The 144,179-nt window shown below is 37.3% G+C and overlaps 3 protein-coding genes, 2 long non-coding RNA genes and 1 pseudogene across 7 annotated transcripts; 5 read left to right on the top strand and 1 right to left on the bottom strand.

Moving 5' to 3' along the window:
* The first annotated feature begins 6,352 nt into the window (after window positions 1–6,352).
* On the top strand, window positions 6,353–8,266 carry LOC116140633 (probable acyl-activating enzyme 5, peroxisomal). The gene has a single exon (XM_031426235.1). It carries the CDS (start codon window positions 6,492–6,494, stop codon window positions 8,145–8,147), a length of 1,656 nt encoding a protein of 551 aa, XP_031282095.1. The 5' UTR covers window positions 6,353–6,491; the 3' UTR covers window positions 8,148–8,266.
* Window positions 8,267–13,581: 5,315 nt separating this feature from the next.
* Window positions 13,582–15,651, top strand: LOC116140629. The gene is made up of 2 exons (XM_031426232.1): window positions 13,582–13,870; window positions 14,957–15,651. The coding sequence occupies exons 1-2, from the start codon at window positions 13,582–13,584 to the stop codon at window positions 15,649–15,651; spliced, it is 984 nt and encodes a 327-aa protein (XP_031282092.1).
* Window positions 15,652–33,582: 17,931 nt separating this feature from the next.
* LOC116140628 lies at window positions 33,583–74,376 on the bottom strand (annotated as a pseudogene).
* A 1,328-nt stretch (window positions 74,377–75,704) lies between these two features.
* LOC116140566 (chaperone protein dnaJ 72) lies at window positions 75,705–79,458 on the top strand. Its single transcript, XM_031426180.1, has 3 exons — window positions 75,705–76,252; window positions 78,816–78,885; window positions 79,150–79,458. Exons 1-3 carry the CDS (start codon window positions 75,855–75,857, stop codon window positions 79,210–79,212), a joined length of 531 nt encoding a protein of 176 aa, XP_031282040.1. The 5' UTR covers window positions 75,705–75,854; the 3' UTR covers window positions 79,213–79,458.
* A 3,179-nt stretch (window positions 79,459–82,637) lies between these two features.
* LOC116140562 lies at window positions 82,638–86,059 on the top strand. 3 transcript variants are annotated; one of them, XR_004129651.1, is made up of 5 exons: window positions 82,638–82,722; window positions 84,502–84,585; window positions 84,711–84,778; window positions 85,554–85,624; window positions 85,715–86,059. It is a non-coding gene; the product is annotated as an uncharacterized LOC116140562 (long non-coding RNA). The 3 variants fall into 3 exon arrangements; XR_004129650.1 differs by lacking the exon at window positions 82,638–82,722 and adding an exon at window positions 84,382–84,411; XR_004129652.1 differs by lacking the exons at window positions 82,638–82,722; window positions 84,711–84,778 and adding an exon at window positions 84,366–84,411.
* Window positions 86,060–101,782: 15,723 nt separating this feature from the next.
* LOC116140659 lies at window positions 101,783–106,754 on the top strand. Its single transcript, XR_004129672.1, has 2 exons — window positions 101,783–102,024; window positions 106,467–106,754. It is a non-coding gene; the product is annotated as an uncharacterized LOC116140659 (long non-coding RNA).
* The last annotated feature ends 37,425 nt before the right edge of the window (window positions 106,755–144,179 follow it).

Here is a 144,179-nt window from a genome sequence, read left to right as displayed (position 1 = left end):
TATTCTCTACACTCTACCTTCGAGTTTCTTGATTCCCTAAAGCCAAGGATTGATTCTAGCAAAATCAACCTTGGTCTCCATTGTACTATCTTCATGTAGACAACGTGAGTTCGATCCTATTCTTGGATCGGTAAAAAAATCGCGTTTAGAGACATTTGAAGGAGCCTCCAAATATGCGTATGATTTTTTATCCTAGTTTGGATTATTGTTATACTTGTTCTTTTCAATTTAAGCATGTAAAATATATACATATCAGACCCTGACCTGGGTTATTCAGAGCAATCGATGGGAAATATTTTGTTTTTTGCTGCATTTACCCATCGATTTACTTACATTATGTTATGGGCGAAAGCCCAAATTGCCTTGTTTGAGAATTTGGGATTGTAATGCTTATGTCAAGAAATTAACATCAAATAAGCTTGCCCAAAAATCTAACAAATGTATGTTTGTGGGGTATTTTAGGGAAACCATGGGATACTATTTCTGCCATCCAAAAGAGCACAAAGTTTAAGTTGCTTGAACTAGGATCTTCTTGGAGAAATAATTTCTTCAAAGAAGTATTGGTGGGAGGAAGGTCGAACTCAATGAAGTTCTGACTCCACATGATACGACGGATGAGAGATAGAATGATGTACCACCAAAAATGGAGGAACATCATGAGGAGGTTACTCCACAAAATGTGGAACAAAGTGAACCACCTCATATCACACAAGAGCTACATAGGTATGAGAAAGTACACCATGACCTGAGATATATGGTTTCCTCGTGACTCAGCATGATGATGTATTGGTTTATCAGGACAATGAACCTAGAATCTACGATGATGTTATATCAGATCCAGATTCCGCTAAATGGCTAGAAGCCATGAAATTTGAAATGGACTCCATGTACCAAAACCAAGTATGGACTCTGGTGGATTTACCTGAAGGGATTAAACCCATAGGATGTAAATGGGTCTTCAAGAAGAAGACTGACAAGAAAGATAACATGCATACCTATAAAGCATGGCTGGTTGCCAAAGGTTTCAAACAAAAGCATGACATAGACTATGATGAAACCTTTTCACTAGTAGCAATGCTAAAGTCCATTCGGATAATGCTTGCAATAGCTGCATACCACGATTACAAGATTTGGCAAATGGATGTTAAAACTGCTTTCCTAAACGAAAATTTGGTAGAGGATGTCCATATGACATAACCTGATGGTTTCGTTCTTGAAGGATTAGAAGAAAATGTATGTAAATTGCAAAGGTCCATATATGGACTTAAGCAAGCTTCAAGGAGCTGAAACATTCATTTTCATGAAGCCGTAAAAGAATTTGGTTTCATCAAAAACAAAAATGAGCCCTGTGTTTATAAGAAGTTCATTGGGAGCACGGTGACATTTCTAGTATTGTATGTTGACGACATACTACTAATTGAGAATGATTTACTGAACTTGTAGACGGTAAAGACTTGGTTATCCAAGTGCTTCCTCATGAAAGACTTAGGAGATATAGCCTACATCCTTGGTATCAAGATCTATCAGGATACATCACGTAGGTTGCTTGGCCTAAGTCAGAGTACGTACATCGACAAGGTACTAAAGAGATTCAGTATGGAAGAATCCAAGAAATGATTTCTTCTTATGTCACATGGTGCTTATCTGTCAAAGGACATGTGTCCTAAAACACCTAAAGAGAGAGACAAGATGAATAGGATTCCATATGTGTGCGCCATTGGATCCATAATGCATGTCATGTTATACACTCGAATTGATGTCTCGTATGCATTAAGAATTTGTAGAAGATGTCAACCGAATCCAAGTAAGTGTCATTAGATAACAATCAAGAATATTCTTAAGTACTTGAAAAGGACTAAGTATATGTTCTTGGTTTATAGAGGAGAAGATGAATTCACTGTAAAAGGATACAATGATGCTAGTTTTTAAACTGACAGAGATGATTATCGATCGCAATCAGCGTTTGTCTTTTGTCTCTAGAGCTGTAGTGAGTTGAAAAAGCTAAAAATAGAGTATTGTAGTTGATTCTACAATGGAGGCTAAGTACATTGCATTATCAGATGTAGCCAAAGAGGCAGTTTGGATCAAGAAGTTCATTATTGAACTTGGTATGGTTCCCAGCATTGTTGAACTAATAGAATTATTATGTGGCAAGAATGGAGCCATTGCTTAGGCAAAAGAACCATAGTCTCATCAAAGATCCAAACATATACGCAGACGATTCCACCTGATCAGAGAAACCGTTCAGAGAAGAGATGTGCAAACAAGTAGAGTACCTACAGGTGACAACATAGCAGACTCGCTTATGAAAGCTCTGTCGTAGTAGAAGCATGATAAACATTTAGCTTCATTTGGTATTAAATACATGAATGATTGGCTATAGTGCAAGTGAGAGATTGTTAGAGTAGGTGCACAAGAGCCAATCACATTTTGTATATTGACTCTGCTATCTAAATCAATCCAAGGTAAACTGCTCTTATTATATTTATCAGTCTCATTGCATGTTATCAGTAAAACCTTGGTCTGCGAAGAAGGAATGATCTAATGGCTGGTCTACTATGTGAGCAAGCATCTACTCGACGCAGAGATGAATTACCCTGAGATAGAGAAGCTGGTGTTAGCTCTCCTAAACGCTTCTCAAAAGTTGGAACCTTACTTCCAAGCTCATATGATCTTGATCTTGACAAACTACCCACTATGCAAGATCTTTCAGAAGTCAGAGTCTTCGGGAAGGTTGATCCAATAGGCCATGGAGTTAAGCCACTTCGACCTCAAGTATACTCCACGAACAACAATCAAAAGGCAAGCACTAACAAATTTCATCTCAGAATTCTCCTACCAACCCAAGGAGAAGATAATTCCGCAAGATTCGCCAGTAAAAAAGACACTCCACCAATCGAGCAAAAACTGAAAGATCTAGTCACTTAGAGCCTGCATGTTGACGGCTCATCAAATGAGAAAGGCTCGAGCGTAGGGCTGTTACTCATTAGCCTGGACAGGGGTCAAACTCTAGCTGTAATAAAGTTTTGATTCCCCACCTTGAACAATGAAGTCGAGTATAAAGTGTTAGAGTAGGTGCCCTAGAGCCAATCAATTATTATAGAATTGACTCTTTGTAATAATGTTCATTGATTAATAAAAAGACATTTTATTCTATATCGCGTAAATCATATTGTATGTATTGATATATGTCCTCAGAATGGTAGAACCGTGACGAGGGTATCAAGTGTTTCAAATTTAATAGTGAGAACCCTATGAGCGCCCTTCTAGATACATCCATAACCCCAGTATTATTCTGAAGTAAGGGCATAGATAATACAGTAAGACTATCATAGTGTTGAACAACCATGTCGAAAGGTAATGACTAATCTCACTTGTCAAGGTTGTTTGGTGACAACTTAATGTAACACATGGGTGCTTGCTGTAGGTAAGTTCACTGGACTGACCTACTACAGGATTCCATATGGATGGTAACCCTAGTGTCTATGGAACAAATCCTCTAACGAATGGTGGTGCATGTGATCCTTAGACTTGAGATCATCGGAGCGCCTTGTGCACCGATTGGTGTAGTTTGACACTAGCCCAACGCAGTTCTATTCAGAGTTGTCAATACGATAGTGATTGGCTGCATCAAGGAGTGTATCAAGACTATGGTGGATCGACAGAGGATTCATCTACTGGATACGGGAAAAGTTATCTCACGGCGCAATTCTATAAATGACAATGACACTAAAACTGTGGCCACAGTGGGATTGAGTTGTTACGCAATCCAGTTTATTATTATTCCGGTCATTGGTCTAGTAACTGAATACATACATATCGAGAGTAACTGAGGTTGACACTGTTTGTGTGCCTCGGTCTCGATGAGATAACAGATGATGAAAGGATTGAATTGTATAGTAACCATATCGTTGATAGGTAGCTACTTCGCTGAATCCAAGTCTATCGGGTGGCCATGATGCCTTGCTTGATGCCAATCTTTGTCTGTGTATAATGAGACGATTAATTGGTGTTAATCGCGATCCTACACACTGCCAGTATGATGAGGAGCCTACAGGTCACACACATAGAAGATAATTTAAGAATCAGTTTGTGTAAAGGGTGTTTTCGTCTTTTTAGGCAAAAAGGTATTTTGGTAATCTCACAGTGCAATTAAATTTACTGAGGTTATTGCCTTTATTTAATTTGATATTAAAATTAAATAACTGAAATTATATTTAAATATGTGTACGCATATATTTAAATGGATTATTGTTATTGTTAAATGTTAATATATTTTATATATATTAATTGAATTTAATTGAAATAATAATAATAAAAATAAAAATATCTAAATGGAGTTGTTTGGACATAGGGGCTGTTTGGGTTGGTGCCTAAGCCTATTCCTAAATGGAATAGGGTTTCACATGCACTATATAAGTGCATGTGTTATATGAATTAATAACACTTTTCATTTAAGTCATTTTGATATCATATTCATTGAAAAAGCTCTAGCCCACTCTCTACCGCACGCACTTTACTTTGTATGAATCAAATTCATTTGATTCTTGTTCTTGATTCTTAAGGCTAAAGAGGATCTAGCAAATCCCTCTTTAGCTCTTCAGGTTATCTTCGTGTGGACTATCGTTGGTTTGATTCTGTTTTGAATCGGTAGCGAACCTGGTCAGAGACAACGTTGAAGGAGCCTCTAAACTTGCATCTGAACTCTAATCTTTACTGTGATCATTCAAATATTTGATTTAACATAATATCTGTAATATCTGTATCCTGATCTTGGCTTAAAATGGAATCAATCGTTGTTTTATATTTTGTTTTCCGCTGCCATGGGTTTAGATCGTTTCCTAACATGAAGTTGTGCTCGTCGATATACGATTAGCCAAAGAAATGAGAGCGGAGTTGATCGATATCTTTAGCAACTCCCAACTCATGGTGCACCAAATCCTCAGCGAATACCAAGCAAAGGGAAAAAGAATGGTACCCTACTTGCAGAAGGTAATGGACAAGCTTGAGGCCTTCAAGCGATATTCAGTCCAACAGATCCCCCAAGAGCAAAACTCTGTGGCTAATGCCCTAGCTTGCTTGGCCTTGACAATAAACAACAGAGAAGACTCCATCCCCTTCAAATTCCTGTCATCCCCTAGCATCAACACATCAAACCAAACGGTAATGACGATCAAGCAGGAAGCTTCGTAGATGGATCCTATCATAGCTTACTTAAGAGACGTGATCTAGCCTGAAGATAGATCGGAGGTCAGGACCCTTCGTGCCAAGTCAGCTTGCTACACTTTGATCAACGACAAATTATATAAGCGAGGATACAACACCCCCCTACTGCAATGTGTAAATGGAAACTTTGTAGATTACATTTTGAAGGAGATCTGTGAGGGCATATTTGAAAACCATGTCGGGAGCAACAACGTTGGACTTCTGAAACCCTATAGGACTTTAAACTGCAACGTTGGTACAAAGCCAACTATATGACTCTACAAAGCAAAGAACCTCTATAATGCCTAAATTTCCCAAGGGCTAAATTGTAATTATCTATATTCAATATTACTTGCACCCTAAGCAAGTGATCCAAGGGAAATTTTCCTAAAAGAAGTAGAATCATGGTTTAAAGTGGAATCTAGGAAGATTAAGGAAGTTAAGTCATAATAGCGAATTTAATATAGTTGGAATAGTTCCAAAAAAGAATTAGATCCCCAATTATCCTGAAGACTCACTCTCCTCATCCTACCCGATTTCCTACTCCACCAAGGGAGTATTCTCGTAAAACTTTCTATACTTCACTATATAAAAGAGGCTAATGGCATGGAATGATTACCATTATTCATACTGGAGAAGCCTCACACTTGAGCATTCCAATTGAAGCATGATCACAGCCTTAGTAGCCTCACATCTCTTTTCTAATCCTGCGCTCTTGCAGGAACCTTATTAGTGTTGGAGGGAGCAGCGTGGCAGATCGGGACGACACCAAGGAAGCAAATCCTAGGGCAGAGTGGGAAAGTAAACGTGGTCCGAAGGGCAATACTGTACTTTCGTGTTTGGTACAAATTTTGGCATAAATGTAAAATAATTTTTTTGAGTTATTTAAATAAATTTGTATCATATAACCTCGGTGATATTGTTTTAACCACTATTAACCTTTTTTATGTGCTTTAGATTTTATATATATATATATATATATATATTGGGAAAAGAAAATAGTGTAAAATACAAAGCAGAAGCAACTGCAAAAGATTAGGAAACAACAACAATGATAGATAAATTTAAAAAATAGAAATGCTAAGAAGTGGTGGAGGGATCGTGATCGGTCACATAATTAAGATAAGATAGTAATTTTTTTACAATATGATGCATTGACTTTAAATCTTCCATGTAAACGTTCAAAATTTGCAATCCTTATCTCCACTCCGCACCATCACATAAACGATCAAATTAAAATCATTCCACATACACAGTTTCCATAAAACCATCTCCATTCCAGAGAGATGGATGATCTAAAGCCACGCCCTGCAAATTCATCCCCTCTAACCCCCCTTGATTTCTTAGAAAGAGCAGCCACTGTTTACGGTGATTGCCCCTCTATCATTTACAGCAACACCACCTACACGTGGTCGCAAACCTACCGTCGATGTCTCCAGTTGGCTTCTTCTCTCTCATCCTACGGCATCTCCCCAGGCCACGTCGTCTCTGTTGTGGCCGCCAACATCCCTTCCATGTACGAGGTCCACTTTGCTGTACCCTTTACCGGTGCTATCCTTAATAACGTCAACACGCGCCTGGACGCGCGCACAGTCTCCATACTTCTGCAGCACAGCGAATCAAAGCTCGTTTTGGTGGATCATCAGTTCAGTTCTCTTGTTCTTGAAGCCATCTCTTTGTTCCCATCCAATAGCAATCCTCCTCGTTTGATCCTCATCACTGATGATGATTACGCATCATCCCCGACCGTTGATTCTAATTTCTGTTGCACTTACGAGGGCCTCGTGGAGAAAGGTGACCCGAATTTCAAGTGGGTCAGGCCACAAAGTGAGTGGGATCCGATGATATTAAACTATACATCAGGTACAACCTCGGCTCCTAAAGGTGTAGTCCACTGCCACCGTGGGATCTTTACGATCACCGTTGGATCTTTGATTGATTGGTCAGTACCCAAACAACCCGTCTACCTGTGGACCCTACCTATGTTTCACGCTAACGGATGGAGTTACCCGTGGGGCATGGCCGCCGTTGGTGGGACCAATATCTGCCTTCGAAAATTCGATGCTTCTATAATCTACGCTATGATTAAAAGACACGGTGTCACTCATATGTGTGGTGCCCCTGTGGTGCTCAACATGCTCTCCAATATTCCTAATAAAGAACCCCTTAAAAACCCGGTTCATATTCTCACCGCTGGAGCACCACCACCTGCGACGATTCTCTCGAGGTCCGAGTCGCTGGGTTTTATAGTGAGTCACGGCTACGGTTTAACAGAAACCGCGGGACTTGTCGTGTCATGTGCGTGGAAACATCAATGGAATGTGTTGCCGGCGACGGAGAGGGCACAGTTAAAATCGAGACAAGGAGTGAAAATCGTGGGTTTTAGTGAGATTGATGTGGTGAATAGCGAGTCTGGAGAGAGTGTGAAGCGCGACGGGTTATCGCTGGGTGAAATTGTTTTGAGAGGAGGGTGCGTTATGCTCGGTTATTTAAAAGATCCAGTCGGCAGCGGCAAGTGCATGAGTGATGATGGATGGTTTTACACAGGTGATGTTGGGGTGATGCATGCTGATGGGTATATAGAAATTAAAGATAGATCAAAGGATGTTATAATAAGCGGTGGAGAGAATTTGAGCAGCGTGGAGGTGGAGTCTGTGCTGTACATGAACCCAGCCGTTAATGAGGCGGCTGTTGTGGCGAGACCTGATGAGTATTGGGGTGAGACACCGTGTGCTTTTATAAGCTTGAAGGCTGAGTTGAAGAAAAGGCCGAGTGAGAAGGAGATAATGGAGTTTTGCAGGGCAAGGTTGCCGCACTATATGGTGCCCAAAACGGTGGTGTTCAAGGATGAATTGCCTAAAACTTCAACTGGGAAAATAAAGAAGTTTATGCTGAGAGAGATAGCAAAGGCAATGGGGTCTTCCAGAGTCAGTCGAATGTAATTAATTAGTTGATTGTGTATGCTTGATTTTGAACCAACGACTCGCACGTGCAAAGTGTTAAGCAGCTCTTAGAAGTTACACGTGAATGATTGTAAATGATCTAATACAAAGATTGAATAATAAATGAAAGACGATTTTTAAAGTGGTTCGGATACTTAAAGTGGATCCTACATCCACTGTTATCTTATATATGAGAGATTATAAGAGGTCGCGTATAGCGAACAGTGAGCACAGATACAATGATTGATTATTTAGACAGAATATCAAGTCAGTCTCTTTTTTGTAGGTTATTTTTGCTTTGAAAGTTAACGATTACAATCAGAATGAAAGTTTTTTAATCAGAATCCTGAAAATAAGAGGGAGAGTCCTCTATTTATAGTAGGGGAAATCAAAGGCAATAATTACAAATCTGCAAGTGGGTAAATGTCGTGCAAGTCATTCTTTGCCTCCCATTGACTGATAACTTAGGATATTTTCTCAAGTTACCTGGGGCTTGGACAAGTGTACAGCTCTCATTCACTTAAACAAAACATGAATCTGCCAAGTTGGTGACAACCGTATTCTCTTTGTCTTAGGGTGACGTGGCAGCTCTTAGACAGCACAAAATCTTCCTAAACTCTGATTGGAGTTAGCTGATGTAGGCTTACATTAGCCTGATAAATTAGGCATAACAGATTGAATAGTGATAAAATTGAAATCAAGTATTGTTCTTGGCATTTAACAACTTTAACGTGGCAAGCTTAGTTTATTGCATGGAAACAATCGTGTTGTTTTTAAAAATGATTTTGAAAATAAAAATAAGAAATTTTATTTAAAATATGGAAATATGTTAATTATCTTTTTAAAACCATAACTAGGACTGTAAATGAGCCGATCTGAGTCTTGTTGAGTTTTTGACTTATTGAGCTCTTCTCGGTTGCTACAGGATCGAGCTCAAGTTCAAGCTTGAGCTTGTCGAGTCAAAGTAAATAGAAATCAACTAAGTTAATCAATTTTAAGTTTCTCAATTCACACATGTTAATTTATGAATGAGGGTAAATTTATATAAAACTATATTTGTTAAGTATATAATTATTTATATTATTTTAATATCCATAATTATTTTAGATATTAAATAAAAATTACTCATAAACATTTAAGTATAAAAACCCAAAAGTACTATATTTAAATCAATTTTTTTATTTATTTTTGTTCGGTATAAAGTAGCAAAAAATTTAAAAAATATATTAAAAATTATATGGAAATAATATATATATATATATGGGGTTTGGAATTTGGTTGAGAAGATTTTGATGATGATGATGATGATCTACGAAATGGAGCGGCTGTTGTTGTGGGAGTTTGTTTTCTATAAATAACTGAATTTCAAGACATGAAACCAAGGTTTTAAAACCCGACCCGGCCAATTCAACCGGTTGAACCGGTGACCAAGCCGAGTTGGTTCAATTAAAAAACCGCTAATTGAAGTTAACCCAGTTTGAACTGGATTTTCTGTGATGAACTGCCGATCCAACCGGTTTTGGCACAAAGTCGGGTTAACTTCATTCCTAAAAAAAAAAAAAAAAACATTTAAACCCTATTCCCATTTCAATTTCATTCGACAAATCAACATATCATTGTGGCTTCGGCTTCTTCAAACTTCAATCTCCGGCTGCTTCTTCTTCAATATCCAATCTTCGAGCCTTCGACATCTTTTGATCTTCAATGTTAGGCTTCGGCGACAACTTCTTCTTCTTCTTCAATCTGCGATTTTCGACAGCTCCAAAGAGGTTTGTGTTTCTTTTGCTTAGTTTTATTTTTACTTTTTACTAACATTATTATCATTGTTCTTGTTGGCTTGTTGCATGGGAATAGATAGAGATGGAGGGTTGAAGTTTTGATTTTGAAGAAATGGGTTTTGGTCCTTCTGGGTTTGAAATTGTTTGCTGTGAGAATGGGGCTTCAATGAATTTGGTTGTGTTTTGTTTTTGTTGCATGGGAGGGACGGGAGTCGATAGAGATGAAGGCTTGATATTTAAGAAGAAGTGGGTTTAGGGTTTGAGATTGTTTGCTGCGAGAATGGGCTTGATAGTAAATGTTAGGGCCAAAAATCGTCCTTGGCCCAAATAGGAAAACAGGACCAACAGTGAAGATGAGACCAGGCCCAATCCCCAAGAGGCCCAAGCTAGATTAGTCCCAGTTGATACGCGAGATACGACCTTCCCAAACCATCTAGGCACGGGCTTCCCAGTTCCAGTTCACTTCCTAGGCCTATAGGCGAGTCCAGAGCCCATGGCCCCTACTGATCACTTTCCTGTTCCTGATCAATCTCCTATTCGAAGCCACTTTCCTGTTCCTGATCACTTTTCTACTCAAAGTGGCTTTCCTGTTCAGATCACCTTCCTATTTAGACGTTGGTAAGACAACTTACCACGGCCCAAATTCTTCTAAGGTGTACATCAGAGTCACACTAGGACTCCTACTCCCACCAGGATTGGGAGATCGGATAGTCACTATATAAACAGAGGCCAGCCCTCTCACAAGGCACATTACATTACACCTTCACACCTGAAGCTCCTATTTGAGAGCTTCACATCACTGCCGTAGTCACAGTCTTCGACTAGACTTCCGGTAACCTCTCTACTCCCTAGCCCTTACTATACTAGCCTCTTTCAGCCTTACTGACTTGAGCATCGGAGTGCCTACGGTAAACGATCAGACCCCCCTTTCGTATAGGTAGATTTTTACGTCTACAGTTTGGCGCCCACCGTGGGGCCTCTAGCAATCATTCAGCTTGACAAACCTTGCTACGTAGAGGAACTTTCCATGGCTGACAACTTCGACAATGCTAATCCCAGCCTCGAGGCCAAACTGGAGGCTCTGACCGCTCTCATGCAACAAAACTCGGACAAGGTAGCCACACTAGAAGCCGAGAACGATGCAATTCGAACAGAAAACGCATCCATCAGGGCAGAAAACTAGTCTCTTAAGGAGAAGGTGAGTCAATTCTATGATCTAGAGTTTCTACCTGGCCAGGCACCCCCCCCCCCCCCAGTCGGTTCCGTGCCCCTGTTCCATCCATGCAACCCCTCCACACACCAAAGCACCGACCCTCGGTCTCCGGCAAAAGGTCATGTCCATTAAACTCATCGGCAGTCGACGATTCTGTCCTAACACATGGAAATAAGGATACGCCAACAGAACACCATTCAGCCGACCCATCCCAACCTCAAGATCAAGACCATCCAGTGACAGAAAACCCGAACCCGCAAGACCAACCCATTCTTGTCGTCCCACCTTGCCTCCAATCAACCTTCCCAACACAAACCCCATTCGGGTCGGCTCACCCTCACGGGTTGAACGGCCAAACCCAACAAACCACAGCACTCGAGCCCATCCATCCTGACGGACCGAGTGACTACTAGACGACTCCATTAACCATTCATGTAGGGTGAAACACTAGAACTGTTACCATGGGAGTCATCCAACCAGAAGGAATGAACGAAGATCCAGGCTACCAGGGTGTGCATGAAGCAATGAATCAACAAATCATACCACGCGAGACGATCCAATGGAATGTGCTGAAGACAATTGCAAAGGTTGATGCGGTCAAATGGGATGACCTAGTGGCGTCCCCTTCTCCTATGGAACAGGTACTAGCCAAGAGATTGGCCGATGTCGAAGCAGTGATGAGACGTATCCCAGGAATGCCGGTCCCAACCAAGAAGAGCAGGCCCCACTGTTACACGGATTCACCCTTTGTGGATGAGATCGCCCTAGCCGACATGCCTCATAAGTTCACCATCCCCAACATGAAACTGTACGACGGCACAACCGACCCGGACGATCACATAGCCTCGTACAAGCAATGGATGTTCATCGTCTCAATACCCCGACCGCTGAGAGAAGCCTGCATGTGCAAAAGTTTTGGTTCGACCTTATCCGGCCCGACACTCCAATGGTACACGAATCTCCTGAACGGATCTATCGACTCATTCGCCCAACTCACCGACATCTTTGTGGAACAGTTCGCCAGCAGCAAGAAACTTGAGAAGCTGTCGGCCGATTTATATAGAGTATACCAGAGAAAGGGTGAGCCACTGAGAGAGTATGTCAGCAGGTTCAACAAAGAGAAGATCTCCATCCCTGCATGTAATCCTGAGACAACCGTGGATGCCTTCAGGAAGGGTCTCCTCCTGGATGGAGAACTATACAAAGAGCTTACAAAGCTGGGTTGCACCATAATGGAAGACGCCTTGGCCTAGGCAGTGATCTAGATAAGATGGGAAGAGGATGAGATAAATCAGATGGTTCACTCCAGATACGATTCAAGGCAGAATGACAGGAAGCTAGAGCACAGGCCAGCGGAGCACCGCTACCAACCCCAGCACGTAATTTGAGCAAAATCAGGAAACCGTACGTTCGCCAGCCAGCAAGAACTGAGAGCAGACAGTTTGGATCGAATCGGTACAAAATACCGGAATACAACCTCAATGTCGAACCAACCCAGGTCGTCGTGATTATGAAGGGAGTGGGATCCACTGTTAAGTGGCCAGACAAGCTCAATCCCGAGGCAAGGAGAGGCAAGACCAAATGGTGCGAGTTCCACGGCGATCATGGGCACAACACCGCAGACTGCATCGCCTTGCGACTAGAGGTCGCTGCACTTCTAAAGAGGGGGCATCTTCGGGATCTGCTAACCGATAAGGGGAAAAACACCATTAGCCATAAAAGTTCAAAAGAACCATCACCACATCCGCAAGAACCTACACCAAAAGGATTCTGTTCGCTCATCTAAGGAGGATCAGAGATCAGTGGGGTAAGTTACTCATCAGCCAAGCGATATGCCAGAGCCAACCACCACTATGAAGTCCAGTCCAGTCCAGTCCATCCATCCGGTCTCACGGTCACACACCCATCAAGTAATTCAATTTGAAGATGACGAGCCGGTCACCTTGGCCGCTCCTCATCACGATGCTCTAGTCGTCTCCCTACAGATCGCCAACATCCTAGTGAAAAGAGTATTCGTAGATGGAGGCTCTTTAGCAAACATCCTATTCCTCAAAGCAGTGAAGGCTATAGGACTGGAAGAGGCAAATATCAACATGCGGTCGACGCTCCTAGTTGGTTTCAACTCTGAGCAGAAGTATACTATCGGGGAGATCATCCTCCCTATCTACGCCGGCGGAGTGAACAAACAGACCGTTTTTCTGGTAATCGACTGCCCCTCACCATACAACGTCATCTTGGGCTGACCTTGGATCCATGACATGTGAGCAGTCCCATCTAACTTCCACCAGACGATCAGGTTTCCAACCAAGGTGGGGGTACGAGAGATCAAGGGCGACCCCAAAACTTCCAGAGATTGCTACAAGAATGCCTTCAAAGGCAAGGGTAACTCTTCATAGCAATTATAGTCTTATCCAACCCACCAACCGAGCCGGATCAACCATCTATGGAAGAGTTAGATGAAGTACAGATACATCCGGATGACCCCGAGAGAAAGACACACATAGGGTCCCGCCTCAAGCCCGAGACAAGAGAGAAGCTGACAGAATTCCTCAAACAGAACCAAGATTGTTTCGCCTGGTCCCACGCCGACATGACCGGAGTCCGTCAGGAAGCAATGGTCCACCAGCTCAAGGTAGACCCAGATCACCCACCAATGAAACAGAAGAGAAGGAAATTCGCATCAGAGCGTAACCAAATTGTCAACGAAGAGGTCGAGGAGCTCTTGAGTAATGGTATGATCAAAGAGGTCCACTACCCCGAATGGTTGGTGAATGTCGTGGTCGTAAAGAAAAAGAATGGGAAATGGAGAGTGTGCATCGACTTCACGGACTTGAACAAAGCCTGCCCCAAGGATTCCTTCCCACTCCCACATATCGACATGATGGTCGATGCGACTGCAGGTCACAAGCTTCTTAGTTTCATGGATGCTTTCTCAGGGTACAACCAGATCTTGATGCACCTGGACGACCAAGAGAAGACAACCTTCATCACGGAAAGGGGAACCTATTGCTATAAGGTAATGCCATTCGGCCTGAAGAACGCCAGGGCCACCTACCAGCGGCTAGTCAATAAGATGTTTGCCGAGTACCTTGGAGACACCATGGAGGTATACATCGACGACATGCTCGTCAAGTCATTGATAGCCGAATAGCACCTCGACCACCTCAGCCAGGCATTCGCCATCCTCAGGAAGTACAACATGAAGCTAAATCCAGCCAAGTGCTCATTCGGGGTCTCGTCAGGCAAGTTCTTGGGCTATATGGTGACTCAACAAAGGATAGAAGCCAACCCAGACCAAATCAGAGCAATCCTTAGTATACCGTCTCCAACTTGCCTCAAAGACTTCCATCGCCTTGCAGGACGGATAGTCGCCTTGAGTCGCTTCATTTCCAGGTCAGCTGACAAGTGCCATCTCTTCTTCCATGCTCTCAAGAAGTCTAAGAAGTGAGAGTGGACCGCCTCCTGCGAAGAAGCCTTGCAATAGCTAAAGGGGTACCTGACCTCCCCTCCGCTCCTTTCCAAACCTATGGACAAGGAGAAGCTCTACTCTTACCTAGCGATCTCAAAGACAGCCATCTCGGAAATACTAGTTCGGGAAGAAGAAACGAAGCAGTTGCCGATCTATTATGTAAGCAAGTCACTCTTTGATGTGGAAACACGGTACAGTCAGCTGGAAAAATTAGCCATCGCCCTCATCCATGCATCCAAGAAGCTCAGGCTATACTTTCAGTGCCACTCAATAGTTGTACTCACCTCCTTCGCACTCAAGAAGATACTACATAAACCAGAGCTATCAGGTTGACTCCTGTAATGGACAGTAGAGCTTAGTGAGTTCGACATATCATACCAGTCTCGTACCGCCATCAAGTCTCAAGCTTTAGCTGACTTCATTGTTGATTTCACCCCGAATACCACCACCCAAGCAGAAAGTGAATTGTTATGCATGAACGGCGGATCGCCCTCCAAGTGGACTCTCTTAGTGGACGGCTTGAGTAACGTAAATGGAAGCGGACTTGGAGTGGTACTGATTACGCCAGAAGGAGACATCATCCCGCGGGCAATACGGTGTGGGTTCAAGTGCGCGAACAACGAAGCTGAATATGAGGCCCTCATAGCTGGACTTTCCTTAGCCAAAGAAATTGGAGAAAAGAAACTAGGGGTGAAGTCTGATTCCCAGCTCGTGGTCAATCAACTGCAAGACACGTATCAAATATGCGACTCGAAGATGACATCCTACTTGAGCATGGTCAAGGAGCTACAGGCCCAATTCGATGAGTTCTCCATCGTCCAAATCCCCAAAGCGGAGAACTCCCATGCTAATGCCCTTGCCAATCTTGGCTCAGCCCTCAAATGCTCTTCCCAATCATCCATCCCTCTGTTATTCATGCAGTGGCCCGCCAATTGGAAGGGACGACAACCAAACAAGTCGCCCGAGGAAGCCATGGGTGTTGAACTAGCTGATTGCTGGATGACTCTGATAGTGAGATACTTAACACGACGAACTCCCAGCTGACAAGAACGAGGCACGATGACTAAAAGCAAGAACCGCTAGATTCACCATACATGAGGGCCAACTCCTTAGAAAATCATTCTCGGGCCCCTACCTCAAGTGCATAAGCCTAGAAGAGGCCCAACGTGTCCTTGCCGAGCTATATGAAGGCGAATGTGGAAACCATGCTGGGGGACGCAGCCTTGCACACCGGGTAATCACTGCTGGATATTACTAGCCGACCATACGCACCGATTCGGCCGCTTATGTGAAGAAGTGTGACAGTTGTCAAAGGTTTGCTCATGTCTCACACCTCCCACCAGAGCGACTCCATTCCATCCTCATACCCTGGCCCTTTATGAAGTGGGGAATGAACATCATGGGAAAATTATCGACTGCACCCGGACAGTGAGTCTTCATGTTAGTTGTGATAGACTACTTTACGAAGTGGATTGAAGCCGAAGCCTTCGCACAAGTCAGAGACCGAGAGGTAAAAGCTTTCATCTGGAAGAATGTCATCTACAGGTTCGGGATACCGAAGGAGATCATCACCGACAATGGATCCCAGTTCATCAGTTCAAGCTTCAGGGATTTCTATGACATGTGGGGAATAAAACTGAGCTTCTCGACCCCCCGCAGCCCCCAGTCTAACGGCTAGGCTGAGTCGTCAAACAAGACCATCATTAAGACACTAAAGAAGCAGTTATAGAAAGCCAAGGGTGCATGGGCAGATGAGCTACTCGGAGTCCTCTGGTCATACTGAACCACGGCTCGCTCGTCAACGGGCGAGACCCCCTTCTCCCTCACATACGGTTCTACAGCAGTCATCCCAGCCGTAGTATCAGTCCCGTCCACTAGGCTCCAATGGGCGGACGAAGAATCAAACGAACAAAACCTTTGCCAGAACTTGGACACCATCGACGAGCTACGCGAACGGGCGAACATTCATAACGCAGTCTATTAGCAACAGGCTGCCTGACATTACAACCGCAACGTGAGGATCCAGACTTTCAAGATATGCGAATGGGTCCTCCGCAGGGTCTTCAAAAACACCAAAGAGATTAACTCTGGCAAACTCGGCCCCACCTATGAAAACCCCAACAAGATAACCAAAGAAGCAGGGAAGGGTGCTTACAAACTCCAGACCCTCGAGGGCAAAGACATCAGTAACAGTTGGAATGCCGTTCACTTGAGACACTACTACTTCTAGGTGAACTTATCGTTTTCTGTTTTCCTTGTTTATTTTAAAAGGGATGAGTGGGCCTATCCACCTCCTCTTAGACAGTCGGCCTCATGGCCAAATATTAATGAAGTATTATTCAGAAATTTTTCATCTCCAAATCGACTCCGGTCGATCAATTATTGGTAACACCTTCAGATCGGCCATGCCCGATCCACGAAATCGCACCTTCGAATCGACCCTACTCGATTCATGATTACACCTTCAAATCGGCCCTGTCTGACCCACGATTTCGCCTCTTCGAATTGGTCCTACCCAATTTACCAATAACACCTTCGAATCGACCCTACTCGATTCATGATAACACCTTCAAATCAACCCAGCTCGATTCACAAAAACACCTTCGAATCGACCCCGCTCGGTTCATGAAAACACCTTTGAATCGACCCTGCTTGGTTCACGAAAACACCTTTGAATCGACCTCGCTCGGTTCACAAAAACATATTTGAATCGACCCTGCTTGGTTCATGAAAACACCTTCAAATCGACCCTGCTTGGTTCACAGAATCAACTTCGGTCGGCCTCGCCCGATCCACGAAGTGATGTCGTCAAATCGGCTCAGCCCGATCTATGATTCACACCTTCGAGTCGGACCTGTCCGACCCAAGAATTCACCCATCGGGATTGACTTCATCTAATCCAAGAGACTTCCTACTCGGTCGGCCAGACCGAGTGAATGGTTCTTACACCGACAATAAGCAAAGCACCGACCCAGCCCAACATAAGGCTTACATGCCTTAGCCACTAGGCCACACTAAAGTAACAAACACAACTTGGTGCATCTACAAGAAAAGAAACAATGAACAACTCATTCATCCATGAAGAAAGCATCAGAAGTTAGAACAACCGAGTATAATACAGATAGCCTCAAACGGCTCAGTTCAAAATACAAAAAAGGGCACACGCCAAGAAAAAGGGCATCGCAGGCCCCAAAATACAAGGAAAAACTAAGCTAACTATCCTCAGTACGAGTCACCTCCTCCATCTTTGACTCGGTCATCATGTTCGCACTGCCAGCACCCGTCCCAGCAGCCCGGTCGCTGGCATCCCCAACATCCAATGGCCCCAGCTGACTAGCAAGGTCAGGCATCTGTTCCTCGTCCTGCCCCCCAAGATGACTAACTCCCTCTTCCAGCAACCCTCGCGTGAGTTGGATGTCTTCGTCTGGATCCCAGTGAGAGGTCTTCTCTTCCTTGAACTCAAGCATGAGTTCACCACGGGCCTTGATGATAGTGTCATCAGCGATGGAAATACACTGCTCCCTAAGAGACTCGATCTCTGCGGTTTTCTCAGCCAACTCACGCCTCAACTTCTCCAACTCACGCTTGCTATCCCTCAGACGCTGCTAAAACTCTTGCTCAGCCTTTTGGGCTACTGCCTCTCTTTGGCGCAAGTTGGCATTGGCCTTGGATACATCCTGTATCCGTTTCTCCTGTACCACGACAGACTTCCTCAGATGAAGACTGCTAGTGAATACCTGTACAACAAAACATTGCCATCAGAACAAAATTCAGGAACAAAATCATCGAATACTACTGTCATACTTTAAAGGCGTGGGTTACCCTCCAATCAGCCACAGTAACTTCACCCATCTAGTTCAGACGCGCCTCGTCCACCGGGAATAAAAAAGAGTAAGCCAGCTTACTCATGGTAGTCGCATCAGAGTAAGTTGACGCATGAGCCGGAATCGTGAATGTAATCATCCCGACCTCCTTATCCATGACTGCGGTCTAGGACGACCCAACTCCAGCTGCAGGCGGCTGCTGACTCAGCGGTGTCACTAACACATCCTCTACTCTCCTATCCTCCCTGGCCAAGGACTCCCTCCTCATCTTCTCTCGATGTCAGGCGATGGATTCGCTCACACTCGGGAAGGTCAACTTCTTCATCAGTGATTCTGTAAGTGCAAACTCTCAAACGGTTAGTGGGTTCAGCCCGGACTCACAAAAAATGATATGGTTGCAGTATCGACTCAGCACATCCAAAGTCTGCTTCAGCGAGGGGAAGGCAGTACCTCTCTGGATCGCCTCTACTCCGGCCCAAAGAATGCTGGTCCTCAGGTTGGGCTCTGCTAGCACTACTCGCCAGTCCCTCTACTCTGACGGGATGGCTAACACTTTTTAGGTCGCAACGTCCAAGCCGTCTCTGCTTTGCCTAGCCCGATTGAACTCAAGCTCTGCAAACAAAAAACACAATCAAGATTTAGTAATCAAAAGTACAAAAGAAACAACTAAGTTCTCACCAGTAGCTCGCCAACCAATCAGGATCTCGCCCTGACCTCTCTCTCCAAAAACAACCTGACCCCCCACTCGGTCCTTCCAGTTCTTGTCACTAGACCGCAGGTCGGTGACCAGGTGAGACCGATCATGCCTCAAGTTTAACAGATACTGACCCTTCTCTTTATCATTCTCCTTCAAGAAGTACGAGTACAGTAGCTTGTGCAGCCCGAACCTCACTTTGTTCCGAACACAGAGGTCCTCCAAAGCCATCAGCAATCTCCAAGCATTCGACATAAGCTGAGATAGGGCAATCATGAAGTGGTTCAATACCTCCCAGATGAGGCGAGGGACGGGTAGCCTCAACCCATCATGAAACCACTTCTCGTAAACACTAACCCAACCTGGTGCCTCCTAGTCAACCCGTTCGTATGACCGTGGCATCCGAATATCAATCGAACTCAAAATATGGTACGAGGTTTGGATACGCCACATGTCACTTTCCTTGAGCACAGGCAGATAATCCCCGGTCAAGATCCCGCTGCCCTATTGACTTGGCTCTTCCTCAGAACTGCTATTGGAAGAAGACGGATTACCAGCTCCTTCAGAGTCTTCTCCACTTCTCCCATGCCTGCCCGAACCACTCAGGTTGGAAGTACTAGTACCTGGGGCAGGTAAACTAACTCCAATCGGTACCCCAATCGGAATGCCCCCTTCAAGCATCATCACTATGGTCGGGGCACGCTCATACTCATCCCCAGCGTTTACCACAATTTCACTCGAGCTAGCCGATTCAGTATCTGACATAGTGGCCCAATCGCCCCGCCTGACCGACCGATTCAGTCCTAGCTTCGAAGTTCCCAAAAAAAACTTAGTGTCAAAGAACCACTCACCCTCAGCAACCGACCGAATGAGGATACTACAACCAACTATCACTCGCCCCCCAACATCGGTCGACCAATCACCATCAACTACCTGCTGACTCTTGCAAGCCCAAGCTCTGATCGACCTCTGCAACCGACCGAACTATCCAACCGTCTCCCCTCGTTCGCCCCAGGCGATCGACTCACGTTCAAGCTCAACCCTTTGAGTCTATTCGCCCTTGCTCACCAACTCACCAGCTCAAACACCTATGCTGCCGAATCACCCACTCGGTCTCGACGATAGATCACCTTTTCAGTCAATTTTGAACGCCCCCTGAACACTCGGTCGGGTGGACCGAAGGACTTACCTACCAGTTCAACTACAATCCAACCTGCCACTCGATCCGGTCAGGTAGACCAACCGAGCCAAATCAAGGCCGCGCTTAAATCGTTTTGTCTTCTCACTTCCATCCAAAACACCCGGAAAACTCCAAAATAGCTATCCAAGTCATCGGAAAACCTCTAGGAATACCAAAATTCACGCCTATTCTAAAAACTTGTGTTCTAAACTCCTCAAAACCAGTCGAAACTACTCAGAAAATTCAAAGAACTTCACTCTAAATTCCAAAGACTCAGCAAACAACGAAAACAAACCAATATCGGTCCAAAGAAAAGGATGTTTACCGTAAAACGCTAGATTACAGAAAGAGAGCCGCCGTTTGCCAAAATCATCCAACGTCGTTAAAGAGAAGTTGAAACGAAGTTGAAGAAACAGAAAGAAAAGAAAATTTTTTGAAGAGAAAATGAGAGAAAAATGCGAACTGGAAGATGAACAGTCAATCCATTCGTTTTTAAAAGGGAAAACTGATAGGCAAAGACATGTGGCGACTCATGATTGGTCACAAGTCAGAACGCCTTTTTCATTTTCCCGCCTCGAAAATAAGGATTTGATCCCTACCGAACACGTGGCAAACATCCATGGCACCTGGGAAACTGCAACGACATACGAAAGCCTAAATTGACCGCCCTAACCTCCCGACCAAGTTAACACGCGCCCGTTAGTGGATCCAACATGCCCCCACAATTCACAAGCTCAAGAGGCCCTCCCGACTGGTTGATCAGCTTGGAACGGCTTGGCTCGAGCTTTCTCCAGACGAACAAAGTAGGGGCCTCGCCCAGTCGTTCTTCCGTAGGGGACGAGTGGACAACCAATGTCAAAGCTCGCATATCCCTTCCACTCCATTGCCCGATCCTCTTGATCGACTCAGCCCTTGACTTCCATAGGCACTCTAAATGTCCCACGCTCTGTCGGCCCGGAAGGCCTGACCGACCGGTCGATCAGCTTGGAACGGCCCGCTTCGAGCCCTCTTAAGAACAAGGCAGAAGGCCTCGCCCGTTCATCCTTCCGTAGTGGCTGAATGGACAATCTTTAGTCGAGGTCCATGTATCTCATCCACTTGATCGTCCACGCATCCCGACCGAGCGAAGCTTTTAGTTTAATAAACTTCCTAACTCATTCGACCTGGCTTAACGAGCGAACACCTCGGCTATAGATCAATATCTCACCCCTCCGGTCGGCGGGATTTGCCGAACAAGCACATGATCCCTAGGAACGCTACTACCTGTCCTTTCGGCCCTTCACACCAATAGGGCATACCGGGCGACCCTTGACGAATGAGTTATCTACATCAGACTATTCCGCTACACTGACGGTCGATTGTCCAGGAAGGAAGACCGAGCGCGCCTTGATCACTACCTACTCTCTGACTTAAGAAACTCTTAACTCAGAATGTGGGGGACAAATTGTTAGGGCCCAAAAATCGTCATTGGCCCAAATAGGAAAACAGGACCAACAATGAAGATGAGACCAGGCCCAATCCCAAAGAGGCCAAGCCAGATTAGTCCCAGTTGATACGTGAGATACGACCTGCCCAAACCATTTGGGCACGGGCTTTCCAGTTCCAGTTCAGGCGAGTCCAGAGCCCACGGCCCTTATTGATCACTTTCCTGTTCCTGATCAATCTCCTATTCGAAGCTACTTTCTTGTTCCTGATCACTCTCCTACTCAAAGTGGCTTTCTTGTTCAGATCACCTTCCTATTTAGATGCTGGTAAGATAGCTTACCACGACCCTAATTCTTCTAGGGTTTGCATCAGAGTCACACTAGGACTCCTACTCCCACCAGGATTGGGAGACCGGACAGTCACTATATAAACAGAGGCCAGCCCTCTCACAAGGCACATTACATTACACCTTCATACCCGAAGCTCCTACTTGAGAGCTTCACATCACTGCCATAGTCACAGTCTCCGACTAGACTTTCGGTAACCTCTTTACTCCCTAGCCCTCACTATACTAGCCTCTTTTAGCCTTGCTGACTTGAGCGTCGGAATGCCTACGGCAAACACCACCCCGGCGTTTTCCGTTCGCTTCACGCTTGTTTCTCTACATGTGCAGGTGCAGCAGATTGCTAGTGGCCTCAACCTCATGGGATCAGACCCCCCTTCCATACAGGTAGATTTTTACGTCTACAGTAAAGAAGTTGTTTAATGTATGTTTGTGTGTTGTGTTTGATTTGGATTTTATTGTTTTTATTGCACTGTAGTGGGTTAATGTTTTGATGTGTTTGATTTGAATTTGAAGAATGCAAGCTATGCACTGCAATTTTGCACACTGCAGCTTGCACACTTCTAACAAATTTTAAATTTAGTTTACAATAAAAATTTTTTACTTATAATGTTATTTTTGCTTGAAATTTTTCGTAGATGCTGATGCAGATGATGACGACAATGACATTGATGATATAAGTAATTTTGCCTTTGTATGATTGCATCTAATGCCCAAATTCAACTTTGACTTGACATGGAAATGTAATAGGATTTTGGAATGAATGTGTGGTTTGCTTTATATTTTATAGCTTATTTAGTTGTTTATTTCAGATTTGGATAAACTAGTTACAAAAATTTATTGAGTATCAATATTTTCTAATCTGGAATTTTAATTTTTCTGCTGATGTCATGGTCAGACCCGGTGGTTGAATCGACCAACCCGGGACCTGGCCCTCTGACCGAGTCGCCCCACGGGTCGGGTTTTAAAACCTTGCATGAAACTTTTTACCCTTTTTTTCATCACTGGGGTGGTTTGGCAAATATAACTCTTGATTGTATTATTCAAGAGTTTGATTTATCTTGACTATTAATAGATATGACCATGAAAAGCTTATCTGATTATTAACTTGAAGGCTCGGGGATTAGTTCACTGTGATGCCCTTGAATCATAGTGGCAGTGTAGATTTTCTCCTTAAAAAGATAACCAACTTTCAAAAAAAAGTAATTTAAGGTTGCAACTTTTATATTAATTACTTAAATGGTTGAATGAAGGTGAATATACATTTTCCCACCTTTGGTTTTAGAAACTAACATTTTTCCACCTTCGTTAGTGAATCTATTATCTAACAGGGGTATCGGGTGCATTTGGTTTATTATTTTGGATAGAATTTTGGGAATAATATTGGGTAGTTGAATAGGGGAGTATTACGAGGTAAAATTTAAAAATTTATAAAAAAAAACCCCTAGGTTTGCTAATTTATTAAACACCCCAACATATAAAATGACAAAAACACCCCCACCACCCACAGTGCTAGATTCCGGCCACCACAATTGGAAAATTGCGTTACGACACAAACCGGCCAGATCTGTGTCGTAACACATCGATATGACCTTTTTCAGCCAAATCCACCATGGATCTAGCCGGAAAAGGCCAAATCTACGGCTAGATGTGGTCGTCAACGGCTAGAAAAGGCCAAAGAAGTCCATCTTTGGCCATCAATGACGGCCAAAGATATGGCTGTCGTTTTCAGTCAATGACGGCCATTTCTTTGGCCATCGCTGATAGCCAGATTTGGATCTGACTGGAAAAGGTCAGATTGGTGAACTATCGGCCAGTTCTGGTCGTGGTGTAGGCTGTTGTATAGATTTCGACTACCACCGACGGTGGTTGCCGGTATTTGGCAAGTGTGGGTTGATGGGGGTTGTTTTTGTTAATTTTTAAACTTTTTTTGGGGGTATTTAATGAAATTAATAAACTTAAGGGGTTTAAAAATAATTAAAAAAATTATGGAATAATGTGCCAAATAATATTTGGAGAATAGGATTGGGAATATGGGTAGAAATAAAGAGCGAAACGCACCCGATATCTTTTACTATTTGAATAGTTTAATGTAATGTCAGCATAGACAATTACCACTATACCCACATTGTAATAATGAATTGATGAATATATCCTCAACTTTATCTGTGAACATAAATTACTAATTTGTCCTTTTAGTTATAAATTAAAAAATTATTTTAAAACAGTGAAGTTACTGTTGCACTTTCATTGTGTAGTGGTAAGCAAAGTTTGAAATTTTCAAACCAATAGAAAACCATCCCTTGAGCACACAAACAAAACAGCTTGTTGAACCTAAAACAAGCCTAAACTTCACCATTTTTCACCCTCTTCATCATCATTCATCACTTGGATCTCTCCTGTCTATATCTATATTAAGAACACACTGAAGCCATTTACACTCTTAAAGAGCCATACACAACATTTTTCATCATCCCTTAAACCATGATTATGAATAATCCATGGCAAACCTAAATGGAGATCTAATACAATTTCAAAACAGATATTGCAAGTGCTACAAAAAAGCATATATTGGGATTTCTAACTAAGAGAGAAACTTCTCATCAAGAAAAAAGTGTACTTCCTCATTCTCCTCAACTGCACACTTTTTCATGTCCTCAATTAACATTATGTAACTAAATTCATCAAGGTCTACATTCCTAATCTGATAATCAATTTCAAATTAAATAGTAAGGGTTTCATCCAACAAAGTAAAAATATAACATAAATTAGATATCTTCCTCCACAACCCTAAACAATAACATGCAACTATTTATTAACAACCAACTAACAGATTAACACATTTACATAATACAGTTTCAATACAATATAATAACATATATAATGGAGATATGCAAATATACATTTTTTAACCACATCAACTATGCAGCACACAACCTGGAAAACCTTACACATGTATCATCCACCTATACAGATAGCAACCAAATCATACAATAATAGTTGGCAATCGATTCAATCCAGCAAATGTAAAACCTAAGTTACCAAAACAAACTAACCCTTGTCACACCACTAAAAGTCCATCATTATTCCCCCCGTCACCCCCCCCCCCCCCCCCTCCCTTTTTCCATAGCAACCAAATCATACAATAATAGTTGGCAATCGATTCAATCCAGCAAATGAAAACCTAAGTTACCAAAACAAAACTAACCCTTGTCCCCCCCCTAAAAGTCCATCCTTATTCCCCCCGTCCCCCCCCCCCCCCCTCCCTTTTTTCCATTTTAATAACAATTGTTGTCTTGAAAAGTTGTAGGACATATAAAAGTTACCTTTAAGTTGCTTGAGAACTTTATAATCACCCTTTGTAGTCATTCTCATCACTGTGTATCTTGTCGTTGTCTTCAACCTTGGGTCACTGTAGGCTAACTCTGGCCTCTTCCCGCCAAAGTTTTGTGTAGCTAAGGTTTACAGAAGAATAATGGAAGAAAATTACTGACTTTCCATTTTTTTATTTCGTGTTGTCTAGGTCAATAATGATGGACACATGTTGCTCATTGTTATGCCTCAAAAGTCACGCCTATGTCAACACAATTAATGTCTCTTTGTACTAGCTGTCAGGTCCATATCTCCTCAAAGATATTCACACCAACTTTATCTCATTTCAAAGAAATGAATGGACGAGAGCCTTCCATGTGTCAAGGCAACTTGCAAAACACTCATTACATTGAGTGCAAAGGTGTATAAATGGGCACTCCTCTTCCCGAAGAAGGAGGTTGGGTTGAGATTTGAGCTTCATTTCATTCTCTCTCTGTAAATACTATATTTCTTCATCTTTGTATGCCTTACGACAAAATTATAGAAATAGTCAGAGATCAATAAAATAACAGTGGATGTAGGAGTCGCTTGTTGAGCATCCGAACCACTATAAAAACCCCATCTTGCCAATCTTTTATTTATGTTTTCTGCAACATATATAATCTCAGCTCCATATTCAAATCTTATGGATCCATCACGTGTAATTCCTAAGTCCGCTTAGCGCTTCTCACGTGCGAGTCGTTGGTGTCTAAAATCAAGCGTCCACAGTTTGGTGGCCCATGCAGGTCCGATTCTCAAACTTGCGTCTAGAGTTCTCCGATCATGTGGATAGATCGTAGATCGCACGCGTCCGAGTTCTCCGATCACATGGCCAGGTCGTAGATCGCACGCATCAGCTTTCCAATCGTGTGGCCAGATCGCTGATTGCACACATTAGAGGTTTGATCGCGTGGCTAGATCGCACGCATCAGAGTTCTCCGATCGCATGGCCAGATCGCAGATCGCACATGTCAGAATTCTCCAATTGCGTGGTCAGATCGCTGATCACTCGAGCCTAGGTCGTGCTCGTTCAGGTCGAGCCCAGGTCGTGCTCGTTCAAGTCAAGCTCAGGTCGTGCTCGTTCAGGTCGAGCCTGGGTCGTGCTTGTTATGTGCTCAGGTCGTGCTCGTTCAGGTCAAGCCTAGGTCATACTCGTTATGTGCTCAGGTCGAGAATAGGTCGCGCTCGTTCAGGTCGAGCCTAAGTCATGCTCATTTTGACCTCTCAGGCTGAGGTCGTTTTGCTCATTGAGCTCATTTTGACCTCTCAAGTGAGGTCGTTTTGACCTCTCAGATCGAGCTCCTAACAGATTTCAGATCAAGCTCCTAACAGATTTTAGGTCGAGCTCCTAACAGATTTCAGATCAAGCTTCTAACAGATTTCAGGTCGAGCTCCTAACGGATTTCAGATCGAGCTCCTAACAGATTTCAGGTTGAGCTCCTAACATATTTTAGTTTGAGCTCTTCAGTTCGAGACTGCAGCCAGTCAGATCAAAGACTTTAGTTTTTGAAGTGCGACTACGACTTCAAAAACTGGGGGGGAGGGGGGAGGGGGGGGGGGGGCTTCTGTTATGCCTCAAAAGTCACGCCTATGTCAACACAATTAATGTCTCTTTATACTAGCTGTCAGGCCCATATCTCCTCAAAGATATTCACACCAACTTTATCTCATTTCAAAGAAATGAATGGACGAGAGCCTTCCATGTGTCAAGGCAACTTGCAAAACACTCATTACATTGAGTGCAAAGGTGTATAAATGGGCACTCCTCTTCCTAAAGAAAGAGGCTGAGTTGAGATTTGAGCTTCATTTCATTCTCTCTCTGTAAATACTATATTTCTTCATCTTTGTATGCGTTACGAGCAAAATCATAGAAATAGTCAGAGATCAATAAAATAACAGTGGATGTAGGAGTTGCTTGTTGAGCATCCGAACCACTATAAAAACCCCTTCTTGCCAATATTTTATTTATGTTTTCTGCAACATATATAATCTTAGCTCCATATTCAAATCTCATGGATCCATCATGTGTGATTCCTAAGTCTGCTTAGCGCTTCTCACGTGCGAGTCGTTGGCGTCCAAAATCAAGCGTCAACACTCATTAAGTGTTTGCATAATTATATTATCATCTTTTGGAAATAGAAATCTCTATATTTTCATAATTTATTTGACATGCATGTATACATTTTATGGATATAAATATAAAGAACAATCCAATAGAAACATGATTTAATGCAAATTATACTATTCCACTCACAAATTTTTCTTCCTTCCTAGCTCAAGTGCTCGGTCCTTGCCTCGTCTTCTCCTATTTGTTCCAAAAAGAATTAGGATGGGAAATTGACATGCAATGGTTTAGAATACAATGCATGCATGAAACACTTACCTTCCTTTTTTCTTTTTTTCTCTACTTCCTTCCATCTCCTTCTTCTTTCTCTCGACACTCTCCTCTCTCTTTATTTCATTTTGCTAACTCATTTGAAAATAAGTTTTTGCTAAAACCATTAGTTTAAGAACCATGTACGATAACCCCTAAATTTCACTTTAGTCCACCTTTATATGGTAAAATTTATGCACCCTCTAGAAATCGGCTATCACACTTCTCCCCCCTAAAACATATAACAAATGTTTTGACATGTCACAGATCACCCCCTAGAAAAGTCTACATGCACCCCTATTTTGCAAAATTTCAAAAAAACCTTCATCTTTAGGTATATCTCAATTTACAACTCAAAATTTTACACCTTCTTTGCACTCAAGTCCCCTTGTCATAGTACCAATTGGTCCTACCAGTTCTTATTTCCTTACCACAACACCCTGGAAAGTTTTAATTTCTTTCAATTTACCCCTATATAGAAAAATCAATTCTACAACTTTAATAAAAGAAATACCAGGGTATTTCATTTTTTACCCTATTTTGAATTTAAAATTTTTTATTTTTTATTTTAAAGATATTTAGGCTCCATTTGGTACATATATTAGGAAACCCAATAAAGTTAACACAAAATTTGTGTTTGGTTCACCTATTTTCAAAATATAATTCTAAATTATTCAATTTCTTTTAAAACCCCTAAATTTTTTAATTTAACTAAACAACCAAAAAAAAAAAATTTAATTGACAAAAACACCCTAACAACCCAAATTTACCAGATTTTGGCCACCACTATCGGAAGTTGGCCTGAATCTTGTGTATGGTGCACTACCGGCTGAATCTAGCCGGTAGTGCACCGATCTATCCTTTTTCGACCAGATCCACGGTGGATATGGTCGAAAAAGGCCAAATCTGGCCGTTGACAGTCGTCAACGACGGCTGTATCTTTGGCCATCGTTGACGACCAAATGCGGCCAGATCTGGCTGTCAATGGCCAAATCTAACCGTAGATCTGGCCTTTTCTGGCTAGATCCACGCTGGATCTGGCCAGAAAAGGCCATATCGGCCTACGACCGACAAGATCCAACCGGTCATACGTCGATACGGTGACTCCAGCCACCCTCCGGCAGTGGTGGTCGGTTGTTCGTATTTAATGGTGGGTTGGGGGTGTTTTTATTAACTTTGAATATTTTATTATAGGGGTGTTTAGTAAATAAATATACATAAGGGGTATTTTTGTTAATTTTTAAAATTCTAAATCATAATACCCACCCAATTTAACTTTTTTCAAAATATTATTCTAAAAACTACCCAATAATGAACCAAACAGAGCCTTAATTTAATGTTTATTATTTTATAATTTAGTAATTACTAAAAAAAGTATTTATAAATATCGACATTTGTAGAATAGTTTATCAGCATTGACTGGTCGTTGTCAAACGTTGGTTGGTTAATTAGTCGTTGACCACCATTGATCAGACGTTGACTAGCATTGACCAACATTGACCACTGTTGACCGAGTATTAAGTTTTGATTTTTTTGGTTAGAATAATGAATTTAAAAATATAATTTTTTTATTATTATTTACATAATTGGTTTTTTATTTAAAAAATATAATTATTACTTTTTAAAACATTGAATATTTTAATGTTGGGTTATTTTTGTCACTTATCACATATATCATTTAATTTCCTCAATATTTTATCTTAAAAGTTAAAAGTAAATAATGGAATCATAATTAACTCCATAGTTTATTCACTATTTGAATATCTATCCTTTTCCTTTTCCATTTCCATTTCCTTTTCTTTTCAATACAATTTCAACAAGTAAACACAACCTTAATTCCCTATTTTATATAATGAACTTTAATGATATGTTTGGGATGCAACATTGTAATGTACTATTTACATTACATTACATAGCATAGCATTGTATTATATTATATAATGCTATTCAAAATGTTGTATGATATTTGATACAACTTTGTATTGTATTATTTTTATACAGTACTATGTTTGGTGTATAAATTGCATCGTGTAGTATCATTTTTATTACTTAACAAAAAAAAATCATTTTGTTAAAAAAATTAAGGCTATTTTTCAATTTCAAAGATTAATGAATATATTTATAAGATTCATTAAATAAACATTTATAGTAAATAAAATATTATTTGACTACAATTTTCAATTTTGTACTGAACATTATATTGTAATATTTAGTACTACATAATTTACTTAATCTATACAATGTCACGTGTCAAACATACAGTAACTTTATTATCTTTACTAGGATGCTAACAAACTTATCCCCGATATTGAAAGTGGAAAACACATCAAACATTAAACTGCTAAAATAGAATATTAGAATCTTGGGCACCAGAGATTCCCAAGAAAAGTTTGAACTCTCAATCTTTACTTTTTCCTTAGCAACAAGGCCCTATCAGGGTAAAGGTAGATTTATAACTGTAGGCATAAATTAATAATTATGAGTACAAAGGATATCTATATTTATAAAATAATAATAATAATAATAATAATAATCAGGACTAAAGAATAATAATAAAATCAAAAAACCAATAATAATACAGGAAAATTCTTGTTTCCTCGTCTTAGACAAATTACATGAAAACTATATGTAACTCTAATTCAATATTGAAGTTGGTTATCTCCTTTGGAAGTTGAGGTACTTGATGCCAATGGTAAAACACAAAGAAGAAAACTAGAACCCATGCCATATGGACAACCGCAACCACAGGAAGCAAAAATAGGCACCTTTTTGAAACCGTCCGAGCCCTATTATTTCAAATGCAAGTTCCTAAACAGTTTCGGGCCGATGCAGTTTCCACGGCCTGTTTTCTAATTAACCGCATGCCTTCATCTATTCTGAATGGTTCCACTCCTTACAATGTCCTCTTCCTGTCTAAGCCTTTGTTTCCTATTGCACCAAAGATATTTGGTAGTACTTGTTTTGTTCGTGATGTTCGAGCCTAGGTAACCAAGTTAGATCCCAAATCTCTTAAATGTGTTTTTCTAGGTTACTCTCTCCTTCAGAAGGGATATCGATGCTATTGTCTTAGTCTTAATAGATATCTGGTGTCACCTGATGCTACTTTCTTAGAAAACACCCATTTTTTTCCTACTTCGTCTACCTATACAAGTCAGGGGGAGGACGATGACTTACTAATCTACACTGCCACATCCCTACTGACTGCTCCTACACCTGAAGCTTCCCCACCTACTGTTCCTCCTCTGGCACCACCTCTTGTCCGTCCACTACCTCCAATTACCATTGTCTATTCTCGTCGACAGGAACCTCCTGTACCAGTCCCTTCGTCGTCAGATCTAGTCTCTAGTGATCCCGATACCTATGTTCCTCATCAAGAAGACCCTCAGAATTCATGTCCTGCCCAAGACTCTTTGTCATTGGATCCAGCCTTGAGTGATCTTGATCTTCCTATTGCTCTTCGAAAAGGTAAACATCAGTGTACTTATCCTATGTCTTCATTTGTTTCTTATGATCACCTATCATCTTCTTCTTGTTCTTTTGTGGCCTCACTAGACTCTGTCTCCCTTCTTACAACTATTCATGAAGCCTTATCTCATCCGGGCTGGCGTGATGCTATGATAGAAGAGATTAACGCTTTAGATGTTAATGGTACTTGGACCTTGGTTGACTTACCTACTAGAAAGAGACCTATTGGATGCAAATGGGTGTTTGTTATTAAAGTAAATCCTGATGGGTCAGTGGCTAGGCTTAAAGCTCGTCTTGTAGCTAAAGGCTTTGTTCAAATTTATAGAGTGGATTATTCTGACACTTTTTCCCTTGTGGCTAAATTGACTTCTGTTCGCTTATTTATCTCTATGGCGGCTACTCATTCTTGGTCATTACATCAGTTGGACATAAAAAATGTCTTTTTACATGGTGACCTTCGGGAAGAAGTCTATATGGAGCAACCATCTGGGTTTGTTGCTCAGGGGGAGTATGGGAAAATTTGTCATCTTTGCAAATCGTTGTATGGTTTGAAACAGAGTCCACGTGCTTGGTTTGGAAAGTTCAGTTAGTTATTTGAAAAGTTCGGAATGACAAATAGCAAGTCTGATCACTCAGTCTTTTACAAACAATCGATAGTTGGCATTATTCTTCTTGTCGTATATGTTGACGACATTATCATCACTGGGAGTGACACTACAAGGATTTCGTTACTTAAGTCATTTCTTCACACCCAGTTTCATACAAAAGATTTAGGAGAGTTGAAGTATTTCTTAGGGGTTGAGGTAACAAGGAGCAAGAAAGAGATCTTCCTCTCTCAAAGGAAATATGTACTTGACTTATTAACTGAGACAAGAAGATTGGGAGCTAAGCCATGTAGTATGCCAATGTTTCCTAATTCGCAACTTACCAAAGATGGTAAACTATTTGAAGATCCTAAGAGGTATAGAAGACTGGTTAGAAACTTGAACTATCTAACAGTCACTCATCCTGATATTGCGTACTCTGTCAGTGTAGTAAGTCAATTCATGTCTTCTCCTACGGTTGACCATTGGGCAGCGTTAGAACAGATTTTGTGTTATCTGAAAGGAGCTCCAGGACGTGGTATTTTGTACGGAAATCATGGACATAATAATATTGGGTGCTTCTCTGAAGCAGATTGGGCAGATTCCAAGGTAGATAGGAGATCCACTACGGGCTATTGTGTTTTTATTGGTGGAAATTTGGTCTCATGGAAAAGTAAGAAGCAAACTGTTGTGTCCCGATCTAGTGCTGAATCAGAATACAAGGCTATGGCCTAGTCCGTGTGTGAAGTAAGCAAACTATTGTGTCCTGATCTAGTGCAGAATTGGAATACAGGGGTATGGCCCAGTCCGTGTGTGATAACCAAGCCGCTCTTCATATTGGGTCTAATCTCATATTTCATGAACGAACTAAGCACATTGAAATTGATTGTCATTTCATTCGTGAGAAAATACAGCAAGGCTTAATCTCTACAGGATATGTGAAGACTGGAGAGCAACTAGGAGATGTTTTTACTAAAGCTTTGAATGGGGTTCGGATTGATTATATTTGTAACAAGCTCAGCATAATTAACATCTATGCTCCATCTTGAGGGGGAGTGTTGTAGATAATCATGCGAAATCTTACAGATATTGCATGATTAAGTGTATACATCTATAATAGGATATTAGGATTGTAATAAATATATATTAGGAACAAATATGTAAAATAGGAAGTTAGATTATTTGTTTCCTAGATTAGTTCTTTATTTTCTTATATATTGATGTATAATTTATCAATACAGACATAAGAAAACCCCAATCAATTCTCTGTTTATAACAACAATATTAAATGCAATTAAATTTAGTTTTCTTACCTGATATGTGAAGGTTAAGTTGACAAAATAGTTCTAAATTAGGATTAAAACTTTCTCTAGTACAAGAATCCATCAGGTCACTATGAGAAAGGTGTCACGAGTGAAGCTACGAAATCACAAAAAAATAAAAGGTGTGACTTAAAGCATAAATTCAAGAAGCCTAGAATTTGCACATGGTAGTTCATGAAATTTAACTTGATTAAAATCCTATTGAACCCGATTATTGAATACATTTCATTGATGCAAATGATATTAGAATACACTACACCCTAATAAGTAAAAATGAAATCTAGAACTAAGAGAAAAGTTAATCTAAGATTCAAACTTTCTATTTAAATAATTTGATTATTACAAACGAAAAAAAAAACAAAACAAAAATTAGGTAAGAAAAAATAACCATATGCATAAAATATTTATAAGTATCAAACCTAAAACATGAAAAAGTGAAAAAAAAAAAATTAAATGCTTACCTTATACTTACTTGGCTTTAAGCAGCCGATTCGATAGTCAAAATAATTGTTACTCCAATGAAAATTGAAGACAAAAACAAGGTCCCCTCTCAAAGACAATAATCTTGTCTCCTTCATCTTTACGTGATATGTATTGATGCTCAAAGTCATAAACTACATCAATAGTGCTAGGAATAGTGATATAGGTAAGGGTCATTATGTAATTGTGATATGGTAAATATATTAGGGTTGTATATTGTATTTTTTTTTAATTGAATAAAATATATGAATTCCTTCTCTACAAGCATGGTATCAGAGCCAAAACCCTAGGAACCACATGTGGCTTTTTCAAGCATCTTCTGTGGCTTTTCTAGCAACTTTCAGCATCGCATGAACAATGTCACGTGAACAGTATCTGTGCGTTTTTTGACAACAGGTCTGTCCTCCCTTGATCTGCATTCTGTGTTTTCCAATTTGGTTTCTCTCTCTTCAATTTGGCCTGTCCTTGTTTTTCCAGTGATCTAATTTATGGTCAGATTGTTTCTTTATTCTATTTAGCAATTTTTTGAGTTGTTGGTATCAGTTGTTAAGACTTGGAAGTGTGGGTTTGGTGATTTGAGTTTTAAAAGTCATTTGGCAGTATTGTTTATTTGTTTGAATTAAGTGATTGAATTTGATTGTTGGGTTTATTGAGTTGTGGTGATTTATTTGGTTTATTGAGTTGTGATTTATTGCGAATACAAGAGATGCCAACAAACATACAGTGACTGGAATTTTAGTCACTCCTTCCACCAAAATTACAGATTGGAAACTACTGGGAAAGTAGAATTTTGTTTAATGGCAACAAACTATTAGACGATATGTTTCCAGCATTAACATGGGCGATCATTTAACTAATCATTTAACTAAGGATCCACCTTCGGAAACAGAGACTAATAAGAAAGCTAGGAAGAAATGGTTGATTGAGGATGATAAATTGTTCGATCAAATTCAGAACACTTTGGATCCAACGGTAGATGATATTACTAATCACTATGATACACTTAAAGAGTTGTAGGAGTATCTTGAGTTTTTATACACTAGTAAAGAAGACTTATCCCATTTTCATGATTTGTTGTTGATGATTTATCGAGCTAATATACAGGAAAAGACGTTACTTGACTACTATACAGAAGTGAAACAAGCTATTCAAGAAAAGCGAGCTATATTTCCTGTGACTGCGGATGTTGTGACGATGAAAGAACAAGAGGACCAAGTGATTGTGCAGTGTTTTCTAGCTGGGTTGAGGCCAGAATATGATGTAGTTCGAACACAGCTCCTAACCGGTGACAAACTTCCTTCTCTTACTGATGTTTATGCTCATCTTCTTAGAGTTAGTAAAGGGGAAAATAGAGGCACCGCAAAAAATTCTGCTACAGATCATGCTGCTTTAGCTAGCATGAAGAGTAACAATGGTAAAGGAAACAAAGGGGTGAGTCAGGATATGGGGAGTAGTCGTGGTCGTGGTACTCGCATTTGTTTCCATTGTGGTATTGAGGGACATGTCAAAAGGTATTGTTGGAAACTTCATAGGAAGCCTCAGAATAGGCAAGGGTCTCAGAAATATGCCCATTTTGCCACTCAAGATGGCCTCTTACTTACTCCTTCCATGGTTACTATTCCTGCTAATGAGTATGCTCGCCTCACATAGGTTGCTAGTCCTTCGTCATCCATTCCATCGACTGTCGCTACATTGACACAGTTAGGTAATCCTACAGCTTGTGTGTCTACTTCTAATCGCAATTGGGTAATTGATTCAAGTGCTACTCACCATATGATAGTGATACAGGTTTCCTTTTGTCTAGGGATGGGCACGGGATGGGGCGGGGCCGAGGACCCTTGTCTCCGGCCCCGGCCTAAAGCCGTTCGGGGAATTCAGGGAATCCTCAAAAAAAGCCCATTCCCCAAATTTCCCTTTGGGGGTTTTCTGTCTTTTTGTATCCTTATTAGTTTTATTATCCTTTTCTCCAAATTTTATATACCAACCAAAAAAAAATTAAATATATGATATACATATTAAACATAAAGACCATATCATCAAAAAAGAAATTAAATCTATAATGTACATATTAAATATATAATCTAGGATTTGGGCATAATTTGTGTTTATAAAGGAAGGGCAAAATTGTTATTATGAAAACATAACAAGGGAAAATGGTAATTATGTAATGGAAAGATGGAATTAAAAATTTGAAATTCATTGAAAACGAAGGACAAGGTCCTGGTCCATACTCCATTACTCCACAAGGTATATATAGCCTGTATCTTGGCCTTGGCCTGTCCCCGAATTCCGGGGCTAATCTTAGGCCTAATCCTGGCCCAAAGCCCAAACGATTTGGGGAAAATCCACCCCGTTCGGTTCGGGTCGGGCTTTGTGCCCATCCCTACTTTCATCATTCACTTCATCTTCTGATTTGTCTTTTGTCACTTTAGCTAATGGGTCTATGTCTCTATTATAGGGTGTGGCACTGCTAATCCACCAAATCTATATCTCTCTCCTCTGTTTTGTGTCTTCCTCACTTTCCTTTTAATTTATTATCTGTTAGTCAAATCACTAATACATTTAACTGTGGTACTTATTTTTTCCCTACTCATTGCGTCTTTTAGGATCTTGGGACGAAGCAGATTATTGGTGAGGGCCATGTCTCAGGTGGCTTGTATGTGCTTGATATTATTTCTACTCCAGTGCAACAGCCTATTGCTTGTGCTAGTGATTCATCCCTGTCCATCTTCCATGGCCGGTTCAGACATCCTCCTCTCGTAATCTTGAAGAAATTGTGTCCCAGTTTAGAGTCAGTGTCTCATTTTGAATGTAAGTCATGTTAGTTTAGTAAATATCATCAAGTGTCGTATAGTTCTAGAATAAATAAATGAGCTGCAGCTCTTGATATTAGACATTCAAATATTTGGGGTCCGTGTCCTATTTTGTCTAAATCTAGGTATAGATCTTTGTTACTTTTGTTGATGATTTTTCCCATGTAACTTAGCTATATTTTATGAAAAATCGTTCTGAATTTTTCTCCATTTTTTGTGCCTTTTATGTTGAGATACAAAATTAATTTGCCTCTTCTATTAAAATTTTGCGGAATGATAATGCCAACGAATATTTTTCTGCATTTCTTTTCTCTTTTTTGTCCACTAGGGGTATTATTCATCAGTCATCTTATGTGTATACACCTCAACAAAATAGGGTTGCTGGAAGGTAAAATCGTCATTTGTTGGAGGTCGGCCGTACACTTCTTTTTCATATGAAAGTTTCCAAAGAATTTTGGGCAAATGCAGTTTCTATTGCTTGTTATTTGATTAATCGAATGCCCTCCTCTGTTTTGGGTGGTCAGATTCCTTATTATATTCTTTTTCCTTCTTATTCTTTGTTTCCTCTTCCTCCCAAAGTCTTTGGGTGTACTTGTTATGTTCAAGATGTTCGACCTCACCTTTTCAAATTAGATCCTATGACTCTTAAGTGTATATTCTTGGGTATACCATTACTAGAAGGGTTATCGTTGCTTTTCTCCTATATTGGGTAAGTATATTGTCTCAACTGATGTTTCGTTTTTTTTTTTTTAAATACTCCTTATGTAGAATCTTCAGATTCCTCAACTCCTATTGTCCCTGATGATCTTCTTATTTATACTGTTACTTAGCATCATTCCTCACCCCCCCTCCTTGTCCTCCTATTACTCAAGTTTATGTTTGTCGGGATAATCAGCAACAACATGTCACCCATATCAGTCTCTGACTCATTGCCCTTACTATCAGTCTTGTCTCAGGATCCAAATCCTTCTGACCCTGATCTTCCCATTGCTCTTCGTAAAGGTAAGTGTTCTTGTACTTATCCTATCTCATCTTTTGTTTCTTATACATCCTTGTCTCTGTCCTCCATGTCTTTTGTTCCATCTTTAGATTCAATGTCCATTCCTAGTTATGTGTCTGAAGCGGTTGCTCATGATGGATGGCGAAGGGCTATGGAAGAAGAAATGTTGGCCATTGAGAATAATAATACATGGGACCTAGTTGACTTACCAACTGAAAAAAAAAAAAAGGCCATTGGGTGTAAGTGGGTGTTTGTAGTGAAGGTTAATCCTGATGGATTTGTGGCACAATTGATAGCTCGATTGGTTGCTAAAAGTTATGCTCAGACATATGGTATTGATTACTCTGAGACATTTTCTCCTGTTGCTAAAATGACATCTGTACAATTATTGATTTCTCTTGCTGCTTCTCATGGTTGGCCTCTTCACCAACTTGATATTAAGAACACATTTATGCATGGTGATCTTCTTGAAGAGGTTTACATGGAGCAACCTCAGAGGTTTGTTGCTCAGGGGGAGTCCAGAAAGGTATGTAAACTCAAAAAATCTTTATATGGCTTGAAACAATCTCCACATGCTTGGTTTGGAAGGTTTAGTATTGTGGTGTCTGAGTTTGGTTTACATAGAAGTGCTTATGATCATTCTGTCTTTCATAAACAATCTAGTTCTGGCATTCTGCTTCTTGTTGTTTATGTTGATGATATTGTGATCACAGGTAGTGATAGTGGTGGCATTCACAATTTGAAAGTCTTTTTGGCTTCTAAATTTAACACGAAAGATTTGGACTCTTTAAAGTACTTTCTAGGAGTTGAAGTTTCTACAAGTAGAAGAGGAATTGTTTTGTCTCAACGAAAGTATGTGTTAGATTTATTGACTGAAACATGTTTAACTGGACCTAAACCTTGTGATACTCCTATGGTTCCTAATTTGAAATTGAATGCTAAGGATGGAGAGGTGTTTGGTGATGTAGAGTGATATAACGGATTGTTGGAAAGTTGAATTATCTTACAGTAACTCGTCCAGATATTGCGTTCTTAGTAAGTGTGGTGAGTCAATTTATGTCATCCCCCATGACACCTCATTGGGATGTTGTTCTTCGTATCTTGAAATATCTCAAGGGAGCTCTTGGACGTGGAATTCTTCATGGCAATCATGGTCACAATAAAGTAGAAGGATTTTCAGATGCAGATTGGACAAGGTCATCTATAGGCAGACGTTCTGTGATTGGATTTTGTCTTTGTTGAAGGAAATCTTGTTTCGTGGAAAAGTAAGAAGCAACCTGTTGTAGTTAGATCAAGTGTAGAATCTGAGTATCGAGCTATGGCACAAGTGACATGTGAACTTATATGGATAAGACATCTTCTTGGAGAAATTGGAGTTGGTGATCCAGGGACTATGGATTTGTGGTGTGACAACCAAGCAATAATACATATAGCAAATAATCCAGTTTTTCATGAGTGAACAAAGCATATAAAGGTGGATTATCATTTTGTACGGGAAAAGCTTGAACAAAATTTGATTGATACTAATCATGTCAGAACAGGAGAACAACTAGCTGATATCTTTACGAAATCTCTCAATAGGAAAAGGGCAACTTACATTTGTAACAAGGTGGGCATGATAGAAATATATGCTCCAGCTTGAGGAGGAGTGTTAGGAATAGTGTAAATATAGAAAAGGGTAATTATGTAATTGTGATACAGTAAATATATTATGGTCGTATATTTTATTTTTTTAATTGAATAAAATATACGAATTCCTTCTCTACGAACAAACAGTTAACTAGTAGATCAAATTTTCATTCTAAAAAGTCTTAAAGGTGTACTGGTCATTAAAATAAACCCTATAATTTATGAAAAAATATCATGAATATATCATAGCTGCCTTCATATAACTCATGCAATACCATAATAGATATTTAATAGATAAAAATGGATAAATACCATAACATTACATAATTCCAAATTTTTTTGACATTAATTATATAAGAAATTTAGTTCAATTAGAACTTACTGTATACTTCTCTTCAAGATGGTGCATCGCTCAATCAAGTTCTTGCATTCCGGGATATCTTAAATATTTGGCATCCCCTTGGTTGTATCCAACACCCAATAATATATAGTTACTTTTAAGAATTATATGGATGTCATCTGTGAAAGTTACTATTACAATGAAACACGGTATATGTCATTTAAAAAAAAAAAAAAAAAAGTAACTTCTAAAAAAGATAGAATATGTACGACTCATGACAAGTCAATCATATAAATTAGACGACAAAACAATCATATGAATTAAAATAGTATGTTAAATAAGTGATTAGGTTAAATGTAAAAGTAAAACGCCAAAGGACTGATAAATTGAAAATAAAATGATAAGCGCTGAGAAGTTGGAAAGTAGACTAACGGTTTTGGTTCATATGACCATCGGATAAGGAATTGGATTCCTTTCTCCGAAATATTAAGGATCCCTTTTACAGTTTTACTTAGTCTTGGGAATAAGAACCTTGAGTCCTTACCTTGTAAGCGCATTAACTACCAAAAATACCTCATATATTTATGAAGTAAATACTAAGATATTTTATATTAGCTTAAATATTAAATTTAGATTAATATTTCTGAGAGAGTGAACTTGTCCAAATTATTTATGATTTACTTTTTTCCATTACAAAGTTTATGTTGTAACCAAATTATGGAAATATTATTCTATTACTATGTTCTCATTCTCTCCCATGCCATTGTACAATCTTTTTCTTTACTTTTCCTTTCCACCGACCAACCATGACCTAAGAGAATTCATATACACTTAAATACAGTGTATAGGTCCATGATTCTTTTGGAACTATATGGTCAAAGAAGGTTTCCATATGAAGATTTATAACTCTTTTTCTCCTCATTATGATCATGAAAAACCATATCTCGGCCAAGTAATCTTATTTAGCAAACTTTGCACATGGTTTTCTTCATCATAATATATTCACCGAATATATTAAAACTCTGCAAGATTTATTGTTCCAATTCTAACCGAGGGAGAAACTTACCAGATCATACCTACGCATCATAACTGAAATTTTTCCCTGGAATTATTTCGCCAGTAGGAAGATGCTGCTCACCTCTTAGAAAATCAATCCACTGTATATAAATTAACAACAGAAAAGAATAACATCTAGTCATTTAAGAGCTTAACACTCAAAAAAGGCTAAGTCAATGACGGTAGAAATGCAAAGACATAAACACAGAATATTAATAATCAATTGCACACCAGGATGCCCAAATTCATTGCCCATAAAGTTCAAATATCCTTCTCCGCCTAGTCCCACAGTAATGAGCCTGATCATTTTGTGTAATGCTATTCCACAATCTATAAGCGGAGTTGATGGTCTGTCCAAAGCCATGAAATCATACATATCCTACAGAAAGGCACAAATCTCAGATAAATTCTGAAATTATGAGCGTAAAAATTTAATTGTATCCATCACACAAATTTTCCTCAATGATTTTATAAATGCAATGTTACTAAGATTAACTCCAACTTAATGCTACACATAAAAAGGCGACAATTCAGAAGAATGAGACAATTGAGTAGGTTTATGACCATCAAGAATGATGACTCCATCTCCTGCCCTAAATCAATTTAAATTATCAAGGTGACCAAAGCGATAAAACTTAATCATATCCAAATTACTGATCTTTGTGTCAAAATTAAAGTTCACAACATGATAAAAGTAGTTTAAGACAGAAGATCAAGACTCTAGTTCATACATCAAAATTCAGAGCCATGTTACTTTCCAAATAAGCTTATTGTAGGGAGAATTTGGTTAATTTTTCCATAGAAGGAAAAAGGTTAGACAAAATCAAATCTTACATTTATGTGAAATATTTGTGAATAATTGTTGTATCACTAATTTCTAGTTAGTAATGGTTGAAGCATAAAACCTAGGATTGATAGCTTTATGATGCAACACGTGAGGTGCTGGTATATAATAAGAAGTGTAGGAAGAAGCAGTAGAGGATTAATTGTGATAAAAGGTAACTAACGTGTGAAGAGAAGAAAAAGTGAAGTGGACAGGTGGCGAAAGGAGACTGGTGGATGGTGGAATTCTGTTAGGAGAAGGGAGTGAATAAAAGGAGCAACAGAAGATGGAGAAAGGATATCTGATGAGAATATAGCGAAGGGGAGGTTGCTGGCCCTCGAAGTCTAGCATATCAATATTTTATAGTTTTGTTTGTTTATGTTCTTGTTATTCTGATATTGAGATATAATCAATCTAAATGAGTGTAATTCTTAACATCTCAATGGAGTTATATAGATTGTGATTCTTGATGTTTTCCTTGAATTGTTGAGTATATCCTGGTGATTAACTTTTGTGTGTGGTTGAGTAAAAGAATCTGGGAAGGTTCACAACAAATTGGTATCAGAGCAGGTGTGTGGGTAATGGTTGCAACGAGAATGGAATATAGACTAGAAAATCTGGAAAGGGAGGTGACGAAATTGGGAGTTGATATGGGAACTATTCGCGAATACATGGTTGAGATACAAAGCTGGATGAGGAAGAAGCTGGACGAGGTGAACAGAATTTATCGAGAAACGTGAGAAATCAGGAAGGAGAAAACCAAAACAGAGCAAGTGGATCAGGAAGTTTAGGACAAAACTAGAGTGAGGTAGGAGGTCAAAAACTGGAGTTACCCATTTTTGTGGGTAAGGATCCTTACGGGTGGATTTTTAGAATTGAAAGATACTTCAGTCTGAATGAAATTCCTGACGAAGGGAAGCTAACAGTGGTGACAGTTTGTATGGAAAGGGAAGCCATTAACTGGTATCAATGGATAGAGGTCAAAACACCTGTGAATTCGTGGCCATCGTTCAAACTCTCCTTAATTTAGCGATTCAGTGGATCTCAAGAGAGCAATCCTTATAGACACTAATGGCCATGAAACAAACCAGCACAGTCGCAAAGTACAGACGCATGTTTGAAGCTGTAGCTGCTTTGTTGGTAGAGGAGAAGGAAGAAATTTTAAACTCTGCGTTTCTGAATTGGCTTAAGGCAGAAATTCAGGCTGAACTAAGACTGATCCAACCCAATTCACTTCTTCAAACAATAGAGAGAGCCCATAGAGTGGATGAATGCAATTGGGCCTTAGAAGAAGTAAAGGTTGGCCCAACAAGGATTAATAGGTGGAATGGGCCTAGTTATAATATCGGGTCAAGTACAATTGGGTCCAGGAGCTTTAACCAATTTTCGACCCGACTCGAAGACTCACAAAAATTCCCAAACTCGACTGAATCCCTAAAATCTAATCTACATCCAATTTATGGGCGACGAAGTGCAGAAGGATCTGCCCTGGGTTCATCATCGAGTTCGTCTCCCCGCGAGCACCCTTCTACCACTTTTTGGTCATGCGATAGAGCTCCTCCACCGCAGCACGATTTTCCGTTTCGAATGACAGAGGCTGAGATCCAACAAAAGAGACAGAAGGGGCTTTGCTTCAAGTGTGATAGAAAATATTCTTTCGGCCATAGGTGTGGTGAAAAACAGTTTCAAATTATTCTTGTTGACGAAGAAGAAGAAGATCTTCTTACGAGTGAAGTGGGAGTCAGCGATAAAGCAACGGAAGAACAAACCCAAGGTAACTTGAACTTTCTCTTAGCTCTGTGGTGGGGATAAATGGCCCAAAAACGATGAAGTTGAAAGGAAGTATTAAGGGTCAGGAGGTTATTATTTTGATTGACAATGGGGCTTCCCACCATTTCATTAGTAGAGAGATTGTAGAGAAGTTGGGTATTTTTGTGGAGAAAACACAAGCGTTTGGGGTGAGAGCTGGAGATGGGTATAAGGTACAGAGTGAGGGAGAGTGTAGGGCAGTGTGTTTAGAGGTCTAGAGGGTGCAGATAATCCAAGACTTCTTCCCTTTTGACATGAGTAATGCCGATGTAGTCCTAGGCATGGCTTGGTTAGAAACGTTAGGAGAAACTACGATGGACTAGAGGAAGCAGGTAATGAAATTTAAGTTGAGTGGGGAGACGGTGACACTGGTAGGGGACCCAGCACTTAGTAAGACAATGGTTTCTTTAAAAGCCATGATCAGAACACTGAAGAGTGAAGGAACAGGATGCATGGTTGAATTTGGGCAGTTGCAAAAACAATCAGAGGAGGAAGCAATCATCAACAGTAAGTTATCCCCGATGTTAGAAATATTTAAGAATGTATTTGAGCCACTGTCGGGATTACCCCCAAGTAGGCCCTAGGATCATGCAATTTGACTAATTTAGGATGCCCAACCCCCAAACCTTAGGCCATATAGATATCTGTATTTCCAAAAAAACGAGATTGAGAAGATTATTAGTGAGATGTTGACTTCAGGGATTATTAAGCCTAGTGGTAGCCCTTTTTCCAGCCCGGTTCTATTGGTTAAGAAGAAGGATGGTGGGTGGCGATTCTGTGTAGACTATAGGGCACTCAACAAACTGTCGGTTCCTGATAAATTCCCCATTCTTGCCATCGATGAGTTATTTGATGAACTCGGGGGAGCCGAAGTATTCTCTAAGCTGGATTTAAAGTCAGGTTACCACCAAATCAAGGTTCGATATGAGGATACCCATAAGACGACTTTCTAAACTCACGAAGGACACTACGAGTTCCTAGTTATGCCATTCAGTTTAACCAATGAACCATCCACATTCCAAGCATTGATGAAGGAGATTTTTAGGCCCTACCTTCAGAAATTTATCCTGGTTTTTTTTTATGATATCATTGTGTACAGCAAATCAATGGATGACCACACACATCATCTCACGCTCACATTTCAGAAACTGCTGGAACATCAACTAGTGGCTAATTGAAAAAAAAAAATGTTTTTTGGGCAACGACAATTAGAATATTTGGGACATTTGATTTCAGCGAAGGGGTTGGCTGTGGATCCTTCAAAAATAGAGAGTATTATCGACTGGCCTCATCCAAGAGATGATAAGGCACTCCGAGGATTCCTAGGACTGACCAAGTATTACAGAAGGTTCGTTAAAGGGTACGGTAAGATAGCACTTCCCCTAACTAATATGTTAAGAAAAGACTCATTCGTGTGGGGTGAGAAACCTCAGGAAGCATTTGATGCATTAAAAGTTGCCCTGACTAGTGTACTTGTGTTAACGATGCCTGATTTTTCTAAACAATTTGTGATTGAAACTGATGCGTCAGGATGTGGGTTAGGAGCTGTTTTAACACAAGAAGGGAGGACTTTAGCTCTTCTCAGTAAAGGATTGTAACTAATTCCAAGCTCAAGTCTGTTTATGAAAGAAAACTAATGGCTATTGTGATGGCAGTACAGAAGTGGAAACATTATTTGCTCGGCTAACGCTTTATAATCAGAACATATCAGAAAAGCCTCCATTTTCTCATTGAACAGAGGCTACTGAATGAAGACCAGCAGAAATGGGTGTTGAAATTACTCGGGTTACATTTTGAAATATAGTATCGTCCAGGGCTAGAGAACAAAGCTGCTGATGCATTATCCCGGCGGCCTGAGAATGTTGAGAATAACGCCATCTCAATGGGCTGTTTTAGCGGGTTAGATAAATTGGAAGATGCCATCCAAAAGGATGACAAGCTGCACCAACTCACCCAACAGCTTATGGTTGATCCCCATTGCCACCCTCCTTTCAAATTAATGGGCAGACACCTCATGTATCAAAACAGGTTGGTAGTACCGAAACAAGGTCTTCATATTCAAAAACTTTTGCACGAATTTCACTCATCCCCGATTGGCAGTCACTCTGGATTTTTCAGAACTTACAAGCATCTTATGAATGTGTTTTATTGGGATGGAATGAAGAGAGACATCCAAACTTTCGTTAACTCATGCAACATGTGTCAACAAAGTAAATATGAAGCATTGAGGCCAACCGGTTTATTGCAGCCTCTTCCTATTCCAGTTCCGATGTGGGAAGACATATTCATGGATTTCATAATGGGACTTCCAAAAGTGCACAATGTCGATACCATTTTGGTAGAAGTCGATCGGCTCACTAAATATAGCCATTTTCTTATGCTGAGGCATCCTTACACAGCGAAAGAGGTGATAGAAACATTCATTAAAGAGGTAGTAAGTCTCCATGAGTTTCCACGAACTATTGTTTCTGATCACGATAGAGTGTTCATGAGCCATTTTTAAGGGGAATTGTTCAAACAGGCCGGAACTAAGCCTCATATAAGCTTAGCCTACCATCCATAAATGGATGGACAAACTGAGGTTGTCAATAGGTGTTTGGAAACTTACCTCCGTTGTTTTATAGGGAATCAACCTCGGCAGTGGCCTCACTGGATTTTGTGGGCTAAATTCTGGTTCAATATGACATACAGCAGCTTTACGGGTATGAGTCCATTCAAAGCCTTATACGGAAGGGATCCTCCAACCTTGTTGAAATACACAGACCACGGTTCTCCGGTGGATGAAGTCAATCAACAAATTCAGACCCTTAATGACATCTTACTCAAACTTAAGGAGAATCTGAACAAAGCTCAAAACTGCATGACGAGCTATGCCAATACAAAGAGGAGGGATGTCCAGTTTGAGGTGGGAGAATTTGCCTATCTTAAGATCCAGCCATAGCGTCTGAAATCCCTAGCCTCCTGTTGCAATGAAAAGCTAAGCCCAAGGTTCTATGGCCCTTTTCAAGTCCTTGAGAAAATTGGACCAGCAGCTTACAGGTTAGAACTACCGGATGCTCGTATCCATAGTGTGTTTCATGTGTCCCAACTTAAGAAAAATATTTTTCCACCACCAAACATGCAGCCTCTTCCAGATTCATTAAATGAAGACCCGGTTTTAGTAGTCGAGCCTGAGGAGGTACTTAAGATCATAAGGTTACTCAATGGCCAAAAGGAAGTCCTCGTTAAGTGGAAGGGGTTGGCTCACCATGAGAATACTTGGGAAGAGTATACAACCCTGAACCTGCAGTTCCCTTCATGCCACCTTGAGGACAAGGTGGTTCTTCTTCGGGAGGGTATTATGCAACACGTGAGGTGCTGGTATATAATAAGAAGCGTAGGAAGAAGCAGTAGAGGATTAATTGTGATAAAAAGGTAACTAACGTGTGAAGAGAAGAAAAGGTGAAGTGGACAGGTGGCGAAAGGAGACTGGTGGATGGTGGAATTCTATTAGGATAAGGTAGTGAATAAAAGGAGCAACAGAAGATGGAGAAAGGATATCTGATGAGAATATAGTGAAGGGGAGGTAGCTGGCCCTTGAAGTCCAGCATATCAGTATTTTATAGTTTTGTTTATTTATGTTCTTGTTATTCTGATATTGAGATATAATCAATATGAATGAGTGTAATTCTTAACATCTCAATGGAGTTATATAGATTGTGATTCTTGATGTTTTCCTTGAATTGTTGAGTATATTCTGGTGATTAACTTTCGTGTGTGGTTGAGTAAAAGAATCTGGGAAGGTTCGCAATAGTTTACAATTAATTAGGAATTTGAAAGGACTGTTCCCTAAAATAACTTGTAATCCCTCTTATTTACCATAAAATGAAATAAGAGTGAAAAAGATTCCCTTTCCAGAATGTAAAAATTATTGCATTCATATCCAACAACTTTAACTACCATTCATTTTTCTCTCTAAAGTTATCTCATGCAAGTGGTACCAGCAGTGCATCGAAAGAAACATATTTGATAACATGCTCTATAAATTATTTGAATGGACTTTTAAGAAGAGATATAATGAGGGAATAGGCTTGTAATTTAAATTTCATTAAAAAAATATTAGTAGCTCCATCAAATAAAGATGTTGTGCAATGCCTATGTGGAAATTTAGTTTGTATAGCATAAATAACAAAATTAGTTTGTCAAAACACAAAAAAGCAATGAACTACAGAGAAGAGGTGTCTGAAAATAATTTCATTTAGACAGATCCAAAGTTCATATTGTAGAACCAAAAAGCATTTCCACGGCACATGTAAAGGTGTGCACGCTGTGTCCTTCAGTGAACAATATGTACATAAGTAAGAGTACGGCTAAGGTCCATGGTATTTTGTATGCTATAAGTAGTAAGAACACAACTAACCTTGTCCATCAACTAGAACACAATTTTTTTGTCAACAACTAAAGCTTGGTCGTAACTTTCAGCATAAGCAACACATTTTTCTAACCAATTTCTGTTGGTCAGTGTGTGAACAATGTCACTCATTTGCCAGTCTTCATCCCTTTTCCTACACAGTACTAAGACAAAGCACACATTTGTAGCCAAATGCATTGATTAAAAAAAAAAAAAAAAAAAAGCTTAAAGTTTGTTGAACGGGTAACAAGTTTAAGACTCCTAATAGGAACACATCTAATCAAATCTAACACCACCATCTTCAACAGGAATGCAAAATGTTGGCATTCCGCTAATCTGCAAGGAAAAAAAACCATATGTTTAACAGAATAACCTCAGGGCAGAGAGTTGGTATTTTATCACAAAAAGAGAAGTATAAGAATCTTAGCTTGACAAAAAAATAAGCTTCCAATAAATTTTAATCATTTATTCATAGCTAGGTTATTACAACTCAAATTTGTAATACAAATTCTTGGCCATTGTTCCAATAGACAAAGAGAAAGAAGATAAAGGTAGTCATTTTTAATGCCAACGCAGAAACTTCTAAACCATTGAACTGCATTGAATTAATGGTTAAGAATTTGTAGAATAAATTTGAGTTAAAATTTTGTCACAATAGCTTGACCTTTACTTTTTCTATATGCTGGCACTCTAGTTTGCTCAATCTTCAGATCCTCATTATCATATGCCTTCTTTGTGTAAAGTGAATATTTTTTGTCAAACTCTTCTAAAACATTCTGATAGGATTCAGCAACTCAACAAACCCAGCAACGGATTGTAACAGTTAAAAAAAAAAAAAAAAGAAGAAATGTAATAGAATATTCAAGAACAGAAATTGTATTTGAATGATTCAGACAGTGTATTACTCTTTTGGAAATGCAAACAAAAACGAGAATAAAAGTTTACTACGTACTCAATATCAAAGACTCAAAACACTCAACAGATTCAAAGAAAAAAAATAAACAACACAGCTGTGCTTCGAGGGCCAGCTGCCTCCCAAATTTCCTTGTCTTCTCTTTTGCTTTTCCCTCATGATCTGCTCTCTTTTTGTAATGCCCAGTGTAACAGAATGTTGTACTGCTCCTCTCTCATATTGCCATATGTCTATTACTCCAATAACAGAATGTTGTACTGCTCCTCTCCCATATTTCCATTTGTCTTGTGCTGACTGTCCTCTATCCTATTGCCATCTGTCTTGTACTGTTTTGCCAGCCCAGCTTGTGATCCTCTAATATGCTTCCTTTGCCTATTGTAGACCTGCATTGCATGTGATCTATCATTACCTTCCCCAAGAAGAGCCACCTTGTCCTCAAGGTGGAAATAGGGAAATTGAGTATTGAGGGTGTGGAAGTCCTCCCAAGTGCTCTCGAATTCCAGCAGTCCTTTCCAGTGGATGAGAACTTCCCATTACCCATTCAGCAGTTTTCGTTTTTTAAGAACTGATTAGGGTTCCACATTCAAAACTAAGTTTTCGTTGAGGTTATTCAGAAGGGGCTGGCTGTTGGGAATTGGAAAAATGGTTTTTTTCAATTGAGACACATGAAAAACATCGTGTATGCGAGCTGAGGGAGGAAGATCTAATTGGTAAGCTGCTACCCCGATTTTGTCTTTGATTACAAATGGACCATAAAATCATGGGCTAAGCTTTTCATTGTGGCACCTTGCTAGAAAGCATAGCCTGTATGGTTGAAGTTTCAAATAGGTTGAGTCCCCCACCTTAAAATCGACTTCTCTTCTCCTTTTATCCGCATACATTTTCATGCGATTTTGGGCTTGAACCAGGTTGTTCTTTAAGTCTTTGAGAATGTAGTTACAGTCCTAGAGTTGGTGATGGACTTCATCAACTTGGGAGGAATGACTGTGTATTTTAATACCACCGGAGGGTCACGACCATACAATGCTTTAAAGGGACACATACCTACCGATACACTGAATGTAGTGTTGAACCAAAATTTTGCCCAAAGTATCCATTTCGGCCATTATTGCGATTGGCCGGTGACAAAGCACCTAAGATAAGTTTCCAAGCAATGGTTTACCACCTCTGTTTGCCCGTCTGTTTGTGGATGATAGGCAGAACTCATGTGGAGCTAGGTCCCCGATTGGCAAAATAACTCGCCCCAGAAATGACTCATAAAGATTCGGTCTTGATCAGAAACGATCGATTGTGGAAACCCATGTAGGCGGACTATCTCCTTAATAAATACCTCAGCGACTTCCTTGGCGGTGTAGGGATGTTTTAATGTGACAAAATGGCTATATTTCGAGAGACGATTGACCACCACTAGGATAGTATCTACCCCTCTGGCCTTCGGAAGCCCTGAAATGAAGTCCATAGATATATCCTCCCAAACTTGATTCGGAATGGGTAGTGGTTGCAACAATCCCGCAGGACTTAAGGCCTCGTATTTGTTCTATTGGCAGACCGCGCAAGCTTCCACAAAATTCTTGATATCCTTTCTCATTCCCTCCCAATAAACCACATTGCCAATGCGTTTGTAGGTTCTAAAAAACCCAGAATGCCCCCCCATAGGTGAAGAATGAAACTCATGTAAAAGGTTTTGTATGTGAGGGCCTATTTTAGGGACTACTAACCTACCCTGATAGAGTAAGTGATGGCCCGCCAGTTGGAAGGGAGGTCGCCCCTTTGGATCGATCAGAAGTTGTTGAATAATGTGACGCATTTTCTCATCCTTCTGAATAGCTTCTTCTAAGTCCTTCACACCTATAAAACAACCCACAGTTATGGCATTATGTTCCGCCTCTTCTTCCCTGTGAGACAGTTCATTAGCAGCCTTACTTTCTGCTCCTGATCCATACTGTATGACAAAATTCAATCCTAGCAGCTTGATGACCCATTTCTGTTGACTTTCACTCAACAATTTTTGGTCGGTCAGGAAGTGCAGGCTCCGTTGGTCTATTCGGATAACAAACTGTTGTCCTAGGAGGTAATGACGCCACTTTTGAGTGGCTAGAACCACGGCCATGAGTTCCCATTCATAGACTGACTTTAACTGAGACTTCATCGATAACCCTTTACTTATGTATGCGAGTGGCCGTCCTTCTTGCATCAAAACTGCCCCTAATCCATTACCCGAAGCATCTGTTTCTATCACAAACTTTTTGGAAAAATCAGGCATAGCTAGAACCAGAATGCTAGTCATAATCCTCTTCAACTCTACAACACTGTTTGGGTTGTTTTGTTCCATCCGAAAGCATCTTTTTTAAGTAAAGTTGTTAAGGGTACTGCGATCTTACAGAAATCTTGGAAAAAATGCCGATAGTAGCATGTTAAACCGAGAAACCCGTGAAGTGCTCTCACATTCTTTGGTACCAGCCACTTGATGATGCTTTCTATCTTGGATGGGTCGACGGCTATGCCTTCGGCTGAGATGACATGCCCCAAATACTCTATCTGTTGCTGCCCGAACAAACATTTTTTTCTGTTTACTATCAACTGATGTTCCAGTAGAATCTGAAGGATGTTTGCCAAATGTCTAGAATGCTCGTTCATCCCCTTACTATAGACGAGTATGTCGTCAAAGAAAACAAGTATAAACCTGCACAAGTGCTGCCTGAAAATTTCATTCATCAATGCTTGGAAAGTGGAAGGTGCGTTTGTTAATCCGAAAGGCATAACCAAAAAATCATAATGTCCTTCATGAGTCCAGAATGTCGTCTTGTGGGTGTCTTCAAGGAGGACTCGTATCTGGCGGTAACCTAACTTCAAGTCCAGTTTAGAGAATATAGACGCTCCTCCTAGTTCATTAAACAATTCATCAATTGCCGGAATCGGAAACTTATCTGGTACTGTAATTCTATTCACGGCCCTGTAGTCAACACAAAACCTTCATCCGCCATCTTTGTTTTTCACTAGTAGCACGGGACTTGAAAACGAACTCACACTGGGTTTGATGATCCCGGAAGCCATCATCTCTTTAACAATATGCTCTATCTCATTCTTTTGATAGTATGGGTATTTATATGGTCGGAGATTTAGGGGTTGGGTTCCTGACACTAATGGAATTGAATGGTCTTGAGTTCTGACGGGTGGTAATCCGACCAAGGGTTCGAACACCTATCCAAACTTATCCAGCACCTCCACCAATTTTTTGTCAATTCTCTCTTCGTTTCCCATTTGTCTCTGAGTCCCCCCAAACTTGATTAACACTCCTTGTCCTTCCTTCTGTAGAGTCTTAATCATGGCCTTCAGAGACACTAGTGTTTTGCTTAAGGAAGGATCCCCTCGTAGTTGTACCATTCGCTCTCCTGATCTGAACTTCATAGTTTGCTTCTTCCAATTAATTACTGTTTCCCCTAAAGTCTCCAACCACGCCATCCAGAGTCCTACATCAGCGCTCCCCATTTCAAACGAAAAAAAATCTTGAACCACAACCATTCCTTGTAATTCCAGCGGAACCGCTTTACATTCCCCCTGACATGTCACCCGATAACCATCTCCCACTCTGACTCTGAAAGATGGGGTCGTAACCACTGGTAATTCCAACCTACCCACTGCCTCCAAACCAATGAAATTATGGGAAGCCCCACTATCAATCAACACAATTAATTCCTTACCGTGGACACTCCCTTTAAACTTCATCGTTTTTTGCCCTTGTATTCCCACCACCGAGCTTATGGATAGCTCCACATGGCTTTGATTTTGTTTAATTGCAACTTCCTCTTTTTCCTCTTCTTCCTACAGCTTTGGATCCTCATCTTCTCCTTCAAGCAAAACAATCTAAAACTGTTTCTCACTGCACCTATGCCCAGGTGAAAATTTTGCATCACATCTATAACATAATCCCTTTTCTTTCTTTCTTTCTCTGGATCTCAGATTCTGTCAACCTCCGAAAAGGAAAATCTCGCCAAAAGTTGGAAAACCTGAAGGTGTCTGCTGGAGTTGACTCGTAACTGGAGCTATTCTCGGTGGAAGCATGCTTGTAATTTGTGTTTTGGGGCTGAAACTTTGTATTGTATATTGAATGTGTTTGGGTGGTGCTGGGTTGGGTTATGTGGGTTTGGGCTTTTTTTTGTTCTTCCATTCCAGTTGGGTTTAAGTTAAAACGTGGGCCATGACTAATTTCGCCAAATTTTCCTTGTCGGCCCAACCCTCCTTTGGCCTCTTCCAAGATTGAATTTCTTTCTTCCACTCTTTGGGCTAGCACTGCAATTTGAGTTAAAGAATTTGGCTGACCCAAAATTTCTGGTTGCTGGAGCTTCACTTCAGCTCTGATTTTGGGTCGTAACCCATTCAAAAATGCTGCAGAAAGTACATCCTCCCTTTCTTCTATTGTCATTGCTGCAATTTCTTCAAACAGCCGACAATAGTCTAGCACGGTTCCCGTCTGCCTCGTCGACATAAGCAGTTCCAACGGGTTGATTTCTTGTGCGCCGCTAAATCTCTACACGAAAGCTACCTTGAACGCAGCCCACATCAGTCCCAATGTCCTGGATGCCTCCCCTTCCATGCACAACGCCGTGGAGAGGACCTTACTCTCGTCAGCAACTTGGTTAAGGGTGAAGTACCTTTCCACGCGAAAAACCCAGCCATACAAATCTTTGCTGGAAAAAAATGGAAGCTCTAATTTTCTACCTCCCCACTCTCGTCGGTTTCCTCCTCCGTGGTGGTGATAACCTCCTTGGTAAAGAGAAGGTGGTGGTGGTGGTTTACCATGGTGGTTCCCCGTGCCTAAGTTGTTATCTTTTTCTTGCCCCGCCATCCTTCGGCAAGTTTCTTCCTCAGCCTTCCATCGTCTTTCTTCTTCTGCTCTATGGTGAGCTTCATCCTATTCGTGGAGAGGACCTTGCTCTTGTCAGCAACTTGGTTAAGGGCGAAATACCTTTCCACGCGAAAAACCTAGCCATACAGATCTTCGCCGGAAAAAAGTACAAGCTTTAATTTTCTACCTCCCTACTCTCATCAGTTTCCTCCTTCGTGGTGGTGATAGCCTCCGTGGTAAGGAGGAGGAGGTGGTGGTGGTTCATCGCGATGGATCCCCGCGCTTGAGTTGTTGTCTTCTTCTTGCCCCGCCATCTTCCGACGAGTCTTTTCCTCAGCCTTCCATCATCTTTCTTCTTCTGCTATATTGTGAGCTTCATCTTGTTCATCCTTACGCCTCATCCAGTTTTACACATCCATCATTATCTCCCTTATGGATGCACTATTTCTGTCAACTTGGAAATGTCTCTCTTCACCCTAGTAACTTCCTTCTCAACAATATCCATTCTATTTTCCATTCGAGTACTGACCATACCCAAGCGAACAACCTCGGTCTGATACCAATTGATAGGATTCAGCAACTCAACAAACCTAACAACGAATTGTAACAATTAAAGAAAAAGAGAAATGTAACAGAATATTCAAGAACAGAAGTTGTATTTGAATGATTCAGACTATGTATTACACTTTTGGAAATGCAAACAAAAACCAGAATAAAAGTTTACTATGTACTCAATATCAAAGACTCAAAACACTCAACAGATTCAAAGAAAAAAAAACAACACTGTTGTGCTTCGAGGGCTGGCTGCCTCCTAAATTTCCTTGTCCTCTCTTCTGCTTTTCCCTCATGGTCTGCTCTCTTTTTGTAATGCCCAATGTAACAGAATGTTGTACTGTTCCTCTCCCATATTGCCATCTGTCTAGTACTCCAATAACAGAATGTTGTACTGTTCCTTTCCCATATTGCCATTTGTCTTGTGTTGACTATCCTCTGTCCTGTTGCCATCTGTCCTGTACTGTTTTGCCAGCCTAGCTTGTGATCCTCTACTATGCTTCCTTTGCCTATTGTAGACCTGCACTGCATGTGATCTATCACATTCCAAAAAGGATTTTCCATTAATATGGATTCTGACAAATGCTATACAAAAATTTGAAGTATACATAATTAATAATAACAGGGTTTAGTCACCTTCAGAAAAGGATGGAAAAGACAAGGAGATTTACTAGAAGTGAACAAGTTGTTCACAAAAAGGAAAGACCAGCCCTAGATAGCCAAAGGATCCATAAAAAATGTGGCATGCGCACAGACATTGCTCAAAACTAGAACAACAAAACCAAGAGTAAGATTTTCAAAATTTCTTATCAAAAGAATAAATAGATCAGTTGTTAGACAACAAACCCTTTCAATCACATAAGGCAGGAAGTGATATAATGATCTACTGTAGGCCCAAAATACAGAGTTTTACAGCATATCTTGAGAAATAATTCTAACGCTCAGTTAATTTATGGAGATAAACTGTACCAATTTCTAATAATCAGAATTGTAGCTTTAGTGAATGAGTTTTCGCATTTTTCTTTATATGAAAAAGTTTAATTTAATTTGCGACAAGCACTTAATTAATTCCTGAGTATGTTAACTATGTCCTTAATCTAACTGAAAAGTTAAGTATTTTAGTTTTTAGGTGCCCGATGCGAAATTGAAATGTTACAACTTGCAAAATATAACTCAAGAAACTCACTAATTATCCGAACAGAATATTGGTGATTTAGGGAACATAGGCAAACACACATTTTCAACGAATATATATCATGCATGAAACCTTTTCTGAGAACACTCATTTCTTATATGAGAAAATCATTTTCATTGACTTATTGTTAAATATGGAAGCCTGAAACAGCTTCGTTTAAGTAACATTAATACGGCATCGTTTTACGCATATTAACTTGGACTAATTCAGACCACATGATGCACTCCAGATCTAACGGCCAGGATCAATCACGAAGTCAAACCATATATAAGCGCATGTTCGTTCAGTTTTGGTAGAGTGATTTACAGTCGTTAGGGTTCTCTGTGCATGTTCTTCTCTGTGTTAGGGTTGAGATTCTTCATTCCAGACTATGAGTTAAATCAGTCGAGTGATTAGGGGTTTTAATCATTCAGGTGAGAGTAGTGTTCTCTCGGGTTAGGGATATTCATAGAGTATCTTGTAAGGCTGGTTGCTGTTGTAATCGGGTAGATCTGGTGAGTGTTGAATCCGTGTAATCTTGACTATTTCTGGTAATCGAAGTGCAGCGAGCTCATACCGTTCTTGAGCTCAACGTGGATGTAGCTTATCCATAAAAGGATAAGTGAACCACGGTAAATCGTGGCTTGTCTGTGTGTTTGATTTTGTGGTGTTTTCTTGTTTCTTGGTGTGATTGTTTTGTGTTGATAGATCAGTATTAAGTTTTCGGCTATAACGGTGGTATCAGAGCCATTTCTTGAAAGTGAAGTTCGTGTTTTACAAAATTAGGGTTTCGTAAAATTAGGGTTCTTCTGAGAAATTGGGGGTTTTTCAAATCAATTCCTATGAGTCTCCAAATTAAGTTCTAGAGAGTCAAATCTTGATCGAGTGTAAGGGTATATCGGCCGGAAGACCAGTGACCGCCTTAAAAACTGCCTGGCAGTAATTGGCAACTTCTAGTGTAACAACGCCTCGTGCGCCTTAGACTCACCTTCTCTGTCATTGTTTCGGTATAAGAAGTCCTTTTCCAAAATTAGGGTTTTGTGAATTTGGGAATTTTTGTTAAAGAAACAGAAATTAGGGTTTCAGGAATTCGGGGTTTTTCAATTTGATTATTTCTTTGAGTCTAGAATTGGTTCTAGAGAGTCAAATCTTGATAAAGTGTAAGGGTATATCGGCTGGAAAACCAGTGACCGCCTTAAAAACTGCTTGGCAGTAATTGGCAACTTCTGGTGTAATAACGCCAAGTACGCCTTAGACTTTTCTTTCCCTGCCATTACAAGAAAATGAGCACCACCCGAATGGAGATCTCCCAATACGATGGGAAGATCGACTTCGGGAGTTGGAAAAAGAAGATGAAGGCTCTTCTCTCTCATAACAAGGTTGCAATTGCACTGGAAAAGGATCCCAAGAAATGGTCAGAGGAGAAACTGGAGAAGAAGGAAGAGATTGACGAAGAAGCTTATAACCTGATCGTGATGAATCTTTCAGACAGTGTCCTTCGGAAGGTAGATGGATTCGAAACTCCTCTTGGTTTTTAGGGTAAATTAGAATCTCTATATGCTTTACAGTCTGCACCAAATTTGGCTTTCTTAAAGGGAGCTTTATTCTCTTATAAGATGGATAACTCGAAGTCCATAGAGGAAAACTTAGATGAGTTCCTTAAGATGAATCTAATCTTAAAGGGCACAGACCAAGAACTAGGACAAACTAGTCTTGCCATGATATTATTAAATTCCCTAACTGAAGACTACCAAGTAGTCAAGAATGCCCTTCAGTACTCCGGTATTGTACCCAGTGTTGATTTGATAGTTGCGAGTCTTAAGGCTAGAGAATTAGAGCTCAAAACTCTTAAGAGGAACAATAGCACTCTGTTTGTGAAGGGTAGAATAGAACCTGCTCAGTCTAGTAAAGGGTTTCATTCAAGTCAGGGGGGTAAGAACAAGAAGAAATGGAAGGGAAACAACAAAGCAAAAACAGAAACCAGGAAATGTTACCACTGTAATAAGACAGGCCACCTAAAGAAAAACTGTTTTGATTAGAAGAGAAAACAGAAACTAGGTAACACAGAGAGCAACCTAGCCACCACTAGTAACCAAATGGATGAACCAAAAGTCCTAACAGTGTCAATATTTGACACTACAAAGGAATGGGTGTTAGATTCTGGTTGTACTTTCCATATGAGCCCCAATAGGAGTTGGTTCCAAGACTTTGAGGAGTCTGATCATGAGACTGTGTACATGGGGAACAACCAAGCATGTAGGGTTAAGGGGATTGGCTGCATTACCCTTAGGTTAAACAGGGGAAAACTAATAAGGTTGACCAAAGTCAGACATATACCTGACTTAAAGAGAAACCTCATATCATTAGGCACCCTAGATGAAGCAGGCTGCTGCTATAAGGCTAACAGTGGGTGGTTGAATGTATATAAAAATGAGAATCTGGTGTTGACAGGAGAAAAGAAAAATGGGCTATATGTACTTTGTGGTAGTTTTTATTCTGACTGCAACAGCACAACACTTGGGTCTCAAAATTTATCAGTAACAGAAAGGTGGCACTTAAGATTAGGCCATATGAGTCAGAAGGGAATGGATGTACTGAACAGGCTAGGACAATTTGGGAAAGACACTGTTACAAGTCTAGAATTCTGTGAAAGTTGTGTACTTGGCAAACAGCACAGAAATAGTTTTCCTAAGGGAGTTCACCTAGCAAACAACTGTTTGGATTACCTACATTCTGATTTATGGGGGCCAGAAAAGGTTAAATCTCATGGTGGAAACAGCTATTTCCTCTCTATAGTAGATGACTACAGCAGGAAGGTCTGGGTATTCTTACTTAGGTCAAAAGATCAAGCCCTAGCAAAGTTTAAAGACTGGAAAACCCTTGTTGAAAACCAGTCTGGCAGAAAGGTGAAAGCCCTTTAGGACTGACAATGGGCTTGAGTTCTGTAATCTGGAGTTTGATAAGTTCTGCAGTGAACAGGGGATCCTAAGGCATAGGACAGTAAGAAATACCCCTCAGCAAAATGGGGTGGCTGAGAGGATGAACAGAACACTGCTAGACAAAGTAAGATGCCTCTTGATCACTTCAAACCTACCAAAAACTTTCTAGGGAGAAGCACTCTCCATAGCTGCCTACTTAGTGAATAGGAGTCCTTCCACAGCACTAAGCCTTATCAGTCCAGAAGAAACATGGTCTGGAAGAAGATCAGAACTAGGGCACCTAAGAGTGTTTGGCTGTGCTGCATATGCTCACACAATGGGGGGAAAATGGAGCCAAGATCAACCAGGTGTGTGTTCCTTGGATATCCTGAGGGCACAAAGGGATACAGGCTGTGGGACAGAAGGTCACCAGGGGTCAGGATCTTAGTAAGTAGGGTTGTTGTGTTTAATGAGGGAGTATTCCCATGCAAAGGCACTAACCCTGATGAAGGAACAACCAAAAGCACAGAAGAAGCTGCTAGACAGACCAATACCACACAGATTGAGGTGGAGCACACAACCCATCAAGTAAACCCACCTCAAACACAAGCTCAAACTACCCAGCAGCCTAAAACTGAAATTGCACCTGAGGAACCTGACCAAGCTGAAGATGAGGAAGTAGAAGAGTTCCCAGAACCACAGTAAAATGAACTGACTAACTACCAATTGGCCAGAGACAGAACCAGAAGAAAGGTAAAACCACCCTCAAGGTACTCATATGCAGAACTGATATACATTGCTCTACTTGCAGGGACTGAAGTGCTTAGGTCTGAACCTGATACATATCAAGAGGCCATGGAATCCAAGGATAGGGACAAACGGAAAACAGCTATGGAGGAGGAAATGTAATCTTTAAAGGTAAATGAAACCTGGACACTGGTTCTAAAACCTAGTAATCAGAAGCTGACCCAATGCAAGTGGTTATTTAAACTTAAAGAGGGCATTTCCATAGCTGACCCACCTAGGTACAAAGTCAGACTTGTGGCTAAGGGGTTTACCCAAAGGGAGGGGATAGACTTTAATGAAGTCTTCTCCCCTGTGGTAAAATACAAAACAATTAGGTTAATGCTGTCTGTAGTTGCTTATCAAGACTTAGAACTAGAGCAGTTGGATGTCACCACTGCATTTCTTCATGGAACACTAGAAGAAAAAATCTATATGAGTCAACCCATGGGGTTTACTGATCCTAAATTCCCTGAACATGCTTGCCTTTTAAAAAGATCCCTATATGGGTTAAAACAGTCCCCTAGGCAATGGTACAAAAGGTTTGACACCTTTATAATAGGTATAGGATTCACTAGAAGCCAATATGACAGTTGCTTCTATTTTAAAATGGATAATAATCTGCCTATTTACTTGCTTTTATATGTGGATGACATGCTGTTGATCAGTAAGTCAAAAACCTTGATCAGTGAATTGAAGAAAAGACTAAACACTGAATTCAGCATGAAAAACCTAGGGAATGCTAAGAAAATTTTGGGCATGGAAATAAACAGAGATAGAAAGAGGTGTGAACTCAGACTGCAGCAACAATCTTACTTACTTAAACTAGTCACAAAGTTTGGCATGGCTGGTGCCAAACTGGTCTCAATGCCCCTTACCAGTCAGTTTATTCTTAGTAAGTCTCAATGCCCCAAAACTGAGACAGAGCTGTTGAAAATGGAGTCTGTCCCTTATGCAAATGTTGTGGGGTCACTGATGTATGCCATGATTAGTACTAGGCCAGACCTAGCTTTTGCCATTTCCATGTTAAGCAGGTATATGTCCAATCCTGGTATGGAACATTGGACTGCTCTAAAATGGATGCTAAAGTATATAAACAGTATTGTTTGTGTTGGGCTTGAATACTGTAAAAGAAATACTGCACTTGATCTGGTTGGTTTTGTAGATGCTGATTTTGCAGGTGATAAGGATTCCAGAAAATCAACAACTGCATATTACTTCACACTGGGTGGAAATTGTATAAGCTGGAAATCACAGTTGCAGCCTATTGTAGGCTGTCTTCAACAGAATCAGAGTACATTGCAGTAACTGATGCAGTTAAAGAAGCCTTATGGCTGAAAGGAATTCTGACAGAAGTAAAACTAATTGGTGAAAGGTTACAGTGTACTCAGACAGTCAGAGTGCGATCCACCTAAGCAAAAATCCAGTGTATCACGAAAGAACAAAACACGTGGATGTCCGTTATCACTTCGTGAGGGACCAAGTTGCAAATGGAATCATTGAACTGAAGAAGGTACCCACAGAAGAGAATCCAGCAGATATGGGCACCAAAATTATCACTCCAGCTAAGTTCAAGCACTACTTGAACTTGCTGTATATCAAGTAATCTTGAGTGATAAAGAGCTATGATAGAATGGGACAGGGCAAGCTGCACAAAGAGTCTGTTTCCAGTGCTTCCAAGGTGGAGATTGTTAAATATGGAAGCCTGAAACAGCGTCGTTTAAGTAACATTAATACGGCGTCGTTTTAGGCATATTAACTTGGACTAATTCAGACCACAGGATGCACTCCAGATCTAATGGCCAGGATCAATCACAAAGTCAAACCATATATAAGCGCATGTTCATTCAGTTTTGGTAGAGTGATTTACAGTCGTTAGGGTTCTCTGTGCATGTTCTTCTCTATGTTAGGGTTGAGATTCTTCATTCCAGACTGTGAGTTAAATCAGTCGAGTGATTAGGGGTTTTAATCATTCAGGTGAGAGTAGTGTTCTCTCGGGTTAGGGATATTCAAAGAGTATCTTGTAAGGCTGGTTGCTGTTGTAATCGGGTAGATCTGGTGAGTGTTGAATCTGTGTAATCTTGACTGTTTCTGGTAATCGAAGTGCAGCGAGCTCATACCGTTCTTGAGCTCAACGTGGATGTAGCTTATCCATAAAAGGATAAGTGAACCACGGTAAATCGTGGCCTGTCTGTGTGTTTGATTTTGTGGTGTTTTCTTGTTTCTTGGTGTGATTGTTTTGTGTTGATAGATCAGTATTAAGTTTTCAGCTATAACACTTATCCTGAATAAGAAATATATCTTATTAAATTGGAATCCAGTCTCTGAAGAAGAAATAAAGTCCTAGAATTAAAAGATGCTCAATATGAATTAAAGGGACTGTATAACATACATCTTCTCCAATGGTAATAGCCTCAGGGCAGAGTCCATGAATCAAATCATTGACCAGCATCAGATAAACAACAGCATCTACATAAGTTGCAAATCCAAAGCATCCATTGTAATTTCCAGTAAATGCCATCTGCAACACCAAACAAATCAAAGAGCCATTGTAATGGCAGAAGGCCAAATAATGTAGTTGTTAAAAATACAACCTGTTGCAATTCAAGCTTCATGTAGATATGATGCAGTAGTATTTTCACCATCTCTAATAATAATGTGCGAGAAGTTTTTATGATATTTTGAGAATAAAATGTAAGACTGAATGACAGAAAAGAATTGGCAGTATACGTGGTGTCTTATTGGAGGAAGAAACAACCACTTTCAGTTTGGCAAAAGAAAGTATAGAGATGAACTCAACTCTTGCTCAATATACCAGCATAGATTCATTACACTGTTATTTAACATCTTCCTTAAGACTGTTGAACAGTTGGATCAACATAGGATAAGAACAGGACATCACTGTTCCAACTGTTAAAACACCAAAACTACCCAGCCACTGATGAGACCCAAAACTCTGGGCATGTAAGGCCAAGTCAAGGACGTTAAAATTATTACTAAACCATTAGCAAACAGCTTAAGATGCTAAATGTTTGTTTGACAGTTATTAAGATTAAAAGTTCGATATAAACTTATATTACCAATATGGCATGTCAGGCTATGGTTTCCTTAAATTAATTACCGAAACTGAGTATTATTTGATTCCATTCCTCTCATTGGGCACAAATTCACAACCTTCACAATTAAATTCTGAAAACGTAAGCAAGTCATTATATCTCATCAGGAAGACAAGGATTAATTTCTAGAAGCACTAAAATAATACCTGCAATCCGTGGTGAGTATACATTATTTAAGTTACACCATCAAACTTATATTCTTCCAACCACCATCTTGCATTTGAAAGAAGAAACCTTAATACCTATATAAGAAGGAAAGAATTAATTCCAACTAAATATAGCATGCAATAGAAAAACAAGGAAAAGCTTCACCAGTGTGATATATTTACAAAAAGCACATACTTCCCAGCTTCCATAGTTGAAAAGGCGAGAATTCCACATCCAATGCTAACCTCTTGATCCAGAAAGGAAATAATGACTATCAGTTCCATCAAACATGTTCAGCCCATCCAAAACATTGTTAGAAGCATATTCAATGAACATTAACAGCCAAATATAAGAATGAAACAAGATAACAAGCAAATAAATCACATAATATCATAAAATGATTCAAGGGAACCTGTAATTTATGCTAAAAACATCTGAACAGGAAAATTTCAAAAAGTAACAGATATCATATCAAACAATTGGAACATGCCATAAATTGATGCATCAAGATATGGGGAATCACCAGACAAACTATAAGCAGTTTGGGTATCTTTCACAAGCCACTTCATAAAGATAACAAAATCAAAATTGTAAGAATGACTGTTGACTTCCGTTTAGAGGTGGAACAAATGGGCCGGGTTAGGTGGGTCAACCCTAACCCAGCCCGCATTCAAGAGGGTTGGCGGGCCGGGTTGAGAAATGGCAACCTGGCGACCCGCGGGTTGCTATTTTGTCCTTTCTAGAGAAAGGACCGCCAACCCGCCGGGTTGACCCGCGGGTTGGCCCAAAAACAAATTAAAAAAAAAAAAGAAAAATTATTTTGTTTTTTCCAATTACCCTTTTACCCTTGAAATATAGTCGTTGGAGGGGTCTTTTTCGTCATTTTCTTTCCCATTTTTTTCTATAAATTGGCATTAAATTCTCATATTTTCTCACAGCTCAAATTCTCTCATTCTCTCATTTTCTCTAATCTCTAATCTCTCAATTATTCATTTATTCTCTTAATCTCTTTGTTATCAATTTACTCTTATTTTAATTTTTATTAGTTTTTGCAATTTTCAATTCATATTTCCAATTTTCCAATTTCCATATTCAAATTCTCTTTCTTTAATTTTTTATATCTTCTACATCAATTTTTTTTTCAACTATAATGGATAGATATTTATCTCTCATCAATATCAATGATGAAGAAAACTACTATCCTAGTCCTAGTCCGCTGATTTTACTAACATAAATGCAAGAGATTCAAATAGTCCCACAGCTTTCCCAGTCTCAGAATCCGATACACCTCAAAATATGCCCTCGATTCCTCCCCATACAGCTCCCGGTGGTTCTAGAAGTCGTCCTCGTAATCGTCTCCTCGTCCAACTTCATCTCAAGCTGAAGCGGGTTCATCAACTGTTGTCGAAAGCAACGACAGACACACATCAGATGTTTGGACGCATTTCGATAAGTTTTACGAGGTAGAAAATAGAGTTCAAGTGAAGAAAGCAAGATGCAAGTATTTTGGAAATGTTTATAAAGCTGATTCAGGTAATGGTACTAGTACTTTAAAAATGCATGCTAATAAACATATTGCTCAACATGGAAATAGAGAAACCAATCAAACTCAAATAATTAATATGGGTACTACTTGGCGTTATAATTCTGATGTATATAGGAAACAATTAGCTTTATATATTGCTGTAACTAATCAACCTATTAATATGGCTGAAGATAAATATTTTGAAAGATTTATTAAAAATTCATTTTTTCCATGATTTAAAAGTTATTCTAAAACTGCAACTAGAAATGATTTAACAAAATTGTTTAAGAAAATAAAATTAGAATTAAAAAATAAAATACATATTTGTCATGTTAGTGTGGCTCTAACTGCCGATATTTAGAGTGGTAGAGTTAAACAATATTATATTTGTGTGACTAGTCATTATTTTGATAATGAATGTAAATTAAATAAATCTTTATTAGGATTTAGATTAATGGATGTTGATCATAGTGGTCAACAAATTTATAATAAAATTGTTGAAGTTTTAGAAAATTATGATATTGTTAGTAAAGTAATAAGTTTAACTTTAGATAATGCAAGTTCTAATAGTAGAACTATAGATTATTTTCAAAGTAACTAACCTTTATATAACAATTTGAAGTTTTTTCACCAATGTTATGCATGTCATGTTATTAATTTAATTGTGAAAAATGGTATGAAAACAATTAAAGAAAATATTGATAGAATTAGAGATTGTTTAGCTTGGATTACTGGTAGTAATAAAAGAAATGCTGAATTTCAAGATGCTTGTATAAAATCAAATATGTCTCCTAGAACATTTGCATTAAACATGCCTGTTATATAGAATAGTACTTATTTAATGCTTGATTCATGTTTACCTTATGTTAATTTAATTAGTTATTTTGTAACAAATAATAGAGGTCCTCATTATTTGGTAGAAAATAATTGGCAAATAACTAAAGTATTTCATTCTTTTCTTAAAAATTTTTACCAATCCACTTTACAACTTTCTAGTGTGTATTATCCTACTAGTCCATTGGTAATACATACAATTGTAAAAATTTCAGAGTTATTTACAAAAAAACAAAAATAATGAAATTTTAAAAGAACCAACTAAGGCAATGGAAAATTTTTTTTTAAAATATTTTAAACCCATTCATTCCTTTTCTTTATTGTTTAGGTGCCATTTTTTATCCTAGAATTAAAAAAGAAGGTTTAGAAAATGGTTTAGAGACATTAACTGAAAATTTACAAAACTTAGCATTTGTCAATCAAATAGGAGAGGTAAAAAATTGTCTTGCAGAAGTATATTTCCAATATGAAAACAGGTATGGGAACCGGCAAAGACACGAAATACAAAGGGAAGTTTCATCAGAAGAAAAAAATGAAGACTTTTACACCTGGAGTGCATTTAATAAGCCGAAGAGGAACCGAACCCGAAGCACAGGCGCAGCCTCCTCTTCAGAAGCACCAACGGCAACAACAAATCTACTATCTGCCATGCAGTCACAGAGTAACGAGCTTCAACAATATTTGGGAACTCCTGAAATGTTACCAACAAATCCACAACAAAGAGCCAACTTTGATGTCTTAGAATATTGGAAAACCAGAAAATGTATTTTTTCGGTATTATCAAGACTTGCCTTGGATGTTTTTGCTGTTCCAGTCTCAGCCGTCTCAGCCGAACAAACATTTAGTGCAAGTGGAAGAATTTTAAATAAAATGAGGACTAAACTTTCACAAAAAATTATTGAAATCCTCACATGTCTTCGAGATTGGGAACGGTCGCGCCATCAAGATCAATACGAGATTCTCGACGATACTTTAATAGAATCATTTCAATTTTGTAATATAGATGATACGGATGAGGGAGGTCATAGTCAACCCCAAAATTAGTTGTTTTGTAAATTGTAACTTGTAAATTAATTGTCAATTATTGCACTCTTTTTTCCTTACCAAGTTTTTGTCCCATTGGGTTTTTCTTGGTGAGGTTTTTAACGAAGCAATAATTATTGTAATTTCTTATTTTAGTTTTTGATAAATGAATAAATTTAATTTTTCTTATATTACAATTTTAATGTATTAAAATTGAATTAATATTTGAAATGTTAACAAAAAAAAAATTAATTTAATTGAATTATTGATATTTGAAAGAAGTTAACTAAAAACAATTACATTTATTCATTTATAAATTGTTAATTATTCATTTGAAAAGTTAATTAAACATTTAAACTTAAACAAAATCAAAATCAAAAATCAAAAAATCAAAAAGGGGGTTAACCCGGCTCGACCCGCAGCCTAACCCGACGGGTTAGGGTTGGCAGGCCGGGTTGGGCCAGCCAATCCCCCAAAATTGGCGGGCCTAACCCAGCCTGCTAATGTTGGCGGGCGAGTCAGGACCGACCCGCCAATTTGCGTAACCCGTCGCGAGCCTGGTCGAGTCGGGTCGGGCGGGTTACTTTTCCACCTCTACTTCCGTTAGAGTTTAAATACTATCATTACGTCCCTCAAAATTTTGGGATCGATAGTTTCTCACAACTAGAATAATGATAGTGGTGGTGGGGGATATTATATTGGTGGGCTGGTGATGATGATAATGCAGGTGGTTGTGTGGTGGTAATGGTTCTGGTGGTTAAGTGTGTGTGTGATGGTAGTCATAGGTAGTGTGATTTGCTTTAGATAAAATCATAAAAATGACCTATTGCTCCATTCAGATAAAATGTCTTAAAAAGTGTTAATAAAGAAAGAAAGAAACAAAAGTATCTTAATTACATCTGTAAAGATATATTCAAACTGTAGATGAAAAAACAAGCAAGCCCTATTACAGATTGGCATAAAGAGCGCCCTGATAGTATATGAATTTTATTTTGACCTTATATCTAGACAAAAACAAGACAACTTTCATTGATCTTATAAGCCATTTCAACACTTCCAGAATTTATCTTAATAAAGTCTTACCTTGCCTATGTTTTGTTTATTGGAAATCCATTTTAATGAGGGAATTAACTTACATGCCTTACATGACAATGAATATAAAAACATGAGTCCTATCCTCAAGAACTATAAAGTCACCAATGACGAGAAATGATAAGTAGCATTTTAAATACTATTCCGGTTTATAGTCCATCCAAGGTCTACGAACATTTGTGACTAACCAAGACCAAAGTTTCATGGCACTTAAGCATCTGTTGCACTACTAAACAATGAAATAAAGCTTACAAGAATAACAGACAAGCACCACATATATTGTATGAGTTCAATTCGAAGAACAAACAGCAATACAACAAATGAATTAGTGCAATAAGGTAATTTAGATACTATCCAACAATTTGAGTTATGCTTTTATATCCAAAAGTTTGTTTCACATACACGTTAAAAAATTATGGAAAGCAAAGATAATATTTTCTATTTTTGGTTTTAGATTATATATATATATATATATATATATATATCAAATGAGGTGCAGATCTACAAGAGGCAAGGAAAAGGGCGTAATAGAGGATCACACGCTGGGCTGGCAAAGCAGTATAGGACAGATGGCAATATGGGAGAGAGAGAGTACGGATTCTGTTATGGGAATACTGAGGCATGGGAAGAATATCAGGATAGGGATGAGAAGAAAGTGAGGACAAGGGAAATTGGGAGGAGGCTGGCCCTCAAAGCTCAGCAGTGTCCCTAGTCTTTTTTGAGTTTGTATTGAATTTGTTTTGAGTCTTTCATATTAATTAAGCCGTGTAAGAGTTTTCTGGGTTATTTTACAATTCCAAAGGTGTACTGGACACATTTGATATCAATATAAACCTATATTTCCTTCTCTTGAAATTGCTCTATTACATTTCATTTTGAAACTGTTTGTGTTACATGGTTGAAATAGCTTGAGTGCTTGAGTTGGGAGGAGGGCTCTATCAATATATATATATATTCAGAAATTGTTTGTTAGAACATTTTAACCAAACACATTTTTCTTAAATTTTTTTGTATATCCCTTGTTTCTAGAAACTGATAATTATATCGCAACTCTAAGTGGAAAAAGGCCTTATTTTTTTCTTTGAATTTAATTATTACCTATGAACAATGTCCATGAGAACAAGCAGGCCTAATTCATGAGCTTTATCAATCAAAGACTTCAGCTCATCGGGAGTTCCAAAACGGCTGATGGGTGCAAAAAAACTTGTCACGTGGTACCTGTATCATATGAAAGCATGATTATATATATATATATATATATATATATAAGCTTATTTGAAACAAGAAAGTACCCAAAGCTTGCATAATATGAATGCTCTTGGATAGCCATTAGCTGAACAACATTATAGCCAAGTTTTTTGATGCGTTGAAGCACATGATCTCTAAAATTGGCGTATGTGTTAATCATGGGCTCTTGAATCTCATTGTTGATAGTATTGTGAGAAGGAAAAAACATTGATAACACCACAACATAAAACAATACAGCAAACAATGAAGAACTTTAGGAAGGCCGTGGCCCCTATTTCCCTACATTGATAATTTAAATCTCGTAATAAAATATTACAACCATATTAGCAAATTAGAAAATTTGATGCAGTGAAAGGAGCAAGTTACTAGAAGGGTCATGTGGTAAATATTTGACTCCTAATTAAAAGAGAAAGTTGATAAATGAAATTAGATTGATGTATTATAATATGTTAATCATCTTTTAATGACACTTTAACAAAAGGATCTAAGGACAAATAGACCATTGTCTACGATTCTTGTTATAGCTATCCCAACCATCCACACCTTCGACTAAGCACCTCATTCACAAAATTCTTTTCAAAGTTAAAAGAATGTCAAAGTTTCTGAAAGGATGCAAAAGAGGCATAACACTACTACAGTTTATAAAATTTGATCATTTACATATTGTATTTTGCTTTTTGCTCTATGGATTTTTTTTTTTATTTTTGTTATTAAAACCGGTAAGATGATAGTTAAGGTTTTCATGTTGTTAGCTTATAGTCAATTGCTTTCCACCTAATAGGGCATCTACATCAGCAAGTTGATTGGAACCTAGAATTCTTCAAACTTGGATTTCAATAAAATAGCCTGTATTTCTCTTCCTCAAAGAATGCCTTATGTCAGTCATAGATGCGAGTTTATGCAAGTTTAATTTAGATTGGTTGTGCTACGCAGCCCAACTCACCATCATGCAGTGCATGGTCACCACAAAACCATTTTACCTGTAAACTTCTAACACAAGCTTAACATGCTTTTCAAGATGCGATCCTACATATTGTAGCATTCAAGTATACATCAAAAAACAAGATCCAGCAGTTTTGACAATGTGGACTTAAAGCTAACATATAGCAAGCACTAGAAGCATTGAGTAATAGTTAGGAGAATGAAGGAGAAGCACGCCGTGCCGCTCATTCCAACACGTGCCTCATAAATTCTAAGTAATTTCGGCCTCTTAGGTTGAGGATGTTGAAACTCATACTTTTCCTACAAAAAAGATTGAACATTAACAATGTAAGGAGTAGCAGATGTAAATGGACTTACATCTTCCAGTTCATCGTATCTAGTGTTTAATGAACTTTATACAATAGCATCTGCTAGTTCATCTAAGAACATACATGGTAGCCTATATACTAAAAATAGAAAATTCACTGATGATACACAATTTTAAGTTTAACATAGTGCATCTCCACAGGTTTTTAACATAGCCATAAAGCTAAATTTGATGCCTGAGTAAACATCTCACATGAACATGATCCAGTTTTCCAAGGCCATTAATTTGGTGCTTTTAGTTAAAGAGAGAGAAATCATTTAAATGCAACAGAGGCAACATAGAGGAATAAAATTCGTAGGAGAATTTTCTAGAAAAATTTGCAGTAGTTAAGGTAATTAGCACTAGACCAAATTTAAGATTACCAACTCAATCATGTAAAGCAATAACACAAGGTATTTTTCTTTTTTTAATTTTCTTTTTCTTTAATTAACCTGGAGCGTCTTTTCCAGTGAGCATTCTGAAATAAATCTAACAAAGTAACAGACATAGCTCTATCTAACAAAATAACCCCAGTAAAACAATTTATTATCTTCATAAAATACATAGTTTCTTCCCACAAAAAGAAAGACTTCATATAAAGCAAAGTTTGGCTTTATTTTTCTGTCCAGGATGAAAATTTCAACTCACAATGTCAGTGCAATTAGAAGAGCCAATTTGCAGCAAGAACTCTGATTTACAGAAGCAAAGATAACGTACCCCGGTCATGATATCTGCATTGGGATTCCAGTTATTGCAGTCTCCAATCAAAGCTGCTGACTGAAAAAGTAAGCAAATACTGTATAAGACAAAAAATAAACAGTACCACTAGATTTTACACGTCTGTTACTAGTATTTATTCAAAATAATCCAATAAGAGCACAAGTTTTAGGAAAAGCTAGTTATGAAGGCATGTTTGACATTTGAAACCATACACATGGTCCAGTTATCAGTAATTAACACCAGAAGGAGTAAACTTGAAAGGGATAAGAGCAGATAGAATAACTAAAAACTGTCCATGATTGATGATCAAGTCAAAAAGGTCACAAGCAACATACATATAATCTACCGCTTTTAGTACAAGAGTATTGAAGAGCCTTTTCTTTTTCTTAAGTGAGAGATTAAAAAGTATTGAAGAGGCTTGACTTCATTCTTCTATTTTTATGTATCAATATAAAAAGTAATTTAACATAAATTACAGGAGCATTATCATGACAAGGAAATAAATGTTTTCACAATAGAGACACAAAGATTTAGTGGATCATAATAACAACATAAACCTGTATGGATTATCATCACATTGAAAAATTGTTAGCCCAAATGAAAACATCCTCGTCAAGAGGTAATGAGATCAAACAGTTAAACCCTGGAGTAAAAGAATCAAACAAATCTTAGCTCCCGGCGCCCACTCTCCATAAGTTATACCTATGGCGTTGCGGAACCAATTGGAACATTATTCAGCGACCACAACTTCTAATCTTTTAATTACTTTTTAAGTAGATAACACCTGATTGGAACAAAGAGGGACCACAAAAAATTTTGGTTAGAACTCAATTTCAATTTCAGAAAAAAAAATATGCACAACTAGAAAAATACCCACAAAGAGGATATGACATTTGAAAATAAGTAGAAGACAACTATGAGCTAATAAACTACATATATAGAAGTGCCACCAAAAGGAAGAAAGATAAACTGGTTCTATAGGCTGGCACAAATTTCACCCCAGCTTGCATTGTTGATCAATACTTGATAAACCTACACGCTATTTCCTAAATTTGCAAAAATATAAAAGTATTAGCATTGATAAAACCACAGATGATATCCCTATATGAATACAAAAGGAATGCAAGCGCAGGCCTCTATATCTTATGGCCAGAATCTGTCACTTTTTTAACCCATGGAACAGCTTGTATTGGCTTGAGCTTAGTCAAAGCACACTCCAGGAAAAGTAAGACATATCTGTTGACAATGGCCCAAGCAACAAAGCTACAATGGCCAGAATTGTAATTAGTAATGCTAGCTGATGAAGTTTGAAAATATTAATCAAACTCCAGTTTCACCACAGTTTAAATAATGTTAAGATGCAAATACTTGATGAAGAATTTTCTACCTTGTGTTCTCTACATAGCATGAGAATTACCTCCATATATTTATTTCATCTTACAATTAATTATTTACTTGCATCAAAAAAAGAGTAATAAACATTATAGCACATTGTACCATGATCACGCACAAAGTCACAATCTTACATTTAACCTGTAAAGATACTAAAGATAGAATAATCAAGGAAATCAACCTGTAGAAATTCAAATGTGTGATACCTGTGCATGAAGCCTAACTTTTCATAGCCACGAGAAAACAACTCCAAACCACCTTCATACCTATCAATATCCTCACGCATTTTTCTGTATTGTCCTTACCTACAATTGGAACAAGACTTTCACCAACCTCAGACATTAAATCAAGAAAGTGACAGAAACAGGAAAATAATCTATTAATGAATAAAGGTTTATTCACAGCAAAATAATAAAAAGGTTCACTAAGAGTAAAATAATTAGACTATAAAGGTCTGTATCATAAATCTATCTTAGAGCCAAACATTTTGGATAATAAGTCTTTAAGAACACACAAATATAGACACAGAAGGAGTGTACACAAGAGAATTTTGTATCCATGTGAGTGAAATGTGTGCTAGATTTTTGTGTGAGTTAAAACTAGGGAAAATAAGGAGTTGTTGAAAAACTTAGTTTAATCCTTCATTGTATGTCATATCAGAAACTATGATGGCAAGATTTCATGAGGGAATATACTTATTAAACTTACAATTAAATTAGAAAAATCCTTACGAAGATTCCTAAATTTGTAATAGATTTAAGGGTTAAAAAGGGTTGTTGTTATGTGATAAAAAACTGTCAAGAAACTTCAGAGCTCTTATGGATATGGGACTTGAATTCAAACATTATTATGAACTAAAGGTATTTATTTAACCATAGTATAAGAGAAAAATAGAGCCATAGGTTGATTTGTTCAATCCCACATAAACATTAGGGAGAAAAAACAAGAAGCACCATCTTCGTAAGCAAGATATTTATGTTTATTAAGTCCAAGCTAGGATGGAGGGTAGACTTAAATTATTGCATTCTAATAAACAGAAGTGAGGAAAGAACGTAAAAACATAATAGGTAGAAGCCCGCTAAAACTAACCAGAATGCATCCATACAAATATCCACCAAGAAAAAGCAATTAATTTGCTCCCATTACTTTTAGACCCCAGGTCACTGAGTCAATCAAACAAACTCTCAGTGTTCATTGTGTAACAGAATAAAATATTATCTCACCTATAATCAAGATGTTGACGAAAACCTGTCAAAGTTGGATCTATCTCATATATTCTCTGCCCCCTACCAAGTGGAGGAATGGACCCTGGTCTAACTTCAGTTTTAGCTTCACTTTCCTCAGTACTTACTTTCTTTTGTAAAGGAAAAGATGGCTCTACAAACGTGGAAGCAGAAACTGTCTCTTCAATCTCTCTCTTCATCTTCCATTTTAAGACAATCTACATCATGAAGTACCTAAAACAAGAGCATAAAGGTGCAAGAAGCAACAGTGTTAAAATAAGCTCTCAGCAAAAAATTAACCTTTCATAAGAATATACAGAAAACAGATAAAAATGGATACTGTTCAAATATAAGATAAGCAATGATAGAATACCTTTCATGACACTTGAATGATGGTTATTCTAGTATAGTCAGGCCCACAATAAGCATGGCTTCCTATTTACGACAAGTACTCAATAGGTGCATGCAGATATTATAAGCTCTCTCACCTTATGAAGCAATCAAGTTATGCCATCACTGGAAAATTTTGTGGGGCAGTAATAATGGTAAAACTTTATGGGTTTTGGGATTTCAGCAAAAGTGATGGGTATCTGAAGAAATTAATATTTCAATTTTCTTATATCTTAATGTCTGTCAAACATGACACTTTTGTACAAGCATAGTCATCTTAATATTGTACTCTGTGTTAGTATATCATATGTTTGTACATATTGATGGAATACTTAAATACTATTTATTATTCAGTACTTCTCTATCACCTTAAAAAAGAAAAAGAAAAACAAATAGAGTTGCCAAGCATTACATGCAGTAAACCCTTAAAATAAATTCAAGCACCAGGAAAAATTCCTATATGTTGGGTGTACCTATTAGGTCATAGTCAATGTAACATGGAATTAAATTTGTCAAGCAAAGAAACGTTATAATGACAAGGAAAATGAAAATATACATGTTTGTACTAGCCAAGGAATCGTACAACATTTCTTTTGTAGGCATTCTCTAAGAAGTCTCAAATGCTAGGAACCCGCCTTAAGCATCCTGACTATGCGGTCCAAGAAGAAAAAACAAAGCAAACCTTTATCAGTAGTTGTGTGACATCCTTCATTGTGCATACATACTCCTCTGTCAAATTTTCAACATAAACACCAGATTTGACATCTTCTCTTATCTGGAAGGAGAAGCAAAACAGGGTCAAGGAAAACTGAATTTATGTAGGTCTTTTACTGGATGTGAGTGTTTCTGTGACCTGAAGATTTCTTTGGCTTGGATCCAACAAATCTGTGATTTTTTCATTGTAAATCTGCAAAAATATGTGGATATATTAGGACATGCAACATTAAATTTCACAAGACCAAAAGGGATACTGTCCAGTCACAAAACCTCAAGAAAAGAAAAACGACATTGGCAATTTAGCTGCTTTTCCGCATGCTTGATTTGTTCCTACAAAGAAAGTACAAGGGGTTAATATCATGAAAATGCAAAGGATAATATCAATTTCTTGCTTTTCCTCTCAGTAACAAAACAGAAGCTAAACAAAACTTTAAAGTTTACATTTTCTCAAGCTTGAGTCATTTTTTCCCCAAATTCTCTCAAAATTTAAAAAAGATAATATCAAATAACCACTAAAAAGAAGAAGATCGAAACAATTACTTGAACACCCGAGTCGGGGACCCCAACCATTACGTTCTCGGGAAGTGTATCAGTGGCGAGCTTGCGCTTGAGTGGATTGGGCGGGCGTGGGGGCAGCGGACTCTTCATCTTGGAAGGTGCCGAAGAAGGCGGAAGAAGTAAGTTCAGATCTGACGGCAGAGCATTTTCTTTGGATGATTTTTGCTTCCGCAATGACCTTAATTTTGAATTAGGGTTTGGAGACGACGAAGATGGCGACTCACTTGAGTGAGTCTCTCTCAAGTTTGTGTTTCTTGGCTGCATTCCGATGAGTAAACTAAAGAGAGAGAAGAGAGAAGGGTCTGTTAGTTTGGGCAAGATTGCTGAGATTGAGGGCGTTGGAGACAAGAAGAGGGGAGGAGAGAGAAATGTAGCCGTTATAGAGTTTTGAATTTTTTAGATAGAGAAAGAGAGTGATTATTCACATTTATTTATTTTTTTGTAAGGAAAGCTGTTTTTTAAACGAGTTTAGGGTGAAAGAACTATAAAGTGTTGACCAACTCTTGAAATCAAGAACTGACAGGTGTATAATGAAAATGAATCAATAACTATTTCACCCTTATGACCTTATCTACAATATTTACTGTTGAAATTGCAGAAAAATCCTTGTACAGTATTATAATAATGATTTTTCCCTAATGTATCATAGTGAAAAGTGAAAACTTTGTTGACCTTCTTAGGACGCTAAGAGAGGTGTTTGTCTAAGTTTATGAAAATTAGTTGGTGTTTATAAGCTAATTTTAGTTTATAAGCATTTGAAATTTTAAGTAATTACGTATTTGGTTAAAATACTTATAAATGACTGATAAGTAGTTGACGTGTTTAGTAAAATGTGGCTTATAAGTACATTTTATTATAAAATGACTAAAAATGGTACTACATTAAATAAAGGTATACTATAGAATTTTAAAATTAAATAAAGATAATGTGGTAATATACTTGGCCAAACTAGCTTAAAACCAAAAAAAAAAAAGTACCCCCCCCCCCCCCCTTCCCTCAACTTTTTTTTTTTTTTTTAAGTTATAAACAAATAGGTCAGCCTAATTTTAGAGCTTATAAGCTATTTTGACCAGCTTATAAGCTTAGACAAACACCCCTTTAATGAAAAGTCATCTTTAGTAAAGTTTTAGGGGGGTTTGTTTAAGCTTATAAGTTGGTCAAACTAGTTTATAAACTCTAAAATTAAGCTAACATGTTTGTTTATAACTTGTTTAAACTTATAAGTTGAGCTTATAAGCTAAAAAAAAAATAAGTTTAGGGGAGATACCTTTTTTTTTTTTTTCTTATAAGCACTCTGTTTATAAGTTAGTTTGACCAAGTATATTACAACATTATTCTTTTTTAATTTTAAAATTCTATAGTATACCCTTATTTAATATAGTACCCTTTTTAGTCATTTTATAATAAAATATACTTATAAGCCATATTTTACCAAACACGTCAATTACTTATCAGTCAGTTATAAGTACTTTAACCAAATACGAATTACTTAAAATTTTAAATGCTTATATGCTAAAATTAGCTTATAAACACTTGTTGCTTATAAGCTAATTTTCATAAGCTCAGACAAATACCCCTTAATACTTCTGCAAAATCCTAGGGGAGTTTAAAGACCACTAATCACTAAGGGGCCGGATGATAAAAACCACTTATACTAGGGTGTTAATGGATAGGCTTATAGTTGACACGTGTCGAATAATCCCAAAACTTAGGGGAAGTTTACGAGAAAAACCCAAATCCGAATGTCTTTCTCTCTGTGGTGAAGAAAGATGCGGCCACGGCAGTGCCACGACCACGACCACGACCCTTTAAGTTGCTTGCACCTGAGTTGGGGAAAATAAAAACAGAACCATAAAAGCGAAGAAAAGAGAGAATGCAGAATAACGATGGATCACTACAGGGTATTGGGTTTAAACAGAAACGCAACAAGAGAAGAAATAAAAGAAGCCTTCAGAAAACTGGCTGTGAAATATCATCCAGACAAGCACTCTCAATCCGCAAAGGCCGTTAGAGAAGACGCAACCTTCAGATTCAAGCAGGTTTCTGAGGCCTATGAGGTTCTGAGTGACGATCTTAAACGCACCCATTACGATATTCATTATAAAAATTATAATAGTAATAGATATGGTCATTCTTACAGTAATTATGGATATGGGTATAGCACGCGCTCTGCCTCTGCCTCTGCCTCTGCTGCCCATTCCGGTGACGGGTTTGTTTCCAAGTTGGAGATTGCGCTTCGGTTTATGACCACGCGCGCCTTTCTTCTCAATTTCGCCTTCGCTGGGTATGGATTTTTTAATTTGCCTATATTTGTATATATCTTTGAATTGCTCAACTTCGAAGACTTTCCCTTAGTATTTGATATGAATATGAATAAGAACACGGTATTTACATATGCTATGTTCTTGCTAAATTAAAGATTGATTTTGCTTCACAATAGACATAGCTGATTTGGAAGTTTGAGTGTTTTGTGTTAAAGATAATGTTTAATTGATGAATCTATATGCGTACATTAAACTTGGAAGACTGTTGGAGACCTTCTGTTACCTCAAGTTTGTTGTTAAATCTTGTTGTTGAGTTTGATGACAGCTTTATATTACATTACGTTAAAGTTTCATAGGAGAATAAAAAATTGGAAGTCGGCTGATTTCTTATCTCTTTGTGTAAATTGAATGGATAGACCGGTAATCGTCTATTGCTGATTGGTCAAATGTTATTGGGAAGACAAATGAGTCAAAGAGGCTGCATTTTATGATATTTCCCTAAGTTTTACTGTTACTTAATTAGGTAAAATTCATAATGGCTAGCATGATAGTCTCTTACTCCTCGCTTTTCTCTGGGGTTGCAATCTATCTATAAACAGGCCTAGAAATGTATTCATCTCCTTGGGGCTTTTGAGGGGGGCTGTTTCCATGTAGGTTTTGATAAAAGAGTATGGATTCTTGAGAAGTCAGGTAATGTTTCATTTAAGTCTTTTTAAACTGATAACCCAACACACCCTTTCCTGAACGCTATGGATTGATTTGGAAGGATAAAGTTCCAATCAATTTGTCATGGTCTATTACTCTAAAGAGACTATACTCTGATGACATAACTCAAAGAAAACCAAGGATGTGTTTATCATCGAATTGGTATATTATGTACAAGGAAAACTCTGAAAGCACTTAACAACTTTTCCTACAGTGCTCCATTGCCATGCAATCATGGCTTAATGTTGTTTCAGATTTTAATGCTTTCTTGTCAGACCCTCTCTTTTTGTCCATTTTTCATGGAAAGGTTATCACCTTTTGGAGGTAAATGGAAAGTAGCTCTTTTGTGGGATAGAGCAATCATGGGTATATTCAAGGTATTATCGACTGAGAGGGATATAAGAAATTTTTCAAAGGCAGTTTTGGGGAAAATTTCTCATTCTTATGAGAAATAGTAAAGTTTCAAGCTTTTCTTTTTGGCTTTTGTCTCCTCAAATCATGGGTGATTGCGGGATTATGGTATAATTTTTTATTTGTTGTGCACCCTTTTTGTTTCTATTTAATAAGGCAAATTTGCGTCATTCTGACCTATCCCAAGAGTAGGAGCGGATTCTGATGCGCAATATGTTTAATACTTGTTTGATTATAATTTTTGAGCTATTCTATACACAGTTGTGAAGAATATCTTTTGCAATTTGATAGGAATGGACCTAAACCTTAGTCAAGGGCCTAGGTGGTTAGGTAGAACTCACCTTGGAAAACTGACTTGCCAAAGGAGGGTGCCCAACTCCTTATAAACTGCTTAACCCCTTCATTTCCTTCCAATGTGGGATCCTAACATAATCCTTTAGGAGTTTTACAGATAGTCCTTATTTCTATAGTCAGCCTGCCCACCCTTTTGTTAATCTTCTTGCATTGAATGCAACTTTGTTATAATTTTTAAAGGAAAAGAGAGGTGGTTTTTCGGATATGATCTCTTTTCTTTTGCCCGTTAGAGTTGGTTGGCCCATGCCTGGGATCCTAATAGAGATTTGGCCAGTTGATTTTGGAAGGTTTTAGTACCCATATTGTGTGGAAAACTATCCCTTTGCAACTTTAAAACTTTTCTTCATGAGGAAGGGTAGAGCATTTGAGAATTCTGAGAACTCTAATTTTAGTTGATATCATGAAGTTATATCATTGGGGATAGGACTGCTCAGAACTCTATGAAATAAATTTCTTTATTAGTTTTTATGTCATTTGAATGAACATTTGAAGTGGTAATTGTGGGACAAATTAGAGCTCTTTTTACCCAATTTTGTGTATTTGTTGAATGTTGTGAGAGGAAATTGTTCTAAGTTTGGCTTTAGGTCATTCATTTGAGAACATGCTTTCCAGACTCAGTTGCAAGATTGGTCTAATTTAATTGAAAAATATATTTAAATTTCGTTGTGATATTGTGTGGAATAGCATTTCCTTTTGCCGATGATTTGGTAGTAAAGTTTACTGAGATTAGAAAATTAATGTACTTATAAGATTATTCCCAAGTACATTTTCTGCTAGGAACTTTTACCAGTCAAATGTCTTCTAAATTTTTTCCTTCTTGTTTGCAGTTCACCTCTAACAAGACATGGTGGAAGTATGTTGTTGTGTGAAATAATTTGGTTTTCAAATCAACATTATGCTTTAGAGATTATTGTACTTGGATCAGTGCTTTCTACAATGATTAATTTCTTTTCCTTTTTAATGTTTCAAATGGTGTTGAGTATTTACTTGATTTTCTGTATGTTCTGCTTATATTGTACTAAAAAGTATTTGAGCATTTTTCTGTCAGTATGAGAGGACTTATTTGATAAATGTTTATTTATTTGTCTTCCTTTTTTTTTTCTTTCTTTGCAGTGCTTTAGTTGGTGGAATATATGTAATTGATAAGGGCAGAGAGAAAATATGGAGAATGCATAACTCTGGAGTAAGTTACTGGTTCTAAGGATTTGAATGTCCATGTTTTGAACTAATTCTGCTAAAAAACATAACCAACTCTGATTGATTCTTTTACCACATCAATATGCTACTTTTTGCATGATTGGTACTAGCAACTTCATAGAACTATATATTTATTAGAATGTTGAGAATATTTCTGCTACCTTTTCTCCTGGTCTTAGATTTTCTTTTTGGAATTGGATGTCAAAGGATAATAAGGTTGTTCACTAATAATGTGATTATTTGCATCCAGAAATCTTTTGAGGCAGCCATGGAGTCAATTGAAAAAGCTAAAGCACGTAAAGATAAGATTTGAAATAGCTGCAATAACATTAATTGTTTGCATTCTGCTACTGGAACTATACTGAAGAATTTTCTCTGAAAATGATTTGAGCGCCAGTCCTTTGGCTGCAGAGTCATGCTATTTTTCATTGTGCTTTTTCCTTTTTAACTGTGTTTAGTTCGACGATAAACTCTTTTTTACGATGTATAATATAACGAATTTGTTTGTTTAGATGTAAATCAAGTTCTGAATCTGAATAAATGCTATGAATCACGTTTATCTTTTGCTACTTACAATAAATTTATTTCAATTTCTTGGCTTGACCTATTTTTACTCCTTTTGTTTTGTGAATAATGCACTAATGAGTACATCAGTTGGCTCCCTTTGTTCAGTTTTTTAAAATAGTATTCTATTCTGAATAGGATCTTTGGAAAATAAGATAGGATTATGAAAATGTTTTTGGTAAATTTTTTCAAAATATATTCTGAAAATATTTAGGGGTCCATTTGGTTTGTTATTTTGGACAGGATTTTGGAAATAGTATTGGGTAGTTGAGTAAGATGATTATTATGTGGTAAAATTTAAAAATTAACAAAAAAAACCCCCTAAGTGTGCTAATTTAATTAAACACCTCAATATATAAAATTTTTGTAAAATGACAAAAACACTCCCACCCATCCACAGTGCCAGATTCCGGCCACCACCGTCGAAATCTGGTTGGAATCTAACGTTACGACACAGACCAGTCGGATCTGACCGGTCGTGTTTCGATCTGATTGTTGACAGTCGCAAAAGGCCAAATCTGGCTGTCGTTGACGGTCAAAGATATGCTTGTCGTTGTCGATCAACGACGGCCATTTCTTTGGCCGTTGTTGAAGGCTAGATTGGCAAATGACCAGCCAGTTCCGTTCGTTTGTATGCTATTGTGACAAATTCCAGCTACTACTGACGGTGGTTGTCAGAATTTGGCAACTATGGGTGGATGGGGGTGTTTTTGTTAATTTTTAAACTTTTTTTCTAGGAGTGTTTAATTAAATTAATAAAATTAAGGGGTCTAAAAGCAATTAAATAAAATATAATAGTATTTCCTAAATAATGAAACAAATAGTTATTTTGAGAATATGATTGGGAATAAGGTATGAAACAAAGAATCAAACGGACCCTAGATTATTTTTTAATCTCCCAAGTTTATTAATTTAACTAAAACTCTTCACAATAAAAGTTTATAAACTGATAAAAACACCCTCACCCACCCAACTATTGTCGACAGTTGGTCACCACCGTCGGATGGTGGTTGGAAGTCATTGGGATGGCACACAACTGGCTAGATCTGGCCGGTCGAGCCTCGATCTGACTTTTTTTTGTCACAAATCTGGCTGTTGAAGACTAGAGCTGGCCAGATCTAGTTGTCGTTGATAGTCATATCTTGGTCATTGTTGACAACCAAACAACAGCTTAGATATGGTCGTCGTCAACGGTCAAATCTGGCTGGAAACGGACAGATCAGCGCATGATTGGCCAGATCCAATTGGTCATTTGTCGTTACAGCGTCAGGGGCTGACGGTGGCAACGGCAGCGATTGACAGTGGCCGCGGTGGTGGCTACTGGCGGGTGATAGTGGCTTGGGTGGGTGAGGGTGTTTTTGTTAATTTTAAAACTTTATTAAAAAAGGTAATTGTTAATGTTTTGAGTTGAATAGAATAGGAATAGATTTTAAAAAATATTAAAATAAATGCATTTTTTATTTTTTAGGATAGGATAGTGTAAGGGTGTACACGGTCCGAGCAGTTCGCGAACTGCTCGAGATTGGCTCGCAGATGCTCCAGTTCGTCGCACTGTCTGGCGAGCTAAGCACAGTCTCGAACTGCTCGGTTCTTATACAAACCGAGTACCAAATATGGTGGTACTTGGCTCGGAGGCTCGTCGATCTTTGTCCAGCTCGTCGGTGAACGAGCTGTTGAGCTTGAACCTAATCGCCATCTCATGATCGCATCTTCGAGTTCGACTAAATGGCGCTCTCCCGCGGGTGTACACGGTCCAACTAGTTTGCGAACTGCTCAGGATTGGCTTGCAGATGCTCGAGTTCATCGCACTGTCTGACGAGTCGAGCAGTCTCGAACTGCTCGGTTCTTATACAAACCGAGTACCAAATATGGTGGTACTCAGCTCGGAGGCTCGTCGATCTCTGTCCAGCTCGCCGGTGAATGAGCTGTCGAGCTCGAACCTGATCGCCATCTCGCAATCGCATCTTTGAGTTCGACTAAATGGCGCTCTCCCGCCTCTCCCAAAGGACCCAGACTCCCAGACTCCCACAGTCCACTTATTCTCCCTCCAAAAACAAACACAAATACCCAAAATCCCTAAGATCTAAACACAATCTCGAGAAACTTTCCCTCCCAAGTCTCAACCCTAACCTCCCAAGTCTGTATTCTGTATTCTGTAACCCTAACCCAAACTCGACAACCCCAATCCCAGTCCCCAGAACCAGTCAAAGAGGGAGGACAGATTCCTCTCTTAAGCTTCAATCCTCACATCAAAATGAATCAGTGATTTCCTACAAAGTAAGCCGAAAAATTGATTCTAAAGTTGTTTCTCTATGTTTATTTATTGCTCATCCATTAATGGTTTTGATTAATTTTGTATGTGAATGATCTATTATTCGTTAATAATGGACTTCGGTTTTTTTTTTTTTTCTGGGAATGATGAATGGTTAATGGTTTTGATTCTTTATTTTATCTGATTTGCATGTGATGGTTATCAAATCATCTCATGTGTTTGATGATGGTTTTGTTTGCAAGTATTGTAGATATCTCGATTGATATAAGAGAATTAAAGAACGAACACTATGTAGTTATTGTACTTGTTTTATGTTTCATATCATGCTTTGTGTTGTAACCATGGCGTGTCCTTATCTTTAGTCTCATATATTTATATTATTGGTTTGTCTTCATCTTCCTGAGAAATTCCAGAATTGAAGATACATACTTTCACTAGTTCAACATGTAACTATATTGCTAGTTGTCAATCTTTGTCTTCCTCTCTTGAACAAGCTTCAATTTCCATTTTGTTTGTCTTTGTTCAATCATATGATTAAACATATGATTTTGTCTTCCTCTCTTGAACAAGCTTTAACATGTAACTATATGGATGGTACTAATCTTGTGTTTTCCTTATTTGCGAATAGATATGGCATCGACTGATTCGACTCCATTAAGTTCCACTCCACAAGGGTCACGGCCTGCAACTGACAGTAATGCAGCAACTGTAGCTGCTATTAATGAAGAAGATATAGAAGCAACTAATGTTTAACCCTTTTGCAAGGAAAAAGAAGGCAAAGACATCTGTAGTGTGGAAGGATTTTACAGAAATTAATGTTTCTAGTGGACCAAAGGCTGAATGCATCCATTGCAAAAGGAGGCTTACCATAACGAGCACCGAGAGCACTACTCACCTCTCAAGGCACTTGAAGACTTGTGTACGGCGAAAGCTCTTTGAAAAGCAACAACAAAGGTTTTTTTGAAGCAACAAATCCAGTTGATGCAGGTAATGTTATCCCTGTTCTTACCGGAGGTAAATTTAACATGGCAAAAATGAAGGAATTAGTGGCCACTTGGGTGCTGATGCATGAGCATCCTTTTACTGTTGTGGAGGAAGAAGGATTTAATAACATGCAGAGGTATACGATCCCTGAATGGGAAAAGATTAGTCGTAGGATGTGTAAAAATGATGTTGTTACTTTGTTTGAAAGGGAGAAGATAAAGCTGAAGAATTTGTTGAAGGATGTTGACAGAATAAGCTTAACGACCAATTTATGGAAGTCAAGTAATCAGAGGATTGAGTACATGGTATTGACAGGGCATTTCGTAGATGGTAATTGGAGTTTGCAGAAACGGATTCTAAACTTCTTGTACATAGCTCCTCCATGCACTGGTGTTCCCAAATTGCAGATTTAATTTATAAGTGTCTGAAGGAATGGGGTATAGAGAACAAGGTGTACACGATATCAGTGGATAATGCATCAAGTAATGATGCAGCAATCCGAATTTTAAAGGAGAATTTGGCAATTGACAATAGGCTGCTTTGTGGAGGGAGATTATTCCACGTTAGGTGTTGCGCACACATCTTGAACCTTATTGTTCAAGATGGGCTATCCCAAATAAGGTCCATTATTGATGATGTTCATGATAGTGTGGCCTATGTGAAACAAACAGAGAGCAGGCTTATTGTTTTTTCAGAGATAGTGCAAATGTTGCGTTTGCCCAACCGGAAGTTGGTCCTAGACTGCAAGACAAGGTGGAATTCTACTTTTGAGATGTTGTCAATTGCAGTGAAGTTTAAAAATGTCTTTGAAAGGCATAAAAAGAAAGACCCACATTATAATTGTTGTCCCAGTGTGGAGGAATGGGTAAAGGTAGAGCAAGTTTGTGAAGTGTTGGGTGTGTTTAGTACCATTACTAATGTAATTTCTAGGAGTGAATACCCGACTGCAAATATATATCTCAGTGAGATTTTTCGGGTTAAGGTTATGCTAGATCAGAAGTTAGTGGATGAAAATGATTTTATTCGACATATGGTTACGAAAATGAAACAGAAATTTGATAAGTATTGGGGAGAATGCAACTTGTTGATGTGTGTAGTGACTGTCCTAGATCCTAGGTGTAAAATGGTAGTGTTGGACTATTGTTTACCTAAAATGTATGGTGAGATTGATGCCCAAGTACATAAGAACAAAGTTAAAGATGTGTTATATCAAATTTACTAAGAGTATGTTGATGATTATCAATCTCAATCCTCAAACATTGAACAAGCAACTGCAATGGTTCCTCGGGGCAATGAACAAATAGAACATAATGTGTCTGGATTTGCAATGTTTACAGAACATATGAAAACGGTTCAAAGTATTCCACCAGAGAAATCAGAGTTAGATACTTATCTGGGAAAGGGTTGTTTCATGTTTGGGGAGGGGAATTGTATGAAATTTGAAGCATTGGAGTGGTGGAAGGTTAATACAATGAAGTATCGAATCTTGAGTAGGATGGCTCGTGATATCCTAGCAATCCCTATAACCACAGTGGCTTCGGAGGCCTCGTTTAGTGCTGGCAGCAGAGTAATAGAAACGTATCGAGCCTCATTGTCTCCCAAAACAGTACAAGTGCTCCTTTGTGGAGGTGATTGGTGTCGTCATCTCAATAGAGTTCATAGAAAGAACAAAGTAAGTGTAAATTGTAATAGGTGATTAGTATTTATGCATTTTCACTTACTAGTTAGTAGTTACTTTCATTTTTGTAACTGAAACTAATATTTTCCCTTGATGTAATTTAGAAAGAGCAAAAACAAGTGGAGATTCAGCTTCCAATCGAGTGAAGCTTACAAAGCTTGAATGCATTTTTTGGCCAGAATCCTCAGGTATCCATCAACTCTTAATCACTTATGTAGTTATGTTTCATAATAAAACAATTTTTATTCTTTATTTACATGTCATTTACAACTGCCTTTTTGTCTTAATGTTCAAGATTTTTTTGCATATAAAGGTTGGTTTTTGTAAGGATCTATTGGTTGTTTGAGAGGGTGGAGAAGAGATATGTTTCTTAATACAAAGGTTGGTTTTTTTAGTGTTGTTGTGAACCTAAGTTGTGATGATGTTATTGTGGTTCTTGTGAAGTATTTATTAATGTTATGTTATTGTTGAATGTTGAACTTGTGATGTTGTTTGAGAGGATGGACTATGGAGAAAAGATGTGATTGTTGTGAAGTGTTTATTTATGTTATGTTATTGTTGAACTTGTGATGTGTTGTTTAATAAGATGGACTATGGAGAAAAGATGTGATTCTTGTGAAGTGTTTATTTATGTTATTGTTGAACTTGTGATGTTGTTTGAGAGGATGGACTATGGAGAAAATATGTGATTCTTGTGAAGTGTTTATTTATGTGATGTTATTGTTCAACTTGTGACTCTTGTGCAGTGTTTATTTATGTGATGTTATTGTTGAAAGTGATTCTTGTGAGGTTTTTATTTATATGATGTCCATTGAGTTTTAAACTAGAGATTTTGTTGATTTTACTTATATGTTTGTCCTGAAATTTAGATATTCTATAATTCTAATTAGGGGTGTTTATTGTTGCTGCATGTTTTTTGAATTTGGAGTTCTAGACTTTGCTGGAAGGTCTTTTGCTCTTTGCTGGGCATAATATGTTTATCCTCATTCCTAACGTTTTATAATTCTAATTAGGGTATTTATTGTTGCTGCAACCTGCAGGTTTTTTTAATCTAGAATTTTAGACTTGCTGGAAGGTCTTTTGCTCTTTGCTAGGTAGAATATTTTGGCCTGAAATTTTGATATTCTATAATTCTAACTAGGGGTATTTATTGCAGCTACAGGTATTTGAATTAGGGGTGTTTATGGTTGCTGCAGGTTTTTTGAATATGGAGTTCTAAACTTTGCTGTAAGGTCTTTTGCTCTTTGCTAGACAGAATATGTTGCCATGAAATTTAGATATTCTATAATTCTAATGATGTATATTTTGTTGCTGCAGGTTCAAAGGGTAAAAGTCTAGTGAAAGGTAAAATGAGTAGGTGACCTGCGACTTGGCTGCTCAACTGCTGTAAATTTGGTGTTTCTTTGCCAAATGCCAACAGGTTGTATCATGGCTGGTGGTGGTGGATATTTTGTTTTATGTTAGTTTGGACTTTGGAAGTAGTTGGCTTGGCTATTGTATTATGCATGTGAATGAGATAAATCCAAAGTCCCAAGTCCCAACCTTTAAATGTAATTATGTATTATGTAAAAATGTATTGGCTCCTTATAATTATGTATTATGTAAATATGCACTGGCTCCTTAATCTTGAAAATATTAATCAAGAAGCTTCTCCTCTGGATTCTGTAATCATCATTCTCAAATTGGATTTGGTTGAAAATGTAATTTGATTGCATGTGTGGTTTCAATCTCAGTTTGTTATACTGTAATAATTTAAAACTGTTATTTCAAGCTTTTAAATCGAGCTCGATTTCGAGCCTGATAATGAGCACATACTCAAGCTCCATTAACGAGCTTGGCTATAATCGAATTCAGCTCAACACATTCTCGAGCTAATCGAACTGTTCACGAGCACGAACTAATTGACCATCTCGATCTCGATCTCAGATTTTCCCCTACTCGGCGAGCTCGAGCTCGAACTCTAGCCCATTTCACAGATTGCGAGCCGAGCTCGAGCAGATCACTGTTCGGCTCGGCTCGGTTCGCATACACCCCTAGGATAGTGTAAAAATAGTGTGTTAAGCGCTGGGTAATATTCTTTATGTGGTCCTTTGATCCCAAAAACAGGACTGCTCTTTGTCAAAGAGCAAGGTATAAGCAACGAATTGATTGATTAATGCTTAAAAAAAATTAATCCTTTATTCTTTTTTCTTTTTCTCTGAAAAGAGGAAACCCAAATGAATTGATGTTAGTTATTTATTTATTTATTTTTTAATATTATTGATTGTGGTGTCTTGAGTAGGGTGGATGGTGGTGTCGTCTGCAGATGGAAGGGGGTAGGTATGATGGAAGGGTAGGGTGGGTTTGTTGGGTATGTGAGAAAGGTTGGTGGAGGGGGGCCAATTGCTCCTAGGTAAAGGACGAACTGTTAAGACTAGTTATTGTTCGGTTGTGAATCTTTTTTTTTTTTTTTTTTTGGTTAATTGGTTTGGATATGATTTGTGATGGTGGCTGGTTACTTTCGGTTCTAACTTGTTTTTTAATTGATATGAATATGGTTTTTAGTGTTGATTTGAGAAAAAAACAAAAAAAAAAAAAAAAAAAACTATGAGAAATACTATGGCAATGAAGTAATGGTGATATTACTTAGGGACACATAAGATTTTTTATTTGAAAAAGATTTGATTAAGTGATAGAAAAAAGATTTTAAAAACTTTATTTTAATTAAATAAATTATATAAAATTAAATAACATATATCTTATTTTCTTTGAGTTAATTGCAAATTAGTCCCTATCGTTTGGGTTCACTACAATGTAAGACATCGGCAAAATATTATTCCCTGGCATTAGGGGTGAGCATGACTAAAGGGTAGACTTGGACCATCGATTTCAGGTAGGAACCGAAACTGACCTTCACATGATAGGTTCTGGTTTTGGAAAATTGGAATCGGGAATTCCTGTGTTCGATTTTGGTTTATGAAATGCTAGAACTAGAAACCGGAACCGAAACCTACATTCGAGAACCGTTTAGGAACTAGGGGTGAAATAAATAGCATAAAAAATTGGGAGGTCTTAGAAATTTACATTTCAAAATCAAAATACCCAATTCGATTAACATTGGAAATTTGAAAAATTGATTTGGGGAAAACAGTTTGTTGTTCTCTTCTTCTCTTCTGTTCAACTTGGTCGTTCGTCATCCGGTCTACCGTTCTCTTCTCTCTTCTCTCGTCAAGCAGTTAAGAAATTACAAGTTAGGATTGACATTGATGCATCGAATACAAGTTGTTATAGAAACAAGTAAAATCCAATAAATATTTTGTTGGGAACTGGAATTGAACCGCAGAGGAAACCAATCGTTATGGGTTTTACGATTTCTAAAGTTCCCACGGACTAAAGCTCTTTGGAGCTTGATGCTGATGCTGGTTTTTCCATGGGAGTACAAGAAGAATTTGATTTGATTCTTGTTTTTTAATATTTCTTTTTGGACGTCCAGGAAAGAAGGGCTTGAATTATGGGCCGAATGGGATTCTTCGTGGGCCAAAAACCCAAAAGTCTGAGCTTTTAAAAATATGCTACTGTTTAAGGCTACCAATTTTTTTTTTTTTATTATTATTTTGAACCTTAAAGAAAATTATTACATAAACATAATTTGTTACAATCGAAATGTTTAAGCATAGTTTTCTATTAATTCTTACATAAACATAACTTTAAATTTTCATAGTCGTTAACACATTTTATTTTATTTCAAATATTTGTTTTTTATGAAAATATATTATTAAAACAATAAAAAAGGTAATTATATAACAACATGAATCTAAAAAAAAGTAAGTTTCAAAATTGAAATAGGAAAAATGGGGTGTGAATAAAAAACTTACTATAACTTAGCAAGTTATTTTTTATATTAAATAGGTAATTTAACAATAAGAGTTACTAATAAACAAGATGAGGTCTAAAAAAGAGTAATATTATGTTTACAACTGAATTATACAAATAGATAAAAAACAAAGGATAAAGTAGTTATTTTACATAAATTTTGTGTAATTTTTGTCTGTTTGTATGACTCGGGTGTAAGTAAAATATTAATGTCTAAAAAATAACTTCCCTTAAATTTATTTAAAATAATAATTTACAAAATTATGGTATTTTATTAGTTCCGAAAAAATAACAACTATTATAACTTTTTTCCAATGTTATTCATCTCCCTCAAATAATCGTCTACAAATGTACATGAAATGACAATGTTTTTCCTTGTGCTACCATGTATATGCTTGTTTATTTACATGTTTGAATAAGAGCAGTTGGATTGAAAGATGAAAGACTTTTGTAATTTATATAAACAGTTACAATTGGTGTGTATTTGTAATTTTTAAAGGGTTTATTTGTTATTTTTAAAAAGCGGGGGGTAATAAATTATCCCAAGTACCCGAAACAGAACCGGAACTGACCGCTGTTCGGTTCTAATTCCTTTGATTTTGGGCGAGTACCTGGACTCACTCACCCCTACGCTGGCATGCCTCTTTCTCGTTAGTGTTAACCTAATTCCTATCAAGTTGGAGGACCATTTGTGGGTTAAAAATAATTGTGTCCTTAACTAGTGACCAAAACTATTTACGGGAAAACTCCTCCCCAACACACCCCCCCTAATGAAACAATAGTTTTTTGAGAATATGATTGGGAATAAGGTATGAAACAAAGAAGCAACGACCCTAGATTATTTTTTAATCTCCCAAGTTTATATTAACTAAACTCTTCACATAAAATTTATAAACTGATAAAACACCCCCCACCACCCAACTATTGTCGACAGTTGTCCACCACCACCGTCGGATGGTGGTTGAAGTCATGGATGGCACACAACGGCTAAATCTGGCGGTCGACCATCGATCTGACTTTTTTTTTGTCACAATCGGGCTGTTGAAGACTAGACTGCCAAATCTAGTTGTCGTTATAGTCATATCTTGGTCTTGTTGACAACAAACAACAGCGTAGATATGGTCGTCGTCAACGGTCAAATCTGGCTGAAGAATGGCAGATCCAGTCCAGGGTCATTTGTCGTTACAGCGTCAGGGCTGAGGTGGCAACGGCAGCTATTGACATGGCCGCGGTGGTGGCTCTGGCGGGTGATAGTGGCTTGGGTGGGTGAGGTGTTTTTGTTAATTTTAAAACTTTATTAAAAAGGTAATGTTAATGTTTTGAGTTAATAGAATAGGAATAATTTAAAAAATATTAAATAAATGTTTTTATTTTTTAGGATAGGATAGTGTAAGGGTTGTACACGGTCCGAGCAGTTCGCGAACTGCTCAGATTGGCTCGCAGATGCTCCAGGTTCGTCGCACTGTCTGGCGAGCTAAGCACAGTCTCGAACTGCTCGGTTCTTATACAAACCGAGTACCAAATATGGTGTGGTACTTGGCTCGAGGCTCGTCGACTTTGTCCCTCGTCGGTGAACGAGCTGTTGAGCTTGAACCTAATCGCCATCTCATGATCGCATCTTCGAGTTCGACTAAATGCGCGCTCTCCGCGGGTGTACACGGTCCAACTAGTTTGCGAACTGCTCAGGATTGGCTTGCAGATGCTCGAGTTCATCGCACTGTCTGTGACGAGTCAGCAGTCTCGAACTGCTCGGTTCTTATACAACCGAGTACCAAATATGGTGGTACTCAGCTCGGAGCTCGTCGATCTCTGTCCAGCTCGCCGGTGAATGAGCTGTCGAGCTCGAACCTGATCGCCATCTCGCAATCGCATCTTTGATTCGACTAAATGGCGCTCTCCTCCCCTCTCCCAAGGACCCAGACTCCAGACTCCCACAGTCCACTTATTCTCCCTCCAAAACAAACACAAATACCCAAAATCCCTAGATCTAAACACAATCTCGGAAACTTTCCCTCCCAAGTCTCAACCCTAACCTCCCAAGTCTGTATTCTGTATTCTGTAACCCTAACCCAAACTCGACAACCCCAATCCCATTCCCCAGACCAGTCAAAGAGGGAGGACAGATTCCTCTCTTAAGCTTCAATCCTCACATCAAAATGATCGTGATTTCCTACAAAGTAAGCCGAAAAATTGATTCTAAAGTTGTTTCTCTATGTTTATTTATTGCTCATCCATTAATGGTTTTGATTAATTTTGTATGTGAATGATCTATTATTCGTTATAATGGACTTTCGGTTTTTTTTTTTTTTCTGGGAATGATGAATTTTAATGGTTTTGGATTCTTTATTTATTCTGATTTGCATGTGATGGTTATCAATCATCTCATGTGTTTGATGTGGTTTGTTTGCAAGTATTGTAGATATCTCGATTGATATAAGAGAATTAAAGAACGAACACTATGTAGTTATTGTACTTGTTTTATGTTTCATATCATGCTTTGTGTTGTAACCATGGCGTGTCCTTACTTTAGTCTCATATATTATATTATTGGTTTGTCTTCATCTTCCTGAGAAATTCCAGAATTGAAGATACATACTTTCACTAGTTCAACATGTACTATATTGCTAGTTGTCAATCTTTGTCTTCCTCTCTTGAACAAGCTTCAATTTCCATTTTGTTTGTCTTTGTTCAATCATATGATTAAACATATGATTTTGTCTTCCTCTCTTGAACAAGCTTTAACATGTACTATATGGATGTACTAATCTTGTTTTTCCTTATTTGCGAATAGATATGGCATCGACTGATTCGACTCCATTAAGTTCCACTCCACAGGGTCACGGCCTGCAACTGACAGAATGCAGCAACTGTAGCTGCTATAATGAAGAAGATTAGAAGCAACTAATGTTTAAACCCTTTTGCAAGGAAAAAGAAGGCAAAGACATCGTAGTGTGGAAGGATTTAACAGAAATTAATGTTTCTAGTGACCAAAGGCTGAATGCATCCATTGCAAAAGGAGGCTTACCATACCGAGCACCGAGAGCACTACTCACCTCTCAGGCACTTGAAGACTTGTGTACGGCGAAAGCTCTTTGAAAACAACAACAAAGTTTTTTTGAAGCAACAAATCCAGTTGATGCAGGTAATGTTATCCCTGTTCTTACCGGAGGTAAATTTAACATGGCAAAAATGAAGGAATTAGTGGCCACTTGGGTGCTGATGCATGAGCATCCTTTTACTGTTGTGGAGGAAGAAGGATTTAATAACATGCAAGGTATACGATCCCTGATGGAAAAGATTATGTCGTAGGATGTGTAAAATGATGTTGTTACTTTGTTTGAAAGGGAGAAGATAAGCTGAAGAATTTGTTGAAGGATGTTGACAGAATAGCTTAACGACCAATTTATGGAAGTCAGTAATCAAGGATTGAGTACATGGTATTGACAGGGCATTTCGTAGATGTAATTGGAGTTTGCAGAAACGGATTCTAAACTTCTTGTACATAGCTCCTCCATGCACTGGTGTTCCCAATTGCAGATTTAATTTATAATGTCGAAGGAATGGGGTATAGAGAACAGGTGTACACGATATCAGTGGATAATGCATCAAGTAATGATGCAGCAATCCGAATTTTAAAGGAGAATTTGGCAATTGACAATAGCTGCTTTGTGGAGGGAGATTATTCCACGTTAGGTGTTGCGCACACATCTTGAACCTTATTGTTCAAGATGGGCTACCCAAATAAGGTCCATTATTGATGATGTTCATGATAGTGTGGCCTATGTGAACAAACAGAGAGCAGGCTTATTGTTTTTTCAGAGATAGTGCAAATGTTGCGTTTGCCCAACCGGAAGTTGGTCCTAGACTGCAAGACAGGGAATTCTACTTTTGAGATGTTGTCAATTGCAGTGAAGTTTAAAAATGTCTTTGAAAGGCATAAAAGAAAGACCCACATTATAATTGTTGTCCCAGTGTGGAGGAATGGGTAAAGGTAGAGCAAGTTTGTGAAGTGTTGGTGTGTTTAGTACCATTACTAATGTAATTTCTAGGAGTGAATACCCGACTGCAAATATATACTCAGTGAGATTTTTCGGGTTAAGGTTATGCTAGATCAGAAGTTAGTGGATGAAAATGATTTTATTCGACATATGGTTACGAAAATGAAACAGAATTTGATAAGTTTGGGAGAATGCAACTTGTTGATGTGTAGTGACTGTCCTAGATCCTAGGTGTAAAATGGTAGTGTTGGACTATTGTTTACCTAAAATGTATGGTGAGATTGATGCCCAAGTACATAAGAACAAAGTTAAAGATGTGTTATATCAAATTACTAAGAGTATGTTGATGATTATCAATCTCAATCCTCAAACTTGAACAAGCAACTGCAATGGTTCCTCGGGGCAATGAACAAATAGAACTAATGTGTCTGGATTTGCAATGTTTACAGAACATATGAAAACGGTTCAAAGTATTCCACCAGAGAAATCAAGTTAGATACTTATCTGTGGAAATGTTGTTTCATTTTGGGGGAGGGAATTGTATGAAATTTGAAGCATTGGAGTGGTGGAAGGTTAATACAATGAAGTATCGAATCTTGAGTAGGATGGCTCGTGATATCCTAGCAATCCCTAACCACAGTGGCTTCGGAGGCCTTGTTTAGTGCTGGAGCAGAGTAATAGAAACTTATCGAGCCTCATTGTCTCCCAAAACAGTACAAGTGCTCCTTTGTGGAGGGTGATTGGTGTCGTTATCTCAATGGAATTCATGGAAAGAACAAAGTAACTGTAAATTGTAATAGGTGATTAGTATTTATGCATTTTCACTTACTAGTTAGTATTTTACTTTCATTTTTGTAACTGAAACTAATTTTTCCCTTGATGTAATTTAGAAAGAGCAAAAACAAGTGGAGATTCAGCTTCCAATCGAGTGAAGCTTACAAAGCTTGAATGCATTTTTTTTGGCCAGAATCCTCAGGTATCCATCAACTCTTATCACTTAGTAGTTATGTTTCATAATAAAACAATTTTATTCTTTATTTACATGTCATTTACAACTGCCTTTTTGTCTTAATGTTCAAGATTTTTTTGCATATAAAGGTTGGTTTTTGTAAGGATCTATGGTTTGTTTGAGAGGGTGGAGAAGAGATATGTTTCTTAATACAAAGGTTGGTTTTTTTAGTGGTGTTGTGAACCTAATTTGTGATGATGTTATTGTGGTTCTTGTGAAGTATTTATTAATGTTATGTTATTGTTGAATTTGTTGAACTTGTGATGTTGTTTGAGAGGATGGACTATGGAGAAAGATGTGATTGTTGTGAAGTGTTTATTATTTATGTTATTGTTGAACTTGTGATGTGTTGTTTATAATAGGACTATGGAGAAAAGATGTGATTCTTGTGAGTGTTTATTATGTTATTGTTGAACTTGTGATGTGTTTTGGAGGATGGACTATGGAAAAATATGTGATTCTTGTGAAGTGTTTATTTATGTGATGTTATTGTTCAACTTGTGACTCTTGTGCAGTGTTTATTTATGTGATGTTATTGTTGAAAGTGATTCTTGTGAGGTTTTTATTTATATGATGTCCATTGAGTTTTAAAAACTAGAGATTTTGTTGATTTTACTTATATGTTTGTCCTGAAATTTAGATATTCTATAATCAATTAGGGGTGTTTATTGTTGCTGCATGTTTTTTGAATTTGGAGTTCTAGACTTTGCTGGAAGGTCTTTTGCTCTTTGCTGGGCATAATATGTTTATCCTCATTCCTAACGTTTTATAATTCTATTAGGTATTTTTGTTGCTGCAACCTGCAGGTTTTTTTAATCTAGAATTTTAGACTTGCTGGAAGGTCTTTTTGCTCTTTGCTAGTAGATATTTTGGCCTGAAATTTTGATATTCTATAATTCTAACTAGGGGTATTATTTGCAGCTACAGGTATTGAATTAGGGGTGTTTATGGTTGCTGCAGTTTTTTTTGAATATGGAGTTCTAAACTTTGCTGTAGGTCTTTTGCTCTTTGCTAGACAGAATATGTTGCCATGAAATTTAGATATTCTATAATTCTAATGATGTATATTTGTGCTGCAGGTTCAAAGGTAAAGTCTAGTGAAAGGTAAAATGAGTAGGTACCTCGACTTGGCTGCTCAACTGCTGTAAATTTGGTGTTTTTGCCAAATGCCAACAGTTGTATCATGGCTGTGGTGGTGGATATTTTGTTTTATGTTGTTTTGGACTTTGGAATAGTTGGCTTGGCTATTGTATTATCATGTTGATGAGATAAACCAAAGTCCAAGTCCCAACCTTTAAATGTAATTATGTATTATGTAAAATATTGGGCTCCTTATATTATGTATTATGAAAATATGCACTGGCTCCTTAATCTTGAAAATATTAATCAAGAAGCTTCTCCTCTGGATTCTGTAATCATCATTCTCAAATTGGATTTGGTTGAAAATGTAATTTGATTGCATGTGTGGTTTCAATCTCAGTTTGTTATACTGTAATAATTTAAAACTGTTATTTCAAGCTTTTAAATCGAGCTCGTTTCGAGCCTGATAATGAGCACATACTCAAGCTCCATTAACGAGCTTGGCTATAATCGAATTCAGCTCAACACATTCTCGAGCTAATCGAACTGTTCACGAGCACGAACTATTGTGACCATCTCGATCTCGATCTCAGATTTTCCCCTACTCGCGAGCTCGAGCTCGAACTCTAGCCCATTCACAGATTGCGAGCCGAGCTCGAGCAGATCACTGTTCGCTCGGCTCGGTTCGCATACACCCCTAGGATAGTGTAAAATAGTGTGTTAACGCTGGGTAATATTCTTTATGTGTCCTTGCTTCCAATGTGGGATCCTAACATAATCCTTTAGGAGTTTTACAGATAGTCCTTATTTCTATAGTCAGCCTGCCCACCCTTTTGTTAATCTTCTTGCATTGAATGCAACTTTGTTATAATTTTTAAAGGAAAAGAGAGGTGGTTTTTCGGATATGATCTCTTTTCTTTTGCCCGTTAGAGTTGGTTGGCCCATGCCTGGGATCCTAATAGAGATTTGGCCAGTTGATTTTGGAAGGTTTTAGTACCCATATTGTGTGGAAAACTATCCCTTTGCAACTTTAAAACTTTTCTTCATGAGGAAGGGTAGAGCATTTGAGAATTCTGAGAACTCTAATTTTAGTTGATATCATGAAGTTATATCATTGGGGATAGGACTGCTCAGAACTCTATGAAATAAATTTCTTTATTAGTTTTTATGTCATTTGAATGAACATTTGAAGTGGTAATTGTGGGACAAATTAGAGCTCTTTTTACCCAATTTTGTGTATTTGTTGAATGTTGTGAGAGGAAATTGTTCTAAGTTTGGCTTTAGGTCATTCATTTGAGAACATGCTTTCCAGACTCAGTTGCAAGATTGGTCTAATTTAATTGAAAAATATATTTAAATTTCGTTGTGATATTGTGTGGAATAGCATTTCCTTTTGCCGATGATTTGGTAGTAAAGTTTACTGAGATTAGAAAATTAATGTACTTATAAGATTATTCCCAAGTACATTTTCTGCTAGGAACTTTTACCAGTCAAATGTCTTCTAAATTTTTTCCTTCTTGTTTGCAGTTCACCTCTAACAAGACATGGTGGAAGTATGTTGTTGTGTGAAATAATTTGGTTTTCAAATCAACATTATGCTTTAGAGATTATTGTACTTGGATCAGTGCTTTCTACAATGATTAATTTCTTTTCCTTTTTAATGTTTCAAATGGTGTTGAGTATTTACTTGATTTTCTGTATGTTCTGCTTATATTGTACTAAAAAGTATTTGAGCATTTTTCTGTCAGTATGAGAGGACTTATTTGATAAATGTTTATTTATTTGTCTTCCTTTTTTTTTTCTTTCTTTGCAGTGCTTTAGTTGGTGGAATATATGTAATTGATAAGGGCAGAGAGAAAATATGGAGAATGCATAACTCTGGAGTAAGTTACTGGTTCTAAGGATTTGAATGTCCATGTTTTGAACTAATTCTGCTAAAAAACATAACCAACTCTGATTGATTCTTTTACCACATCAATATGCTACTTTTTGCATGATTGGTACTAGCAACTTCATAGAACTATATATTTATTAGAATGTTGAGAATATTTCTGCTACCTTTTCTCCTGGTCTTAGATTTTCTTTTTGGAATTGGATGTCAAAGGATAATAAGGTTGTTCACTAATAATGTGATTATTTGCATCCAGAAATCATTTGAGGCAGCCATGGAGTCAATTGAAAAAGCTAAAGCACGTAAAGATAAGATTTGAAATAGCTGCAATAACAGTAATTGTTTGCATTCTGCTACTGGAACTATACTGAAGAATTTTCTCTGAAAATGATTTGAGCGCCAGTCCTTTGGCTGCAGGGTTATGCTATTTTTCATTGTGCTTTTTTCCTTTTTAACTGTGTTTAGTTCGATGATATAACTCTTTTTTACGATGTATAATTTAACGAATTTGTTTGTTCAGATGTAAATCAAGTTCTGAATCTGAATAAATGCTATGAATCATGTTTATCTTTTGCTACTTACAATAAATTTATTTCAACTTCTTGGCTTGACCTATTTTAACTCCTTTTGTTTTGTGAATAATGCACTAATAAGTACATCAGTTGGCTCCGTTTGTTCAATTTTTTAGAATAGCATTCTATTCTGAATAGGATCTTTGGAAAATATGATAGGATTATGAGATGTTTTTGATACATTTTTAAAAAATATATTTAGAAAATATTTAGGGTCCCGTTTGGTTTGTTATTTTGGATAGGATTTTGGAAATAGTATTGGGTAGTTGAGTAAAGTGATTATTACGAGATAAAATTTAAAAATTAACCAAAAAAACCCCCTAGGTTTGCTAATTTAACTAAACACCCCAATATATAAAAATGTTGTAAAATGACAAAAACATCTCCACCCACCTATAGTGTCAAATTCCGGCCATCACCATCGAAATCTAGTCAGAATCTAGTGTTACGACGCAGACCGGTCGGATTTGACTGATCGTGCATTGATCTGGCCTTTTCCGACCAGATCCAACACTGATCTAGCCGAAAAAAGCCAGATTGACGGTCAGATCTGGCCGTCGATGACCGCAAAAGGCCAAATCGGCAAATTATCGGCTAGTTCCGGTCATTTGTACGTCGTTGTGACAGATTTCGGCTACCACCGACGGTGGTTGTCGAAATCTGGCAACTATGGATGGGTGGGGTGTTTTTGTTAATTTTTAAACTTTTTTTTCTGGGGGTGTTTAATTAAAGTAATAAACTTAAGGGGACTAAAAAAAATTAAATATAATATAATAGTATTTCCTAAATAATGAAACAAACAGTTATTTTGAGAATAAGACTGGGAATAGGTAGATTATTTTTTAACCTCCTAAGTTTGTTAATTTAACTAAAACCCTTCACAATAAAAATTTATAAACTGATAAAAACACCCTCACCCACCCAACTATTGTCGACAGTTTGCCACCACCGTCGGATGGTGGTTAGAAGTCATCGGGATGGCAGACAACCGGCTAAATCTGGCTGGTCGCGCATCGATCTGACTTTTTTCGATTACAAATGTGGCTGTTGGAGACTAGATCTAGCCAAATCTGGTTGTCGTTAACAGTCATATCTTGGTCGTTGTTGACAGCCAAACAACGGCTAAGATATGGTCGTCGTCAACGGCCAGATCTGGCTGAAAATGGACAGATCCAGTTGGTCATGTGTCGTTACAACGTCGGCAACTGACGGTAGCAACGGCGGTAGTTGACGGTGGTCGCGGTGGTGGCTGCTGGCGGGTGATAGTGGCTTGGGTGGGTGGGGGTGTTTTTGTTAATTTTAAAACTTTGGTTGCGAAAGATAATTGTTAATGTTTTGAGTTAAATAGAATAGGATTATATTTTAAAAATATTAAAATAAATGAATTTTTTATTTTTTTAAGATAGGATAGTGTAAAAATTAGGGGTGTTCGGTTCCGGGTACCCTGCATTTTTTTTAAGGAATCGGAACTGGAACCGACGGTTCCGATTCCTAGGTACCCAGAACCGAAACCTGTAATAATGGTTCCGGTTCTGGTTCTAGTTACCCTGTAAAATTACATGACCCCCCAAAAGTTTTTAAAATGGCAAAAAAACCCTTAAACTTACAAATACACCCCCCCACCCCCCCTGAAACTTTTTAACAAAAATAAAATTACAAATTATAAATTCAAAATTACAAACTCTATTACTTTATAAAGATAGGTTCTCAAAAGTCAAACCAACTTACTTTAAATGTTATGAAATATAAATATAAATATATTCATATTACTTTTTCTACAAAAGTTTTTATTAACCCCCTACTCTTTAATTTTATTTTATATTAGTCTCGGTTCCCGGTTCCGGTTCCTAATAATAAGAATCGGAACCGCACGGTAACGATTCCAAAAATTTGGAACCGAAACCTATCCGTTGACGACTGGTTCCGGGTAGGAATTGGAACCAAACCCTAAATACCTGTCGGTTCTGATTCAATCAGTTCTTTTGAACAGCTCTAGTAAAAATAGTGTGTTAAACGCTGGGTAATATTCTTTATGTGGTCCTTTGATCCCAAAAACGGGATTGTTCTTTGTCAAAGAGCAAGGTATAAGCAACGAATTGATTGATTAATGCTTAAAAAAAAAAAAAGGTAATCTTTTATTCTTTTTTCTTTTTCTCTGAAAAAATGAATTGATGTTCGTTATTTTTTTAACATTATTGACTGTGGTGTCTTGAGTAGGGTGGGTGGTGGTGTCGTCTACGGATGGAAGGGTTAGGTGACGGAAGGGTAGTGTGGGTTTGTTGGGTATGTGAGAAAGGTGGGTGGAGGGGGGACAATTGCTCCTAGGTAAAGGACAAACTGTTAAGACTAGTTATTGTTCGGTCGTGATCTTCTTTTTTTTTTTTTTTTCCGTTAATTGGTTTGGATATGATTTGTGATGGTGGCTGGTTACTTTCGGTTCTAACTTGTTTTTTAATTGATATGAATATGGTTTTTAGTGTTGATTTGAGAAAAAAAAAAAAAAAAAAATCTATGAGAAATTCTATGCCAATGGCCGATGAGGATTTGGTAGTGAAGCAATGGTGATATTACTTAGGGATACATAAGATTTTTTATTTGAAAAAAGATTTGATTAAGTGATAGAAAAAAGATTTTAAAAACTTTATTTTAATTATAATAAATTATATAAAATTAATTAACATATATCTTATTTTCTTTGAGTTAATTGCAAATTAGTCCCTATCGTTTGGTTTCGCTACAATTCAAGACATCGGCAAAATATTATTCCCTGGCATTAGGGGTGAGCATGGCTAAAGGATAGACCTAGACCATCGATTTTAGGTAGGAACCAAAACTGGCCTTCACATGATAGGTTCTGGTTTTGGAAAATTGGAACAGGGAATTCTTGGGTTCGGTTTTGGTTTATGAAATGCTAAAACCAAAAACCGAAATCGAAACCTACATTCGAGAACCATTTAGGAACTGGGGGTGAAATAGATAGCATAAAAAATTGGGAGGTCTTGGCAATTTACATTTCAAAATCAAAATACCCAATTCGATTAACATTGGAAATTTGAAAAATTGATTTGGGGAAAACAGTTTGTTGTTCTCTTCTTCTCTTCCGTTCAACTTGGTCGTTCGTCATCCAGCCTACCGTTCTCTTCTCTCTTCTCTCGTCAAGCAGTTAAGAAATTACAAGTTAGGATTGACATTGATGGATCGAATACAAGTTGTACACAAACAAGTAAAATCCAATAAATATTGAGAAGAAGAAGAAGAAGAAGATTTAAATAAATATTTTGTTGGGAACTGGAATTGAACCGCAGAGGAAACCCATCACTATGGGTTTTACGATTTCTAAAGTTCCCACGGACTAAAGCTCTTTGGAGCTTGATACTGATGCTGGTTTTTCCATGGGAGTACAAGAAGAATTTGATTTGATTCTTGTTTTTTAATATTTCTTTTTGGAATGTGCAGGAAAGAAGGGGTTGAATTATGGGCCGAATGGGATTCTTCGTGGGCCCAAAACCCGAAAGTTTGAGCTTTTAAAAATATGCCTACCAACTTTTAATTTTTTGTTTTTTATTATTATTTTGAACCTTAAAGAAAATTATTACATAAACATAATTTGTTACCATCGAAATGTTTAAGCATAGTTTTCTATTAATTCTTACATAAACATAACTTTAAATTTTCATAGTCGTTAACACATTTTATTTTATGTCAAATATTTGTTTTTTATGAAAATATATTATTAAAACAATAAAAAAGGTAATTATATAACAACATGAATCTAAAAAAAAAAGTAAGTTTCAAAATTGAAATAGGAAAAATGGGGTGTGAATAAAAAACTTAATATAACTTAGAAAGTTATTTTTTATATTAAATAGGTAATTTAACAATAAGAGTTACTGATAAACAAGATGAGGTCTAAAAAAAAAACAATGTTATGTTTATAACTGAATCATACAAACAGACAAAAAAAAAAAAAAAAAAGATAAAGTAGTCATTTTACATAAATTTTGTGTAATTTTTGTCTGTTTGTATGACTTAGTTGTAAACAAAATATTATTGTTTAAAAAATAACTTCCCTTAAATTTATTTAAAGAATAATACTACACATACATTATTTTTATACAACATTTTACATACAACATTATGTGGCAAGATATGATTGGGTGGAAGTTTAATTTTAACTTTAAATTAGCCAATTATATCTTGCCACATAATGTTGTATGAAAATGATGTATGTGTAGTATTACTTATTTAAAATAATAATTTACAAAATTATGATATTTTATTAGTTCCGAAAAAATAACAACTATTATAACTTTTTTCCAATGTTATTCATCTCCCTCAAATAATTGTCTACAAATGTACATGAAATGACAATGTTTTTCCTTGTGCTACCATGTACATGCTTGTTTATTTACATGTATGTTTGAATAAGAGCCGTTGGATTGAAAGATGAAAGACTTTTGTAATTTATATATACAGTTACAAATGGGGTGTATTTGTAATTTTTAAAGGGTTTATTTGTTATTTTTAAAAAGTAAGGGGTCATAAATATCCAGGTACCCGAAGCAGGAACTGGAATCGACCGCCGCCCGGTTCTGGTTCCTTTGATTTTGGGCAGATACTCGGACCTGCTCACCCCTGTGTTGGCATGCCTCTTTCTTGTTAGTGTTAACCTAATTCCGGTCAAGTTGGAGGACCATTTTGTGGGTTAAAAATAATTGTGTCCTTAAGAGATGACCAAAACTATTTACAGGATGTACTTAACACTTTATATATAGGATAATTTGGTCTTTTGACATATTATTCCATCTCATCCAACAGAAAACATTAACGCTTGTTACGTATAAGGACAAAAAATGACAGTAAAAAAATTTTAATAACGCTAACCTAGGAACTTTCACCTTTTTTTTTTTTTTTTTCTTTAGCTATGGATAATGGATTTCCTTCAAAATGAGAAAAATTGAATTAGGCTACTTTGTGAGATAATTTCCACGTTAAGACAAGTTTTTATTTCCCACTGTAAAATAGTGCGAAATAAATAATTTCCGTTTAGAATTTTTAGGGTACCAATCACGGTACGTTTGCTATAAGCTCATTTTCTTATCTTCGGTTTCGCTTTATCAGCCAAGACGCAAAGAAAAAGTGGGAAAGTGAGTGGAGATGGTTGAATGGTGATCCTCTATGTCAATTGATGCTGAAAATTAACACTGATCACCATCATTGAAACGGTAAGATGCCCTTTATTGTTTGCTAATTAAATTTATATTTTGTTTATAATTGCTTATCTATCACATATACAATAGTTAACATCACAACTGAACTTTTATTTGTCCTATTTCTTGTGCTTAATTCTTTGTTTTATTGTAAATTATTAGTAGTCTAAACTTATGTTCCCTCTGTAAGTTTTTTTTAATTTTTTTTTTTTTTTAACCAAAGTGTCTGGGCAGCTTACACCCACCTCCACTAATCCGAAGGTGTAAGTTTAGTCTGTAAGTTGTACACATTAGGTTCGACGAAGTGTCTGAATGAAGCTTTATGTCTGTTTGTTGCTTTGATTAACGGTGGAAATTCTTTTTTATTATTTTTGGACTGAATTCTTTCTTTCTTTTTTTTTTTTTCTTTGAAAGCTGAAATAGATGCAAACGAATTCTAAATTCTTAATAGAGTAGTACTGTATATGTTGGCTTTGATAGGTTGGGTGTTTTTAGATTAGGCTAGGCTCTGAAATTGCAATTACTTATTCTACTTGTCGGCATATCACTTTATAGTAACTCTGAAATTTGGGCCTTGATAGAGTTGGATGGGCAATGTGTTTGGGGTAATAAAGATTTTCTTTCATCTGCGCGTTTCAGGTTATATGCTTTTTAGTTGTTTGATGTTAGCCTAGATGGTCTTTACATTGTTTAGTCACTACCATTGGCTCCTTTTACTCAAATTATTAAGATCAAAGGTAGACCGTTAGATCTAAGCGCCTTAGATGATTGGGATTAAGTATAACTTGCATGATTCATGCACATTATAGATGACAAAATAGGATACTACGTGTACCATCCAAAGGCTTTTAAATCTAAATTAATGATCTTTTATACGTATTCATATACAAATATATGTATATATTGATCAGTTGCTGAAAATTTGTGTTGCAAATTTCATTTAAAGTTGTAAGTGATTTTGAAACCATAAAGAGAGTAATTTACCGAACAATTTGTACAGGATACTTGCTATATGGTAAATTCAATAGGTGACAATCACATAGGCATACTTTGTTTAGTAGTCTAAGACAACACAAGAAAAGGAGAAAGAGATAGAGACCAAAGTTTTACAGAAGTACACATATACTTTTAACTTAGGTACTTAATCATATAACCCAATAGAAGGGTTTGTGAGAATTGTTCTTGAATAAGGCTAAGCTCCCTAAACACTTTACCTTCAACACAAACCAAGCCTCTCTCTCTCTCTCTCTCTCTCTCTCTCTCGCTATATATACACACACACACACATTATTATATCATGCATTTATATTATTACATACTTTATATCATATCTACTTTGGTAAGAATGTATTCCTCTTTATTTCATATTGTATAATAATACTAAATATATTCTTACTCAGTGGGAATCTTTGGGTCAATCAAGTGTCATACTCCCAAGCTTTCACATGGGCTAGCTATGAGTTAGGATAGCTAATCTTATTCCTCATTAGGATTCAGCATTACTTGTATTGTATCCTTGACTGTGTTGAATAGGATCCATTTCCTTGCCTCTAGCTTAGCCATTCCATTGTACGGCAGAATTTTTAGATCTTAGCCATAGACTTTCCTAAAAGCTCTTCTGATTGTCTTCCAATATGCTATATCTGGGTGAAATCGACTATGCTAGAATGTGTTTACATTGGTTCTTTTGGGCATGTCATTTAGTTTTAATATGGCTTATTGGTTGGTATCTCCATTAAATTTTTATTTGAGGTCAAAGTTTTAAAAAAGCCTTTTCTCATATAGCGTTCTTACTTGGTTGTATAAACCTTTCCAAAGGATGAAATATTGCACTATTGCCTTGGGGAAGATTTTTAGCAGGTATCATATTGTGATTCTTGTAATACTGCAAAAAAAATTGTACAGTGGAATTTATGGCATAAACAGAATTATAATACGATTGTGATGCGTTTGAGAGTATTTGATTTTTGTATCTTCTGGCTGTCTTCCTTGTGTTAATAAATTGAATATAAATGGGCTATATAGTTGCCATTGTTAGAATCCTCCATGCAAGATCAAGGCTTTGTCTCATACCATTACAATCAAGAACCTTCTATCCTTGTGAATTCGGCTAGACACAACCAAATTCGATGGATACACACAATTGGAGGAGGTCCAAATCCTTATATAGTAGATCAACATTACCTTTATTTAACACTAGCTTCTGACCCTTAGATTTGAAAACAATAAATTGTTAAGATTAAATGACATAGGCTATTAATTTAAACAATACTTTATTAGGTAATATACACCTGATGGTTATTTATGTCTCCTCTTTTGTCCCCGTTCTGTTTTTCTCTTTAAATTGTTTTTAATAGATGCAAACTTGATTGTTAGGTTTTTTTTTTTTTTTTTTTTTTTTTTTTTTTTTTACAGGACATTGATTAGTTTACAGTTTCTATTAGGCAAATTCACAGTTGGTTTCAACTTCTTTCTCAATCTCTCTCACTTCAACAGAATGAGTTCTATTGTATTCAACTTTCTTTGTTCTGTTAGAAGATTCCATTATTCTATATAGAGTAGCTTCTGAAAGCTTAAATTTGAGGTTTTGCTGTTCGGGTTCGGAATTCTAATACTTCTGAGAGGAGTACTTGGCTGGATATGGTGGCGTTTTGGAATGGTTTGCTGTTACCCTGGACCCAATCAACACTGAAAAGTATTAGTTTTTGGATGTTACATCTAAGTGGGGGTGCATGTTATTTTTTGCTTACAGTATATAGAAACTTATAATTTCTCCTTTACTAAAATGTTTGCATTTTTTTAAAACAATTTGATGAGGAAAGAAAGAAAGAGGATATAATTGAGAGAAGCAATTATCAATTTGGTGTTATTTCCAAGAAAGTTATGTTCAAACCAATTGCCTAGTTCATCTAACCATAACCACTAATTGATCTTTAATCTAAAGTTTAGAAATTAGTGTAAAGATAATGTGAAAAGAACAAAGGGGTTCTTGATTGCTCCCAAAATATCATCTGTGGCACCATATTTAACATGTGCCTTAAGTGCAGAAGTTAGAAACTTAAAATGACTTGTTGGCATTATTTACTCACCATTTAGAGTAGTCGAATGAATTTATTAACAAAAGTTATTTCTTTAGATGGTAAGTAAAAAATGTTAACTTTGTTTACCCAAAAAAAAAAAAAAAAAATGTTAACTTACCATTTTAAGTTTCTTAATATGTGCTAGTAGGACATATTAACTGGACGTTTAATTTCTTACACTACTTAGACCATTAGATCAAAACATTGTGAATGGTTGTGAATAAATGTAGCATGCATAATTAATGCACCTAGGTGATGACGAAATCCAAGATGCTTTAATCTAATGGTTTGAAAATGATGTGAGAAATTTTATTAAAACATGTGCCATGTAAAAAGTTAACTTTGATTTTCAACCATTTTAAAAATAAATGTTAAAACTTTTGTGTAAATAATTATAGCTCATGGTAGTATAATTGGTAGGAAGAGAAAGAATAGAGTTTAGGAGAGTCTTTTTGGGGAATGAATCAGATTAGTGTTTAGAGTTCAAGTGTTGTACAAATGACCTTTCTTATTGAAGTTCTAAGGTTTTTGGAGAAAATTTTGGAATCTTTCTACTTTGAAGTATTGGGTAAAACTAAACAAAAGAGCTGTAGTATCTGTTTTGTGATTGTATCTATGATCTTAATTGTCAATCTTTTGTTTTCTTTTTAGCGTTTTTGCTATACTTTTTCTTTTATTTTTCCCCTTTTGGACGTTGTAAGGTATATGCATGATGCCTTTGCATTTATGTACTAGGTTTTCAAAACAACTCAAATGTCTCTGACTTGTGTTATATGCGGATTTGATGCATGTTGCTGATTTTGGATGCAATTTGACTATATTCCATGTGCTTTGATTATATGATCAAAACTAGATTAGTTTGGTGTTATGAATTGTTTTTATTCTACAGTAAAATCACCAATTTCCTTTTCTCACAGTTTATACTGGGAGAAATTATATTTAATGTAATTTCATATAAAAATGATTTATCTTGTAATCTTATGCTTTAAGTCATAAGAGGTGAATGAATAAAATTAATTAATTGTATTAGAGTATCTTTGGAAACTAAAAATGTACGAGCTCTGCATTTAATAATTGAACAAATTTATTTGTGAGCCCATGTCTTATGTTGGAGTTCTCGGAAATCACATGGAAAGAAATAAGTATTTAGGAGCATTGTAGAGTTCTATAAGGACAATAAACTACTGTTTCATTGCTTTTTAGCTTTGATCTGCCAACTTATTTATAACTAAATGGGCTATATGGTCAGCATTAAATGTTGCTTGTAGTGATAAGTAGATAAATAGTAAGAGCAAAGTTTACCATTCTGAATGATATGAATTTTATGTTGTATTGCTTATGATGCCTAACTCATTCTTTTCTGTGCACATCTAACAGAAAGACAAATCAGATGCTGAAAGGGTTTTGATGGATGACATTAGTCGAAATCTAGAACCTTTTCGAGGAGAGGGAACATGTTTAGGTGTAAAGTCCATTGGTCTGAACGAAGAAGATGGAGAGTACATTACAAAGATAAAGGAGTTACAGGACCACCTTGACATGGTATTTCTGAATTGAGTTTTCTTTTCGTCATTTTTTCTTTTTCTTCCCTTTTTCTCCATGTTTGACTTCGTATAATTGTTTAACTTTATTATTTTACTGAAGGTCAATTTTTATTTTCCCTTTAGAGATGGTTTAACTATTAAGCACTATTTTAAAAAAAGTATTGGTAACCTCTTATCTTCAATGTTGTGTTAGTACTCTACCCAATTAAATTATTTTTTATTCAATTAAACTAAGAAAAATGTTATGTTTACGACCCAATCTCACAACCTTCTCTTACAACCCTACAGTGGCAGCAGACTGGCAATGTCACGTCAGCTCCCATCACACCCAAGGCATTACTAGAAACAAACAGTCGTTCCTTCTTAAGGAACGACCATCCTTCCGTGAGGAACAACCATTCCTTCATAAGGAACCGTTGGTCTCTTCAAAATCATTTTGTGTCTTCGGTGTGTTGGAGCTGACATAACAATGCTAACTCAGCTGCCACGTCGAGGTTGTAAGAGAAGTTTGTGAGAATAGGTTGTGGGTGTATGATAGGAACCCATTCCAACAACTCAACAATTGGGCTGGGCAATAGGTCTTTCATGGGCTTGGGTAGAACTCTCATTGGAAAACTAGCCTTATGGCTTGGGTTGTATTAGTTAGTTTGTTTGTTATTTATCTTGTGGAGTTATTATTGTGTGTGTGCTTGTTTGGCTGAATTTGTACACGGAGTATTTGGGTTTGACCAAATGTTCATGGGGTCTTCTTGTGAAGTTTGATGATTGAATGCTATTATCTCACTCTAAATTGGTGCAAACGGATCAAGTCTAAAATAATTTTTTCAAATTTTTGTAAAGTTTCTAAATACTAATATCCTTGCAAGTTGCTACCAAAGCTATTGCATCATCCATTACATTCATCCTGCACCACCTTGTGCATCAAACCCCAACTTGAAGAAACATGTTCCTCACCAATGCCCCCATCAACTATAAATCCTATTAGTACCTTTCAATCCTATCAAGGTTGTTCTCAATGTACAAGCAGCTCGTGCTATTAGCCTTAGAACATTACTTGACACTAGAGCAGCCTCATTAGTGATCCATAGTAAATGCTTACCAAAATCTCATCCTTTACCAACAGGTTTCCATTTTACATTTGCTAATGGTCAAGCTTTTACTAGCCATAAAATCACACATAAGGACCCACTACCAAAACAAGTCAAGTTATAGTATATAAGATAATGGAATATAATTATGTAATGTGAGGCTAGCTGTGCCTATGGATTAGGATGCATCTCCTAATAACAAGATATTTATTGTGATAGGACTTTTCCAAGATCTATATAAAGGTTCCTTATTTAATGTAAAAGGTAGAGTGAATAAATGTTATTCCTTTTGTAGTTAAGAAAAAGTTTGTAAGAAAAAGTTAGTCTAGTTTCTTTATTTTGGTATCAGAGCTAGTGAGTCGAACCAACTCAATGTCTAGTTTATTTTTCCTTAAATCTTCCTAAGTCTATATCTTTGAGAGGAATATTATCTAAAGCATGCTCTACGGTTGCTGCTTACTCAGATCTTCCATATTAAAAAAGGATACAAGCTAAAATTCTCCAACAGTTTACGTCTTCTGAGTCTGACTAGTTTTAAGTTTTGGTTAAACGAAAAATTGTGACAGAGTCTGTTTGATAGGCAGGAGGTTGTGGGGTAAGATGAAAATTCACAATTGTTTCTATCTTTAACCTCCTAGGTATTAAGACCTGTTAAGGCAATCTAGGGCTTTGGATAGCGAAGTGGTTCAGAAATCTGAAGAAGAATAATATGCAGCAAGTTCTTCCGATTGTTTCCATTATGAGTCTGAGTGATCTAATCCATCCTCTTCATAACTATTCCATCTTGATCCATTAAATCCTTATAAATTTTATGATGTGTCTTCCTGGTTTTCTAATTTCAAAGCAATAATCCCTGCAAAACAGAGTCGTCTTATCTTAGTTTATAAGTCCTCTTTTAGTCTATCCTTTCTACTTGTACAGAAACCTTTCTCCTATATTTTGAGTTGGATCTTTATGGTTACAGATGTTAAGGCTATAAAAAAAAATATATATATATATATAATTGGGACTTGAACCTTTGTTCCAAAAAGGCAAAAATTTCATGTACTTGGTAGTCCTATTGGATACTAGATAGTAAACTTTGATCAAGCATTAATTATTGCATTAGCCGTTGGTTTACATTATGAACATGTAATCTTAAAGGTCTAATCAAACATTACTTTTGATTTATCAAGACCATATCTTGCTGAAGCCATAAAATTCCCAGCAAAATAAAGACTAATATTAGAACTAGACTATCTTTCGCTTACAAACTTTTCTTGATTGCAAGAGGAATACCATTTATTTCACTCTACTCTTTACATTACATGAGGGGATCCTTTATATAGTTCTTGGAAAGTAACTATTACAATGAATATCTTATTGTTAGGAGATCACTATAGGGAATCTCCTTTATAGCTAGCCTCACATTATATGATTATTTTCTATTATCTTATCTATTATAACTTGATTTGTCTTGGTGGTGGGTGTATATATATATATATATATATTGTTTAGTCAATGAAGTAAACATGACACTAGAATTTGACTTGAATATTTGCTTCCATTAGGTTTGCCAATTCAGCTGTGTGTTTATGAACTTCGTTAAAATCTCCACACCAATCTCCAAGTTCCTTCCGGATTTCTATCTTCCAGATGTAAAAAGGAGCCTTGAGATGATAATCCATCCTCCTGGAAAAGTCATCTGTTCCTTCCTACTATTGCTTGAGTGATTCCATTTATGTACCATTACGTTTAGTCTATCATCAGGCCTTCATGGTCGACTGAACTCATATTTTCACCTTTTTTAAGACCCAAACCCCGTAATAATAGTTTTATCATCATGGAAAGGTTTCTAAGAGAAAGGCATCCCCATTTTTTTTTTTTTGAAATACATCTTTCTCAATATAGATGACCAAGCAATCATTCATCCATTGATCTCCATTCGATTGTATAATCGACTTTTCACAAGATTCATTGTAGAAAAAAACCCTTTCAACAGTCACAGTGCAATTGCTAAAACCAATGCAACTTTCACAAGCTTATATACCAACGTATGCAAAATTTTTTAAACCGAATTAAATTCTTAACCAAATCACAAATTCCTTGTAACTCAGCAAATTTATCACAAGGTCAATAACATAAATCTCAGCCTGGTTCTCAAGTATCAAACTCAAGTGCTAAAAAAAAAATGGATAAAACTGACCAAACTCATTTTCCCTCTCTTCTCTTCCTTTCCTTGCTTCTTCTCCCTTTCTTCTTTATAGTTTCTCTCTCTTTCTATTTTTGGTGAACAACCAGTTTATATATAAAACAAACTTTTTTGAATTATGAACGCCCTAAGATTCTCTTATTTCACCATGACCTCACCACATTGCTTTCTAATGTAAAAATGCCCAGATTCTCTCCTTAGTTAAATGCAAACCTAACAGTTCTTATTCCTTTTATTTTCACTTCTAATAAAACTTTTAAAAACTAAAAGATCCTCTTGCATAAAAATAAAAATTACAAAAAATAGAAATATATATATTAGGATTAAAAATAGGGTTTTACAAAAATGAAATCAAACTAACCGTGGGGGCTGTTCCCAAAATTTCATAATTCTATAAGTGTAAAATTTAAATAAATATAAGATGTGGACTTTTTTAAAAGTTGAGTGGGGACTAAAGTCATTAATTGGATCCGCCACTGCACTCTACCAACTTAAGCTGATACCACTGGACCTTTGCACCAATTTAGAGTGGAGAATGAATTCAATCATCAAACTTCACAAGAACACACCATGAACATTCGGCCAAACCCAAAACTACTTGTGCAGATTCGGTCAAACAAGCACACACACAATAATAACTCCACAAGATAAATGACAAACAAACAAGCTAATATAATCCTAGGCCTAAAGGATAACCACTAGCCAAGGAATTTCACACCAACCCTTAGCTAAGATTGAATAAAGGATGCATTAACACTCTCTCAAAACTTAATTTTCATTCAAAGTTTGAGTTGCAAAAGAGAAAAATTCGGCCTCATATGTGTAGCCTTGCAAGTTGTCCTAATACATATTCAATCTAAGCCGTACATGTGGTACAAAATAAAAAAACTTCAATCATGACCTTGCATGTGGTGGTTAAGACTGTTACAAGTAAATTCTAATTCAAATATTATATGGGAATAAGCAAAAATAACAAAAATAATTAAATCTTAAACAAAATCTTAGGATTCTTCAAGATTCCTTGACTTAACCTTTTGGGAAAGGGTTAAGGAGCCGCCCAAGTATTGTCAACTTGTCTCTTGCCGAAAAAGGACAGGGTGGACCACTTTGTCATAGCTAACTCCATAGGTCCAAGTAAACTTCTCATGTATTAAGTTGGTTTTTCCTCTTTAATTTATTTCTCAATTAAGCCATTTGAATCCCAACAAACTAAATTACAACCAAATGTTGGGCTGGATTGGAAAGTCACAAAGTGTGGAATTGGGGTGGTTTGGGTCATAATTAAGCTTCTTTACTTCAACTTGAGTATTTAACTCTCTGGGCCAATCCATTAATTAGCTTTTGTTCTTTATTTCTTTTTGGGCCGAGATAATATCTTGATCCATTCGGTGCCTCCATAATTTTAACAAGTGCGTTGGCTTGATTCACATCAATCCCAAAAGGGAAAGTCAAGAATCTTGAAGACGCATAGGATATTTTTAAGATTAATTATGTTGTTCTTTTTGCTATTCCCATGAACATTTTGAATTAGAATTGACTTGTAACAATCTTGACCGCCAAATGTAAGGTGCATAATTGAAGTTTCTATTTTGTGTCACATGAACAGATTAGATTGAATATGTATTAGGGCAACTTGTAAGGCCACAAATAGGCCGAATTTGTCTCTTTTGCAAGTCAGACTTTGAATGAAAAATTAAGCTCTTGAGAGAGTGTTATGCATCCTTTATCCAAACTTAGCTAGGTTGGTGGTGGAATTCCTTGGCTAGTGGTTAATCCTTTTATACCTTGGGCTGTATTAGTTATTTGTTTGTTATTTATCTTGTGAGTATTATTGTGTGTGTGCTTGTTTGGCTGAATTGCACAGAGGTTTGGGTTTGACCAAATGTTCATGGGGTCTTCTGTTGAGAGTTTGATGATTGAATGCTATTATCTCACTCTAAATTGGTGCAAACGGATCAGTCTAAAATAATTTTTCAAATTTTTGTAAGTTTCTAATACTAATATCCTTGCAAGTTGCTACCAAGCTATTGCATCATCCATTACATTCTGGAATCTTCTCTATTTCACTTAAAAATGTCAACAGTACACCCTAACTCAAATATATACACACACTTAATAATTACAAATATACCCTTTACCCTTTACACTATTATATAACACATAGTTTCCAATACTCCCCCTCAAGTGAGCATATATATCTATCATGCCCAGCTTGTTACAAATTAGGTTCCTTTTTACCAACTAGAGACTTCGTGAAGATGTCAGCTAGTTGTTTCCCTGTTCTAACAGATGTAGCAATTAACTTTGTTCAAGTTTCTCTCGTACAAAGTGACAATCCACTTCTATATGCTTAGTCCTGTGAAAGACTGGAGTGTTGCATATGTATGGATGCTTGGTTGTCACACACAAGTCTATAGTCTGGGTCACCAAACCCAATTTCTCTAAGAAGATGTCTTGTCCATATGAGCTCACACGTAACTTGTGCCATAGCCCGATACTCAGACTCTGTGCTAACCTAGCTACAACTGGTTGTTCTTCTTTTCCAAGAAATAAGATTTTCTCCAACAAAAACCCAAAACCCAGTCACAGACCGTCTATCCACAGAGGATCCGCTCAATCAGCATCTGAAAAACCTTTACCTTATTATGACCATGGTCACTGTAAAGAATCCCACGTCTAGGGGCTCCTTTTAGATATCAAAATATGAAAGACCGCATCCCAATGAGATGTCCTAGGAGAAGACATAAACTGACTCACAACACTCACAAAAACGCAATATCTGGACGGGTTACTGTAAGATAGTTTAATTTTCCAACTATCCGTCTGTACCTCTCTGGATCACCAAACATCTCTCCACCTCAGCATCAATCTCACATTAGGAACCATAGGAGTTTCACAAGGCTTAGCCTCACTTAGACCATTTTGGTCAACAACTAACACATACTTGCGTTGAGAGAGAAAAACTCTTTCTACTCCGAGAAACCTCAACTCCGAGAAAATACTTAAAGTACCCAAGTCTTTTGTGTGAAATTGGAAGCAAACAGTTTTTCAAGCTCTGAATGCCAACCTCATCACTGCCAATGATTACAATGTCATCAACATAAACAACAAAAGGATGATGCCGAACTCGATGCTTATAAAAGACAGAGTGATCATAAGCACTCCTATGTAAACCAGACTGAGTCACCACTTCACTAAAACTCCCAAACCACGCCCGTGGAGATTGCTTAAGCCATATAAAGTTTCCTCAGTTTGCATACCTTTCTTGACTACCTCTAAGCAACAAACCCTGGAGGTTGCTCCATGTATACCTCTTCCAAGATCACCATGTAAAAAGGCATTTTTTACATCAAGTTGGTGAAGAGGCCAACGATATGAAGCTGCAAGAGAAATGAATAGCGACAGAGGTCATTTAGCCACTGGGGAGAATGTCTCGAAAATCAATACCATACGTCTGGGCATAAACCTTTAGCAACCAAACGAGCTTTCAACCGAGCCACAGTCCCATCGGGATTAGCCTTCACTGTGAAAACCCATTTGCACCCAATAGCCTTTTATTTTCAGGCAACCCCATTAGGACCCATGTATCATTATGCTCAGAGCCAACATCTCTTCTTCCATAGCCCGTCGCCACCCATCATGAGCAATTGCTTCAGACACAGAGTTGGGAACAGACACAGAGTCTAAAGAGCAATAAAAAACTTGGGAGATGAAGACAGAGAGATGTAGGAACAAAGAGGAGATAGGATAGGTACAAGAGCGCTTACCTTACGAAGAGCAATGGGAAGATCATGATCATGGTCAGAGGATGGAGGAACCGGATCAGAGGACGAGGCAGTCGATAGGGGTAGTGGATCAGATGTTGCTGCAGGTGTCTCATGGTGCTCGTGAACCCTGCGAGAGTATACCTAGGTGATAGGAGGGGAGATGGTAGAGGACTATGAGGGTAATGTGGTAAACAAAAAGATACATCAGGGGGTGCTTCAAGAGAAGTAGATGAGTGGGAGGACTAACATATGGAGTGGTTTCAAAAAAGAAAACATCAGCGAGATAAGGTACTTACCTAGGACAGGAGAAAAACAACGATAACCCTTCTGATATCGGGAATAACCACAAATATGCACTTGAGGGACCTAGGTTCAAATTTGGATGCATGAGGTCTAACATCTTGAACAAAGCACGTGCACCCAAACACTTTAGGAGGAAGAGAGAATAAAGGTTGTGATGGAAAAAGATGGAGAACGAGATTTGACCACCCAAAACAAAAGAAGGCATGCGATTGATCAAGTGACATGCTGGAGAGATAGCAATCTGCCCAAAATTCTGTAGAGACTTTCATGTGAAAAGGAGAGTACGAGCGACTTCTAATAAATGATGTTTTTGCGTTCAGCAACTCCATTTTGCTTAGGTGTATAAACACATGATGACTGATGAATAATGCCTCTAGTAGACAAAAGGAAGAGAAAGGAGCAGAAAAGTATTCTTGGCATTATCACTTCTGAGAATTTTAATAGAGGAGTAAATTGATTTTGTTTTCTGCACAAAAGGTACAAAATATGGAGGATATCAGAATGATTTATAAAGTACAACCAAGTTACACTTGAAATCGTCCACAAAAATAACAAAAATATCGATATCAGACTTTGACAACACAGGGCAAGGACCCCAAACATTAGAGTGTATAACATCAAAGGGGCTGTGGCTCTTTTGTTTATCCTAGGGCTATAGGACACTCTATGGTGTTTTCAAACTGACACGCCTCACCACTCAAGGTGTGCACTGAACTCACATTAGGACACAGCCTTTTCAAAATGTGGAAGGGGAGGATGACCAAGGCGATCATGCAGTAGGGTAGAGATGAATCACTGGTACACGCAACAGGTTGAGAGACGAGAGTGGATACATCATCGAGCATATACAGGCCACCTGATACACGGCCCCTACCAATAACCGCCTCGTCCCAAGATCCTGAAATACAATGAGTAGGAAAAAAGTAACACACCATAATTGAATGCATTAGTAATTTGACTAACTGATAAAAGATTAAAGGGAAATGGGGAAGGCACAAAACAGAGGAAGAGACATAGATTGTTGGAGTGGGCGGTACCACATCCAATGGTAGGTGCAGTAGACCCGTTAGCTAAAGTAACCGAAGACAAATGGAAAAAGGTGTAAATGAGGGAGAGAATACCTGTATCGCTTGTCATATGGTGGGTAGCACCAGAATCAATGACCTGTTACTACTAGAAGTGGACAAGCAAGCTGTAGGATTACATACTGGGTTAAAGTAGTGGTGGTCAATGGGATGGATGACTGGGAGCAAGAATTCTGAGTGGACACGAGCATATTCTGTTGCGGAGAAGTAACCTGTGATGGGGTGGGTAAGAGACCATCTTGAGTTACAACATGAGCAAATTTGGTGTCTGCATATTCAGGGGCTTGCCATGAAGCTTCCAACAATTTTCTTTACGTGACCCTAGCACCACAGTGAAAGTAAGTACGAGGGTCATTACCACGATTGTTCCTAGGATCAAGACTGTCCCTTTGTTACCTTTGCTATCACTAGATTCATGCTAGCTAAGCCGCATGATCAACATTAGGATCCTTGAGGGTTTCTTTGTCCTTAGACACGCGCGATCTTCCCGTTACAACTCTGAGAAGGCGAGCAAAGGCATCCGTAAGAGAGGGAAGTGTCTACGGTAAGAAGTTGTGTACGAGCTCTCTATATTCCGGTTCAACCCAGCCAGAAAACATTGCACAACCAGCTGTTTCTTGTTTGCTTGCATCATTTTCACGTCAGTAGGAACAGGAAACATAACCCTTTTTTCTTCAAAGGCTTGTTTTATCTCTGTATAATATTCGAGCAATGTCTTCTCTTACATATTTTCCGATATATCTTTAATAACAATTCGTGGCATGAGACAAAGTCTTGTTTACCAGCAAACAAGAACTTAGATACTCCCATAACTCCTTGACTGTACACAGTGATCAATCACAATCATCCACGGACGAATCAGAGTGTTTCGAATTTGATTGAAGAGCTTATCATTTCCATGAGCCATCTTTTTTGAGTTTTACTTCGTCTTCTATTTCCTCAGTGGATCCCGATTAAATGGTCTCCATGTCAATGCTGGACGCATATCGTCGGATTTTCCGCTTCCATTGAATATAATTCTTTTTTCCCATAATTTTCGATTAGTAATTTGGTGGAGGATGACAATTTCAGTTACCATCTTTTTACCATGCGGCCATACTGTCCAGCAAAGAACTCGTAACTTCAAAGATTACAACAATCCCAACACCAAACAACCCAAGCAAACAGAACAATTCTACCGATTCCCAACAATCCCAACACCAAACAACCCAAGCAAGCAGCAACCAAACCACCAGATTCAGAACAACTCTGTATCACATTTTCAACTCCAAGCCAACACAAAGCATTCCCATTTCAAACAAACACAGAGCCAATTTCAGACAAAAGACATGCAAAAAATTTCTGCACCAAACCAACAATCAGAGAAGAGAAACCAACACTCAGAATCAGCACTGCTGGAAAAAAAAAAAAAAAAACAATGAAGAACAGAGTCAGACGTCGCCGAAAAACAGACACAGAGGTCAGACGTCACGGAAAACAGAGGGAAGGGGTTCTGACATCGTCGGGAAAACGCAAGGGAGGGGTCAAACGTCGCCAGAAATCGCGAGGGAGGGGTAGATGTCACCGGAAAACGTAGGAAGGGTCTGACGTCACCGAAAAAAAAAAAAAGCGAGGAAGGGTCTGACGTCGCGGGAAAACGCAAGGGAGGGGGTCTGACGTTGTCGGAAAAACCAGGGAAGAAGCCACGACTCGCCGGAAAACTGAATCACGCAAATGGGTTTAGGGTTTACGCGTTTCAGGCTCTGATACCATGTAATCTTCTCTATTTCACTTTTAAATGTCAACAGTACACCCTAACTCAAATATATACACACATCAATAATTACAATATTACCTTTACCCTTTACACTATATATTACACATAGTTCCAAACTGCTAGTACTCTACCCAATTAAATTATTTTTTATTCAATTAAACTAAGAAAAATGTTATGTTTACAACCCAATCTCATAACCTTCTCTTACAACCCTACAATGGCAGCAGACTGGCAATGTCACGTCAGCTCCCGTCACACCCAAGGCATCCAAGGCATTACTAGAAACAAACAATCGTTCCTTCATAACGGGGTTGTTTCTTCTTAAGGAACGACCATCTTTCCGTGAGAAACGGCCATTCTTTCATAAGGAACCGCTGGTCTAGTCAAAATCATTTTGTGTCTTCGATGTGTTGGAGCTGACATAACAATGCCAACTCAACTGTCATGTCGAGATTGTAAGAGAAGTTTTGTGAGAATAGGTTGTGGGTGTACGATAGGAACCCACTCCAACAACTCAAAAATTGGGTTGGGCAATAGGTCTTTCATGGGCTTGCGTAGAACTCTCTTTGGAAAACTAGCTTGCCAAGTGAGGGTACCAAAGCCCTTTATAACCCACATGCCCATCCTTTTCCCTTCCAATGTGGGATCCTAACAGCGTAGCATTACTCTTAAACTAATTTATTGTCTCTATATAAAAGAAAATCAATGGGAAAGAGGAACCATTGTAGTCTTGATGTGAATCAAGTTAATGCACTTGTTAAAATTATGGAGGCACCAAATGAGATCAATGATATTATCTTGGCTGAAGAAGGATTGAAAGAACAAAGACTAATTAATGGATCGGCCCAAGGGAGTTTGATTACTCAAATTGAAGTCAAGAAACCCAATTATGGCTCAAACCGCCCCGATTCCATAGTTGGTGACTTTCTCAATCCAAGCCTAACATTTGGTTGCAATTTAGTTTGGTGAGATTCAAATGGCTTAATTGAGATGAAAATTAAAGAGGGAAAATCAACTTAGCACATGGGAAATTTACATGGATCTATGAAGTTAGTTATGATAAAGTGGTCTATTCTTTCCTTTTTCGGCAAGAAACAAGTTGACAACATTTGGGTGGCTCTTTGTCATTTTCTGATGCGTTTGCGGAAGCTTAGAGTGAGTTGAAATTCTCCTGAACAGCACAAACACACAAAACACATAAAATACATGAACAACATAAAGTAAACCATAAACTAAAGATAAAACGGAAGAAATAACAAGATAAAGTAAAGATAAGTGCCAATAATCTCCAAAGCGTAAAGGCTATGCCATCAGCTATGGAATATCACTAAGATTGAAGCCAATATCCCAAGTTGTAAAGACAATGTCACCGGCCAAGGGTTTCCAAAACATAAAGGCAAAGCCATCGGTTTTGGGTTTCACCCTAAATGTCTCCTAAAAACGAAAATGCCTACAAACACAAGTAAGAATATTTGACCTAGAATTTTCCAAAATAGAAAGGAACATGGAGCCACCAAAGATGACAATCTTGTCTTTGCCAAATCGGGAATGTCTTGAGCTGCCCATGTTATAATCTTGTCCTCTCCATTAAATGCCTCCATGTGCATATGTTTGACTAGTCTTTGTTCTTTCCATTTTAACTTGAAAATATTTATTCAAATTACACACTAATAAATGGATTGGGCTTATTGGATTAACAATTGAAGGGCTTGGACTAGAGATGGTAATGGACCGTGTCGACACAACAAATTTTTTGGCACAACACAAAAATTTTGTGCCATGCTGTGCCGTGGGGTGGGGATTTGGAACGTGGGCCAGCACGACCCATGAATTAAAGAAAAAATAAAAAATTCAAATGTAGCCATTGCAATTTTGGGCGGGCCTTAGAAGGCACGACATGACACGGCCCACCGGGCCATAGGTCGTACTAGAGGCCTTCAGTTTTGGTTTCTAGCACGGCACAGTCCATGACACGGTAGGCTGTGAAAATTTTGGCACGGCACGACACCGCCCACCGCCACCTCTAGCTTGGACGAAATGGGCTTAACTTGATCTCATCTTGCTTCATTCATTCTCCTTGGGTTGAATTGACTATGGGTTTGGAATTGTCTTGCAATGTTACTTCAACTTAGGTTGAATTGTTTCTAGAATCATGAATGGCTTTTTCCATGAACTTTGCTTGGCTCATACGAAGATTAATGGGCTACCTTGAATGTGAATTTGCATCATTCTCCCTGAGTTGAAGAGGATTTATCCCCAAATCCTCAAGGTGATGAAACCTGACAAAAATAAGATACAACCAGTAAAGTACAATAACAAACCGGCGAGAAGAAGAAGAAAACAAGATAAAAAAACACTCACTCTACCAGTGGCGGATCTAGGAATTTCCCTCTATGGGGGCAAAATATAAAAAAAAAAAAAAAAAATTAAAACCAATCATAACCACACTTTTTTTTTTAATTACGATGAGCTTCAATAAAAAGTTATAAAATACAAATAAATATCTTCAAAAAACAAAATTTTTGTAAAAATAAAACAATTTTTCTACAATTGTCTTTGACGGGTTTTCCTATTCTGAAAACGTTGGATAATCATCTCATTGTCAATTGTATTAAATACATCTTTCTCAATATAGATGACCAAGCAATCATTCATCCATTGATCTCCCATTCGATTGTATAATCGACTTTTCACAAGATTCATTGTAGAAAAAACCCTTTCAACAGTCACAGTCGCAATTGCTAAAACCAATGCAACTTTCACAAGCTTATATACCAACGTATGCAAAATTTCTTTTTTAAACCGAATTAAATTCTTAACCAAATCACAAATTCCTTGTAACTCAGCAAATTTATCACAAGTTCAATAACATAAATCTCAGCCTGGTTCTCAAGTATCATCAACTCAAGTGCTAAAAAATCAAATGGATAAAACTGACCAAACTCATTCTTCCCTCTCTTCTCTTTTTCCTTTTCCTTTGCTTCTTCTCCCTTTCTTCTTTATGAGTTTCTCTCTCTTCTTCTTCATTTTTGGTGAACAACCCAGTTTATATATAAAACAACTTTTTTGAATTATGAAACTGCCCTAAGATTCTCTTATTTTCACCATGACCTCACCACATTAGCTTTCTAATGTAAAAATGCCCAGATTTCTCTCCTTAGTTAAATGCAAACCTAACAGTTCTTATTCCTTTTATTTTCACTTCTAATAAAACTTTTAAAAACTAACAGATCCTCTTGCATAAAAATAAAAATTACAAAAAATATGAAATATATATATTAGGATTAAAAATAGGGTTTTACAAAAATGAAATCCAAACTAACCGTGGGGGCTGTTCCCAAAATTTCATAATTCTATAAGTGTAAAATTTAAATAAATATAAGATGTGGACTTTTTTAAAAGTTGAGTGGGGACTAAAGTCATTAATTGGATCCGCCACTGCACTCTACCAACTTAAGCTCTGATACCACTGGATCCTTTGCACCAATTTAGAGTGAGAGAATGACATTCAATCATCAAACTTCACAAGAACACACCATGAACATTCGGCCAAACCCAAATACTACTTGTGCAGATTCGGTCAAACAAGCACACACACAATAATAACTCCACAAGATAAATGACAAACAAACAAGCTAATATAATCCTAGGCCTAAAGGATTAACCACTAGCCAAGGAATTTCATCACCAACCCTTAGCTAAGATTGAATAAAGGATGCATAAACACTCTCTCAAAAACTTAATTTTCATTCAAAGTTTGAGTTGCAAAAGAGAAAAATTCGGCCTCATATGTGTAGCCTTGCAAGTTGTCCTAATACATATTCAATCTAAGCCGTACATGTGGTACAAAATAAAGAAACTTCAATCATGACCTTGCATGTGGTGGTTAAGACTGTTACAAGTAAATTCTAATTCAAAATATTATATGGGAATAAGCAAAAATAACAAACATAATTAAATCTTAAACAAAATCTTAGGATTCTTCAAGATTCCTTGACTTAACCTTTTGGGAAAGGGTTAAGGAGCCGCCCAAGTATTGTCAACTTGTCTCTTGCCGAAAAAGGACAGTGTGGACCACTTTGTCATAGCTAACTCCATAGGTCCAAGTAAACTTCTCATGTATTAAGTTGGTTTTTCCTCTTTAATTTATTTCTCAATTAAGCCATTTGAATCCCAACAAACTAAATTACAACCAAATGTTGGGCTTGGATTGAGAAAGTCACAAAGTGTGGAATTGGGGTGGTTTGGGTCATAATTAAGCTTCTTTACTTCAACTTGAGTATTTTAACTCTCTTGGGCCAATCCATTAATTAGCTTTTGTTCTTTTATTTCTTTTTGGGCCGAGATAATATCATTGATCTCATTCGGTGCCTCCATAATTTTAACAAGTGCGTTGGCTTGATTCACATCAATTTCCCAAAAGGGAAAGTCAAGGAATCTTGAAGACGCATAGGATATTGTTTAAGATTTAATTATGTTTGTTCTTTTTGCTTATTCCCATGTAACATTTTGAATTAGAATTGACTTGTAACAATCTTGACCGCCACATGTAAGGTCATAATTGAAGTTTCTTTATTTTGTGTCACATGAACAGCTTAGATTGAATATGTATTAGGGCAACTTGTAAGGCCACATATATAAGGCCGAATTTGTCTCTTTTGCAAGTCAGACTTTGAATGAAAAATTAAGCTCTTGAGAGAGTGTTTATGCATCCTTTATCCAAACTTAGCTAAGGGTTGGTGGTGGAATTCCTTGGCTAGTGGTTAATCCTTTTATACCTTGGGCTGTATTAGCTTATTTGTTTGTTATTTATCTTGTAGAGTTATTATTGTGTGTGTGCTTGTTTGGCTGAATTTGCACAAGGAGTATTTGGGTTTGACCAAATGTTCATGGGGTCTTCTTGTGAAGTTTGATGATTGAATGCTATTATCTCACTCTAAATTGGTGCAAACGGATCAAGTCTAAAATAATTTTTTCAAATTTTTGTAAAGTTTCTAAATACTAATATCCTTGCAAGTTGCTACCAAAGCTATTGCATCATCCATTACATTCTGTAATCTTCTCTATTTCACTTAAAAATGTCAACAGTACACCCTAACTCAAATATATACACACACTTAATAATTACAAATATACCCTTTACCCTTTACACTATATATATACACATAGTTTCCAATACTCCCCCTCAAGCTGGAGCATATATATCTATCATGCCCAGCTTGTTACAAATATAGGTTACCTTTTTACCAACTAGAGACTTCGTGAAGATGTCAGCTAGTTGTTTTCTTGTTCTAACATGATTAGTAGCAATTATCTTTTGTTTTAGTTTCTCTCGTACAAAGTGACAATCCACTTCTATATGCTTAGTCCTCTCGTGAAAGACTGGATTGTTTGCTATATGTATGGATGCTTGGTTGTCACACCACAAGTCTATAGTCCTTGGGTCACCAAACCCAATTTCTCTAAGAAGATGTCTTGTCCATATGAGCTCACACGTAACTTGTGCCATAGCCCGATACTCAGACTCTGTGCTTAACCTAGCTACAACTGGTTGCTTCTTACTTTTCCAAGAAATAAGATTTTCTCCAACAAAAACACAAAACCCAGTCACAGACCGTCTATCCACAGAGGATCCTGCTCAATCAGCATCTGAAAAACCTTCTACCTTATTATGACCATGGTCACTGTAAAGAATCCCACGTCTAGGGGCTCCTTTTAGATATTTCAAAATATGAAAGACCGCATCCCAATGAGATGTCCTAGGAGAAGACATAAACTGACTCACCACACTCACTAAAAACGCAATATCTGGACGGGTTACTGTAAGATAGTTTAATTTTCCAACTATCCGTCTGTACCTCTCTGGATCACCAAACATCTCTCCATCCTCAGCATTCAATCTCACATTAGGAACCATAGGAGTGTCACAAGGCTTAGCCTCACTTAGACCCATTTTGGTCAACACATCTAACACATACTTGCGTTGAGAGAGAAAAATCTCTTTCTTACTCCGAGAAACCTCAACTCCGAGAAAATACCTTAAAGTACCCAAGTCTTTTGTGTGAAATTTGGAAGCCAAACAGTTTTTCAAGCTCTGAATGCCAACATCATCACTGCCAATGATTACAATGTCATCAACATAAACAACCAAAAGGATGATGCCAGAACTCGATTGCTTATAAAAGACAGAGTGATCATAAGCACTCCTATGTAAACCAGACTGAGTCACCACTTCACTAAACCTCCCAAACCACGCCCGTGGAGATTGCTTTAAGCCATATAAAGATTTCCTCAGTTTGCATACCTTTCTTGACTACCTCTAAGCAACAAACCCTGGAGGTTGCTCCATGTATACCTCTTCAAGAAGATCACCATGTAAAAAGGCATTTTTTACATCAAGTTGGTGAAGAGGCCAACGATATGAAGCTGCAAGAGAAATGAATAGTCGGACAGAGGTCATTTTAGCCACTGGGGAGAATGTCTCAGAATAATCAATACCATACGTCTGGGCATAACCTTTAGCAACCAAACGAGCTTTCAACCGAGCCACAGTCCCATCGGGATTAGTCTTCACTGTGAAAACCCATTTGCACCCAATAGCCTTTTTATTTTCAGGCAACCCCATTAGGACCCATGTATCATTATGCTCTAGAGCCAACATCTCTTCTTCCATAGCCCGTCGCCACCCATCATGAGCAATTGCTTCAGACACAGAGTTGGGAACAGACACAGAGTCTAAAGAGGCAATAAAAAACTTGGGAGATGAAGACAGAGAGTGATAGGAAACAAATGAGGAGATAGGATAGGTACAAGAGCGCTTACCTTTACGAAGAGCAATGGGAAGATCATGATCATGGTCAGAGGATGGAGGAACCGGATCAGAGGACGAGGCAGTCGATAGGGGTAGTGGATCAGATGTTGCTGCAGGTGTCTCATGGTGCTCGTGAACCCTGCGAGAGTATACCTAGGTGATAGGAGGCCGAGATGGTAGAGGACTATGATGGGTAATGTGGTAAACAAAAAGATCATCAGGGGGTGCTTCAAGAGAAGTAGATGAGGTGGAGGACTCAACATATGGAGTGGTTTCAAAAAAGAAAACATCAGCTGAGATAAGGTACTTACCTAGGACAGGAGAAAAACAACGATAACCCTTCTGATATCGGGAATAACCCACAAATATGCACTTGAGGGACCTAGGTTCAAATTTGGATGCATGAGGTCTAACATCTTGAACAAAGCACGTGCACCCAAACACTTTAGGAGGAAGAGAGAATAAAGGTTGTGATGGAAAAAAGATGGAGAACGAGATTTGACCACCCAAAACAAAAGAAGGCATGCGATTGATCAAGTGACATGCTGGAGAGTAGCATCTGCCCAAAATTCGTAGAGACTTTCATGTGAAAAAGGAGAGTACGAGCGAATTCTAATAAATGATGATTTTTGCGGTCAGCAACTCCATTTTGCTTAGGTGTATAAACACATGATGACTGATGAATAATGCCTCTAGTAGACAAAAAGGAAGAGAAAGGAGCGAAAAGTATTCTTTGGCATTATCACTTTGAGAATTTTAATAGATGAAGAAATTGATTTGTATTTCTGCACAAAAGGTACAAATATGGAGAATATTTCAGAATGATTTCATAAAGTACAACCAAGTTACACTTGAAAATCGCCACAAAAATAACAAAATATCGATATCCAGACTTTGACAACACAGGGCAAGGACCCCAAACATTAGAGTGTTAACATCAAAAGGGCTGTGGCTCTTTGTGTTATCCTAGGGCTATAGGACACTCTATGGTGTTTTCCAAACTGACACGCCTCACACAAGGTGTGACACTGACCCTACATTAGGACACAGCCTTTTCAAAATGGGAAGGGGAGGATGACCAAGGCGATCATGCAGGATGGGTAGAGATGAATCACTGGTACACGCAACAGGTTGAGAGCAGGAGTGGATACATCATCGAGCTATACAGGCCACCTGATACACGGCCCTACCAATAATCCGCCTCGTCCCAAGTCCTGAAATACAATGAGTAGGAAAAAAGTAAACACCATAAGAATGCATGATAATTTGACTAACTGATAAAAGATTAAAGGGAAAAGGGGAAGGCACAAAACAGAGGAAAGAGACATAGATTTGTTGAGATGGGCGGTACCACATCCAATGGTAGGTGCAGTAGACCCGTTAGCTAAGTAACCGAAGACAAATTGGAAAAGGTGTAAATGAGGAGAGAATACCTGTATCGCTTGTCATAGGTGGGTAGCACCAGAATCAATGACCCTGTACTACTAGAAGTGGACAAGCAAGCTGTAGGATTACCTAACTGGGTTAAAGTAGTGGTGGTCAATGGGATGGATGACTGGGAGCAAAGATTCTGAGTGAACGAGCATATTCTGTTGCGGAGATAGTAACCTGTGATGGGGTGGGTAAGAGACCATCTTGAGTTACAACATGAGCAAACTTCTGAGTGTCTTGCATATTCAGGGGCTTGCCATGAAGCTTCCAACAATTTTTCTTTACGTGACCCTCAGCACCACAGTGAAAGTAAGTACGAGGGTCATTACCACGATTGTTCCTAGGATCACGACTTGTCCCTTTGTTACCTTTGCTATCACTAGACTTCATGCTAGCTAAGCCCGCATGATCAACATTAGGATCCTTGAGGGTTTCTTTGTCCTTAGACACTCGTCGATCTTCCCCGTTACTAACTCTGAGAAGGCGAGCAAAGGCATCCGTAAGAGAGGGAAGTGTCTCACCGGTAAGAAGTTGTGTACGAGCTCTCTCATATTCCGGTCTCAACCCAGCCAGAAAACATTGCACAACCAGCTGTTCTTCTTGTGCTTGCATCATTTTCACGTCAGTAGGAACAGGAAACATAACCCTTTTTTCTTCAAAGGCTTGTTTTATCTCTGTATAATATTCGAGCAATGTCTTCTCTTTCATATTTGCTCGATATATCTTTAATAACAATTCGTGGGCATGAGACAAGTCTTGTTTACCAGCATACAAGAACTCTAGATACTCCCATAACTCCTTGACTGTATCACAGTGATCAATCACATCATCCACGGACGAATCAAGAGTGTTCTGAATTTGATTGAAGAGCTTATCATCTTCCATGAGCCATCTTTTTTGAGTTTTACTATCGTCTTCTATTTCCTCAGGTGGATCCTCGATTAAATGGTCTCCCATGTCAATGCTGGACGCATATCGTCGGATTTTCCGCTTCCATTGAATATAATTCTTTTTTCCCAATAATTTTCGATTAGTAATTTTGGTGGAGGAAGTGACAATTTCAGTTACCATCTTTTTACCATCCGCGGCCATACTGTCCAGCAAAGAACTCGTAACTTCACAGATTCACAACAATCCCAACACCAAACAACCCAAGCAAACAGAACAATTCTACCGATTCCCAACAATCCCAACACCAAACAACCCAAGCAAGCAGCACAACCCAAACCACCAGGATTCAGAACAACTCTGGTATCACATTTTCAACTCCAAGCCAACACAAAGCATTCCCATTTTCACACAAACACAGAGCCATATTTCAGACAAAAGACATGCAAAAAAATTTCTGCACCAAACCAACAATCAGAGAAGAGAACCAACACTCAGAATCAGCACTCGCTGGAAAAAAAAAAAAAAAAACAATGAAGAACAGAGTCAGACGTCGCCGAAAAACAGACACAGAGGTCAGACGTCATCGGAAAACAGAGGGAAGGGGTCTGACATCGTCGGAAAACGCAAGGGAGGGGTCAAACGTCGCCAGAAATCGCGAGGGAGGGGTCAGATGTCACCGGAAAACGTAGGGAAAGGGTCTGACGTCACCGAAAAACGCAAGGGAAGGGTCTGACGTCGCCGGAAAACGCAAGGGAGGGGTCTGACGTTGTCGGAAAACCCAGGGAAGAAGCCAGCACTCGCCGGAAAACTGAATCACGCAAATGGGTTTAGGGTTTACGCGTTTCAGGCTCTGATACCATGTAATCTTCTCTATTTCACTTTAAAATGTCAACAGTACACCCTAACTCAAATATATATACACACTCAATAATTACAAATATACCCTTTACCCTTTACACTATATATATACACATAGTTTCCAACACATTCATCCTGCACCACCTTGTGCATCAAACCCCAACTTGAAGAAACATGTTCCTCACCAATGCCCCCATCAACTATAAATCCTATTAGTACCTTTCAACCCTATCAAGGTTGTTCTCAATGTACAAGCAGCTCGTGCTATTAGCCTTAGAGCATTACTTGACACTAGAGCAGCCTCATTAGTGATCCATAGTAAATGCTTACCAAAATCTCATACTTTACCAACAGGTTTCCATTTTACATTTGCTAATGGTCAAGCTTTTACTAGCCATAAATTCACACATAAGGACCCACTACCAAAACAAGTCAAAGTTATAGTAGATAAGATAATGGAATATAATTATGTAATGTGAGGCTAGCTGTACCTATGGATTAGGATGCATCTCCTAAGAGCAAGATATTTATTGTGATAGGACTTTTCCAAGATCTATATAAAGGTTCCTCATTTAATGTAAAAGGTAGAGTGAATAAATGTTATTCCTTTTGTAGTTAAGAAAAAGTTTGTAAGAAAAAGTTAGTCTAGTTTCTTTATTTTGGTATCAGAGCTAGTGAGTCGAACCAACTCAATGTCTAGTTTATTTTTCCTTAAATCTTCCTAAGTCTATATCTTTGAGAGGAATATTATCTAAAGCATGCTCTACGGTTGCTGCTTACTCAGATCTTCCATATTAAAAAAGGATACAAGCTAAAATTCTCCAACAGTTTACGTCTTCTGAGTCTGACTAGTTTTAAGTTTTGGTTAAACGAAAAATTGTGACAGAGTCTGTTTGATAGGCAGGAGGTTGTGGGGTAAGATGAAAATTCACAATTGTTTCTATCTTTAACCTCCTAGGTATTAAGACCTGTTAAGGCAATCTAGGGCTTTGGATAGCGAAGTGGTTCAGAAATCTGAAGAAGAATAATATGCAGCAAGTTCTTCCGATTGTTTCCATTATGAGTCTGAGTGATCTAATCCATCCTCTTCATAACTATTCCATCTTGATCCATTAAATCCTTATAAATTTTATGATGTGTCTTCCTGGTTTTCTAATTTCAAAGCAATAATCCCTGCAAAACAGAGTCGTCTTATCTTAGTTTATAAGTCCTCTTTTAGTCTATCCTTTCTACTTGTACAGAAACCTTTCTCCTATATTTTGAGTTGGATCTTTATGGTTACAGATGTTAAGGCTATAAAAAAAAATATATATATATATATAATTGGGACTTGAACCTTTGTTCCAAAAAGGCAAAAATTTCATGTACTTGGTAGTCCTATTGGATACTAGATAGTAAACTTTGATCAAGCATTAATTATTGCATTAGCCGTTGGTTTACATTATGAACATGTAATCTTAAAGGTCTAATCAAACATTACTTTTGATTTATCAAGACCATATCTTGCTGAAGCCATAAAATTCCCAGCAAAATAAAGACTAATATTAGAACTAGACTATCTTTCGCTTACAAACTTTTCTTGATTGCAAGAGGAATACCATTTATTTCACTCTACTCTTTACATTACATGAGGGGATCCTTTATATAGTTCTTGGAAAGTAACTATTACAATGAATATCTTATTGTTAGGAGATCACTATAGGGAATCTCCTTTATAGCTAGCCTCACATTATATGATTATTTTCTATTATCTTATCTATTATAACTTGATTTGTCTTGGTGGTGGGTGTATATATATATATATATATATTGTTTAGTCAATGAAGTAAACATGACACTAGAATTTGACTTGAATATTTGCTTCCATTAGGTTTGCCAATTCAGCTGTGTGTTTATGAACTTCGTTAAAATCTCCACACCAATCTCCAAGTTCCTTCCGGATTTCTATCTTCCAGATGTAAAAAGGAGCCTTGAGATGATAATCCATCCTCCTGGAAAAGTCATCTGTTCCTTCCTACTATTGCTTGAGTGATTCCATTTATGTACCATTACGTTTAGTCTATCATCAGGCCTTCATGGTCGACTGAACTCATATTTTCACCTTTTTTAAGACCCAAACCCCGTAATAATAGTTTTATCATCATGGAAAGGTTTCTAAGAGAAAGGCATCCCCATTTTTTTTTTTTTATTATTATTATTTTTTTGGCTCCTCTCTGTCTCTCGACCCAATCATCAAAGGTATTATATCTTTTTCAGACAATTGCTCTATTCCACCACCTTTTGCTTGACGCAATCAACATATGATCTGAACTTAATATCATGGTTAGGTTTTTGTTGAAACTCAGTTTCTCTGCTGATGGGTCTTTTATTGTTGGTCCCTTTCTTTCAAATGTCCTTTAATACCTCTGCTACTCCAGCCTTCTCAATGTGCTACCTGTGGTACTAGTAGCTTTTGTAGACACTTCATGCTATCGTTCTTGAAATACTAATCAGACTGTCTTTTCTGTTGCTATGTTTCTCCAGCCAGACTTGTTATGAATGACTTCTGAAATTTCTAAAGAATTGGGTTTTTGATCATTCATGGATTGTTTTGGAAATTTTCGCTCCCAACCTCTCAACACACTCCCATGGAGTTCTATATTTTGTTCTCTGTAATTCGTACGTTTTTTCCTTTAGATTTATCACCCACCGCCAAAAGGAAAAGCTTTAGTTCTATGAGACTCTTATGGTGAGAGAATTTATTCATAACTAACATATATTTTTTCACCTATGTTTAACTAAAACAAATTTCTCCAAACTAAAAATACATTAAAGCACAACATCTTATCTTCTTAATTTCTCCTTTCAAAGCCAAACTAAAAACCCGATACGTTAACATATCAATAAATAAAATTAACAAACTTCTCTCTCCTTCCTTAGTTTTAGGTACTTTTTTTTGTTTGTTTTTTTTGCCTACTCTCTCTTATCTCGTCTTCCATTTTTTCTCCCCGAAATTTCTCCCTCTTTCTCCATCTTTCTTCTCTCTTTCTCCTTTTTTTCTCCTCCTTCTAAGCAAATATTATTTTTATGAGATAGTACAAAAAATTTCTAGTTTTGAAATTTACATGAAAAAAGACTCTGCTAGCCAGTTTTCAAGTCTTCTATTTCTAATATTTTTTATTTTAATTTTAAAAATCATTTAGAAAAAGAAATTTAAAATTTGAGTTTACTTTGGGGGTATTTTTGTAATTGGCTCCTAAAAGCAGCTTTTGAGTTCTAAGAGCTATAGAAACCTACTTTTGAAATTGTTGTTAAAAAACAGATTTACTTCTCTTATAGTCACTTTTGGAATATGTTTATCTAACACTTTTACGTCGTTAGCTTAAAAAATAAGTGATTATTTCTTATTTCTTAAGTTACAGAAATGTCAAACTCACACTAGGGCTCAAATATCAGATTTTGTAGAGATGAAGATCAGTGTCGCTAGGATTTGGTGTTTCTCATTTTGGGGTTAGGTTTATGTTTTATTAGGTTATGTGTTTATTAAGTTTGTGTAGTTGTGTGGACGAAAAGATTATTGGGTATATGCAGTGATTGAATTTGAGTTAGAAAGAAAGTAAAACAGAAAATGAAAAATCTTTTCTATTTCTTGACTTTTGCAAGAAGATTATAGTACATTTAATAGATATTATATTAAGGGGGTTTTCAAGAATATTTTGAAAGAGTGAGTGTTGATGGGTATTGTGTAGTTGAGTAGTTATGAGCAGTATTTATTAACTTGTTAAAGCTGTGTGTCAGGTGAAGAAGTTAGTGAAACCAGGTTGTTCAGAAGAAGCGGTGAGGGTGGCCTTAAGTTCCATGGCATCCCTTGTTGAGACCCTCACTTTGATATCCTCCAGGCCAAAACTCCGTGCCTGCCTGTGATAAAAAGGTCGAATCAGATTGTAATATCATTCATCTGAAAACAAAATCATATATAAAGTTTAATTCGAAGACTAGGGAATCACCTTAAAGTGATTAGTAACTACATTAATGAGCAGTTCTTCTATTTAGCTTTGAGACTCAGAAATTTAGTGTTTCTAAAGATACTCATTACCGCCAACAACTCTGTACATAGCATTGCACATTTTAAGCTTTTAACGAGAAAGGAAGAGTTTAAGATAAAAGTCCTTTATAGTAAATTTTATATATGGTTACAACTAAAGATATCCCAAACGCTTCAAAGTAGAAATTCATATTATATAGTATTACTGAAATTTTATTCTAATATCTTAAAACATCTGTTTGTAAACTACACAAATTATATATATAGTAAAACCCCTCTATAGTAATAATGGTGGGATTAATTAATTTTATTACTATGAGGAAGTTATAGTTAAATAGAGGTGTGGTAACAAAAATTTCCTTATAATTCATGTTTTAGTAGTACAATATTAGGATTTCAATTGATGTTTTAATACTATTAGGATTTCAATTCAACGTTTTAATTATCTACTTTTGAAACAGATAGAAGATTGTATCTTAAAACCAGTAAAGATAAGTGTTTTTGATGGAATTATAAATGTAGTTGTTGCATGGTTAAATTGATGTGAAGCCATAAACTATTGTCAATTGTTTTAATCATTAAAAAATTATGCAGCAAATTGATGTGAAGTCACATACTATTGCCAATTGTTTTAATCATTACTAAATTAGGATCTTTGATGTCGATAAATTGTAAGTTATAAGTGAAGTGGATGAGGAGAATCAAAAAGTCATTGTAGAATTTAGTGATTAGATTCGACAACTTCATTACACTAATCAAATGGATATTAATATTTTTTTCAATCATCCAAATGAGCAATAAGTCATGTATGCTTTAACTAAAGAAGAAATCATTGTTATAATTAGACAAAAAGATAAAGAAAATAATCATGAGAATAATAGCACAGAAATACAAAAAAGTTTGGTGCCAAGAAGTTCTAAACATTCTTAAGAAACTAGAAATATTTGGCTTCAATAAAAAGATGTTCATGCTAGCGAGTAATCTACACGCAAGTTAAAAAATGTAGTAACAACTCTGAAGCATAAATTATTATCTCAAACAATTTTAGATAGATATTTTATTTCATCTTAAGCTTTTAGTGTAACATAATATATATTTTTTTGCAATATAAAGATAATTATTATTATGTGGAGGCAATTTTTCTTTAGACGGAAATTAGAGAAATTATAACATATTGCAATGTAGAATTTATTCTTCTTTATAACTATCCAAAATTGGGAATATAATATTTTATGATTATGTAGAGTTTATTCCTATATAGAGTATCACTGTAGAGAAGTTTTACTCTCTCTCTCTCTCTCTCTCTCTCTCTCTCTCTCTCTCTCTCTCTCTATCTATATATATATCTAATATATTATATCTATATATATATATATATATATATATATATATATATATATTTATATATATTATATTAACTTAGATATATAAATAAAAATATTATATTCAAAATCTTTAGAGTTAATAAAAAGGAGAACGATCTATCTAGAGTTGCTGTAAAGACAAATTGTACCTAAACAATTTTGAAACGACAAATACCTACTTTCCATCCAAATCTTAACTAAATGGTATTATTGGTATTCTATCATCTTTATCAGGTAATTTTGACTTTTTATGTTTTAGGGTTTGTGCATCAAAATAAAAAAAGTTAAAAAGAATTTGCATTAAAAAAATCGCCCAAATCTCTTATCTTTCTTCTTCTTTCTCTTCTCTTTCTTTCCTTTCTTCTCACTCTTTTTCCTCCGGTCACTGGGCAAAAACCGCACCAAATATGGACTAGAAGCTGGCTAGATAGAAAGTCTTTCCTCTTTCTTTCTCGTCACATCTTCTTCATCTCTCTCATAAAAGGGCAACAAAGGGGGGGGGGGGGGGGGGGGGTGTTTCGATTTGGGTTTTTTGTTTTGTTTTGTTTTGTGTTTTTGTTTGTGGGTGTGGTGAATTCGGGGCTAATTTTGGGAGATAACCCATCCCCCCATCCCCGTCATCACTTCCCAATCACCGCTACCTCACCATTTGGGTTTTGCAAAGTTGTCGCACTTCCCCACCCATTTTTTGGAAGCCCTTCTCACCGGAAACCTTTCCTCTCCCCGCCAATCATCTTTTCGGTGTGCCCTCTCCAAAACCCCCATTTTTCTCGTCATCGTTTGCTCACCTTTCACCACCAATTGAATTCTTAGGGTTTTTGTTGTTTGTTGAATTGGGATTGATTGGTGTTTTTTAGAGTTTCTGATTGGAAATTGATGGTTCGAGATTAATTGGGAGAGTTTTTGTGTGTGTGTGTGTGTGTTTTGTTCAATTTTTGGGGATTTCCGATCGGTTTTGGCATTAATGATTGATTTTCCAGGTTTTGGCACACCACTGTTTGAGGTTTTGCCCCACCCCTTTTGTGCCTTGCGTGTTTTGGCTCTTTTGAGTGTTTGAGAGTGGTTCTTCATGACTTTTTGCATTGAATCTTTTAGTGATTTTTGAGTGGGGTTTTTTGGGGCTTTGGTCGTTTTGCTGGTAGTTTTATAGAGGAATTTCATAAAAGTTTTAATAGGAGCAAAATGGTCATTTCACACAAAATCACGTGTTCAAGTGAAAAGTGAGTATGATAAATATAATGTATTAAGTGTGCTAGCCATGAGAATAGAGTGATAGAAAGATTATGGAAAATACACGTGGTGTGATGCCGAGATAAATATATGTTTGTAAAGTAATAAAAAGAAATTAAAGAATAAGGGTAAAATGATATTTTCACTCACAACTAGATGAAAGAGTGGGGAGTGAAAATGACCAAGAACATGTGTTAAATCCATTGAAAATGAGGGTATATCGGTAAATGCATGTATGACATAATTGGAATTATCATAAAAGTGTAAGGGCAAAATGGGAATAATTATTAGTTATAAGGCTTCAATTGACAAACCCTAACCATTCTCATCCCTTGAGCACGCCACCTTCTTCCCCTATTTCTCTTCCATTTTTTCAAAGTCTTCCAAGGGAATTACATGAGAATTCATGTCTAAGTGAATATATGTTCATTTTGTGGCTTTCTAAGCATGAACAATGGAGAAAGTGAGCAAAGGAAGCAAAGAAAAGAATTATTGCAAGAAAAAGGTAAGTAAACCCAATCTAAGCTTTAATTTGAGTAGTATATGTGTAAGTTGATTCTTGAGTGTTTGTGTATGATGTATGATAAAAAGCATTGGCTGTTTAGATGGTTGTTTGATAGAGAATAATGCGTAGAAGTTCAGCCAAAATGAGCAGTTATGTAGATGTGATGTTTTGGTTGAACCTTGGATGAAATTTTGAAGAGTTGATGTTGGAATTTGGAAGTGTTGAATTCGGCCAGAGTAGGGGCTGAGTTTTTGTTGAATTTTCTTCCAACTTTAAGGTATTTGGAGAGATGTGGAGGTGTGGCCAACCATGTACTTATATGTGCAAGTGTTTGGTGAAATTTCAAAAAGAAATTCATGCATGAATTTATCAAATATTGTTAAAGATATTGGTTGAGAAAGGAAAGAATTGATGTTAAAAGGTTGTATTAGACTTGATCAAGTATAAGTTTGAGTGTTTAAGAGTGCATTTTGTTATGCCAAAATTTAGAATAACACTTGGTTATGTTAGTTAATGAAATGAATGACCTTTAGTGCATGGTTCAAGTTGCTTGAACTTTTAGCATTAGTTTGAATGATATATTGTATTTAGTCATTGAATTATGAATTTTGAAACTTATGACTTTAGAAAAATGATAACAAGAATTGCATATTAAATTGTTGCAATAGTGTAGTATTGATGATAGTAAAGATGAGTGATTATATTATAATATTACAATATGCAACTATAAATTGTCAAGCTTGTATGCTTGTAATTAGAAAGACCATTCAAAGAATGGCTTAGCCAAATGAGTATATTGTTGTTTCCTGTTTTGTGATTAGTTATAAACAATATGTAATAAGTGATTTTATTGTATAAAGAATAGAAAAGCTTTTCTAAGTATAAATATCAAAGAAACACCAAAGAAATAGAAGTTTGGTTTATGTATTAAATACATGACCATTTTAGAAATTGATTGGTATGAGTATAGTTTTCATGTCTTATTATATATTACAAACCATAGAATTTGCTAGAAGATCTTGAGAATATTTTGTATTGGCCAAAAGTTTAGTTAAGAAGGTTAAAAAGAAATTAGAATTTAGCCAAAGTATATATGTTGTGCCATATGTTAGATTGAATTTACAATGATTAATATGACAATATAGATTAATGTATAGAATGTAGCCAAAAGAAAAGAAGAAAGAAGGGCATGTATAACAATTGAAGTTGATGGTCATGTAAGAGAGTGCAAATTTATGGTATTAAGATTTGTATTTAGAAAGTTGTACAAGGCATGTTTGTTACATTAGAAAAATATTAGAGAGTTGTTTAATGACATGGTTATGTGACATATAAGTTTGAGAAAATCTAGTAGTATAATTGGGCAAGTTAGTGGACTTAATACCTAAGTTGTGGCATAGCTTTTTATAGAAGAAATTAGATTGCCCAAAATATAGAATTCATTCCCTAGTTGAATTGTGCTGTTTTAATATCTCACTAATAGAATCATAGAAGAGTAGAATTTGTGGGAGATAATGTAATTGTGTATGTGTACATTTTACATAGCATGATAGAATTGAAGAATTACAGAATTATGTAGAAATTATAGAATTGCGTACGTACACACGATGCATAGAATTCAGAAATAAAGAATAAAATAGAAAATGTTTAATTTAACAGTGTTATTAGAATAGAACTTTGGGCTTTTTAGAAAAAGTATAGAAACAAAAACCTTAGAATTAATGGAATACATGCTAGAGTTAGACACGTATTTTGGGATCATGCATAAATAGTATATAAATGCATGACATAGCATAACATATATTTCAGAAATTTTAAAATTATTGGAAAATGTCTAACTAGTTATTTTGCAGATTTACAGAGCATGTTTTCAGAGGGCTATTGCGATGGGGAACCTGTGAGCATTCGCTGCATTAGCTAGTGGTGACAGAGATGTAGAAGTTTCCCACATGCACGCCGACATCAGTGAACGACCTCAGAATAGAAAACAGAATTGTACAGTCCGCTAGAAATACATGTGGATGAGGACTTTACCCAGAAAGAATTTTAGAATACGCTCACACGGCTAGGGTTCCAAATCCATGCCTTAGCCTAGTCCGATCGGCAAATCAGAACAGAATACAGAAAGAATTTCAGAAAAAGAAAGAAAAATAGAATAAGAAATAGAAAACAGAAAGAAAGAGAAATAATTTTAGAAAAAATTAGAAAAGAATTTTCAGAAAGAATACAAACATGATCATTTGCATATGCATTAGACATTTTATGTGCATTGCATCTCATGCATTTATGCATAGATTAAACAGTTTATTTTATTATTGCATGTTTGACTAGCCAAGAAAAGAAAATATAAGCCCATGAGAATAGAGAAGAAAAGAAAATAGAAGCCCATGAGAATAGAGAAGAAAAGAAAATAGAAGCCTACGAGAATAGAAAAGAAATTAGAGATATACAAGAAAAGAACCGAAATTAGATACATGCTAGAAAAGAACAGAAATTAGAAACATGACAAATAGCAAGGAAACTTAACGATTTGTTGAGTAAAGAAAGAAACAGAAAGTTTTAATCTAGTATAGGAGAAATAAAATGATAAAGAATAGCACAGCACTAGGAGGATTTAGAAAGATTTGAGAAAAATAGAAGACTGCTAAGTAGTATGCTTGAGAATAAAGAGAGAAAGCAAGCAAAAATTTAGAAACAGTACAGCAAAAATGGGGACAGCGGAGTAAGAGCATAGTTAGATTTAGTTTACTTACTGAGCATTTATAGCTCACTCCGTTCCTTTCCTTATTTTTGTAGGTATTAGATTGTAGTGGTCGGGAGACATCAAGCTGGCGAGAGGATTGCACACACTGTCTCAGTGAAGAAATTAAATGTGGATTTATATATGTGAGAAATAATCCTTGTGTAATAGTATGTTATAACTGAATTAAGGATAAAAAATTTAGACGAACACCCTTTTTAAGCTAGCAATTCTCTGGATTCTCTCTATAAGATACTCAGTGAATACTTGCCTAGTGAGACATTACATATACTGAGATAATGTGTGCAATCCTCTCGCCAGCTTGACGTCTCTCGACCACTACAATCTAATACCTGCAAAAATAAGGAAAGGAACGAGGTGAGCTATAAATGTTTAGTAAGTAAACCAAATCTAACTATGCTCTTACTACGCTGTCCTCGTTTTTGCTGTACTGTTTCTAAATTTCTGCTTGCTTTCTCTCTTTATTCTCAGGCGTACTACTTAGCAGTCTTCTATTTTTCTCAAATCTTTCTAAATCCTCCTAGTGTTGTGCTATTCTTTATCATTTTATTTCTCTTCTCTACTAGATTATAACTTTCTGTTTCTTTCTCTACTCAACAAATCGCTAAGTTTCCTTGCTATTTGTCATGTTTCTAATTTTTGTTCTTTGCTAGCATGTATCTAATTTCTGTTCTTTTCTTGTATATCTCTAATTTCTTTTCTATTCTCGTAGGCTTCTATTTTCTTTTCTTCTTTATTCTCATGGGTTTCTATTTTCTTTTCTTCTCTAATCTCATGGGCTTATATTTTCATTTCTTCGCTATTCTAATGGGCTTTTATTTTTATTTTTTTCTTCTCTATTCTTATGAGCTTCTATTTTTTTTTTCTTGGCTAGTCAAACACGCAATAATAAAATAAACTGTTTAATCAATACATAAATGCATGAGATGCAATGCACATAAAATGTCTGATGCATATGCAAATGATCATGTTTGTATTCTTTCTGAAAATTCTTTTCTAATTCTTTCTGAAATTATTTCTCCTTCTTTTTGAAATTCTTTCTATTTTCTATTTCTTATTCTATTTTTTTCTTTCTTTTTGAAATTCTTTCTGTTTTCTATTTCTTATTCTATTTTTCTTTCTTTTTTTGAAATTCTTTCTGTATTCTGTTCTGATTTGCTGATCGGACTAGGCTGAGGCATGGATTTGGAACTCTGGCCGTGTGAGTGTATTCTAAAATTCTTTCTGGGTACAGTCCTCATCCACATGCACTTCTGGCGAACTGTACAATTTTTTTTTTCTATTCTGAGGCCGCTCATTGATGGCGGCGTGCATGTGGGAAACTTCTACATCTCTGTCGCCACTAGCTAACGCAACAAATGCTCACAGGTTCCCCATCGCAACAGCCCTCTGTAAATCTGCAAAATAACTAGTTAGACATTTTCCAATAATTTTAAAATTTCTGAAATATATGCTATGCCATGTCATGCATTTATATGTTGTCTATGCATGATCCCAAAATACATGTCTGACTCTGGCATGTATTCTATTAATTCTAAGGCTTTTGTTTCTATACTTTTCTAGAAAGCCCAAAGTTCTATTATAGTAATATGCTTAAATTAAACATTTCTATTTTATTCTTTATTTATGAATTATATGCATCATGTGTACGTACGCGATTCTATAATTTCTATATAATTATGTAATTTTTCAATTCTATCATGCTATATAAAATGTACACGTACACAATTACATTATCTCTCACAAATTCTACTCTCTAATATTTTCTAATGTAACAAACATATCTTGTACAACTTTCTAAATACAAATCTTAATGCCATCAATTTTCATTCTCTTAACATGACCATCAACATTGTTATACATGCCATTCTTTCTTCTTTTCTTTTGGCTACATTCTATACATTAATCTATATTGCCATATTAATCATTGTAAATTCAATCTAACATATGATATAACATATATACTTTGGCTAAATTTTAATTTCTTTCTAACATTCTTAACTAAACTTTTGGGCAATACAACATATTCTCAAGATCTTCTAACACAATTATATAGCTTGTAATATATAATAAGGCATGAAAACTATACTCATACCAATCAATTTCTAAAATGGTCATGTATTTAATACATAAACTAAACTTCTATTTTTTTTATATTTCTTTGATATTTATATTTGGGAAAGCTTTTCTATTCTTTATACAATAAAATCATTATATATTGTTTATAACTAATCTCAAAACAAGAAACAACAATATACTCATTTGGCCAAACCATTCTTTGAATGATCTTTCTAATTTCAAGCATACAAGCTTGACAATTAATTGTGGCATATTGTAATATTATAATATAATCGCCCATCTTTTACTATCATAAATACTACACTATTGCAACAATTTAATATGCAATTCTTGCCATCATTTTTCTGAAGTCATAAGTTTCGAAACTCATAATTCAATGACTAAATACAATATGTCATTCAAACTAATGCTAAAAGTTCAAGTAACTTGAACCATGCACTGAAGGTCATTCATTTCATTGAACTAACATGACCACGTGATATTCTAAATTTTGGCATAACAAAATGCACTCTTGAATACTAAAACTTACACTTGGTTAAGCCTAACATAACCTTTCAACTCTAACTCTTTCCTTTCTCAAACAATTTCTTCAATAAGATTTAACAAACTCATACATGCATTTCTTTTTGAATTTTCATCAAACAATTCACATGCACATGCAAATGCAAATACTTGGTTGGCCACACTTCCACATCTCTCCAAATCCACTAAAATTGGAGCAAAAACTCATCAAACTTAACTTCAAATTTGGCCAGATTCAACACTTCCAAATTCCAACATCAACTCATCAAAATTTCATCCAAAGTTCAACCAAAACATCACATCTACATAACTACTCATCTTGGCTAAATTTCTACACATTATTCTCCATCAAACAAGCATCTAAACAACCAATACTTCTTATCATACATCATACACAAACACTCAAGAATCAACTTACACATATACTACTCAAATTAAAGCTTAGATCGGGTTTACTTACCTTTTTCTTTCTTTGCCACCTTTGCTCACTTTCTCCATTGATTCATGCTAAAACAGATAAATTCATGAGAACTCATACTTATAAAACACAAATCACAAACTTTTGCTAAAATCCTTACCTTAGAAAGCCACAAAATGAACATATATTCACTTAGGCATGAATTCTCATGTGATTCCCTTGGAAGACTTTGAAGAAATGGAAGAGAAATTAGGGAAGAAGGTGGCGTGCTCAAGGGATGAGAATGGCTAGAGTTTGTAAATTGAAGTGCATTTACCGATATACCCTCACTTTCAATGGATTTAACACATGTTCGTTGTCATTTTCACTTCCCACTCTTTCATCTAGTTGTGAGTGAAAAGACCATTTTACCCTTATTCTTTAATTTCTTTCTATTACTTTACAAACACGTATTTATCTCGGCATCACACCACATGTATTTTCCATAATCTTGTTGCTTTCCTGGTTTCTGGCAACATTGGTTCTGGTGAGAGATGAAGACGGAATTTTAAGCAAAATTAATTATAAAATTAATAGTAAAGAGAGAAAATGGACAGGTGGCCAATGTAGAATGCTGTATTTTTTTATTGGATATAAAACTACCATATTGTCATTTTTTAAACGAACTTTACAATAGATTTGGACGGAATATAGGTAATTGTTGTTTTGTAAACTTTTTAGGTACCAAATTGTTGTTATGGCAAACTATGGGTGGATGCATTGGTCGGCCTTAATTAGGGGTGTGCAAAACGGATATCCGATCCGGTTGGGTTTTTGCTGATCCGATCCGAATTTTCAGATATTCGATTTTTTGGATATCTTGTTTTTCAGATCGAATCAACCGGATATCTGAAATTGATCTGAATTTAACAAAAATGGTTCTTTAAATGATCAAATTCCTCCATTCTTCAGTAACCAAGACATAATTTATTAAAACTGAAATTAAATAATGCATGATTACCAAATTATTAAGCCAAAAGTTAATCTGCACACATTAGAGATTAATAGTTCTAAAAGATCACTGAATTTTATACATTTTTATAAGAGGAATCAGTAGATTAAATCAACCCAGATCCTATTCGCAGCGACTAAATTCTTTTTCAGACTCTTCTAATTTCAATCTGAGGTGGTCAACTATACAACTCAACAAACAAATTTAAACTACAACATCAAAAATCACCACAAAGCTGTCAGGGACCAAGAATCATGGGATGGGAGTGATTGATGCTTACCATCAATAATTAAAGTAATGTTATTTCCTTTCAATAAATGTGTGCTAGAATTATGCGATTGTAATTTTTCTTTTTTGTAAGAATGGGTTATTGCTTATTCCATCAAAAGCTGTGCAACTATTTAATAGTTTGAGGCCAAGAATGAATATTATCTGATCAGTATTATCTTCAACCTTGTGTTGATTTGGAGTTGTGGTTTTTCTCGAATTAAACCAACTAAGGAGGCCTAGGATCCCTCGAAGTGTCCTACAAAATTCCATCATAGGTAAAGTACATAAGAACGATCCTTGTTCTCTACCTATTCATAAACCCATTACGAGGTCACAAACTCTAGCATGTAACAACTTGGTATCAGAGCCAGGCATGTCTGACCACCGTCTTGAGCAAGTGGAGAATGAGCTTGGCTCATTGGCTGCGGGCCAAAAGGAACTACAACAAGCTATAAAGGCTAGTGAAGAACGTCTCTTGAAACATATGGAGAGCATGTTTGCTCATTTTTCTACGCGTAGTAGAGGACATGATGATTATGTTGAGTCCTCTCGTGGGCCCCATCGTAACCTTTCAAAAGGAGGCTCTCTTGCACCCAAAATCACTAAGTTGGACTTTCCACGCTATAATGGCATGGATGATCCAACCGGGTGGATTCAAGGCACAGAAGAGGCGGAAAAACTCCCCATTGCTGGTTATCACTTGGATCGGGATGTCCAATTGTGGTATCAACATTTCAAAACTCGGCGAGAAGGCATCAATTGATAAGTTTTCAAGTACCAGTTGCATTTATAATACGGGCCTTCAAGATACCAAAATTTTTTTGGGGATCTCACCAAGCTTAAGCAAACGGGAAGCATCCATGATTACCAAAGGGACTTCGATCGTTTGTTACATTGAGCTGGCCATTTGTCCGAAGAACAACAAGTTGGGTGTTTTCTTAACGGGTTAAAGGAGGCAATATGAGTGGACGTATAAGCATGTAATCCAATTTCATTGTCTGCCGCTATCGGTCTTGCACAACTCTATGAGTCTCGCATGTATGACCAACGAAATGGAGGGTACATGGAACCTCAAAAGGCTCCATCCACCATGGGACATCTACCCTTACCCTCAGCATCTCCTACCTGAGCTCGTACCCCCACCATCAAGAGGTTAAGTCCGGCTGAGTTGCAAGAAAGGAGGACGCGTGGATTATGCTTCAATTGTAAAAATTTTCCCAGGCCATCGTTGCAAGAAGTTATTTTTAATAGAAGGAATTTTTCCTTCTATTGATGAGCCGCTGGATGAGACTACCATAGAGGAAGAAGCGGAAGAAGAGATTCCCAAAATTAGTCATGCTATTTCAGGAAATGCGGCACCTCAGACCATGCATTTTTTTTTGGAAAAATTGGAGATTCCGTGGTTACAATATTGGTAGATTCCGGTAGCACTCATAACTTTTTGAATTCAAAGTTAGCTACCAAAATGGGAATTTATCCTACAAAGAAATGAGAATTTTTGGTTCAAGTGGCGGATGGAAATAAAATGAAAAGTGAAGGATTGTGTGAAAGACTCCCTATTTTAGTGTAAAAGGTTCAATTCCACGTTGATTTTTATCTTTTACCGGTGGAAGGATGTGATGCCATTTTTGGAACTCAATGGCTTAAAAACCTGGGTCCAATTATTTGGGAATTCAATGAGCTATGGATGAGATTTTGGTGGGAGGGGAAAACCATAGAGTTACGTGGGACAAGAGGGCCTAGCAATAAAATCATGGGTGATTGTGATTTAGAGGAGCTGTTGCGGAAAGGAAAAAGAGTTTTTTATTGCAAGTCAATTCCTTAAATTTGGGAGCGAAGCAAGGCGTTGCGGCAACAAATTTAAATCCGGATTTAATGGCTATTTTGAATCAACATTCGGCCATTTTTCAAGAGATTCAAGACTTGCCACCTCAGCGATCTCAAGACCACAAAATTCCGTTGGAAAAGGGAGCTAATCCAATCTCAATCAAGCCTTATCGATATCCCTATTACTAAAAAAATGAGATTGAAAAAATGATCAAGGGGCTATTGTCATTCGGTGTGGTAAGGCATAGCACGAGTCCATACTCCTCTCCCGTGCTATTGGTTAAAAAACAAGATGGCTCTTGGAGGCTTTGTGTGGATTATCATGCACTCAACAACATTGCCATCAAGGATAAATATCCAATACCCGTTATCGATGAATTATTGGATGAATTGCATGGTGCATGATTTTTTACAAAGCTTGATTTGAGGTCGGGGTACCATCAAATCCATATGTACCCAAAAGATGTTGAGAAAACAGCTTTTTGCTCACACCAAGGCCACTATGAATTTTTAGTGATGCCATTTGGTCTCACTAATGCACCAGCAACCTTCCAAAGCGTCATGAATGAGGTATTCAAGGAATTTCTTTGTAAATTCATCTTGGTATTTTTTGAAGATATTCTTATTTTTAGCAAATCTTGGGAGGATCATTTATTACATGTGGGGCGTGTGCTACATGTTTTGCAAGCTAACAAGTTTTTTGTCAAGCGTGAAAAATGTCAATTTGGACAAGAAGAGGTAGGCTATTTGGGTCATGTGATTTCTCATCGTGGGGTAGCCATGGACCCCGAGAAAATTCCCTCCATGATGACATGGCCCAAACCAACTAGCTTGAAGGGGTTGCAAGGTTTTTTGGGCCTCACCGGTTACTACCGGAAATTCATTCACCACTATGGGATCATCGCTCAACCCTTGACAAATATGCTAAAAAAGGATTCCTTTAAATGGAGTTCCGCCGACGAGCAAGCATTTGAAGAATTAAAAATGGCAATGACATTCGGACCCGTACTTGCTCTATCGGATTTTTCTTAACCATTTATTGTGGAGTGTGATGCCTTCGGCATGGGTTTGGGTGCAGTGCTCATGCAAGGAGACCGACCGATTGCTTTTCTTAGCCAAGCTCTACATGGAAAAAATCTTGCATTATCCACATATGAGAAGGAAATGTCAGCCTTGGTTAAGGCGGTCCAAAAATGGCATCCATATCTTTTAGGAGTCAAAATTATTGTCTGAACAGACCAAAAAAGCTTGCAATTTCTGTTAGGTCAAACCATTACTACGACTGCTCAACAAAAATGGTTGGTAAAGCTCTTGGGATTTGATTTTCAAATTCACTACAAGAAAGGCAAGGAAAATTCAGCCGCATATGCCCTT

Source organism: Pistacia vera, unplaced genomic scaffold (genome assembly GCF_008641045.1).
Source record: "Pistacia vera cultivar Batoury unplaced genomic scaffold, PisVer_v2 Contig374, whole genome shotgun sequence".
NCBI lineage: Eukaryota > Viridiplantae > Streptophyta > Magnoliopsida > Sapindales > Anacardiaceae > Pistacia > Pistacia vera.
Note: the sequence above shows the minus strand (reverse complement) of the source record. Positions and strands in the feature narration are given on the sequence as shown.

Bases quoted from the DNA above. Each gene is read 5' to 3' on its own strand.
- LOC116140566 (XM_031426180.1), top strand. From the start codon at position 75,855: ATGGATCACTACAGGGTATTGGGTTTAAACAGAAACGCAACAAGAGAA. The intron at 76,253-78,815 runs GTATGGATTTTT...CTTTCTTTGCAG, and splicing joins CTCAATTTCGCCTTCGCTGG to TGCTTTAGTTGGTGGAATAT. The intron at 78,886-79,149 runs GTAAGTTACTGG...ATTTGCATCCAG, and splicing joins GGAGAATGCATAACTCTGGA to AAATCTTTTGAGGCAGCCAT.
- LOC116140633 (XM_031426235.1), top strand. From the start codon at position 6,492: ATGGATGATCTAAAGCCACGCCCTGCAAATTCATCCCCTCTAACCCCC.
- LOC116140629 (XM_031426232.1), top strand. From the start codon at position 13,582: ATGGAAGAGTTAGATGAAGTACAGATACATCCGGATGACCCCGAGAGA. The intron at 13,871-14,956 runs GTATGATCAAAG...TGTAATGGACAG, and splicing joins CGAGGAGCTCTTGAGTAATG to TAGAGCTTAGTGAGTTCGAC.